The following is a 144,179-nucleotide window of genomic DNA, read 5'->3' as shown; positions in this document are numbered from 1 at the left end:
GACCCTCGGGGCTCTTTCACACGGGCGTATTTTTCATCAGTATTTTGTGAGCAAAAACCAGAAGTGGAGAGAAAGTATAATGAAAAGATTTGCATTGTTCTGAATTTTGGACCCACTCCTGATTTTGGGTCACTAAATACTGATGAAAAATACCCCCATGTGAATAAGGCCTTATTATCCAGGACGCATATATTGTATTTCAGCAGGAGTTCAGTAGCGGTGAGCGATTCCAGCGACCTCATTGGTTGTTGAGTACACACCCCTCTTTGGACATGTGCACGTGAGTGCTAGTTTACGAGACCCGCGGGGGGTGTGCACGACTGCTACCTCACGACTGTCCGCACCGATCCACCCTTCAATAATAAGGCTGGAAGAAGTATATCCTGATTGGCAGATCCGCTACATCCCGCGTGTCTTATTATAGAAGGCTGGATCGGTACGGACAGACGGTGCTCAGACCCGGGCTGAGTACATTAAGTGACCGGGAGTGCTGTGCTGATGTCACAAGAGAGAACACCAGCCTGCAGTGTGGGGGGGGGGGGATGAGGACGGCGGACAACACAGTACAAGTGTAACGCTGGCAGGCGCTGCAGGGTGCCGCCGACCCTCCTACGGGGCCGCTATGTCATGGCCCGCGGGGCTTTGTGAGGTCTCATGAACTAGCACTTGCGTGCACATCTCCAAAGGGGGGGTGTACCCAACAACCAATGAGATCACTGGAGTCGCTCAACGCTACTGAACTCCTGCTGAAATACAAGATATGCATCCAGGACGTTTCCAATTCCTGGCCTGCAGGATATCAGCTTCTGGGCCAAATCCTGACTGATGACAACGCATTCTTCCTAATCAGTATTTAGAGTTTATCACAATTTCTGTGTTTGGGCTCATGCCCACGGCTGTATGGGTAAAACGCTGCAGGTCACTCGCAGCTTGTTACACATTTTGCAGCCATTCGCTCTGACAGCAGAGACCATATATGGCTGCTTATGGCATAGCGCATGCCCGCGAATCACACGCACACGGACATGCGCAGTGTGTTGTTTTTTTTAATTCCCCGCTGTGTTCAGAGCTGGAAACTCTGCCCATACACAATGTATTGCGTATGACCAGCGTATTATACGCAGCCCATAAAAATGTATAGGGCTCACGCTCAGAGAAATAGAGCATGCTGCGATTTATTTCTCTTGTGTATCGATACGCAGTGTCCATAAGCCGGTGTGCATGGATAAGTGAAAGTCCATTGACTTTCATTGACTCCATTCACCGCATATATGGGGTGAAAACATGGTCGTTGACATGAGCCCTTTGTTTGTCTACCAGCTTTTTGAGTATTAACCACAGGTTCTCAATGGGAGTGAGATCTGGGGAATTTCCTGGCCATTGACCCAAAATAAATATTTTGCTCACTAAGTCACCTAGTTATCACTTCTGCCTTGTGACATGGTATTCCATCATGCTGCAAAAAGCATTGTCCATCACCAAGTCGCTCCTGGATTGTTGGTAGAAGTTGCTCTTGCATGGTTAGAGAAGTTGCTCCTGGAGGATGTTTAGATCTCATTCTTTATTCATGGCAGTGTTCTTAGACAAAATTGTGAGTGAGCCCACACCATTGGATGAAAAGTGACCCCTCAGAAGTGGCAGCAGCCCACTGTTCTACACGCACAGTGAGGCGAAGGCTTCTGGAGGCGGCCTGGTGTCAAGAAGGGCAGCAATGCCATTTCTCTCCAAGACAAACATCAAGGACAGACTGATGTTCTGCAGAAAGTACAAGGATGGGGACTCTAGAGGACTGGGGTAAAGTTATTTTCTCTAATGAAGCCCCCTTCAGACTATTTGGGATATCTGGAAGAATGATCGTCCAGAGAAGAAAAGGTAAGTGCTACCATGAGTCCTGTGTCATGCCAACAGTAACGCATCCTGAGACCATTCATTGCTTCTTCTCCGAGGGAGTGGGCTCACTCAGAGCCGAAGAACTCTGCCAGGAATACATAATTTGGGCACAGCGCTGCACACTCCTGTCTCTTTCAGTCTCTGCCTCCTGCAGCTCCCTCACACCAACCGGCTGAAGTTATTTGCATGCATCTGTAGCTTGTCACAAAAATACCTACTGTGTGCAGATCTGCAGTAGCAAGAGCACTGGGGCCAGAGCACAAGATGTGCTGTGCCTAAGGCCTCATGTCCACAGATGGAAGTTTCAATGGAAGCCGTGGGAGCTATTTGCTGCGGGAAAATGGAGCATGCTGCGATTTTTTCCTGCGCATGCGACCCGCACGCCGGGCAGAAATCACATCTGCAAGCATTTATTTGCCCTGCGGATGCTAATGCGTCCCTATGGGCTTCTTGAGCTGCGGATTTCCCACGCAGGAGACACGTGCGGATTTTATAATTGAAATCTGCACATGGACATTGGGCCTAACAGAGAAAAAACGTCTGCTCCTTGGTGGCTCATCGTTACCCCTCCGTCCTTCATGGTTTGGGCAGGAGAGTTTGGCAGCGCCCCCTCAGTTGCATTCTCTGTGAGCATGCAGGCACTTTTTTGCATTGTAGAGGAGAGGGATGAGCATTGTCCTCCCTCCCTCTCCACTGATGGTGCCCTCTGTTCTGTGGTCCGACGTGCCCCTCCTTCCCTGGACAATTTCACTATCAATCTGTTGTGAGGCAGGGGAAGTAGATGAAAAAAAATCACCTGTCAACTAGTGCCACCCACTGCAAGGAGCTGCCCCAGACACTGGTCCTCTAGGGTTTCAGTACCTGAAAGAAAATAGATGTATAACTCCATATCAGCATGGGATTGTGAGGGATCGCTCCTGTCAAACCAATCTCATCAGCTTCTATGAGGAGGTAAGTTCTAGACCGGGGAAACTCACTGGATCTTGTGTATCTGGACTTTCCCAAAGCATTTGATACTGTTCTGCATAAAAGGTTGGTATATAACATGAGAATGCTTGGTCTGGGCAAGAATGTGTGTAAGGGGGTAAGTAACTGGCTCAGCGATAGAAAGCAGGGGGGGTTTATAAATGGTGCATACTCTGAATGTGTTGCAGTTACTAGTGGGGTACCACAGCGGTCAGTATTAGTGAGTTACCACTGGGGGCAATACTAGAGGTCTCACTGTTACTAGTGGGGTATCATGGGCAGCAGTATTGGTAGGGTCACCATTACTAGTGGAGAAACACAGGAGGCAGTATTAGAGGAGTCACTGTTACTAGTGGGGTATCACAGGGAGAAGAGGCCTGTGTGGCGCAGTGTTAGGGCAGCAGAAATGCAGTCCTAAGCTCTTGCTCATGACCTGAAGGTTGCAGGTTCAATCCCTTGGCTCAGGTAGCTCAAGCCTACCATCCTTCTGAGGTAAAAGATGACTGGGGAAGGCAATGCAAAAACAGTCTGCCAAAAAAACGTTACAATCTGATGTCACCCTAGGAGTCGGTCATGATGCTTGCACCAGGGGACTTTAGTGGGGTCACTATTGCTAGTGGGGCACCACAGGGGTGGCCTTGAAGGTAAGTTGTTACTCACAAATGCTCTCTCTCTCTTGGGGCTCACTCCATCAACATTCAATCACATTTGGTACGGGAAATCTCTTCTCTTCTTCCATGCTTCAGTACATGAGGGCTGAAGGTGCCCTCATGTACCTGGACCTCCTAAACAGCACACTCCTGAAGGCATGGACTCTCTTTCCCACTCTCAATCACTCACATTTATAATCTCCTCTCATACCACATGACATGACAGACTTGATATATTTACATGCAGGCTTTGGATTTTACAAACATTACCCTCTGAATTGCTGCAGCTGTGCAACACACATACCAGATATGATGAGACAGATATTGCACAGTGCATCTTAACAGGACATACATGTATGATATTTATGAAGGGACTAGGATGATCTACTGGGTCACTACTAGAGATGAGCGAACGTATTCGTCCGAGCTTGATACTCGTTCGAGTATTAGCGTGTTCGAGATGCTTGTTACTCGAGACGAGTACCACGCGATGTTCAAGTTACTTTCACTTTCATCTCTGAGACGTTAGCGCGCTTTTCTGGCCAATAGAAAGACAGGGAAGGCATTACAACTTCCCCCTGCGACGTTCAAGCCCTATACCACCCCCCTGCAGTGAGTGGCTGGCGAGATCAGGTGGCACCTGAGTATATAAATCGGCCCCTCTCGCGGCTCGCCACAGATGCATTCTGACATAGTTCAGGGACAGTGCTGCTGATGCTGGAGCTGCTATAGGGAGAGTGTTAGGAGTTATTTTAGGCTTCAAGAACCCCAATGGTCCTTCTTAGGGCCACATCTAACCGTGTGCAGTAGTGTGGAGGCTGCTTTTTGCAGTGTTGCACATTTTTTTTTTTTGTATATCGGCCGTGCAGAGCATTGCGCCCTGCAGTAATTATACATAGTCCAGGGCCAGTAGTGGTGGTGAGGCAGGGACAGAAGACATATTTATTGAATATAGGCAGTGGGCCTTTCCAAAAACATTTGGGAAAAAAAATCTATTTGGGCTGCCTGTGACTGTCCTCAGTGTACTGGGTCTGTGCTGGGTGTAGTTGGCCTCCTAATTCATACGCAGCCAGCTAAGTGTTACAGCAGGCTTGCGCAAAATTATTTCCTGGCTCTGTGTTGGCTGTTACATCACCGCTGTATTCCAGTCCACAGTGCAACAGTCTGCAGTTATTTTACATACTCCAGGGCCAGTAGTGGTGACGCAGAGAGAGAAGACATATACAGTGTATATAGGCAGTGGGCCTTTCCAAAAACATTTGGGAAAAAAAATCTATTTGGGCTGCCTGTGACTGTCCTCAGTGTACTGGGTCTGTGCTGGCGGTAGTTGTCCTAATTCATACGCAGCCAGCTAAGTGTTACAGCAGGCTTGCGCAAAATTATTTCCTGGCTCTGTGTTGGCTGTTACATCACCGCTGTATTCCAGTCCACAGTGCAACAGTCTGCAGTTATTTTACATACTCCAGGGCCAGTAGTGGTGAGGCAGGGACAGAAGACATATTTATTGAATATAGGCAGTGGGCCTTTCCAAAAACATTTTGGGAAAAAAATCTATTTGGGCTGCCTGTGACTGTCCTCAGTGTACTGGGTCTGTGCTGGGGGTAGTTGTCCTAATTCATACGCAGCCAGCTAAGTGTTACAGCAGGCTTGTGCAAAATTATTTCCTGGCTCTGCTATGCATTCCGTAAGCGAAGTCAGCCTCCAACCACAGGCCAATAAGCGGCACATTTAATTACAGCGTTCTGTTTCTGCACTACTGGTAATACACCATGCTGAGGGGTAGGGGTAGGCCTAGGGGACGTGGACGCGGGCGAGGACGCGGAGGCCCAAGTCAGGGTGTGGGCACAGGCCGAGCTCCTGATCCAGGTGTATCGCAGCCGACTGCTGCGGGATTAGGAGAGAGGCACGTTTCTGGCGTCCCCACATTCATCTCACAATTAATGGGTCCACGCGGTAGACCTTTATTAGAAAATGAGCAGTGTGAGCAGGTCCTGTCGTGGATGGCAGAAAGTGCATCCAGCAATCTATCGAACACCCAGAGTTCTGCGCCGTCCACTGCTGCAACTCTGAGTCCTCTGGTTGCTGCTCCTCCTTCCTCCCAGCCTCCTCACTCCATTACAATGACACATTCTGAGGAGCAGGCAGACTCCCAGGAACTGTTCCCGGGCCCCTGCCCAGTATGGGCAGCAAGGGTTTCCAATCCTCTCCCACTGGAGGAGTTTGTCGTGACCGATGCCCAACCTTTTGAAAGTTCCCGGGGTCCGGGGGATGAGGCTGGGGACTTCTGGCAACTGTCTCAAGACCTTTCAGTGGGTGAGGAGGACGATGACGATGAGACACAGTTGTCTATCAGTGAGGTAGTAGTAAGGGCAGTAAGTCCGAGGGAGGAGCGCACAGAGGATTCGGAGGAAGAGCAGCAGGACGATGAGGTGACTGACCCCACCTGGTTTGCTACGCCTACTGAGGACAGGTCTTCAGAGGGGGAGGCAAGGGCAGCAGCAGGGCAGGTTGCAAGAGGCAGTGCGGTGTCCAGGGGTAGAGGCAGGGCCAGACCGAATAATCCACCAACTGTTTCCCAAAGCGCCCCCTCGCACCATGCCACCCTGCAGAGGCCGAGGTGCTCAAAGGTCTGGCAGTTTTTCACTGAGAGTGCAGACGACCGACGAACAGTGGTGTGCAACCTGTGTCGCGCCAAGATCAGCCGGGGAGCCACCACCACCAGCCTCACCACCACCAGCATGCACAGACATATGATGGCCAAGCACCCCACAAGGTGGGACGAAGGCCGTTCACCGCCTCCGGTTTGCACCACTGCCTCTCCCCCTGTGCCCCAACCTGCCACTGAGATCCAACCCCCCTCTCAGGGCACAGGCACTACCGTCTCCTGGCCTGCACCCACACCCTCACCTCCGCTGTCCTCGGCCCCATCCACCAATGTCTGTCAGCGCACCGTCCAGCCGTCGCTAGCGCAAGTGTTGGAGCGCAAGCGCAAGTACGCCGCCACGCACCCGCACGCTCAAGCGTTAAACGTGCACATAGCCAAATTCATCAGCCTTGAGATGCTGCCGTATAGGGTTGTGGAAACGGAGGCTTTCAAAAGTATGATGGCGGCGGCGGCCCCGCGCTACTCAGTTCCCAGTCGCCACTACTTTTCCCGATGTGCCGTCCCAGCCCTGCACGACCACGTCTCCCGCAACATTGTACGCGCCCTCACCAACGCGGTTACTGCCAAGGTCCACTTAACAACGGACACGTGGATAAGCACAGGCGGGCAGGGCCACTATATCTCCCTGACGGCACATTGGGTGAATTTAGTGGAGGCTGGGACAGAGTCAGAGCCTGAGACCGCTCACGTCCTACCCACCCCCAGGAATCGCGGGCCCCAGCTCGGTGCTGGTATCTGCGGGGGTGAATGCTTCCTCCACTAAACCACCCTCCTCCTCCTCCTCCTACGCAACCTCTGTCTCGCAATCAAGATGTGTCAGCAGCAGCACGTCGCCAGCAGTCGGTGTCGCGTGGCGTGGCAGCACAGCGGTGGGCAAGCGTCAGCAGGCCGTGCTGAAACTACTCAGCTTAGGAGATAAGAGGCACACGGCCCACGAACTGCTGCAGGGTCTGACAGAGCAGACCGACCGCTGGCTTGCGCTGCTGAGTCTCCAACCGGGCATGGTCGTGTGTGACAACGGCCGTAACCTGGTGGCGGCTCTGCAGCTCGGCAGCCTCACGCACGTGCCATGCCTGGCCCACGTCTTTAATTTGGTGGTTCAGCGGTTTCTGAAAAGCTACCCACGCTTGTCAGACCTGCTCGGAAAGGTGCGCTGGCTCTGCGCACATTTCCGCAAGTCCCACACGGACGCTGCCACCCTGCGCACCCTGCAACATCGGTTTCATCTGCCAGTGCACCGACTGCTGTGCGACGTGCCCACACAGTGGAACTCTACACTCCACATGTTGGCCAGGCTCTATGAGCAGCGTAGAGGTATAGTGGAATACCAACTCCAACATGGGCGGCGCAGTGGGAGTCAGCCTCCTCAATTCTTTACAGAAGAGTGGGCCTGGTTGGCAGACATCTGCCAGGTCCTTGGAAACTTTGAGGAGTCTACCCAGATGGTGAGCGGCGATGCTGCAATCATTAGCGTCACCATTCCTCTGCTATGCCTCTTGAGAAGTTCCCTGCAAAGCATAAAGGCAGACGCTTTGCGCTCGGAAACAGAGGCGGGGGAAGACAGTATGTCGCTGGATAGTCAGAGCACCCTCCTGTCTATATCTCAGCGCGTTGAGGAGGAGGAGCATGAGGAGGATGAGGAGGAGGGGGAAGAGACAGCTTGGCCCACTGCTGAGGGGACCCATGCTGCTTGCCTGTCATCCTTTCAGCGTGTATGGCCTGAGGAGGAGGAGGAGGAGGAGGATCCTGAAAGTGATCTTCCTAGTGAGGACAGCAATGTGTTGCATACAGGTACCCTGGCACACATGGCTGACTTCATGTTAGGATGCCTTTCTCGTGACCCTCGCGTTACACGCATTCTGGCCACTACGGATTACTGGGTGTACACACTGCTTGACCCACGGTATAAGGAGAACCTTTCCACTCTCATACCCGAAGAGGAAAGGGGTTCGAGAGTGTTGCTATACCACAGGACCCTGGCGGACAAACTGATGGTAAAATTCCCATCCGACAGCGCTAGTGGCAGAAGGCGCAGTTCTGAGGGCCAGGTAGCAGGGGAGGCGCAGAGATCAGGCAGCATGTACAGCGCAGGCAGGGGGAACACTCTCCAAGGCCTTTGCCAGCTTTATGGCTCCCCAGCAAGACTGTGTCACCGCTCCCCAGTCAAGGCTGAGTCGGCGGGAGCACTGTAAAAGGATGGTGAGGGAGTACGTAGCCGATTGCACAACCGTCCTCCGTGACGCCTCTGCTCCCTACAACTACTGGGTGTCGAAGCTGGACACGTGGCCTGAACTCGCGCTGTATGCCCTGGAGGTGCTTGCTTGTCCTGCGGCTAGCGTCTTGTCAGAGAGGGTGTTTAGTGTGGCTGGGGGAATCATCACGGATAAGCGCACCCGCCTGGCCACCGACAGTGCCGACAGGCTTACACTCATCAAGATGAACAAAGCCTGGATTTCCCCAGACTTCTCTTCTCCACCAGCGGACAGCAGCGATACCTAAACAATACGTAGGCTGCACCCGCGGATGGAAGCATTGTTCTCTATCACCATCAAAAACGGGGACCTTTTAAAACGAAAACCTTAGCGAGCATCAGCGATATACAAAAATGCTCGGGTCGCCCATTGACTTCAATGGGGTTCGTTACTCGAAACGAACCCTCGAGCATCGCGATAATTTCGTCCCGAGTAACGAGCACCCGAGCATTTTGGTGCTCGCTCATCTCTAGTCACTACACGTTTCCCTATGGACCCTTCCTTTGTGTTGCATCACACGAAAACACGGTTATCGTCCGGTGCGATGCAACTTTTAGAGTAAGAAGTCCTACTGTAAATGCCCTAATAGGCGCTGTTAGCTCTGCCGCACGTCTTGTCTGCAGCTCTGGCAGACTTGCTTGTTGTTATTAGCAAGTGCTTCCTGGTTTGGAGGTTCAAAATTCCCTCCTCCAGAAAGTGCAGGCTTTGATTGGTTCTTGAGCGCCGTGGCTCAGCCAATCACTGCAGCGCTTGATGAACCGATCAGAGCCAGCAACGCCCCATTGAAAACATAGGGAGAAGAACGCGATCTCCTGCCAACAGCAGCGGCAGGGAATTCCTTCATTCCCGTAGGGAGTCTCCTCATCAGCTCCAGGGTGTTTAGTGATTAGGGGACTCCCCGTGGGGATGAAGGAATTCCCTGCTGCAGTGGTCACAGCAGAGACAGGAGATCGCAATGTTCTCTTATTGCTTTCAATGGGGCCGGCGCTGTGCAGCCCCATTAAAAGCAATAGGATGAAGGGATTCCCCACAGTTATGCAAGGCTGTTTTCACATGAGCCCTCACACGTGCATTCAGTTAAACGCTGTTTGAAAAAGTGGCACCTTAATGCGATTTCAGCTGTTATTTTTAATTATGTGCGTTAAAAAAAAGCAAAAACGCAGAAAAATAGAACACAGCGCTTAAAAATCGCAGAGTTAGAAACGCCATGTTCGAGCGCTGGTCTGTGAGGTCCCATTGAAATCAGTGGTGGCATTGTACCGCGGTTACCAATGCACTAGGGACACCGCGCTAATTCTGGTAAAAAGTAGCGAGCAGAAGAGCAGCCTAAAACTACCGTAAAAAATGCAGTGGAAAATAACAGCAACACATCTTATTTTGGTGCCAGAGGCGTAACTATAGAGGATGCAGAGGATGCGGTTGCACCCGGGCCCAGGAGCCTTAGGGGGCCCATAAGGTCTCTTTTCTCCATATAGGGAGCCTAGTACAATGAATAAGGCATTATAGTTGGGGGCCCTGTTACAGGTTTTGCATTAGGGCCCAGCAGCTTCAACATCGTAGGCATAAATATGTAGTGCAAATGCATACGTAAATAGGCATATGCCCATGCGAATCTGGCCTGAGGCCTAAGGGTGAATGCACACAGGCGGCTTTAAGTTGCGTAGTCCGGAGCAGGCGCCCACCTCCATATTCCGCAGCAAATACCGCCCACAGTGTGCAATGCAAAAGTGATTCTTCAGGCACATGAGGGAAACCAATTCCAGTTTCCACTTGCGGATGAAAAAACGCAGCATGCTCCATTTTCCTGCGGATTTGCAAAGACGGCTTCTACTGAATAGAAGCCATCCGACACACGGCCCGCCCGCACTGAATACACTTGTGTGAGCCCCGAGGGGTCGCTGACTCCAGCGTATCTGTGCCATGTATTATGTGCAAATTACACTATTTGCGCACTTTTTTCAGTTGTGTGGAAAATAACAGCAACACATCCTATTTTGGTGCCAGAGGCATAACTATAGGGGATGCAGAGGATGCGGTTGCACCCGGGCCCAGGAGCCTTAGGGGGCCCATAAGGCCTCTTTTCTCCATATAGGGAGCCAGGTACAATGAATAAGGCATTATAGTTGGGGGCCCTGTTACAGGTTTTGCATTGGGGCCCAGCAGCTTCAAGTTACACCTCTGCTGCAAGCATGGGTTAGGTATGGGTACGGGTACAGGTGATGGATGGGGCAAGCTGAACTTTTGCACCTGGGCCCCTGAGCCTTTAGCTACGCTGTGGTGCATATGACACAGGCCATTACAACGAATCGCCCGGCAGAAATACACAGAGGATACGGACGAAGCTTCATAGTCTCTGTGTGGCAAATCAACGGCCCTTCTGTCTATTTTTCTGTGCCCGTAGAAACACAGCATATCATGTGACCACACCCTGCAACCACCCTTGTAACCCAGCGCCAGGGAGCAGTATGAGACAATCCAATGTCATGTGATCCCTGACTCCTCCCACAAAGATGACTGATCACATGATGGTGACATCATCACAGGTCCTGGAAGCACGCGGCTGCTGTCCGGCTCTGCAGGTGGAGGTCTGTGTGTCCCCTCTTGGTGGGGCCGGGGAAGGTTAACCCCTTCAGGAACGATTTTTAACACTGAAACTATTCTTTTTGTCGGTCACATTCTAAGTGCCGTAACATCTGTGTCTTCTGCCTCTGGGGGGCTCATCTGTTGTGGGAGACGCTGGATTTAGTTGGTGCCATGCTGGGGTAGATGGAGCTTGCTGATCGGCTCGGATTAGCTGCTAGATGGAATCAGGCTTTATGTTTACTACTTCTGCAGTGATTGAACTTTTCATGGCCTGACATAGTTTTTCCATCCCTCCCCGAGGAGGTTGGGTCTGTAATATACATAGATTGTCCCCTAGAAGGAGTTGTGGAATAGAATGACACTGTCTCTGTATAATTGTAACATTGATATAAGTAAGTGATTACAATATCAGAGCAAAAGGAGAAAACCGACCCCTTGTAAGGAGGCTCTAGTACCCTCTTGTACCTCCTCTAGCTTGGATACAAGATGTGATACGGGGGGCATGGAGGCTCTAGTACCCTGTTGTACCGCCTCTAGCTCGGATACAAGATATGGTACAGGTGGGCATGGAGGCTCTTATACCCTGTTGTACCACTTCTAGCTTGGATGCAACATGTGATACAGGCGGGAATGGAGGCTCTAGTACCCTGTTGTACCGCCTCTAGCTCGGATACAAGATATGGTACAGGTGGGCATGGAGGCTCTTATACCCTGTTGTACCACTTCTAGCTTGGATGCAACATGCGATACAGGCGGGAATGGAGGCTCTAGTACCCTGTTGTACCTCCTCTAGCTTGAATACAAGATGTGATATAGACAGGGAGGCTCTAGCACCTTTTTGTACCGCCTCTAGCTTGGATACAAGATGTGATACAGGTAGGCATGGAAGCTCTAGCACCCTCTTGTACCGCTTTTAGCTTGGATACAAGATATGGTACAGGTGGGCATGGAGGCTCTTATACCCTGTTATACCACCTCTAGCTTGGATGCAACATGTGATACGGGCGGGCATGGAGGCTCTTATACCTTGTTGTACCTCCTCTAGCTTGGATACAAGATGTGATACAGACAGGGAGGCTCTAGCACCTTGTTGTACCGCCTCTAGTTTGGATACAAGATGTGATACAGGTGGGCATTGAGGCTCTAGCACCCTGTTGTACCACCTCTAGCTTGGATACAATATGTGATGGAGATATACAGGTTTTGGATGGTATCCACCAACATATTGCTCCACAGTTGCTGTAACTGAACCTTCATATTGTGCAAACTCATTGGCTGTTGAAGTTGGCATTCCAGATGACCCCATGCATGTTCTGTTGGCAATAAATCTGGTGAGCAGGCAGACCACCGAGGTGTGGCAATGTTGTGGGGGCTTCTTGTGACCCCCCCCCCCTTGTGTGTGCGGCCGAGCATTAGCTTACTGGAAGCCGCCATGAGAGGCAACACATGTGGTTGCAGGATGTCCTGAACATATAGCTGAGCGGTCATTGTCCCTCGTACCACTACTAAGGGGGACTGACTGCCGTATGCGATGGCCTCTCCAAGACCATCACACCAGCAGTAAGGGCACTGCGCTGCTCCAGAGCTAAGGCAGGATTGAGGCATTCCCCCCTAGGTCTCCAGACACGAAAACGTCCATCGCCAGCGCCCAAACTAAACCTGGATTTGTCGCTGAAGACAACCTGGTTCCACTCTGGTTCCGTCCAGTTTCATTATTCACAACATCACTGCAAATGGAGGTGGTGGTTGGGTGTCAAAGACCGTACATGTTCTGAGAGCCATGAAACCAAATGTCCTTCAGCTAGTGCCTGGAAATGGTTCCAACAGACACAGGGGCCTGTAACAATAGCGCGACCTGCCTCTGGATGGTGGACAACTAAACAGTTGGAGCTGCTGGTGCTTGTTGGACGATCAGATGGTCTTCTCTACTGGTGGTCTGTTGGGGCATCCTGAGCCCGGTCACCTTGTGTGCCCTCACACATCCACTGGTCCCAGCACCTCGTAACAGTCTGGTCAGACACTCCTCTCTACTGGTGGTCTGTCAGGGTGCCCTGAGCCCGGTCACGGTGTGTGCTTTCATACATCCACTGGTCCCAACACCTCCTAACAGTCTTGTGAGATGCTCCTCTCTACTGGTGGTCTGTCGGGAAGCCCTGAGCCCGGTCACCTTGTGTGCCCTGACACATCCACTGGTCCCAACACCTACTAACAGTCTGGACAGAACGGCCCGGTGGGGGACAATTTAATTAGGTCTTCTTTATTCCTCCATAAAAGTACAGTAACTATCAATGTTTTGACTGTTTACAGAAAGAAATACGGTCTTTGTCAAGCTTGTATCCCCTTGAGGGCCTTGAAGGCCTCTTTCACATGAGCGACAGCGATTTGCCGTGAGAAAATTGCAGTGATAACACATTGGTGTTCTGTGCGATATCGCTGCATTTTCTTGCGATGGTGCTCTTTTGCAGGAATTTCAGGGGGTGGGGGGCTTGAAATCAACATGTGTGCCCTCCAGGCTGCTGTAAAGGTTGGGCATCTGCATATTTAATTCTGTTCTGGATATATATACCGTGTTTTCCCGAAAAACACTGTCTTATATTATTTTTCCCTCAACAGAGACAGTGTCTTATTTTCAGAGAGTGTCTTATACTGAATCAGCCACCGGCGTCTGTGTCCCTTACGCTGGTCCCCGTGCTGCTGCAGTCTGCAGCGCTGAGATTATTCTCTTCTTCTGGTAATGGGGCTTTGAATACCCTGCCCTCCGGTAAGCACTTTGATTGGTTCATCGAGCACCAGATCTGACTGGCTGGCGCTCGATCCAATTACCGGAGATGGGGTATTCAAAGCCCAGTTACCAGGAGAAGGGAATCCTGTCAGCGCTGATACCAGCATAGTAACACAGATGTCGGCGGCTAGGTGAGTATAAGCAATAAGCTAAAAAAAAAAGCAATAATCACCTTGCTGCCGGCGTCTGCATCCCTTACGTTGGTCCCCACGCTGCTGCAGTTCTCAGTGCTGACAGGATTCTCTTCTGTTGATGGTGCTTTGAATACCCCACCTCCAGTATGCCCTGTGATTAGATTGAGCACCAGCCAATCAGAGCTGGTGCTCAATGAACCAATCACAACCTTCAGTGATCAGACTAACAGTGTTTCACCAACAGCACAATAAATGCAATACCCTTCTCATGGGAGGCACGAGTAACTGCAAAGCCGATTAGGGAAATAGACTCCAAAATTTCCCAACAGAAACTGCAATCCATAGAAGAAAGTATAAATGGCAGGAGAAAAGTTGTGGTGCATAAAAAGTCCAACCTTTATTCCTCCATCTTCAGTAAAAAGTTACAAGCGACGTTTTCACCATTCAATGGTCTTTATGAAGCATAATACAGCATATAACTTACCCCCCTTAAATACTAAAACACATGACATCGCTACCAATAGAATGGTCAATATAATGCTCCTCCCCCTCTCACAGATATCCACACAGCTGAATTCAATACATACATAATATCCACCATCTTGCTCTTGCTCGGAATCCATCCGGGTTCCCGGTGTACATGGCGCCAATCAATTCCCTGCTGGCATCACTGAATGGCTTGAATGATCAAGCGCCGGCTTTGATTGGCTGGCACTCGATCCAATCACAGCGCCCTCTTACTGGAGGCGAGGTATTCAAAGCCCCGGCACCAAAAGAGAATCCTGTCAGCGCTGAGGACCAGGGCGAGGGAAACAGACGCCGGAGGCTAGGTGAGTATTGCTATTTTTTTATCTTATTGTAGCTAGGGATTATTTTGAAGGGACGGCTTATATTTCAAGCCCCAACTCCCCTCCCCTAGGGGTAGTGCTTATTATCCAGGTAGGGCTTATTTTCAGGGAAAATGGTATTAGTGTGTTCGGTACCATGTCTATGCAGTAAACGTGGTTCTGGTACTGTTTCTATGTAATACGCTTGGTTCTGTTATTGTACCTACCGTATTTCTATAGATTCTAAGCTGTTGTGAGCAGGACCCTCACTACTATTATTCAAATTCTTGAAGTGTATTGGGATTGTACCAGGTTTCCTCACCGCTAAGAACCCCCACCGATCCTGAGAACCGAAGTCCCATGTCCTCCTCTACTCGTTCTTGTGGGGATGCTTCTCCTACCTGGGGTTACGTCGCAGTGTATGGAGCGTTTGCTGAGTGCGGTCAGCACTCTGTTCATTTCAATGGGGCTGACAGTCATACTTGAGCAGGTGCTGCTCAGCTATTTCTGCAGTCCCAATGAAAATGAAAGGAGGGACGACACGCTTGCACAACTGTTGATCCATTTATTCTCCTCCTCACTGCAGAGAGTGCAGTAAGTTTGTAGTGAGGGGGACAGGAGACACAAACCTCCACCATTTTTAGGATCTGTGGGGGTCTTAGCAGTTAGACCTCCACTAATCAGCAAGCTGTCCTTTATCCTGTGCATAACTTGTAATTCTGGTACAACCCCTTTAATACTACAGATAGTCCCCTACTTGCGAACATTTGATTTACGAATTTCGCAAGATGCGAACAATCTGTTCTACACAGTATGATGTCATGCTATGGCATGACATAATACTGTGCAGGGACCGGGCAGGCTTCTATCAAGGCTGATAGAAGCCTGTCCGGTCAGATCGCGGCTGCTAGGCAGCCGGGGACCTCCTGATAGGCCCTAGGGCTGTCTATGAAGAGTGCCTATCAAGCAGTGCGCTTGATGGGCACTCTGCATAGGCTGCCCTGGGGCCTTTCAGGAGGTCCCCGGCTGCCAAGCAACCGCACAGCGTCCCGCGATCTCATCGTGGGACGCTGTACGGGCCCCCTGAACGTCGGGTGCCGGCAGTTTCTTACAGCGGGCACCCACCGGCAGCAGTTCCAACGAGCTGCGCCGCTCGTCAGAACTGTTGACACTTTAAATACCGCTGTCAGAGCGGTATTTAAAGTGTTAATAGTTCGGACAAGCGGCGCGGCTCGTTGGAACTGCTGCCGCCGGGTGCCCGCTGTAAGAACAGCCGGTGCCTGACGTTGTATGGAGCGGGTTCCACCCGCGATCCCGCTACATACAACCATTTGTTCGGACTTGCAAACAAATGGACTTGCGAACAGGTTCCTGGAACGGAACCTGTTCGTAAGTCTGGGACTAACTGTATATGTAATTCTGATCTTGTTTGTACAAAGACCCTCTGCTCTGTAATAGCCGGAGAATATGTTCCCTTGCATTTTAAAAATGGAAATAAACTAAAAAACTCGTTTATTGCAGCTTATAGCGACGTTTCGGGCAGTCGAGGTCCTTCATCAGGCTGATATTAAATGAACAGTGAGATAGTGATAAAACCAAGTGCAGGGCAGCAACAGTGACCCGCTACATATACTACAGAAATCCCCTACTGTGGACGGCCTACTTCCTGACTCTTCATAATTTGCTCATCTTATGTTACAGTCCATACAGAAAGAGAGAATAAAACCTTATTATATCTAATAATAGTATTGTTTAGTTTTTTTGTTATTTTTTTACATGGGGTTTTGTGTAGTCTTTACATTGGCCTATCTTTCTATCCAGGACCCCAACAATAAAAGAGAAGTTTCCTCATTGACCCAAGAAGGAAAGGAACATGAAAAGGATGACGGAGAATGTGTTAAATCTTACCTTAGAGATACTCCTCGAGCTTACTGGGGAGGTGAGAGATTCTGATGATGTCACATCACCACATTCTTATCAATGGTAATAACAGATGATGTCACTGGAGAGGGGGGAGATTCTGATGATGTCACATCATCACATTCTTATCAATGGTAATAACAGATGATGTCACTGGAGAGGGGGGAGATTCTGATGATGTCACATTGCATGATTCTTATCTATGGTAATAGCAGATGATGTCACCGGGAAGGTGATGGAAATGTCTGCAGTCATATTTATTACTGTCTTCCCATATACAGGATTACACTACCTTAGTGAAGAAGACCTCTAGTGATGGCTGTCGGACCCCTGTGTATGATGGATGGGGAAGACATGAGGACATCAATGTACAGAAGATTCTAGAACTCACCAACAACATGATTGAGCTGCTGACGGGAGAGGTGATGCTGCAGGGAATGCTGGGACATTATACAGTAACAGCACTGGAGGCTTCTGGGTAATGACTGTATATTGTGTTGTCAGGTTCCTATAAGGTGTCAGGATGTCGCTGTCTATTTCTCCATGGAGGAATGGGAGTATTTAGAAGGACACAAGGATCTGTACAAGGAGGCCATGATGGAAGACCACCAGCTACTCCCATCACCAGGTAATGTTGACATTAACCCCTTTGGGCCTGAGCTTTTTTGGCATTCAAGACCGCAAGTTTTTTTTGTTGTGTTTTGTTTTTTAAAGTCTTCTTTTTTCTTCTTCTGATGACATAGATGACCGGGTGCTTTTTGGCTGGATCAGCTGTATTTTTCAATGCCAGCTTTTAGTGGTACATATAATAATTTCTTAATTCAAGTTCACTTTTTTCTTGGTAGCAGTGGAAGATAAACTACAATTCCGCTATGGTTTTTGGGCCTTAAAGTTTGATAATTCACTATGCAGTATTAATAACTTTTACCTTATTCTGTTTCAGTAGAATATGGTGATATCAGAAGTATATTTTTATATTTTCCTTATGTTGCACAATGATAGATAATTCCATGAGGGAAAAAAAATTAAGTTAGACCCCCTGCAGACAGCCGGGTCCGATCCCGCTGTGAGAATTCTCGCAGCGGCATGTGAGCCATACCTCTGCAGTGACCCGGCGCTCATCTCCTCCCGGCGTCTCGCTCTTCTCTGCTCTGTGCCGGCTGGCTCACATGCGCAGAACAGGGGTGGTGCGTCACCAGTGACTGTTCCATGCGGGCCTCTGAGGCTCGCACAGAAATAGAACATGCCGCGATTAGTTTACCATGCGAGTTTTCACGCAGTCAAATCACGGCTGTCTGCATAGAATTGCATTATTATAAAGCAATCCTATGGCAGCGTGCACGGGCGGAAATTCTGCATGAAGTCCCGCCGCAGAATTTCCGCCCGTGTGCATTTGGCCTTGCTGCATTCCTGGAGCCCCAACTTTTGAAATGTTTCCTTTTGATGTAATTATATGTGGGTTTGTTATTTTGTGGAGTGAGTCATAGTTTTCATTACAACGATTTCAGGCTAAATGTCATTTATTGATTAAATACTACTATTGATTTAACTTTTTTTTTTTTTTGGTTGGGGAGATTTAAGAAAAAAGGAAAATTTAGGCTGTTATTTTGTATATAACTGCAACCAGTATTAGGGGCCTTCATAAAGCTCCTTCCTGTCATGGCATCCCATCATCATACTGCAAGCATGTTGGAGGTCAACACAGAAGTGGGGAAACTGCAAGATAACAGCTGGTGGCGAAACATCATGATCTGCTGATCCTCGCTCTGAGGTTTACTGGTTGATTTAAGATCTGCTTTAATATATCTTCTTTTTTTTCTTTTTTTTTTAAATCGTGGTGCCCAGAACTGGACACAGTATTTCCGATGGCACCTGATTAAGGAAGAGTAGAGGGGGATAATGACCTCACATGATCTAGACTCTATGCTTATCTTAATACATCTCAGAATTGTATTTGCCTTTTTGGCTGCTGCATCACATTGTTGACTCATGTTCAGTCTATGATCTATTAGTATACCCAAGTCTTTTTCACATGTACTGCTGCTTAGCTCAATTCCTCCCATTCTGTATGTGATTTTCTTTTTTTTTTTTTTTTGTTTACATTTTTCTTGCCTAGATGTAGGACCTTGCATTTCTCCTTGTTAAATACCATGTTGTTATTCGCCGCCCACTGTTCAAGCTGTACCAGTTATTTTTGAATACGCTCTCTCTCTTCCCTAGTGTTAGCTATTCCCCTTAGCTTTCTGTCATCGGCAAATTTGATCAGCTTCCCCTCAATTCCCTCCTCCAGATCATTTATAAAAATGTTGAACAACACTGGGCCTAGGACAGAGCCTTGTGGTACCCCACTTGCACAACCAAGGCTGCCTTTGGTTAATTACTCCACTCTTATCCAAGTATTTTCATATATACTGTTCAAAGATTTTTCCCAGTCTAGAACTCGACCTCCCAGGCCTGTAGTTTCCTGGATCCACCTTCTTCCCTTTTTGAAGATTGGAAAAAGGCAAAAGTTGTCCCTATCTTCTCCTGTTCTCCATGAATTTTCAAAGATTATGGGGAGTGGCTCAGCAATTACCTCCGCTGCTTCCTTTTAGTATCCTAGAATATAATTCATCTGGACCTTGGGAATTCATTTAAGTTAGCTAAGTCTTCCCTCACCATCTCTCTGATTATGGATAGCCTGCTTTCTTTTATTCCCCCAATAGCACAGGGAAGATCAATTGATGTTACATTTACTTTCTGAGAGAAAACAGATACAAATAGACCTGTTCGGCCTTCTTAGCATCATTCTTAACCAATTCACCATTTTCATTTTGTAAGCATCCAATAGCATCTTTGACTTTTCTTCTGCTTTTGACCTACCCCCCAAAATCCCTTTTTATTGCTTTTGGACTCTATTGCAAGCCTCAATTCATTATAATAATAATCATCCTTATTTATATAGCACCAAACATATTCTGCAGCGCTTACACAAGTTTGTGATCGGTGTCTCTTGCTCCTCTCCTTTCCTTCAGAATTTTTTGTCTTGGTTCTTTCTTTTCACTTCTAATAAGGCTCTGAAATGTATTAATCTATAAAGGCGAAAGCCCTCACTGACTGACTCTCTAGTAATTTTCTAACTTCCCGGTGTCATACAAACTTGAAATTAGGCACAACCATTCCTTAGGTCGTAAATAGGAAAATGTAAAGGTGTCGAAAACTTTATTATTCAATTCTAAGCACAAAACTTAGTGACTCCTGTGTAATGTAATTAATACCGCATAAACTTGAAATTTGGCACAATCATTCTTTAGGTCCTAAATAGGAAAAGTAAAGGGGTCACAAAGTAAAAGGGTCATAAAGGGGAAAATCTGTGATACATGGGAGAGTTATTTTCTCAGAAACCATAAAGCCTAGGGAAATTATTTGTATACTGAGGAGAACCTACCTCACCTCTGTGTACTCATATATACTGAGAAGAATCTAACTGGCCTCTGTATACATATACTGAAAGGGTATAAAGTACATAAGTAAGTAGCCTTGGACTACAGGGATGGAGCATTCCTTTAAGGCTAAGAAGGGGCTGCAACCTCCAGCCTGGGGATAAACTAGAATAAAAAGGGGCGTTACCTTTAAAGGGGTTGTCCCGCGGCAGCAAGTGGGTCTATACACTTCTGTATGGCCATATTAATGCACTTTGTAATGTACATTGTGCATTAATTATGAGCCATACAGAAGTTATCAAAAGTTTTTCACTTACCTGCTCCGTTGCTAGCGTCCTCGTTTCCATGGAGCCGACTAATTTTCGCCGTCTAATGGCCAAATTAGACGCGCTTGCGCAGTCCGGGTCTTCTGCTCTTCTCAATGGGGCTCGGTGTAGCTCCGCCCCGTGCCGATTCCAGCCAATCAGGAGGCTGGAATCGGCAATGGACCGCACAGAAGCCCTGCGGTCCACGGAGGGAGAAGATGCCGGCGGCCATCTTCAGCCGGTAAGTATGAAGTCACCGGAGCGCGGGGATTCAGGTAAGCGCTGTGCGGATTTTTCTTTAGGTCCCTGCATCGGGGGTTGTCTCGCGCCGAACGGGGGGGTTGAAAAAAACAAAAAACGTTTCGGCGCGGGACAACCCCTTTAAGGGTAAAAAGTGAAGAGTGGGAGGGGTGGCAGATTCTGCAGAGGGACATTGGTACATGCAGTCTGAGGAGAATCTAACACTGCTCTATGTGTAGACATGTTTTATTCCTTGGTTCCTCTGAAGCAACCACCACTTCATAAAATTTTCTGTTTGACCTGTACCAAATTAACTCGGGCAAAGACTGGTATATCAGCTAGTTCGCTATAATATAAAATTTATTATTTATTTAACTTGTTTTATTGAAAACTAAGTAAATTACAACATCTTTTATACCATTGTAGTTCAACAAAAAGTATAACAAATTAGTGTACAGCTGATAACATTTGACAAAGGGGGTAATATAGCGGAAAACACTACCTAGAGGGAGAAAGAAGGACTTGTTGTCAAAGAATAGACTTGTTAGTAGGCCTCGGGTTTCAGCCACAGAGAATACTCGCTATTGGGGGCATCTGTGAATTATTGTGATGGAGGATAAGAGTAAACGTGGAGGGTAAGACGTAAGGGGAACCGCAACCACTTACCCCACACCTTGTCAAATTTTCTTGGGCATCTACGCTCCCTATAAACTATGTAATTGTATGGAATAGTAGCGTTAACCAATTTTTGCCACATATTTTTACCTGGCCTTTCACTTCCCTTCCCATATTGTTCTAGTTTAAAGCTCTCCAAATGAATGAAGCAAGGTGCCTACCAAATATATGCTTACCTGTCTTTGTAAGGTGCAACTGGTCTCTAGCAAGCAGTCCATCATATAGGTAATTCATGGTCTAGGAATCCAAATCTTTGCTGACAGCACCATCAAAGTAGCCAGTTCTTCAACTTTAGGATCCTGTTCCATCTTCTTATTCCATGGCCATCTACTGGGAGGATGGATGAGAAGACCACCTGTGCTCCTAGTTTCTTCACCTTCTTTCCGAGGTCTTCAAAGTCTCTGCAGATAGTTGCAAGGTCCTTTTTTGCAGTGTCATTTGTCCCTACATGTATTAGTAGGAATGGGTGGTGTTCTGTAGAACTGAAGAGTCTTGACAGCCTATCAGACACATCTTTGATTAGTGCACCTGGAAGACAGCACCAGACACATCTTTGATTAGTGCACCTGGAAGACAGCACACCTCTTGTGAGGTGTCCGGTCTGCAGACAGCAGCCTCTGTTCCTCTCAATAGGGAATCCCCCACAACCACCACTCCCCCTTTCTTCTTCTCCATCCAAGAGGTTTCTGAGTGCTTACTAGACTGTTCTTTGTGGGCAAAGTGATTCCTTGATGTACCTCTATGTTTCCTCCTGTGTGACAGCCTGGTACTGTTTCCCGAGCAGTATGGGTGCTGGCTGATTCCTAATCCTCCTGCTTCTTTGGGTCATATGCTTCCATTCCCCTGCTTCTGCAGGTACACTGGACATTTTTTCTTCTTTAGCATTCTGAAGAGCTACTTCTGCTCTATAGAGGAAATCCTTCTCTTCCTTAATGAGTTTCTATGTAGCTATTCTTTCCTGGAGACTTTGCATCTTTTCCTCCTGTAGAGACACAAGCTTGCATTTCTGGCAGGTGAAGTTTGGCTTTTCCTCTAGTAGGTCTGTAGATTTTAAGCATACGTTGCAGCTCACTATATGGCTACTCACCCCTTCTATGCTTCTAAAAATCAAGAATTCTAGTGATAATCTATAACCTATAAGATTTATCAGCCTTTGTAAAACAGCCTGACATCAATAGTTGTGTTTTGCTCCTTGACTTATAAGACTTCTATATAAAACACAAATTACAATAAACCCTTGAGTAACATTGCTCTTAAGTAAAGCTGTTTTCAACTTGAGTCGATGTGTCAGGGCAGCGGTGGTCCCTCAGTGAGTCGGCGCGCAGCTGATGCCGGTCACTTCCTGCTTCTCCTGCATCAGCGAGCGCGTACTCCTCCCCCTCCCCTCTCCACAGTGCCGGCTGAACGTTGCTGTGTCTGCCTGCCTCCTGACACAGTACAGCAGCTGAATCCCCAAAGTGCTGGCTGAACGCTGCCTGCCTCTTGAATCCCAACTGTACTGCAAAATGTAAGTACAGTACAGTAAAGAAACATTTGCAAATAAATACTGCAGTCCTATGTCAAACCACAGATAACACAGTGATACGTACTGCTATAATGATGTCCCTGCAGTCCTATGTCAAAGCGCAGATAACACACAGTGATATGTACTGCTATAATGATGTCCCTGCAATGTTAATTTATTCTTTACAGTTGTGTTTTATATTCATTCAGTATTATTGCTTTTGGTATTAAAGACCAGAGTTATTCTCTATTAAATGGGGTTTGGTGTGTTTTTTAGAACGTCTAGAACCAATTAATTGGATTTACATTAATTCCTATGGAAATAATGTCCTCAACTAACATTGATGTCTACTGCTTCCGGACGGATTAATGAAGTTAGTTGAGGTTCTACTGTACATCAATTTAATGTTTATGGTTGTATAGGGTATTCCACTTGCTGGAAGCCCAGAAGGATCATAAATAGAGATGAGCGAACATACTCGGTAAGGGCGATTTCGCAATCGAGCACCGCGATTTTCGAGTACTTCACTACTCGGGTGAAAAGTACTCGGATGCGCTGTGGGGCGGGGGGTTGCAGAGGGGAGTGGGGGGTAGCAGCGCGGAACAGGGGGGAGCCCTCTCTCTCTCCCTCTCCCCCCACCACTCCCCTCTGCAGCCCCCCGCTCACCCACAGCGCACCCGAGTACTTTTCACCCGAGTAGTGAAGTACTCGAAAATCGCGGTGCTCGATTGCGAAATCGCCCTTACCGAGTACGTTCGCTCATCTCTAATCATAAACTCTTAGACTTCAAGAACTTTTAAATGAAATTTTAGTCAAAACATACCTGACTCGATAAGAATCAGGAACCCCACATTACATGTGCAGGAAGTGTCCTTTGTTTCCAATCAGACATGCTTGAACTTAACACTCTAAATTGCTTTTGGCACTGGTAAGCATGTCTGGCATCACTATAGCAATTTCTTCTGTGATTTTCTTTTCCAAGTCCTGGATAGTTTTGGGCTAATTCTAGTAAACTTTCTCTTCAGGAGGCTATGCAAGAAAAAGACCAGTGAGGTCAAATCAGGTGACACTGGTGGCCAAAGTTCCTTTGAAATGATTTGATGCCCAAAGACTGCTCAGAACTCTGGCATGGTCACATCATAAGCTGATGGTAGAGGAAAGGAAGTGGAGCAAACCCAAAAGTGTCAAAAGCCTAAGTCCAATGTGTAAGACCAGAACTCTAACTTTTGAGCAGGGTTATAGTAAGCAGGTGGGTGAGGTCCTGCAAAGCAGGTTGACCTACCAATGGTGGATGGACTAGATGCCATGTGACAACAGGATGAAATATTCAACTTCTCTTTTATTTAGTCAAAAAACAGCAAAATATATGCATTTTAGAGTGAACTCAATCAGTGAAGATGGGTAAAATATCACTACTGGGAGTGCAGCAGTATGGACTCAAAGTGCTGGTGACCCCAGGAGAAGTTGGTGTCGCAGCCTTGGTCCTCTGCTATGGTTACCAGCACTTTGGGTCCATACCGCTGCATTCCCAATAGAGATGTATTACCCAGCTTGACTTATGAAGGGGTTCACCCCGAAATGCGCATCTTTTGCTGGCTTTGAATTAACTAAATAAAGGAAATTTTATGTCTCTGCTGCTCTTTCACACATGCTCTTCAGTGTCCTCACCTTCTGAGTCAATTTACATAAAGATATTCTTGGCAAAGCCAAGAATCAGTCTTTAATATTCTGCACCATTGCTTGTGGCAGTTTTGCCCTGCCTCCATTATGTACATCCAACAACATTCTAGTTGTTTCCAGTTTCCTTACTGATTTCTGAGTACACATCTTTGCTGGTGACTTTCAGACATATTCAATTTAAAAGGACCTAATGGGTCCTGTTTTCCAATAGGTGCACACAATGAAAGTACGCTTTTGCACAGCAAAGTGAGACCTGAGTAGCACAGGCTCCTACTGGCTATACAATTGCATCAAAACATGGTGGCTATGGTGGCACGGTGTTACCCAGACTCCATGTACCATCTACCTTTCCAGTAACTCCTGCCATGTGGATGACGGCAGTTGGGTTGGTCATGTTATGAAGGCTTCCTGATTCTCATTGAGAAAGGTATATTTTGACTAAATGTAATTAAAATGTGTCCATTAGTCTTGGGGTTATAGACTATTTTTCCATGCTTCCAGTACGATACCTTGTAAAAGAATATTAAAATCTTCTTCTTTATTCTTGTCAGATGACAGTACTAGGAGCTCAGAGGGACATCTGCTATCAATAGATTGTAAAACAGAAGATTGTGATATCACACAAGATACATATGAAGAACATGCCATTATCCCAGATATCCCTTCAGCCCGTCACATCAAAGATCCATCATCTGATCTTTTTATACAGGTCCTATCTTATGATTCATCACAGACTGATGAGCAGAATAAAAGTCACAGAGGAGGAGAAGATCAAAGAACTCCCACAGGGGAGAGGCCATATTCATGTTCAGAATGTGGGAAATGTTTTACTCGGAAATCAGATGTTCTGCGACATCAAATAATTCACACAGGAGAGAAGCCATATTCATGCTCAGAATGTGGGAAATGTTTTAGTGTTAAATCAACTCTTGTTAGACATCAGAGAATTCACACAGAGGAGAAGCCGTGTTCATATGCAGAATGGGACAAATGTTTTAAAGATGAATCAAATTTTGATCAACATCAGAGAATTGCACAAGATACATATGAAGAACCTGCAATTATCCCACATATCCACTCAGCCCTTCACAGCAAAGATCCATCATTTGATCCTTTTATACAAGTCCCATCTTCTGATTCTTCACAGAATATAAGTCACACAAGTGGAGAACATGAAAGATCTAACACAGGAGAGAAGCTGTATTCATGTCCAGTGTGTGGCAAATGTTTTACTTGGAAATCACATCTTGTTATACATCAGAGAATTCACACAGGAGAGAAGCCATTTTTATGTTTTGAATGTGGGAAATGTTTTACTCACAAATCCAATCTTAAAGTTCATCGAAGTATTCACACAGGAGAGAAGCCATTTTCATGTGCAGAATGTGGCAAGTGTTTTACTGAGAAATCTCGCCTCTTAAACCATCAGAGAATTCACACAGGGGAGAAGTCGTATTCATGTTCAGAATGTGGGAAATGTTTTACGCAGCAAACAAAACTTGTTGTACATCAGAGAATTCACACAGGAGAGACACCATTTTTATGCCTACAATGTGGGAAATGTTTTTCCTATAAATCAGATCTTGTTAGACATCAGAAAATTCACACGGGTGAGAAGCCATTTTCTTGTCCAAACTGTGCAAAATGTTTTACCCTTAAATCAAATCTTCTTCAACATCAAAAAACTCACACAGGAGAGAAGCCATTTTCATGTACAGAATGTGGGAAATGTTTCTCAAGGAAAGCACATCTTGTTGATCATCAAAGAACACACATAGGAAAATCATTCTCATGTTCAGATTGCAGAAAAAATTTTGCCAGCAAATCACATTTTCTTAGACATCTGAGAACTCACATGGGGGAGTAGACTTTTTTCCCTTTCTTTTGTAAGTTGCTTTATTGAAAAATAGTATAAGATGAAAATCTAGCAGAATACTTTTTTATTTCACCAGTGGGCCAGGACATGTATCTCAACCCTGGGAATAGCCAGGTCCATACCCTTACAAGGGAATGTGTCATTAGATAATTACATATTAAATAAATCACATTTTTGTGTTTACCAAAAATTCCTAACTGTGTTAATTTTTTGTCACAATCTGTATAAAAAAAATAAAAAAATTATATATATATATCTCAAAGTCCTGCACTTTTCACAAACCACAGAGTCTAGGGACCCTTTTACATGGACACAATTGTCTAAAAAAATTTGTTGGATTGTGCGAAGTTAAGTATTATTCAATGTAAACATGATGAACGATGAATGAAAATTTGTTTGCTTCTCGTTTTGTCGTTCTTTTTAAGGCCGCCTGCAGACGGCCGGGTCGGATACGGCAGCGAGAATTCTCGCCGCGGGACCCGACCCGAGCGCCTGCAGAGAGCAGCGCGTACACACCTGCGCCCCGCAGCTCCGGATCTTTCATGTGCCGGCTGCCGGTGAGCGACTGCCTCTGCGAGCCCCGAACAGAAATAAAACATGCTGCGGTTTGTTTGCAGCGCGAGATTTCGCGCGGCCAAACCGCAGCCATCTGCCTAGGATTGCGTTTGCTATGGCAGCTTCCAAGGGCTCAATCAAACCCATGCCATGAGAACACACCCCCACATCAGTATAGAGCCACCACCAGGCTGCTCAGTGCCTTGTTGACAACCGGGGTCCATGTCGTCATGAAGGTCTGAACTCTATTATCAGCCCGAAACAATTGATATGGTGACGTGTTGCCGGTCGTCTAGGTACCAGATACCGACCTCACAAGCCCAGATGAGGCACTTTGTCCAGAGTTGTGATAACAGGGACTCTGGGGTGGGGGTGTTTCTTGCTCCCTTATCCCATGGAAGCTTAAAGAACGCTGTGCTGACCTGCAGGATATGCGTGTGGAGCCTCCTGCCTTAAAGGTGGATGTGATTTATGCCAGTCGCTTGTTTGTTCGCACAGATGATTCTAGCCAGATGCTGCTGAATGCGATCATCAAGCACCCATGGGTGTCTACTGCGCTGTCCGCTGTGGGTGGTAATGCCTTCTATGAGGATTTCCCGCTACAAAAGACACTGTGGATCGAGTAATGTTCCATTCCCGATAACAAATGGAAGGAAAAGCTGAATTCTGGAAGACACACCAATCAAATATCAAAACCGGTCACTTAAAGGTGTTCTGTCATTAGAAAACAAAAATTCTCTGCTTACCTATTCCTCCCCCATCAATCTTCTTACCACATTTTCCCCCCCTCCAGCTCCTCTGTCTACTGCAGTCCCCCCGGGTCTCCTCACCTCCAACCGGAGCGATTCTTCTTCCGGTGACGAGGTGTCCATTCTTGCCAATCTCCTTCCTGCAGCGCAATGTACGTTATGTCACTAGTGATGTAGCATTCATAGCCTAGGAGGGAGTGTCGAGCTACTGCCGAGACAGTGCATGCGCACTGTCTTTTTGCAATAGTATATGAACCCTTGTGGCAGGACAGCGCCTCTGCGCAACCTCGGTAATAGATCGGCATTCCTTCCTAGGCAGTGCACGTTACGTCACTAGTGACGTAACCTACACTGACCTGCAGGAAGAAGAATGCAGAATATGGACACTCCAAAGCAAGAGAAAGAGGATCCGGCCCACTTGCAGTGAGGTGACCCGAGGGACTGGAGAAGATAGTTGAGTAGAAGATGCGGTAAGAAGACAGATGGAGGAGGAATAGGTAAGTATTTATTTTTTTAAATGACAGAACCCCTTAGTAACAGCCAGTATGGCTGTCACTAAAGGTCTTTAGAGAAAGGAAAAGAGGTGGAGCAAACCCAGTGTAGTTAAAGGGGTTGTCCCGCGCCGAAACGGGGTTTTTTTTTTTCAATAGCCCCCCCGTTCGGCGCGAGACAAACCCGATGCAGGGGTTAAAAAAGAAAACTGGATAGTGCTTACCTGAATCCCCGCGCTCCGGTGACCTCTTACTTACCTGGTGAAGATGGCCGCCGGGATCTTCACCCTCGGTGGACCGCAGGTCTTCTGTGCGGTCAATTGCCGATTCCAGCCTCCTGATTGTCTGGAATCGGCACGTGACGGGGCGGAGCTACGAGGAGCCGCTCTCCGGCACGAGCGGCCCCATTCAGAAAAGAAGAAGACCGGACTGCGCAAGCGCGTCTAATCCGGCGATTAGACGCTGAAAATTAGACGGCACCATGGAGACGAGGACGCTAGCAACGGAACAGGTAAGTGAATAACTTCTGTATGGCTCATAATTAATGCACAATGTACATTACAAAGTGCATTAATATGGCCATACAGAAGTGTATACCCCCACTTGCTTTCGCGGGACAACCCCTTTAAGGGTCTGGGACAGAGACAGATATCCAGGGCAAAGAAACCTCAAGGAACTGAAGAGAAAAAGTGTGAACGTGTGTGGAACAAGTTTCACTAAGGAAGCGCGGCCAACCAGATAGGTCCACCAAATGGTGGTCAAGTGGAGTGAGTGGAGAAACAATACTGGTACTTAGGCGCTGCTCTCCAATAAATTTCTAAAGACAGTGGGATAAAATGATCCAACTTCCCTTTCAATTAAAACCAGCAGATACGTGTTTTAGGGTAGGCCTTTTTATCAGTCAGGCTGGGTAAGACTGGTGCTCCAGTTTCAGCTGCCCATGCCTCCTGGTTCCACCAGTGCTTCTGGGTCTATATCCTCTAGCCCCAAGAGTGTTGTCTTACCCAGCCGGACTGATGAAGGGGCCTACCCCAAAATACATATCTGTTGGTTTTAATTGATATAATAAATGAGAAGTTGGATAATTTTATCCCACTGTCTGTCGAAATTTATTGGAGAGCAGCACCTAATACCAGTATCGCTTCTCCATTTACTAATGGGCTTTAAAACATGCACATACATCTTTTTAAGGCGGTGACTTGGCTGACTACTAACAGTCAAGTTACTGCTGTAACTGCCAGACATTTGGAAACCTCAGATCCTGGCAGTTTCACCCTTTACATACCATATCAATAGCAACTGCAGCATGTAAGCAGATGACAAAAGGAAGGGGCTCTTGCTGTCACCCATTGGCACCCGTAGTGCAGTTACATGGCACCAATGGGTTCCCATGGCTGCTGGAAGCCTGACAAAGACCTCCGTGTCTGCCATGTTACTCAGCCTATTAGGCTCCGCCTCTTGCACAGTACAATAACAAAATTTTTGTACTTACCGTAAAATCTCTTTCTCGTCCTGTTCATTGGGGGACACAGCAAGACCTTGGGTATAGTTTCTGCCACTAGGGGGCAACACTAAGCAGAAAAGTGTTAACTCCTCCTATTAGCTATACCCTCCCTGCAAGCACCAAGCTACTCAGTTTGTATGCAAGCAGTCAGAGCAGCCAAGTAGGTTACGACAACAATGGTTAATAAACAACAATGCTCAAGAACTATAACTCATTCTAACACCATGTGCGACTGCACTGAAAACACTCCAACCAAGAGGAGTATATGTTACAGTCCTAATAACAGACTGGGTGGGTGCGGTGTCCTCCAAGGAACAGGATGAGAAAGATTTTACAGACGTTCCATAGCAGTCCCTTGGGGCTGGAGGAAATATAAGACGCCACGTGTAAAGAAGCGTAATCAGATCTTCAACTGTGACTAGCGTAAATGGATGCCTAGACTTCCAGCATGCTCAGAAACAGAGTATAAAAGGGCCTGAGTAACAGTCCCATCTATCCACTGAGATAGAGCTCCCGACGAGGAGCTTTATTATGAGGCACCCGCTGTCCAAGTAACATGTATGCCATAACATGGCCTGAAGAGATGTAAACCTGTACTGCTACATGGCGGAGTCAGTGCGAAGAGCCTAACTCGGAAACCAAGGCCATTGCTTGGGTTGTCAGGAGTACCAGCAGAGAGCTTTGGTGATTGAAGAATGCCCCTTGAGAGAGGTAATCTTGCAAAGTCAGACAGAGCCCGCTTGTGACAGATGCATCCCTTGGGATGAGCTGCTATCGTTAAAAGTGTAAACTGAAGTCCTTCACAGTCTTACCTTGAAGAATGAAGGTGAAGGATCCCACATGCCAGCAAAGACCCGTAGCGTTCCACAACTGTGTCTGGTCGCAGTCCCATGATGGCAATTGCTGTAAGGCCTGCAGGGTAGAGGCTCTCGTTTTCCCGGGCTGAACATCTTTAATGAAGTGCAATATCCAGATGACTACCACCAGAATGTGGGGTATCTTGAACACTGGAACTGATCTCCGGCCCAAGGCAACATAGTTGAGGCGCGGCATGCTGTGCATCCCGACAACCCCCATATGCAACGTCGGTTGTCTAGATAGCTTTAGAGTATAAGGGACTTGAGCTCAGAGATTCTTCAGCCTGTCGTAATCGACAGTGCCACTATTGAAGTGTTAGGAGAAAGCATCCCCGATGAATGCGTGGGAGCTACCGCTGCCAAAGAAAATGGGCAATGGAGACACATGCCCGAAAAATACTTTTAGGACTAGCACTCTCAGAGTGTGACAATGGCCACAGCATCCACCTTCTGAATGAAGCCTATGGGTTTTTGAAAAAGTCTAGCCTTGGAAATAGAGACTATCTGGATTGTCAACTAGGGTTGGCCCCTTACCAAGATGTCAGTACCATTGCATGATTCTAACTAAGAGTATGAAAATTTGGCATCACAGCAATATCACGTACGTTAATGTTGCTGGTCCCATTGTGGAAACAAGAGGAGTAGTAAGAGACAAGTGCTAAGGATTGAAAGTAGTATAGGCGTATACCGAGTCACAGTCTCCTGCAAGCCATATTGCAGGAGGAAATAGAGCAGGAGGATTACAGCGAGCTTCCGGATCCTTCTGATTTAACCAATTTGTATCCTGACACATCCCCTGTAAGGCATAGTCCAAAAATTGAATCAGACGTGATAAAGAAAACGCTTACCACCAGCGTCTCTCAGCCATACTGTATGCAGAAAACCTGCACCAATCAAAAGGAAATACCTTAAGAATTCCATAAAGAAAATATTATTTGCATCCCAAGAGATAACTCCAGGTCCCTGGATGCCTGTGATGGCCATGCTGCCGTATGTTGGAAGTTTAGCTGCTAACTTCCCTATGCGATTCATCCAGAGAAGGAATGGAACAAACTTGTCCAGTAAAAGCTCTGCTGACGCAATTCACCCATTTGAAGGGAGGCGCTTCAACCATAGAGAGGTAACTGACTTTCGCCAAATGAGACACTAGAGGATGCATGACATCTGAACTCTATGGTGTAGTGAAACATTAGTTGGACTGACTACACTGACAGACCAGAACCCTACGCATCGTACCTGCTGCCTCGCAAGCCACAAAAGGGCCAGCTCTCCCGGCAGCACGAAGACATCATCCCTGCGGTGGCTGGCACAAGCACAGAGTGGCCGGGTCAGTCAGAGGCTACATGGTGGTAATATACCCAAACCGCACAGCAGCCATATATACAGGCAGCACGGCGGCAAAATACACGGGCCACGCGGTGGCCACATATGTAGGCTGCGTGACAGCCACTAACCTCCAGGTGCGCTCCCGCCCAAGTGGCTGCACTGCACACAGGCCGTGCTGCGGAACTGAACACTAGGTGCACACTCCTGGTCCCACTCACTCCCAGCCACGCGGCTGCACTGGACACAGACCGCACGTCGGCAGAAAATGTTCCAGCTGTATAGCAGCAAAAAGCCCAGGCCTCAAGGCAGCCAAAAGCCCAAGCCGCATGGTGGCAAAATACACAAGCCACATGGCGAGTACAGTAGGGGGCTCCTGTCAGGGCAGCAAGGAGAGAGATACTCACCTATTTACTTACCTACTCTGCTGGGTGTAATGATCCTGGAGATGCTCCCTCATATCCAGCAGTGAACCCCATCTACTCGCCAACCTTCAGAGCATGGGAGTGCTCCAGGATGGGGAAACCCATAGGCTGGTGGGTCACACTTAAACAAAAGTTCATTTGCCTCCTTTTCTTCTTGGAGGACAGACACTTGCCCGCTTTGTGGGGAACCAGGGAGTGCCTGCCCTATGTTGCTCACATCTACGTGGTCCTGAAGACCGTTGATTGAAGCTAAAACTGAATAGCACGGTACTTGCAGGAGGCGTATAGCTAGTAGGAAGAGTTAACACTTTTCTGCTTAATGTCGCCTCCTAGTCACAGAAGCTATACCCAAGGTCTTGCTGCATCCCCCAATGATACAGACGAGAAAGGCTGATGCCATAGGTTTAGTAGAATGCACTACATAAGTAATGCAGTGCACAATCCTAGCAATCGAACAATCACATCTTCAAGTCCTCTTCATGGACAAAAAATGAGCATCTAAAAAGTCTAATAAAAGCTTAATTAAAAAATAACTAGTTTAAAATAAACGGTGTCCCCCACCCTTCCCCCAGAAAAAGCCTTTGTAAATGGATAAAATACAAAAAAAACTTGAAAAACCAACACATAATAATAGGTATTACCATATCTGTAACGACCCAGACAGTAAATATTATTTTATTTATGGTGCATGGTGAACGCCATCACACGAAATATAGAAAATTTATACCAGAATTGATATTTTTCTTTTGTTCGCCTTGCAAAAAAACTTAACAAAAAGTAACCCAGAAGTCCCATTGTTACGGCATCCTACCCGATGATACGCCAGTCCAGGTTGCCCTAGAACTTACCCAAAGGGACAAAAGATTTCAATAAAGACTTATGAAAAACCCTGTGAACCCTCCATGTAGCTGGCAAGTCCAGTTCATAGGCGAGAGGATTCACTACACACATGTGACAACAAAGGGCCCAACGTAACGCGGCACCAGCTTCAAGGACGGAACCTTTAATTTGAGATTTTTAGAAGACAGGTATACCTTCTGCCCTATGCTGTAAGGTCCAGACACTAACTTACAGACTCCTCCCACTACACAACTGCATACGAGCCCCTGTTGCTTCCAAGTTTTTCTGTACTTCTTTCCATACTCCTTGAAGCATATCTGTGGCGATGTCAGCTGCAACACAGACAGATGGAGTAGGGATCGCTGTAAGGAAGCGAGGATGCTGACCGTATACACAAAAGAATGGAGATACCTCAGTGGAAGAACAAGTGCGGTTGTTCAGCACAAACTCTGCCAACGGCAGGAACTCTGCCTACTGATCAGCCCTTTCACTAGCAAACAACCGTGGATATTGCACTAAATCTTGGTTCTTCCACTCAGTCTGACCATTGGTTTGCGAATGATTTCTTTTACAAAAATCCTAGAAAATTCTATTGCCGAAGGTAGCTTCTTTAACTCCACAAAATATGCCATCTTCGAGAACTGATCGACAACCACTAAAATAGTGGTGAACTTCTGAGATTCCGGTAGGTTGGTGATGAAATGTACCGATACCTGCGACCATGGGTGCAAAGGTCCTGGTAACGGTCTTAGAGGCCCCTGCAGAGGACGCGGCCGACTTTTATTGCGTGCACAGACAGAGCATCTCCTAACAAAGTCGTGGATCTCCTAAGCCATGCCTGGCCACCAGTAGTGTCTGGAAAAAAGATCCAAAGTCCCCTGAACCCCCGGATGGCTTGCGAAAACCGAAGAGTGAGATTCTTCAATGACTCTGAGACGTAAGGTCTCTGGCACAAATCATCTGCCCTCCGGCAACCCCGAAGGAGCGTCCTGCTGAGCATTCTGTAGTTGAGGGACGAGGTTAGTTTCTACAGCTGCCAACACCACGCCAGGTGCCAAGATATTCTCAGGAGTAACTGTCTCACTTTCCGGCGACCCGAAACTCCGTGACAGGGCGTCCGCCTTCACATTCTTTTCTCCTGGAATCTGTCATGACGAAATTAAACCTGGCGAAAAACAACGCCCACTGGCTTGACGAGCTGGGAGTCTTTTAGCATTCGCGAGATATACCAAGTTTTTGTGATCGGTAAACACGGTAATGGGGTGTCTAGCTCCCTCAAAAAGGGTGTCGCCCCTCTTCAAGGGTCCATTTGATCGCCAGTAACTCACGGTTACCCACGTCATAGTTACGTTCTGCGAGCTAAACTTCCGTGAAAAGAACACACATGGGCAATACCCGGATCTCCCACTGACTAACTGAGACAGCACAGCTCCTGCTCCTACCTCAGACGCATCTACCTCAACGAAAAATGGTTGCCGTGCGTCTGGCTGTACTAACACCAGGGCAGTAGAAAATGCTCTTTTTAGATGACTAAAAGCCTCAAGGACAGGGGTGTCAAACTCATTTTCACTGAGGGCCACATCAGCCTTATGGTTGCCTTCAAAGCGCCGATTCTAATTGTTAATTGTAAGACAGTATAGTAAAAGTGAACCCCGCAGTGGCCGGATTGGTAATAAGGCCCCCCATATCGGCCAGTGGCACTCACTATTATACATATATACACACACCGTATATTCCGGTGTGTAAGATGATCTTTTAACCCCAAAAAATCTGCTCTGCAGTCGGGGGTCGTCTTATACGCCGGGTATATAAAAAAAAAAGTGTAAAAAAAAAAAAGCAGTACTCCCCTCCCCCGGCGTTCTGCAGTGCTGCTGCAGGCTGCCGCTCCCTCCTCGTCCCTGAAAGAGCATTGCTTTCTTGATGCGGGACTTGAAATCCCAGCCTCCAGAAAGCTAATGTTCTGATTGGCTAACTCATGTGGCGTCGGCCAATCACAGCCATTCTGTCTCAGACAGTTTCTTGGAGAATACATCCTGAAAATCAGACAAATACTCCGGGACAAGCACGGTATCTCCTGAGCACATGGATATAGTTGTTAAGTGATTATGACAGGACGACCCCCAATGTGTCAATTCCCGGGTGGACCAATCAAATTGGGGGTTGTGCCGTGCCAACCAGGGCATGCCAAGCACGACATCAACAGAGATCCTTTCCATAACCAGGAAGGACAGATTCTCAGAATGGAGAACACCCATAGTGAACTGTAGAATGGGGGTCCTCCATTGGACAACACCTGTGGACAAAGGAGTTGAATGAATACTGGTAAAGTGTATGGAAGACTTTAGCTTGGAGAATTCAAGGGTTATCAGGGGTCGGACAAAATTTAAATACATCAGATTGGTGGCAGCACCCGAATCAATAAAGGCTTGACCGGACCGAATAAAATACCAGAAGCCAACCCGACAAGGCACCAACAACTTAGGGAGTACCTGTGATCCTGGGCGATCCTCCCGACAATCGTCTAGGATCTGTAAGTTTCCGCCGGTTCAGACTGATGTTTCCGTTGCTTCTGTGGACAGTTTGCTACCTGATGTCTGGCTTCCCCACAGTAGAGGTAAAGACAATGAGTCATCCAGAACCGCCACTGTTGCTTGGGACTGAGCTGGTCCACTTCCATAGGCTAGGCTCCAGAAGTTGGCATGGGAGAAGTAGAAGCAGGTCTGCAGGACTCCCTAGTTTTACAGGCCTGTCGTTCCTTTTGTCTAGATCTCAGCCTCCTGTCAGCTTTTACTGCCAATTCCATCGCCTCACTAAGTGTTGCGGTAGCGGGATGGGATATAAGTAGATCCTTGACAGCATTAGAAAGGCCCAACAAAAACACATCTTTGAGGACACTATCCTTCCAGGAGGTTTCACCGGCATACTGTCTAAACTTAGAGCAATAGTCTTCAGCACACTGCTGCCCCTGATGTAATGCCATGAGATGAGATACTGCTAACCCCGACCGGTCTGGCTCTTCAAAAATACCTCCTAGTTCCCGAAAAAACGAATCAACAGACGGCAGGCAGGCTGAACTCTTGAGTAAGGAATAAGCCCATGTCTGAGGGGGACCCCCCCAGTAAGGACAGAATCAATCCCGCCTTCTGGGACTCTGAAGCAGAGGATCCGGGCCGCATCCGGAAATATAGTCTGCATGCCAGCTGAAAAACGAAACACTTCTCTCCCCGGAAAACACCTCAGGGAGAAGACACTTAGGCTCAGGACTGGAAGGTTCGGCAGAAACATACACATTCTGCCGCTGCTCCTGGGCCACCATATGACCAGACAGGTCTTGGATCACGCCCGCTAAACCCTGAAACTGACTTGCAAGGTTACCCAGGGCCTCCATTGGAGAGCAAAAACAAACCCCGCTGGGCAATTTTAAGGGCCAGTTATTATGTTACGGTATCCTACCCGATGATACGCCAGCCCGGGTTACCCTAGAACTTATCCGCAACCCCTGTCTACTTGCCTCCACTCCTGGCTAACCCCAGGCGGGCAACTGGGCGGCGGTCCCTACACATACTAGGGACCGAGAGAGAGGACTGGCGTACCAAGTAGAACAGGGTAGAATACAGACAGGACGGGCAGATGAACTAGCCCAACAGAAAATAACTGCAGACCGAGGCAGATGAGATGACCTGGCAGAACTAGCAAACAAGCTGACAAACAGGAGACTGACAGAGGCAGGATGCAAGCATGCAGACAGAAACCAATAACTGGCAGTGAATGCACCTCACTGCCAGCCTTATAAACAGAAGCCTCCGCCCAGGGGCAGAGAGAAGGAGGCGCTACCTCCCAGCGGGATCTAATGTACAGGAGCACAGATCCGCAATCACAGGCGCGCGCGGTCGCCCGGACCTACGAGCGTGCGCCCCCGGCAGCCGGACAACAAGTCAGGGGGATGCGCCCTGACCGCGGGACCCAGCGCCCGACGGCCCCGGGAGGACTTGCAGCCGCCGCATGGTAACACCCATATACATTAAACTGGTACCAATAAAACCATTTGGGAAAATAAAAATGTTCTGGGTCTAAGGGCTTACTCACACATCTGTATATTTGCCGGGTTTTCACTCTCGGCCGATATACGGTGTCCCTTTCTGCAGGGAGAGGAGGCGGGCCGGGAGAAGTGCACTGAGTTTCTGCCCTCTCTCCGCCCCTCGCCACTATTTGCAATGGGTGGGGGCCGGACAGGGGTGGAGCTCAGTGCACTGCTCCCAGCCTGGCCCGCCTCCTCTCCTTGCAGAAAGGGATACTGTATATCGGCCGGGCGTGAAAACCCGGCCGATATACGGACGTGTGAATAAACTCTTAGAATGTGGTGATGCAGAGATAATTGTTTTTCTTTAAACGTGTTTTTATTGTGCAAAAGTAGTAAAAAAGTTAAAAATTCTCTATAAACTTGGTATTGCAATAATCGTGCTGAACCGATAAGAAAGTTATGTTTTCCGAATAGTTAACACCTTTAAAGCCCCCAAAACAATACAAACAGATCTGGCAACTTACGATAATCACCTTTGATGGTGGACCTCTTGGGAACCATAATTTTATTGATATCCACCATGATTTGCTGTAGTGGGTTCCATGGTTTAATGGTCCAGGTGGCCATCCCAGTGACTGGAAAGGACTAATTTCCACTGTTATCCTTTTCCTCCTATTTTGGTCCTACATAAAGTGAACGCTAACTTCTCTTTTTGTCCGGGCCATTGGGTTTTTTTTTTGCCAGTCCGCAGCGACCCCGTCGGCTGCTCACCACGTTAGTAGTGGATTCCGTCAGGGGCCGCGGCTCCCCTGCCGATATTCACTAAGCAGCGCTACTAGCGGCACTGATCCCGGCGAACACTGTGACGTTAGTGTGCAGCTGGGATCCTCCTCCCCCCTCCCCTGATGTCTCCTACTTGGTTCCGCAAGAGCAGGGGAAGGAGGCGCCTGGCAGCACACAGATTTCACAGTGTGCACCGGGATCAGCACTGCTAGCAGTGCCAAACAGTTGAGTAGCAGTGCTTGCATGAGGAGGAAGGGGTAAGTATAAGGGTTTCGGGGGGGGGGGGGGGTGCTACTACTACTGGGGCTGATATAGGGGATACTATTAGTAATAGTGTCCCCTATATTGGCTCCAGTAGAAATAGCATTACTACTGAGTCCACTGAAGCCCCGCCCTGCCAGGCCATGGAAAACCGCCGGACCCTGGTGCAAAAAAGGTTGGGGACCACTGCTCTAATGCACCCACATCCTATAGCTATCAGACGGGGTACAAGACATGGTGACCCTCAGCCCTCGCCCTGTTTGTACTTTCGATAAATATGTTAGCTACTGCTAGAAGTTCTAACACCAACCTAAGGGAAACTGGACGACAAGGAATATAAATAAAGCCTCTTTGCCGATGCCCTACTGTTGACTGTTCCCAGCCTCTAACCTTCCTACCGTACTCAACGTTTGGCTGCTATTCCTGGGCTTTAAGTAAATTTTGATAAATTCAAAACTATTCATCAACGCCCCCGCTGCCTTAGAGTAGCTAATAAACCTTAATTTTTCATTTCCAACAGGAGTTCCACTACATATTATATTTAGGTATTAACCACCTCTTTACATTCTCTATATGAGTGGAACTTTCTCCCAATAATGAGATTATCGTCATGCTTGGTGAGATGTGATAGCCCCTCTTATCCTGGGTGGGGAGAATTAATGCTATATGGATTGTTAGATTATCACGCTTACTATATATCTTCAGGTGTCTTCCTCTACAAAAAAAAAAACAAAAGACCACACATTATTTCAGATTTTATTTGGACCCATCAACGACCTAGAATTAAAGGTTCAACCATGTACTACCATAGAAGGCCGGTAGGGATTTCAGTACATCACCTAATTAAATATTGTTATTGGGCATGGACAGCTCAGTGACCGGTGACCTTGGGAGGCCCTAAAACTCCTTTTTGGGTAAAACTTAAGGAAAAATTAATTACTGCACAGTCTTTAGCTTTCTTAGCATGGTCCACAGCACCGCTGACCCTCGGCCTATTCTCTCTAAGCCTGTAGACATATTACTCCCTTCTTCTTTGGAGGAGCACGTGATTTAAATATGGACTCCCTTCTAACCCTAAATTGCTCCCAGGCTTGGAACCAATGGTCATTACCTGATGGAGTTCCAATCGACTAACAACCCTTCGCAAATGTAGGGCTTATTCATACAAGAGTATATCGGCCGCCGTTTTCAGAGCCGGCCAATAGACGCTCCCATCTGATGCAGTGGATTTCAATGCATCAGGTGACACAGGCGCATTCCTACAGCGTAAAAGCGCCCGGACGGTCCAATATAGAGCCAGGCGTTTTTATGCTGGGCAGGAATGATAGTCCTGGAACTATCTTTCTGCCCAGAACACGTTGGCTGCTACATAGACTCCTATGGGAGCCAATGACAGCGGCCGGAGAAGGGAGGTTGGAGGAAGTTTAGCAGCGTGACTGCTAAACTCCCTCCTCCTTCTCTCCTCCCCTCTGGCTGCTTGCAATGGGAGAGGGCTGGACGGAGGCAGAGCTTTGCTCTGCGTCTCCCGTTGCTGGCTGTGGACTACGGGCGGGAGCTTAGCTCCGCCCATTCACATTGCAAACAGCCAGAGGGGAGGAGAGAGGAGGTGAGCCAGTGAGGGGGAGAGAAGGGGGAGACAGTGTAGGAGAGCTACGCTGTCTCCCCACGGCACTGCGGCTTTGGCGTATATGCGCCGGGCCTATGCCATCTGAACATGCACACAAATGTTAGATTTGTGCACTCGTTCGCACAATTCTACAGCTGTACTCCATCCATCCTGATCCCCACACATCACACACACAGGTCTACTCCATCCATCCTGATCCCCACACATCACACACACAGCTCTACTCCATCCATCCTGATCCCCCACACATCACACACAGCTCTACTCCATCCATCCTGATCCCCACACATCACACACAGCTCTACTCCATCCATCCTGATCCCCCACACATCACACACACAGCTCTACTCCATCCATCCTGATCCCCCACACATCACACACACAGCTCTACTCCATCCATCCTGATCCCCCACACATCACACACACAGCTCTACTCCATCCATCCTGATCCCCACACATCACACACACAGCTCTACTCCATCCATCCTGATCCCCCACACATCACACACACAGCTCTACTCCATCCATCCTGATCCCCCACACATCACACACACAGCTCTACTCCATCCATCCTGATCCCCACACATCACACACACAGCTCTACTCCATCCATCCTGATCCCCACATATCACACACAGCTCTACTCCATCCATCCTGATCCCCCACACATCACACACACAGCTCTACTCCATCCATCCTGATCCCCACATATCACACACACAGCTCTACTCCATCCATGCTGATCCCCCACACATCACACACACAGCTCTACTCCATCCATGCTGATCCCCCACACATCACACACACAGCTCTACTCCATCCATCCTGATCCCCCCACACATCACACACAGCTCTACTCCATCCATCCTGATCCCCCACACATCACACACACAGCTCTACTCCATCCATCATGATCCCCCACACATCACACACACAGCTCTACTCCATCCATCCTGATCCCCACACATCACACACACAGCTCTACTCCATCCATTCTGATCCCCCACACATCACACACACACACAGCTCTACTCCATCCATCCTGATCCCCACACATCACACACACACACAGCTCTACTCCATCCATTCTGATCCCCCACACATCACACACACACACAGCTCTACTCCATCCATCCTGATCCCTACACATCACACACAGCTCTACTCCATCCATCCTGATCCCCCACACATCACACACACAGCTCTACTCCATCCATCCTGATCCCCCACACAGCTCTTCAGCTCATCCAGCAGGGATTACAACCAGCTCAGCAGAGTCCTGTGTACACTGATCCCCCTGGTGATGTGACCCCTGTCCCAGGCCTCTCACTAGCAAAAGCCAGACTCCTACTGTACACTGATGATGGGCAATAACCCGGAAACAGCTGTCTGTACATGGAGTCTGGCTTTGCTTTTGATTCCCAGTCATTGTAAGAAGACTTGTATAAAAAGTCCCACTTTGACTCGAAGGAATGCTGCTTTTCAATAGGTGGCACTGTGGAGGATTTATTCCATCTCCCTTATTTCCCTGAGTCCTCCCACACAGGTGACTGATCACATGACAGTGACATAATCACAGGTCCTGGAAGTAGCAGTGTGGCGCTACAGGTCCCCATGTCTCCTCATGTCAGGTCAGTGGGGGCGGGTTGCATTAACCTCTTCAGGACCGCTGGGGGGAGGGGAGAATTAACTCCTTCAGGATTGTCGTTATATTGAAGTAATATGTAAGTGCAGTTAGTTGTTCGTCTCCCGTGATACATGGATGCACAGTGCTGTGTGGACGCCCCTTGGTGATCCCCCTGGATTAAGTCTTTCAGTATTTGTAAAAAAAAATCAAAGCAATTCAATGTTTTTTATATGCAATATAAATTGGTGCGGTTCACCGTGTGACATAAATACTGTATTATGTTTGTTTAATGCTGGCGATACTAATACTAAAAAGACAGGGTCTTATATTAACCCCTTAATGACGCAGCCCCTTTTTTTTTTTCATTTTCTCCTCCCCCCTTTTATAAAATCGTAACTCCTTTATTTATCCATCGCCGTCGCTGTATGAGGGCTTGTTTTTTGCCGGGCAAGTTGTATGTTTCAATGGTGCTATTTAAAGTACCATATAATGTACTGCAAAACGTTTAAAAAATTCCGCCATCTTTCAGTGCGTCTTGTTACTACGGCGCACAAACTGCAACAAAAATGACATGATAACTTCATTCTATGGGTCGGTACGATTACTACGATACCAAACTTACATAGTTTTTTTTTCTACTATACTACACAAATTTTTTTTCAAAGACATTTAATTTTTGAGAATCAGAGAAGATGGACCCATTACATATAAAGGCTCGGCCCTCCTGGTTCTCCCTGATCTATCAAGAAGGACCCTGCAGTTGCGCAGAGCTCTAAGACCCATCCTATCTGCCTTAAAGGAAAAGAACATTCCATACAGATGGGGATATCCCTTTCAATTACAAGCTGGAAGGGACGGCAATACTGCAATCTTTAGAGGCCTCAGCGACCTTCCCAAATTCCTAGCAAAGCTAGAACTGCCAATGATCTCAATCCCAGACTGGCCTAAAGTCGGGACGCCGGAACCTCGGCCACCGGGAGAGGAATGGCAAGTGGCCGGACCAGCCGGAAGGCATTGAGATACGAGACAATGCTATTCCCGGACAGACCTACCACACGAGAGTGGCCCTTTTCCGCAGATGCCGCAGTAGCCGCCGGAGTCGTCTTTGTACGACTTGAAGATTGCCTCCATAAGGACATACCCTTCCAAGGGTCCATTTTTGGAGCCGGAGTTTGGGGGAGCCAAACCCCCGTGTTCTAGTCGCGACTCCTCCAAACTAGGCCAGCAACACTGGTTGTTGCACTAATAATTGTTTACTCTTTTGGTAGCGCTATACGCTACACAATTCCTTTTTCTTTTGGACGGGTCTGCCCTGGCCTCAGACCCAGTCCCAACAACAAAGCAGAACCATGCTAGTGTACTACTTAGTCTATGCTTTCTTCTATTTCTACACTATTTGTCCCCTGTCTCCCCCCCCTCCTAACTCTTCCCATTCTTGCTGGGCTCCCCCCTATCTCACCCATACAGGCGGAGATCCCTGGCGGACGCTCCGTGCAGTCTGGCACCGCCACCAGGGGAAAGACCAAGGGCCTCCATAACAGTAAGTTCGTACAATGCTAGGGGCCTCAACAGCCCAGGGAAGAGGAACCAAATTCTATACAGCTTCCATAAAAAACGGATCATGATGATCCTTTTCCAGGAAACTCATTTTACCGCCACTAACACCCCTAGCTGTCATAACCGATATTATCCACACTGGTACCATTCCCCACACCCAGACCGCAAATCCTGCGGGGTATCTATAGCATTCCACAGATCATTGACTCCCCAGGTCTTATCAATTGAAAGAGACAAAGAGGGAAGATATCTATTCTTAAAAATAAAATGGTCCAACGACGTCTACACTATTGCTAACCTTTATCTACCTAATCAAGCACAGGTTCCCTTCGGATCCAGGGTTCTTCGGAGACTGGCGGAGTTCTCAGAAAACACCACCATTATAGCCGGAGGCGACTTTAATATGGCGCTGGACCCGCTCCTGGACACATCCTCCGGCCGATCCTCCGTCTCCCGCTCGGATATCCGCAAATTCAAGAGGACACTGGTGAGTCTACATCTCATTGACCTCTGGAGAACACTCCACCCCTCTAACAGGGATTACACTTACCACTCCCAGATTCACAACTCATACAGCAGAATAGATTATATATTCGTCTCACATAGACTCCTAGATGGCCACCCAAGATGCTCACTCGGTAACTTTACATGGTCAGATCATGCCCCTATATATGGCGAGCTAAGCCCCAGAAGGCAGGACTATAGAGGTTACAATTGGAAATTAAACGATAACCTACTTAGAGACCCAACCTGTATGAGCGACCTATCCAGAACCATAACAATTTTTCTTGAGTCTCACGAGTCGGACCCTACCCCAGCCCCGATCAAGTGGGAGGCTTTGAAATGTGTAATGAGAGGGGTATTTATGTAACACGGCGCGAGACTCAAGAGGGAAAGGTCATTAAATCTAAAACAGCTACTTCTGGCCCTAGAGACGAGAGAGAGTGCGAATAAAAAAAAGAGCTCAGACACCTTGCTAATGGAAATAACAAATATAAGACACAAAATCCTCTCCATTCTAGACCAGAACACCCTGCACCTGAGGGACAGACTTCGGGCAGGATGGTACGAATATGGCAATAAAAGTGGAAGGTGGCTCGCAAGAGCCCTACATCCACGAGTTCCCCAGACAAACATTTTATCCATAAACACCCAGACGGGAAATACAGTACACGCCCCGGGAGAGATACTAGAGACCTTCAGAACATTCTATGCCAAGCTCTACAACATCCCGCGCCCAGGGGAATCGGGCTCAGTTACCCAAGCCAACGACATCAACCACTACTTACAACAAAACCTCTCCAAAACCATCCTACCCGAGGTAGCCGAAACACTCGAGGAGGACTTCACACACGCAGAACTAACCCAGGTTATGAAGGACCTGAAAGTAGGGAAAAGCCCCGGACCAGACGGGTTTACCCCGAGGTTTTATAAAAAATGCGGTGGTCAGATAGCAGAACTCATGCTAGCGGCCTTCAACGCGGTCCCCCGGGGCTCCCCCTTCCCCCCCCCCCAGGCACTACAAGCCCATATAGTGGATATCCTGAAACCAGGAAAGGACCCCTTATCGTGTAATAGTTACAGGCCCATCTCTCTCATAAACAACGACCTCAAAATTTTCTCCAAGATCCTAGCTAATAGACTAAATCCACACATCCCTCAACTGATCCACACGGATCAGGTGGGCTTCGTCCCGGGCAGGGAGGCACGGGATAACACAATTAAAACCTCTTCTCTGATCAACATCGCTAATAGATCAGCTATCCCCCTGTGCCTGCTTGCTGTGGACGCAGAAAAAGCCTTTGACAGGGTAAACTGGAGCTTCATGGAGGAGACGCTGAGAGGGGTGGGCCTGGGACCGAGAATCCTCTCCTGGATTATGGCCTTATATAGTTCCCCTTCCGCCCGTATCAGAATTAACGGAATATTATCAGACTCATTCGAGATCAGGAACGGAACCAGACAGGGCTGCCCCCTATCTCCGACCCTATACATTATAGTAATGGAACCTTTAGCTGAAGCCCTATGAAATAACCCCGACATACAGGGCGTGAAAGACGGAGACAGAGACCACAAGCTGTCCATCTTCACGGACGACTTGCTACTATACGTTTCAAACCCCCGGATCAGTCTGCCAGGAATTCTTAGGGAGCTGTCCAGATTTGGGAAGCTCAGTAATTTTAAAATGAACGCACAAAAGTCCGAAATCCTTAATATTACCCTACCATCTCTGGAAATCGACGCATTGAGAGATGCCTTCCTCTTCCAATGGAAAACGAGTTCCTTGACATACTTAGGGATACAAATCCCAGCTAAATCCTCCCTGACGTACGAACTGAACTATAGCCCCTTATTGATAAAACTGGAGTCGGAGTTAGAGGGGTGGTCCAGGCTGCAACTCTCCTGGTTTGGAAGAATCAACGCATTAAAAATGACCATCTTACCTAGAATCCTGTATGTTTTCCAGACAGTCCCCTGGGACCTCCCAAGACAGTTCTTCACTCGCCTACAGAAACTCATGGGCAGATTTGTCTGGAAAAACTCCCCCCCTAGAATAAGCTACAAGATTCTGACCCGGCCTAAATCCTTGGGAGGGGCAGGACTGCCAGATCTCGAACTATATCACAGGGCGGCGATAGGTAGCTGTATCCTGGATACAATACATCGCACCGGCGAGAAATCTTGGGTGGCCATCGAGTTGGGTCAAAACCACTTCGATCTACGCGGGGCTTTCTGGATCCCGGGTAGGGTAGACTGGAAAAAGGAAGGAGCCACACCCCTCGCCCTAAGCCTGATCCAAGCCTGGGCCCGCCTCACGAGAGGAGGACAGGTAGTAACGATCCCCGGCCCTCTGACACCCCTGGTAGGGAACCCGCAAATCCCTGCCACAAGATCTAATTCAAATCTGGCTTTTATGCCAAGTAGCCCGACCCCACGGGTCCGGGAGATCGTAGATGCGAATGGGATACGTCCCTTGAACGAGCTGAGGGAGGGACCTGGATCAAGGCCAGGAGACTGGATGCAGTACTTCCAGGTGAGAGATTATATAAGGACTCTCAAAGCCCCCGAGTCACTCACGGCAGAGCTCACCCCATTTGAGAAAATATATGTCGACAGCACCCCCCAACACATGTAGTATCTCTGCTGTATGGGTTGTTGATCAATGAGCGGGCGAAAGGAGTCCGACTGAGATGGGAATCGAAGTGGGAGGAGGAACTGGGAGGCCGGCTCTCCGAAGAACTCTGGACCAAATCCTATACCCTCTCACACAAATTGTCAATATCGGCTAAAGCCCAGGAACTAAATTACAAAATAGTAACTCAATGGTACAGGACCCCGGACAAGCTCCACAGAATCTTCCCGGAAATACCAAACGAGTGCTGGAGGTGCCATTCAGAGGTAGGCACTATGCATCACATATGGTGGAGCTGCCCAATGGTTGCTCCCTTGTGCGGTGATGTTGCCAGACTGTACGGAGCGGTAAGTAGATCCCCCCTAGACCTGTCCCCCGAGATCGCCCTCCTCTCTATGTTACCAGGCTCTTTATCTCACGCCAAAAAAGGGTTACTGAGACACTTCATCATGGCTATGAGACATACCATAGCCCAACACTGGAGACAAGAGGGGGCGATGCCGAGGGTGACCTGGGTGAATGCCCTGGAATCTATTAAATACATGGAGGAACTTGCGAGATCGGACCGAGACCCGAGCCAGACAACAGATGACACACATAGCGCATGGAACGCATGGATAGACTTCAAGGGTTCGCCCGCGTTCTCCAGGTGGCTCGAAGAGGGGGTGACTTAGGAGACGAGGACGGAACCCCCCTCAGTGGACTGATGGACGGAACTTAGCCTCAGCCTTGACCTTAAGCCAGGCCTGGTACTAGCGGTAACCATAACATAGTGTTAAGCACTTACCATAACGACACCTTAACCACAACATCTACACGAGAGAGATGTGGGAACCCAGCACCTCACCCCCTACCCACTACCCAAGCCCAACATCTCTAACATCCCTCCCCCCCCCCCCCCCCTATCCCCTGGCTTCCTTTAAGCCTCCTTCTCACCCTGCTCTAATCCACTTTCACATTCTATTCTATATCCTTCTTTATACAGTTTTTTTTTATTTCCACGCGTGCTAGGATAGCCCAATACAACAACTAAAATTTATTATGATTCTGATTTAAACTAAAGAGGGCTCTATATTCCTCCCCTCGGGAGGCCCAGCCGATGGGGATGCAGGACGGATCGCCCACCCGCCTGATCCTCTGGAGGGGTACGCTTAAAGTTAGTTGGTTTCATAGTTGAAGGTTTTATTGACAGTATAGTTATCTGTTGGAAATTAGCAAACAATGTGTCTTTGTATCATTGCAAGATAAACATCCAACATTATTGCACGTAAACCTGCCAGCAAAGGAGATACAAGCACGCAACCTGTTACATGTAAAGTTAAGCGAATAAACATATTTTGAAACACAAAGACATTTAATTTTTTAAAGTTTTTTTCTGCGGTCATCTTCTGAACGCAATAACTTTTTTTATTTTCCATTGACGTAGTTCAGCGATGGATCATTTTTTTGCGGCATGTCCTGTAGTTTTCGATAGTACCAATTCGGAATACATACAACTTTTGATCGCTTTTTATTGTGTTTTTTTCTGGGAGGCAGGGTGACTGAAAAAGAGCACTTCTGGTTTTCTTTGTTTATTTTTTCGGACGACGTTCCCCATGCAGGGTAAATAATGTGCTACTTTGATAGATCGGACTTTTACGGACTTACGGCGATACTAAACATGTATTTGTCTTTACTGATTTAGATTTTTTAATTAAAGATATGGCAAATGGGGGGGGGGGATATTGAAACTTTTATTACTTTTTTTTTTACAAATAATAAAACTTTATTGATCTCAGTTTCACTTTACCTTTAAGCCCCTTTGGGGGACTGCAACATGCGATGCTTTGATCGCTCCTGCAGTATTAAATAATGCTACAGCATTATGTCCTATTGCGATTTGATAGGTAGTCTATCAAGCCACCCCACGGGCCTTTCAGAAGGCCCCCTGCTGCCATGAGAGGAGGCGGAATGGGCAGGGCTAAATTCAGTGAATTAGCTCCGCCTCGTCCCGCCTCTCCTCATTGAAAATAGTGCAGGGGGGTGGAGAGGAGGCAGAGAGGTGGCGGGAGCTCATAGCACTGCTCTCAGCTCTTCCAGCCTCCTCCCCCTGCAGAGAGAGACGCCGTATATCGGCCGGCGTGAATACCCGGCTGATATACGGTCGTCTGAATGTGCCCTAACTCCTGAATTTTTTTTGCTCAAACTTAATTAATGTTTCCACCCCCTCCCCGCCCCTTGTCCATAGCCAGCAATGGGAGTGGGTGGGAGAGATCAGAGCATAGCTCTGCCCCATCCCACCCCCTTCCTATTGCAAACGCCGGACAGGAGGAGAGAGGCAGAAAGCCGGTGGAAGGAAGGGGGGGAACGGCTTAGATGGTGCGTATATATGCCGGGCGTGAAAACACCGGCCGATATACGCTCTTGTAAATAAGCCCTTATACTGTATGATTAAAGCTGTAAAAAACAATGGTAGAATTTATGTGGTTTTTTTCTCCCTCCAAAACATATTTTATGGCTTTTTTCACAAGGCCAACAGCAATATCTAACAGGCGCTGTCCGCTCCTCCCGGAGCTCCTGCACACTCGTTTGTAGTCTTCAGCTGCCGTTTTCTGGTTAGGGGGTTTATAAATCCCGCCTCCAGGAAGTGCTGTCTCGTGAGCGCCACGACTCGGTCAATCAATACAGCGCTCAATGAACCAATCACAGTCATTGTATGTTTTTTTGTTTGTTTTTTAATGCAGCTAGGGGTTATTTTAGGAGAAACTGTAGGACTTCCTACTGTAAAAGTTGCATCGCACAAAAACTGCAACACAAAAGGAAAGGTCCATAGGGAGGCTTGGGCTACAAAACCATGAAAATCATGGCAATATTCACCACGCAAACAACAAGCCTCTAATAGCCACACTGATGCAAAAATAAAAAAGTTATGGCTTTTTAAAAGTGGAGATGAAAATCCCCCAAAAATCGTTGTGTTTTTTGGTCCATAATAGTCTGTGTCACTGAGGGGTTAAAAATAGGTGAACATAAATGCTGATATTACATGTCCCGTGTAAATATAGTAGATGATGGATATCATCAGGGAACCGCAGTTTACCCTGACAAATCCAGAATGCTTTCCTGAAACCCAGCGAATGCTACCTACCAGCCTCCGCCACATTCGGGTCTGTGGACTCCAGGTGCGGAATGGGAGACGATGCAGCTAAGAATTACTGAAATGTCAGGCAACCCACGAAGATTGCAGCGTATTTTTTGCAATACAGTCATGCGTCTACTTTTGTCGCCTTCGTTTTTCACTGGTTTCCAGTTTCGCCGATTCTTCGGTGCAAAATCTTGCCTCTTCTTTCATCTCTTGCTTCTAGTTTTGCCAGCAGCCACCAGCCCACATAACCTCGCTGCTGACGTCACAGCCATTTATGGATTGCTCCAATCACAGCCATTCATGGATGGATGGCTGTGATTGGAGCATTCAGCGCTGGCTGTGATTGGCTGAGAGGCCTGTCACTCAGCTGACTTAGTCAATCAAAGAAATCTCTTGCTGGAGGCAGGGAATTTCAACCCCACGTCACTAAGATGCTCTGCCGGCTTGACAAGTTCCCATCAGCCTGCAAGGAGGTCCGGTGAGCAGCCCCCTGGACACTGGCGGCATCTGCTAGGTGAGTATATTGATTTTTTTTCTCTCGGGCAGTGTAGCTATGGCGTTTAGCGCTGCAAAAAACGCAGTACCAATTTGTGCCGCATTTTCGGCAGCGCTGAAACCACAGCCCATTCATTTCAATGGGCGACGCAGAGCCGAAAATGCTTGTGTGAACAGCCGCATTGAAATGAATTGGAGCGTTGTATAGTGTTTAGCGCTGCGCTGAAAAAACAGCGCTAAACACTGTACATAAAAGTGATTAATTAGGGCTGGTTGCACCAAGCACGCTGTTGATTCAGGTTTAGTTAAACCATGATCAGCTGTTATACTTGGGGCAAGGAAACGTCTTGCACCCATGCTTAAGATCTGAGATTTGTAAAACCAAGTTGACTTGATCTGCGATCAAAGGTTGACCTGGAAGAAATGTATTGCGCATGATTATGGGTGGCTGTAGTCAGGTGATCTACTCAGCCTTCGTAGCGGTAGTAAAATCATGGGCGCTACCAACAGCAAACTACCACCACCCAGGAAAAGCCCATCATCCGAGTCCACTATCTTGGATTTCAGAAAAGCCCATCATCCGAGTCCACTATCTTGGATTTCAGAAAAGCCCATCATCCGAGTCCACTATCTTGGATTTCGGAAAAGCCCATCATCTGAGTCCACTATCTTGGATTTCGGAAAAGCCCATTATCCGAGTCCACTATCTTGGATTTCGGAAAAGCCCATCATCCGTGTCCACTGTCTTGGATTTTGGAAAAGCCCATCATCCGAGTCCACTGTCTTGGATTTTGGAAAAGCCCATCATCCGAGTCCACTGTCTTGGATTTTGGCTGCTAAACGAAGTTCAACTAATTTGATCTGCCAAAATCGATGGATCAAATTCGTGGGCTAAAGCGCATTGGTGCAACATTGTTCTGCTTGATCTCAGATCAAAACTTTGATGCAACCGGCCCTTACATAACTTCCACTGTGTAATCTGAACGATGTTTCATGATTTTTGGCATATTTGCATACCACTCATTGTATAACTCCGGCATTTGACATTACCTTCTTCAGTAAGCCAGGTTGTATTTTTTTTTAATTGTATTGTCAGGTTCCTACAAGGTGTCAGGGTGTCGCTGTCTATTTCTTCATGGAGGAGTGGGAGTATTTAGAAGGACACAAGGATCTGTACAAGGAGGCCATGATGGAGACACGCCAGCTTCTCACATCATCAGGTATGAGACAGGACTAAATACACACATCTAACCCCCTTTAGTAAAAACACATACTTCTACACACCTAATATCTGCACAAAAATGCTAAACTTTTGTTTATACTAACCGCATAAAAAATGCAAGATTCTTAGTGCATAATTTGATCAACGTATGTGGGCCCATCTGCCATGTCCAGGTGAACTTTAATTGATGGGTTCCTAGCTCTACTGATACCTCTCTTTGAGATAAAAAATTCACATAAAGGGAGGGTGCTGTATCCACGATAAGTATCCTACTGTAAGTAAAAACACCTTGTAAAATTTAGTGAAGGCGTGCATAGAGGACCATGTAGCACCCTTACACATCTGTGCGTCAGACGCCCTTTGGCGCGCTTCCCAATGATGCTCACGCAGCCCTGGTCAAGTGAGCAGTTACTCGCAAAGGGGGGGGGGTCTGGCCCTTGGCCCGATTGGCCTCAGCCACCACCAAATGAATCCAGCACAAAATTGTGCCCTTCGAGGCGGCTTGACCATGAAGTGTTCCCTTGGGAAGCACACATGTATGAAGGTGCGGACTGATGGAAGAGTAGCCAGCGGTCTCTGGAACAAGATGGTAAGTGCTGATACTTGTCCCTTAAGGGAGCTGAGACTGAGTCCCAACTCCTTGAAAGTGAGAACTGCATGGGATGCCCGGATTGACATTCGCACCCGGCGAAGAAGCACCTCCAGACACGATAATAGGTCTTCGAAGAAGACTGTTTCCGCCCCCTAATCATGGTGTGGATAACCGGATCTGTGAACCTTCAGTTCTCAACACCACTAATTTAACTTCCACGCCTTCAAACGCAGCATTGGTAAATGCTGATGGAAGGGGGCCCTTGCAAGAGGAGATCCTTGTGTAGTGGGAGACTCCACGGCATCTCGATGTGCAGATCCATTAATTCGGCATACCATGCCTGATGCGGCCAATCTGGTGCAATGAACAGCACTGGAATGCGTTCCTTCTTGATCTTCTTGATGACCCTATGTAACAGAGGAAACGGTGGGAATCGGTACGGGAACTGGACCACCGATCACAGGATGATGAGGGCATCCATTGCTAAGGCCCAAGGGTCCTGGGACCTCGATAGGAACTGCGAGATCTTGCAATTGAGGCTGGAGGCCATGAGGTCCACGTTCGGTCATTTCTAAATGATGACAAAGTGGGGGCGTGGCCAAGCAGCCGACCTGACCGGCCGCATGTAAGAAGGGCTCCTGCTCAAACCGACCAAACGGCAATCCTGTATTGATCCTGAGGACTCCCAACCCCGACATAACACCACCGGAGGAGAGGGGGAAGCGACTGGACCCCAAGACACTTACCCCTGACGAACGAGGAGCAGCGGGGCCGGCGATAGAGACGAGCCTGTGAAGCGGGGAGCGCCGCCGTTGCGGAGCGTGTGTCACCAGCCGACTGGCGGGCTCTGGATCTGGCGCTGCACACAGCGGAGGGTGAGGAGCGGAGTGCATAGACCACCGGCGGGGCTGCGAAACGCTGTGGCACCTACCCGACACCGCAGTAAGAAGATCCTGAGGGTGAGCGCGGAAAGCTGCGGCCGCCATTTTGTGGGGAAGACTCCTGATCGGCGAGCGACTCCTCGAGCCTGTCGCCCCCCCTGCCGACACAGAGAGAAGGAAGATCGAGCGCTGGGTGAGGTGTCTGTGGCGCCGGCAGCCATAGCGACGCCGGTGACAGACTTGCAGCGCCGCGGCTGATACGGCCGCCATCCTGAGGACGGGGCAGACGGGCCTAACAGCGGAGAGCCGCATAAAGGGGCCGCATAGAGGGAGGCTGGGGCGACCGGCGGCGCCGCAGGCACCGAGGCACTTAAAGTATCCCCCGACAACAGGGATCCGGAGAGGGAACACGTGGTGCCGCAGCTACCGCCGCCATCTTGCGGGGCAGACTCAGCCGGCAATAACCCGGGCCCGACGAGCCTCTACTAGTATAAAAAGGGGATCGGACGCCGGGCGAAACAGCCAGAGTACCGGCAACCACAGCAACACAAGCAACAGATCTGCACTACCGCGGCTGACATAACCAGTACCTGGTGGGCTGGGCCGGCGGACCTGGCAGTGAGGGGTCAGGAGAAGAGACCATACAGAGGTCCCCTGCCTGGAGGAGAAAAGCAACGCCAGCAGCAATAACCAGTTAAGTGTGCTAGGGGGGAAGGGGAGAAAAGGAGCAGCAGTTATTGTACCTTATATAAACAAGCCCCTAGAGAGTGGGACCCCCCCTCCCCCACAATACCCAGAGAAGAGGCCAAAGAAACAGCCCCAGAGCACCCCCCAAACCAAGGGCGTAAGGCCTGCAAGAGACCACCATTGCTGATAACAGAGAATAGGGCAGACGTCACGTGCGTAGGCTCTGCACCGAGTATACTGGTGAACCCAGCACTATAAAACACAGGCAGCAACCGAATACGCCGCTAAATACCTCTGACAGAACAACATGGGGCCTACCAGGCAGAACGCTGCAGCAGATAAATTAAAGGCATTTGTCAGAAACGAAAATCGCAGAGATGCAAGCTCCGACTCCGCGCAGCCGGCCCCGGGGGGCTCACCCCCTCCGATAAAGAACACCAATCCAAACCCAACAGAAGGGACAGTTCAAACCCTACAACAACTATACGACCAGCTACTGACAGCAATCCAGACATCCACGACTACTCTCACCAGTAAAATTGATGAAGTTAAAATGGATGTCAGTCTCCTTAGACAAGACCTTCAAAATTTGAGAGAAAGAGTCACAGCTACGGAAGATAGAATGTGAGTAAAAGAAATGAAAAAGGAGGGTGGAGCAAGACCCAGTGAGGGTAGTGGAATATTTATGGAGTACAAAGAGTTTTCAATGATTGAGTATTTTGAATGGTGGAGGTGCTGCCAACCAGATGACGCTCCACCAGTGTGGGCGTAAGTGTAGCGAAAAGGAAGTGAAAAGAACTGGTATGGAGGCGCAACACTCTAAGCTACTGGAAGATGTAGATCAAAGTCCAATGTGTGATGGTGAAAGCACTTCTTTTTTATTATTTTTTCAGAAATTAAAAACCAGCAATGGAATACGCGTTTCGGGGAAGAACCCCTTCGTCAGTTCGGCTGGATAGGACTGTGTGATAAGTACAAATAGATAATGGAGGAGTGATTAACAAAGAAAGGGGAGGAGAGGGGGAAAAAAAAAAAAAAGAACAAAATTCATATACATAATGAAGTCTCACAAATGTGTCAATAAGAACAATAAATATATGATGAAAACATCGATCTGAACAGTGATAAAATATATATGAGACAAAAAACATAAAAGAATATGAGCATCCGTACATGTAAATTAACATGAGATTTATACAAAACAAATATCTGTTAAAATAGGATGAAGACAATCCTGAGTAAAATACCAATCTTAAAAGTACCAATATGAGAGCGGATGGACTCAAAATCGTGTGGTTGCTTTCAGCTGAATGGGATGACTACAGAATTAAAATGCATGTACAGCCTATTGGGAAATATGAAATGATTGCTACACCCAAGGGGGTGCATAAATAAATGTGTATATGTATGTAAAAATGAGAAGAAAAAAAAAATCTATTGGAAAGCTACTTCAGAATGGTGTGCATTGACAGCATTGGGTTCATGGTGTGGGATAAAGTTAGGAAGAGAAAAAAAAAAAAAAAAAAAAAGGGGGGGGGGGAGAAGGGACACCTTTATGTAACCAACAAAAATGAGAATAAAACTAATTAGAAATTGAGATAAGGGGCTCACCAACAGGATGCCTAGGGGTGACACGATTCCAAAGATGTATAGAATGTGTCGGAGGTCCTGAAAATGAAGAATTGTCAGATTAGGGAAGATGTATGGATAATATATGGCAGAGGGTTCTAGCAGGGTAATTAAGTGCAGGGGGACAGTTAGAATGAACTGAGCACTGGAGGGATTTTTTCATTCTAACTGTCCCCCTGCACTTAATTACCCTGCTAGAACCCTCTGCCATATATTATCCATACATCTTCCCTAATCTGACAATTCTTCATTTTCAGGACCTCCGACACATTCTATACATCTTTGGAATCGTGTCACCCCTAGGCATCCTGTTGGTGAGCCCCTTATCTCAATTTCTAATTAGTTTTATTCTCATTTTTGTTGGTTACATAAAGGTGTCCCTTCTCCCCCCCCCCCTTTTTTTTTTTTTTTTTCTCTTCCTAACTTTATCCCACACCATGAACCCAATGCTGTCAATGCACACCATTCTGAAGTAGCTTTCCAATAGATTTTTTTTTTTTTTTCTTCTCATTTTTACATACATATACACATTTATTTATGCACCCCCTTGGGTGTAGCAATCATTTCATATTTCCCAATAGGCTGTACATGCATTTTAATTCTGTAGTCATCCCATTCAGCTGAAAGCAACCACACGATTTTGAGTCCATCCGCTCTCATATTGGTACTTTTAAGATTGGTATTTTACTCAGGATTGTCTTCATCCTATTTTAACAGATATTTGTTTTGTATAAATCTCATGTTAATTTACATGTACGGATGCTCATATTCTTTTATGTTTTTTGTCTCATATATATTTTATCACTGTTCAGATCGATGTTTTCATCATATATTTATTGTTCTTATTGACACATTTGTGAGACTTCATTATGTATATGAATTTTGTTCTTTTTTTTTTTTCCCCCTCTCCTCCCCTTTCTTTGTTAATCACTCCTCCATTATCTATTTGTACTTATCACACAGTCCTATCCAGCCGAACTGACGAAGGGGTTCTTCCCCGAAACGCGTATTCCATTGCTGGTTTTTAATTTCTGAAAAAATAATAAAAAAGAAGTGCTTTCACCATCACACATTGGACTTTGATCTACATCTTCCAGTAGCTTAGAGTGTTGCGCCTCCATACCAGTTCTTTTCACTTCCTTTTCGCTACACGGAAGATAGAATATCTACGCTGGACGACACCGTGCCCCCAATGTCAGCCGCAATAAGAGATCTTACGCAGAAGGCCGGCTATTGGAGACAGAAAGCGGACGACCTCGAAAATCGTTCGCGACGCAATAATTTGCGCATAGTCGGCTTGCCAGAAAGAACCGAGGGACAGAGACCGGAAGAATTCTTAGAGAAATGGCTCCGCGAACTTCTCCCCAATGCAGAACTGTCGCAGGTCTTTGTCATCGAACGGGCTCACCGCGTGCCAATGAAGCCACCCATACCCGGTGCCCCACCCAGACCGCTGCTGGCAAAGCTACTCAATTCCCGTGACAGGGATAACATCCTGCAAGCTGCCAGAAAGGGAGGACCCCTATGCCATGATAACGCCACAGTCTCCATCTTTCCGGACTTCTCGGCGGACCTCCAGAAGCAAAGAGCCTCGTTCTTCAATATTAAAAGGCAACTTAGAGATCTGTAGCTCCCGTATTCTATGATGTACCCAGCGCGACTACGAGTGATTGACGGAGACCGCACCCGCTTCTTCTCTTCACCATCCGAGGCAGAAGAATGGTTGACCACCAGACGACGGCCAGAGAGACTGTAATGTATATCAAACCCTAACCATTATTTTTGTCCTCCTTTAGGTGACGGGACTTTCATACCACATATAAAGGGCCCATCAAGGCCGCCTAATTGTGCTGCAGGCTGCTGGCCTGGGGGGGGAAGCACCCCCCCCCAGGTTGCCCCTGGCAATAACCGCCCCGTGTTCGCCTCCCCCCCCTCCCCTCTCCCCTCTCCCCTCCCCCCCCCCTTCCTCCCCTCCCCTCCCCCCAGATTTTCTTGTTCCCTCCCGCCTCCCCGGAAGGGAGTCCACCTAACTAAAACACAATATGACATGGTCGGTTCACACCACTGTACCAATAACCAAACAGAACCACAAGTATAGCGACGACGGAGCTATGCTAAGTTGGTTACCCCGAGTTAAAGTTAGCCACGAATACTAACACAACGAGGTTATAATCAGTATTCAAAACCTGTTCAGTTATAAGTTGTTGTAAGAGTTATAACTTGGTAGTGCGCTACCATAATGTTTCTAGAGTGTATGCATCAGATGTTCAATGCTTTTTCTATAAATGTACCGAAGTGCGATTGCATGGCGGGTAGGAGAGACGTAGTGGGGCGTGATGGGGGGTCTCCTAGCGGACAGAGTGACATAAACAATTTCATCCGGACCCAATTAAACCATCTTTGCCAATGGCTGAGATAACTTTTGTGTCCTGGAACGTCAGAGGCATGGGATCCCCCAGGAAGCGAGTCATAATAAACTCCTTAATATGCTCCTGGCGACCGCATGTGTTGTGCCTACAGGAGACCCACCTCACGCCCGAAACCTCTAAATGCCTGCTAAAGCCATGGGTTCAGTGGTCAGCACACTCACACCACACATCATATTCCAGGGGGGTGTCTTTATTGATAGAGAGATCCATCAGATGGGAGGTAGAACAGTTAAAAAGAGACCCAGAGGGTAGATACATCTTCGTAAGAGCCAAAATAAACAATGAACCATATGTACTCCTATGTTACTATAACCCACCAACAACGTCAACAGCCCTGCTGGCAGAAGGCATACAATTTGCTTCATTTACACCAGATGTAACGACTATCTGTATGGGAGACATGAATATGGTCATGCACCCACACCTGGACAGATTTGGAGGGGGTGCTCGGGGGGCGGGAGACGGGGGCCCGACCCGCCTGGCCTCTGTGATCTCGGTGGTGGGATGGCTGGATTTATGGCGAATATTTCACCCCCACCAACAGGAGTTTTCTTGCCATGCAGCCCATAATCATGCATTGAGCCGCATAGATTATATATTTGGATCCCCCTTGTTGTTTGCAAAAATAGAGTCCATAGAATTTCTGCCAAGAGGGGTTTCAGACCACTCACCGATCTGCATGGTCCTTAAAAAACCAGGCCCCCCTGCAATTAGGAATCAGCGGATACACCCGTTCTGGCTTTCACTGCTTGGCCCAAATGACCGATTAATAGACCAAATTCAGATATACTACGAGGCGCATGAGGAAAGCCGGGATAGGATGCTGGTGTGGGAAGCCTTTAAGCCATACCTTAGAGGATGCTTTAAATCCTCAATCTCCTTCATTAAAAGAACCGCAGCTAAAGAGGAAGAACAGTTAGCGCAACAATGCCAACAACTAGAAAAAGAATTCATAGCCCATCCCTCAAATGATAAAAGAGATAAATGGTTACAGGTAGGTAGAGAGTACCTGATGCATTTGAAAGAGAAGGCTCAGAGGAGACTATTCTTCACCCGCCAGTCCTTTTTTGAGCTAGGTAATCAGTCCAGTAAACTGCTAGCATATATGGCCCGACAAGAGACTACTTCCCCGGCTATATTAAGGATCAAATCAACCAAGGGCACAATACTCACAGACCCCCAAGATATACTAGAAAGATTTCAACAATTCTACCAAGATTTATACCAGTCCCAGATTAACTATACCCCAGCAGAGCTAGAGAACTACCTAACCAACATAACATTTCCAGTAATACAAGAAGCACATAGATCCCTATTAGATGGCCCTGTCACAATAGAAGAAATACAGGAGGCAATGGAGGGCATGGCAAAAAACAAGACCCCGGGTACAGATGGCATACCAGTGGAAGTTTATCTTCAGTACAGAGAGGAAATAACACCACAACTACTCTCACTATATGAGGATATATTTGAGAAAGGACGCCTTCCAGAGTCGATGTTAGAGGCTAATATAGTCCTCATACTAAAGCCTGAAAAGAACCCGGAGGAGTGTGGGTCGTACAGACCTATCTCCCTCTTAAATACAGACTATAAAATCCTTGCCAAGGTACTGGCTTTCAGGCTGAACCAAGCGATTAAGGATGTTATACACCCGGACCAATCCGGATTTATTCCGTGAATGTCCACGTCCGATAACATCAGAAGAACGCAGGTAATTACGCAGGTGGGACGAAGGTGGAGAAAAGGCTGGGCTCTGGCCTCATTGGATGCCGCCAAGGCATTTGACTCAGTGGAGTTGCCATATTTGATGGAAGTTCTGCGGAAATTTGGATTCGGGGAGCCGTTCATCAGGTGGGTCTCCATCTTATATACTGCACCGACGGCGAGGGTAGTGGCAAATGGCTTGGTCTCCACCTTCCTCCCACTTCACAGGGGAACCCGACAGGGTTGCCCACTTTCCCCCCTTCTATTCGCGATTGCTATAGAACCCCTAGCACTAAAAATTCGACAACACGCACTATACAGGGGGATCCAGATCGGCCCCAGAGAAGACAAGATAGGATTGTATGCGGACGATATAATACTCTACATGTCGGAACCCCAAAGCACCCTGCCCCTAGCCGTCTCCCAGATAGACGAATTCGGGAATTTTTCAGGCCTACGTATCAACTGGCAGAAGTCTACTCTTATGCCGCTGAGAGAGGAGGAGTGGAGGGTGGGGGAGGTAAACCACAACCTGCAAATTGTCCCCCAATTTAAATACTTGGGGGTCTACATTACCAGGGACCACACCCAAAGTTTTAATCTAAACATTGCACCCCTAATAACAACCCTGCAATTAAAACTAAAAGCTTGGAGCTCCCTGCCACTATCCGTGGCAGGGAGAATAAATCTTATTAAAATGATAATTCTCTCCAAATATCTATACCGGCTAGAACATGCAGAAATAACTGTAGCAAAAAAATTCTTTAAAACAACTAACTCATTAATAACATCGTTTGTGTGGGAGAAGGCTAGAGCCAAACTCCGTATGGAAACTCTACAAAGGTCTAAAGAGCTAGCGGGGATGGCGCTGCCGGACTTCAAAATATACTACCTGGCAGGGCAAGTCCGATATATACGCCATTGGCTGTCGGGCGCCCCTCTCCCGAACTCCGAGCACCACTTGATGTACTTCCTTTCGGAGGCATCCCTCTGGATCATCTTGGAAAAACCAGGGCTGTTGACGAAACCAATGCTGCCCATTCACAGACTCGCGGTAAGTGTCTGGAGGGCATGTAGAAAACTGACGGGGCAAGAGGACACCCCCCTGGAAACCCCCTTATGGAATAATAGAGTGTTGCCGCATTTACTGAACCTTCCAGACAGACAATTTTGGCTAAATCTGGGAATCACCACACTGGAACACCTATACATTGACGGGACGCTAGTCTCCTTTGAGCAATTGCAGCAGATATACCAGGTACCTAGAACAGGATTTTTTAGATATCTGCAACTCAGACACGCATTGACAGCGCAATTCCCAGAACCCAGAAGACCCTTCTCCACATACCCATTAATAGGTATACTGCGCACACAGGGCCCTAGGGGCCTAATCTCAAAGTTATATACACACCTGTTATACTCTAAGATCCCCAGTACACAAATGGTGGTACTGGAGAAATGGAGGGAACTTATCCCAACACTGACTGATGAGGACTGGGATACCGCAATGGCCACCTACACCAGGGTCTCACCAGCCGCGAACAATAAACTGACCCAGTTATATATCTTACATCAATGTTATCTAACACCAACTAGACTCCATAAAATGAACAGATCAGTGACCAGTCAGTGCCACCGATGCCGCGCTACAAGCGCAAACTTCAATCATCTAATATGGGGATGTCCAATGGTATACACGTATTGGGAAGAGGTCACAGAGTTCCTGACCCAACTGATGGGAATACCAGTACCGCTGGATCCAGCAATGTGTCTGCTAGGGATCATAGATGAGGAGCAATGGCAACATTATGATAAAATATTCCTCACTAAAGTATTATTTTATGCCCGCAAAGTCATAGCGCTGAGATGGATGGACAGGCGCCCTCCGACAGTTACAAAATGGCAGAGTATTATCAATACCATCCTACCATACGAGAAAATAGTCTACAAAAACAGGAAACACCCTGAAAAGTTCGACAAGGTGTGGGGGATTTGGTGCGGGACAACAAACACAAACCACGCAAGAAATGTTCCAAAATTTATTAAGACAGAGTACACCCAGACTTGGCAGGTAAAATGAGCAATAAAGCTACGAATATTACAGATGTATATACGGAGATATGCTGAGTAAACGTAGAGGAAATGTAACGCACTTGTGTACCGAACACTGTTACCAAAGAATTTTCTGATGTATGTAAAGTTTAATTATTTGTTAGTGTATGTAAATGCACATTGTTTGAGAAACTGCTTATTCATGTAATGTAAAATACATGTTGTTCAATAAAACGAGTTTAAAAAAAATGATGACAAAGTTGCTAAAAGGCATCTGGTGCAAAGTTGAGAATCGACAGATAAATTGCCCGAAGCTCCAGGACATTTATTGGGAGATGCGCTTCCACAGTGGACCACAAGCCCCGGGTCATGTGTGTACGGAGCATTTTTCCCCCAGCCTGATAGGCTGGCGTCTGTGGTGATCATCCTCCAGTGAAGGAAGAGGAACCACTGAAGTATAAGAGGAGACAATACCCACCCCTGCCAGTACCTTGGTGAAGACCACAGGAGCCGTTGCCAACCCGAAAGGGAGGGCCCAGAACTGGTAATGCCTGCTTTGAATGGCAAACCACAGGAACCGTTGATGCATCTGCTGAATTGGAAAGTGTAGATATGCATCCTGGATGTCGATGATGACAGGAATTCGTGGCTGTCCAGGGACACTATGACGGAGGGGATGGAGCCATCCTTCTTTGGCACGATGAACAGGTTTGAGTAGAACCCTGTAAAGTTCTGGTTTCGCGGGACTAGCACTATGATCTGCTGTGACAAAAGATGGCCCCCAGGAGCTTTCTGGCCTTGGTGGTGCATCTGGGAATGGGGGATGTGAAAAAACGATCCAGTGGAGTGCTGATGAACTCAATGGCATAACCGGAGGTGACGATCTCCCGCACCCAGGCGTCTAGCACAAACTGGAGCCATGTGGACTGGAACCTTGCCAACTGACCCCCTACTGCAAGGATCAGCGGCGGTCAATCTGCATGTGAAGGGCTTGGAGAAAGAGGGATTTGCGGGGCAAGGACACTGTTGCTACACAGGGCACGGTTTTTGTGGGAGGGACATTTCCTTTGCTCCTTCATAATCATAGCAGCCGATCACTGACTACAGCGACGAAAGGAACGAAAGGACGTGTGGCCCTTTGGTGTGGTCCTAGTAGGTTTTGCTCTTACTCCCTGTAGTCTCTGCAATAATCTCGACCAGCTTGTCCCCAAACAAGTGGGAGCCAAGGAAGGGAAGTTTAGTTAGCCTTTTCTTAGAAGCGGTGTCTGCAACCCATCGCTTCCAACCCTGGTATGGAACAATCATCTGAGAGTTCCGCTTCCGCAGGCGACGGAGGACGGGGAAATGGACTCTGGAAAGACACTGCGGTGGCTGGACCATGAACGCCTGGAGTGCTTGTGTGGTCTACCGCGGGAGAGCATGCCATGGTCAAATCTATCCACCATGGAAAGAACCTCCTGTGTTAGGGGTCTTAACCATTCCAGTTAGGCAGTGAGTAGCGGCTGGGAAACTGCAGCAGCAGAATCTGATTCCAAGCGCTCCCCGTGCCGAGACAGAGCGGCCAAGGACAGGGGCAGGTGGGGCATGCCACAGAAGAGGCAAATGGGAGTTCTGAGCTGTGGTTGAGCTGATGCAATAGCAGCCAGCACTGAGACGGAGACAGGGAGCCTGAATACCTGCACTAACCTGGGGGCTGACCCGGCTGGGTGCCCCTGTAGCCTCCATATCCTGATGGGCTCCTGCAGCTTCCACGTTGAGCAGGCGGAGCCTGGGACTCCTCTGTGTATTTCCCACTGTACGCTGCAATTGGTCTGCGCATCTTCCATGAAACGGGTGCAGAGCAGCCTGCATGGTAGCCAGGGGGCAGTTCACCTGGACAGCAGGACCACAATCGTCTTCAGCAATGGAGCAAAAACAAGTGGGCTACGAGACCGTAACATACATATAAAGAATAACCTCCGACAGCAGAGCACTGTCCTTTATACTGTGACATGCCCTACCTGCCCTTGGCCTCTTGCCACCCCTCGGCTCAGAATCAGATTCTGCCACTGCGATTTCCCAGCCGCTGCCCATCGCTGAACTGGAATGGTTAAGACCTCTGACACAGGCGGTTCTTTCCATGGTGGATAGGTTTGACTGTGGCATGCCCTCTCATGGTAGACCACACAAGCGCTCCAGGCGTTCATGGTCCAGCCACCGCAGAGTATCTCCAGAGTCCATTTCCCCGTCCTCCGCCTCCCTGATTCCATCGCAGAAGGCGGATTCTGAACTTTCAGAGGGGGAACTCTCAGAATTTTGTTCCGTACCGGGGTTTGAGGCAGAGCGCTCATCCAAGATGGCAGCTACAGTTGATAGCCTGATCACTGCCATAAAGGATAACCTTAATATATCTGAGAAGAGCTCCTCTGCCGATCAGCAGGCTCACTCCTTCAGACACCATAGCCGGGCTCCTAAGCTCTTTCCCAGGCACAAGGAGTTTGAGGAAGCGCTTTCCCTGGAATAGAGAAAGCTTAACAGACGTCCTGCTAAATTGAAAGGTTTTGATGTTTTATACCCTTTTCCACAGGTTTTAATCAAGAAGTGATCTGTTTTCCCTACAGTGGACCCGCCGATTGCCTGCTTATCCAAGCATACCACCATTCCGGTGGAGAATGGCGCGTCATTCTCTGACCCGCGGGATAGTAAGATGCAGTCCCTCTACAAGGTGATTTTTGAATTCGTGTGTTCTACTCTGCGACCGGTGTTTGCAGCAACATGATTATGTCACAATGTTCTCGCATGGGCCAAACAACTTCGAGAGGTCCTCTCTGTGGATATCTCTCCGCAAGCGGAAATGCTTCTCGTGCAGCTAGAGGTAGGCAGCGGTTTCACCTGTGAGGCCTCCTTAGATGCCGCGAGACTGTTAGCATGTGCCTTGGGATTGTGAGTGATAGCGTGTCGCATTCTTTGGCTGAAGGCATGGGATGCAGACATCGCTTCTAAGAAGAAGCTAACTAATCTTCCCTGACGGAGCCCCCGCTTGTGTAGGGACAAGCTGGACGAGATTATTGCATAGATGACAGGGGGCAGAAGCACTCTTTTACCTCAAACAGGCCAAATCGTTCTAGGCATGCACCAAAAGGCCACACATCCTTTTGGTCCTTTCGTCACTCTAGTCCGTGATCGGCGGACAATGCTATGGGTGCGTAGGAGCAAGGGAATTGTCCCTCCTACAAACTGCGCCCTGCGTGGCAACAGCGTCCTCGCCCTGCAAAGCTCTCTTCCTCCAAGCCCTCCGAAAGGTCGGCCGCCACTGATCCTCACGATAGGGGTCGGTTGGCAAGGTTCCAGTGCACATGGCTCCGATTATGCCATCGAGTTGCACTCCACCGGATCGTTTTTTCACATCTCCCATTTCCAGATGCCCTACCAAGTCCAGAAAGCTCCTGTGGGCCATCGACCATCTATTGGCGCAGCAGGTCATAGTGCAGTCCCACCATGCCAGCGCTTTACAGGGTTCTACTTGAATCTGGTCTTCGTGCCAAAGAAGGATGGTTCAGTTGCTCCAGTACTGGACCTCAAGCGACTGAACTGGTACGTTCTCGCATGGAGTCCATCCGCCTGGTCATAGCGTCCCTGGACTGCCACGAATTTCTGTCATCCATCGACGTCCAGGATGCGTAGCTACACGTTCCAATTCGGCGAACGCATCAACGGTTCCTGCAGTTTGCAGTTCAGGGTAGGAATTGCCAGTTCTGGGCCCTCCCTTTTGGGTTGGCAACGACTCCCAGGGTTTACACCAAAGTACTGGCAGCCATAATTGAATTCCTTCACTCCAGGGGAATCATAGCCATACCCTCATCAAGGGTCTGTCACAGACGACCAGCCTGGAGAGTTAGCACATTTCCTTACTCACTCTGGAACGGTTCAGCTGGAAGCCATAGCTTCATGTGTATTTGTTGCATGTCTAACCCCGTCGGGACCAAAGCCTATTCTGGCATTTAGAGTTATTTTCGCGTCACAGAATTCATTGAACCAGGACTTCAGTTTTTCTGATGACATAATTGACTGAAGGCTTTTATTGGCAGGATGAGTTGATTTTTAACCTGTTGGTTAAGTTTTATTTGCTCTTCTTGGGGAAAGTTGGGGGAAATACATTTGGGCTGTTGTGTTTTTTTGTTTTGTAAACTTATGCCTTTAGCTACACAGCACAAGTAATACATCACCTTTTATTCTATAGGTTGGTACAATATGGTGATATTAAATAAGTAAAGTTTTTTTCTCATGTTTTCCTAATGTTGTGCAATAATAGAACAGTGCATCAAAAAGTGAGTTTTATGTTGCTGCATTCCAAAAGCTATACATTATTTTTTTGTCCATAGATGTAACGTGTGTCCCCCAAAATAAGACAGTGTCTTATATTAATTTTTGTTCAAAAAGGTTTAACTTTTTTACATGTATAGCTGCCTGGACACTATTTAAATTGACTTCTTTAACTGTTAGCAGGACTTAATTTTGGAGTAGGGCTTATATTTCAAGCATCCTCAAAAAGCCTAAAAAAATCATTTTACATCCTCAAAAATTCTGGAAAATCATGCTATGTCTTATTTTCAGGGAAACAGGGTAGCTGTATGCGGGTTTATTATGTGGGGTGAATCATATTTATTAATGAGAAGCATTTGAGGTTCATGTAATTTATTTTATTTTTTTTTACTTTGACTATTTTTTGTGTGAAAGAATTAAATTAAACTGCATTTTTATGCAGTTAGTATAAACAACTGTTAGGGCTCCCGCACACTTGCGTTTTTCTTGCGCATTTTTTTCACACGATATCACTGCGTTTTTTTCACGCGATTGTCAATGGGACTTTCTAACGTTAAAAACGCATCTCAAGTTGGTGCTGTGCTTTTTTAGTGCAATGCGTTTTTAACGTTAGTAAGTCACATTGACAATCGCGTAAAAAAAACCGCAGCAATATCGCGTGAAAAAAGCGTGCAAGAAAAACGCAAGTGTGCAGGAGCCCTTATGTAGATATTAAAGGTGTGTGAGTGCTGGGACATGTGATACTGTATATATTGCAGCCCTGGCTTTCATGTACCTTCTCATTTACTTGTTGGAAGTGCGGACTGTGTAGTTTTGTTGTTGGTGGCTGAACATCATGATTTACTAGTTCTTGTTCTGAGGTCTACTGTTAGATTGGGACCTTTTTTGTTACCACTATCTTAGATGATAATTACGTTAGGCTACATGACTTGCATGGAACTGTTCTAAGATATCAATATGATGTTCAAGCTTTACATTATTCAAAAATAGTAAAATCTGCTTTATTCTTAGCAGATGACGGTATCGGGAGCTCAGAAGCACGTATGATATCTGCAGATTGTAAAGCAGAGGATTATGGTATCAGACAAGATACGTATGAAGAACCTGCCATTATCCCAAATATCCCCTCAGTCCTTCACAGCAAAGCTGAACCACTTATACAGGTCCCATCTTCTAATTCATCACAGACTGATAAGCAGAAGAAAAGTCACAGAAGGGGAGAACATCAAAGTGCTCACAGAGAAGAGATGCTGTATTCATGCTCAGAATGTGGGAAATGTTTTACTTGGAAATCACATTTTGTTAGACATCAGAGAACTCACACAGAAGAGAAGCCTTTTTCATGTACAGAATGTGGCAAATGCTTTACCTTGAAATCAACTCTTGTTAAACATTGGAAAATTCACACAGGGGAAAAGCCATTTTCATGTACAGAATGTGGGAAATGTTTTACTGTGAAATCAGATCTTGTTCAACATCAGAGAATTCACACAGAGGAGAAGCCGTTTATATGTTCTGAATGTGGGAAATGTTTTACTTTGAAATCAACTCTTGTTAAGCATCAAAGAATTCATACAGAGGAGAAGCCATTTTCATGTTCAGACTGTGAGAAATCATTTACTCTGAGATCAAGTCTTGTTGAACATCAAAGAATTCACACAGGAGAGAAGCCGTTTTTATGTTCAGAATGTGGGAAATGTTTTAGCTCTAAATCAAATTTTACCGAACATCTGAAAACTCATCTAGGAGAGAAGCTGTTTTTATGTCCGGAATGTACAAAGTGTTTCTCAAGGAAAACACATCTTGTTCAACATCTGAGAATTCACACAGGGGAGAAGCCATTTTCATGCCCAGGATGTGAAAAGTGTTTCTCAAGAAAAACACATCTTGTTAAACATCAGAGAATTCACTCAGAAGAGAGGCCATATTCATGTGCAGAATGTGGGAAATGTTTTACCTATAAATCAATTCTGCTTAAACATCAAAGAATTCATACAGGAAAGTAGACTTTTTTTATTATATAACTTGTTTTATTGACAAATAATAAAATAAAAAAGTTCAACAGGGCAGCTTCACACTTTTTAGATAAATGGCACTGTAGTTTTTGATGCAGTTCTTTGAGCAAAAAGCTGAAAGTGAATTAAAAGAAAATGGTTAATATACAAGAAGAATGTCTACTTCTTCTTTTGCTGGATCCACTTCTGGATTTGATTTTTAAAAAAGTGCATCAAAAACTGGGTTTAAAAAAAAAAAACCTGTGTGAAGCTACTACCCTTGCTGTACCTTCACACATAGAGCTTTAGTATAAAATTCCTCTACTCTTCACAATTCACTCTTCACAACTACCAATAAACATTTGTCATCTAAAAAGCAAATAAAATCCAAATGACGCAACTTTATATCAGCCGTGTGCATGGAATATTTCACATTGAAACATATAACTGAGTTACAAAACCCGTTAATAAACCTTTTTATAACTTCTATTAATCACAGGGGCAGTAGTCTATTTGTAATTAGATCAGCCCTTCACAGTCTAGACTGTTCTCTAAAATTTATATTTTATTGATAATTTGTTAAAAACCTATAGCACAATAGGGCACACCTGACACACAAAACAAAAGAACTCCCAGGTAGCAAACTGAGATTGTTGTCTGTCACTATCTGTGTCTTATAAATAATTGAAGGGACACCAACAATATATCTGTATCCTACAGCTTAGATATACAGCTCGGGTACGTGTTTCTGATGTACTATCTCAGACCTGGTGTGGGGGGCTCAATGATAGAACAAACGCCTCTCTTAATACATCAAGGTTAAAGGTAATAGGGCAGCATTGATCATTATTGTTTATAGGATCATTGCTCCCTATACATAACATAAATTTATGTGCATATTTCGACTTATTACAACTTAGAACTTCAGCATGTTTCCCCGTGTATGACACGGATCATCAGGAACTAATTGTCTGAAATAGCCAGGACTCAGTTAGCTGCCCAGGATAATAGAGGCTCATGCACCACCTGCCAGCTAGTGTGATTTGCACAAAGCTGTTGTAAGATGGAGACGTATCAGGGTGCCTAGATCTATCACTATGGTGGAATAGATGTAGTCCACCCAAGGCTATTGGATGGTGCTTGCACCATCTGGTTACTGGCAAGCCTCCAATTTATGCTGGCTAGAGCGGCTGGTATTGCCTCCTCATAAAAATCAACCCCTCTACGAAGTTAAAATAAAAAACTACTCATAGCCCTGATGGTGGACTAGAGTATCCATTACAGCTTAGCGATAGATCTAGGCGCCCTGATTTGGGTGCGGACTAGATAGCAGTCAAAAACACTGATGCTCTTATAGAGCTCTGTTACTCCCCCCCCCACTACAAGTGCACATCTATGTGTGCAAAACTGTATGTCTCCATCTTGCAACCATGGAGAACATTCTTCATTGTTGGAAGAAGTCAAAAATCATTTGGTGGAAGGTCAAGGAGCAGGAGGAACCATGTCAAAGTTGTTGCCCTGAAGAAACCCTTGAAATAGGGCTGTCCAATTAGTAGGATGGAAAACCACATGGGCAGACTTTCTTAGCCGTTTTCTTGCAAAGCAACTTCTTTATCAAAACACCTTTATAGAATGCAGCCATCACCGTAATGCAATGGGTGAGGGTTATGCCTTCACTTTCCCAAAACATGGCCAATATCATTTTCTCAGGACTGGCGATAACCTTGATTTTTTTGGTGGCAGTGAAATCAGTGTGCTTCTGTTTGGTTTCAGGATTGAAAAATGGCATCCATGTTTGATCCATTGTGACAATCCCACTATATGTGCCATTATGTGTTAAGATCACCTGGCCTATTGCCATGAGTGCAGCCTTGAGGTTGCCAGTCAACATTTGCCACCCAGCTGTAAGAAACTTTAGGCATCTTGTTGTCTTCACGCCGGATGGTGTGCAGAGATCCTATGGAAATGCTGACTTTACAGGCAATGTCTTCCACAATCGGCGGTCCTCGATCACCAGTTACTTCACTCTCGCAGTCATGCTTTCGGACCGAGGTTCGTGGTCACATGACATTTTGCCTTCTTAAAACTGCTGCAGCCACAAGCACACCTTGTTCACGTCCCGGACACCTTCACTGCTTGTCGCTCAACAAATGATAAATGTTGATGGATGTCATTCCGCGCCAGTGAAAAAATACAATATACACAATACCCTATATAGGGTCTTACTTGTTGTATGGTGCCGTGGTCCAATGGCACCCCCCCCCCCAATCCCGGTAGACACAAAGGTGAATGTAAAGAGATGGTTCTGGATAAAATCCTATTTAATTAATTGCGACGCGTTTCGGCCTGTAACCCAAGCCTTTTTCAAGCATAGATAAAAATACAAGACATACATCTATATATACTGGCAAATGTATAGTGATCTGGGAATGCACCCCTTTTCTCCATTGGCTAGATTGTCATCCGGTGCTCGTTACAGCTGTAATGGATCAGCAATGATGTCAGTAGGCGTCAGTGGGCAGAATCGGAGGTCACGTGTGTCCACGCGACCGCACAGGTTCCCCTACGTGGCGACGTCACCGCGTAGTTGTATGTAGTGATGCTAGTAGCGATGGGGGCTGGAGATAGAGGTCACATGTGCCTAGTCGCACAATGACTCCTATATGATGACGTATTAGAAGCAGCGCCATCACGTGTTCATGCGCGATGACGCTACATCCCATAACGGACTGTTGGCCCTTAGGGAGGGGGCGGTCCAAGTCGGTCACATGGACTGGAGATAGAGGTCACGTGCACAGTGACTCCTATGTGTTGGCGTATTAGAGGCAGCGCCATCACGTCATCATGCGTGATGACGCTATATCACGTGACAGACTATTTGCCCTTAGCACTTGAGTACTCTGAGTGATGTGCTTTCCATCTCCATTGAAAACAATGGATGATGCATTCCGAGGAACGTGAAAACGTAGGGCATGCCCCATCACTCATGTGTACGACCCCATTCAAAAGAGTAGGGTTCATATTCATGCGAGATATTGTGTGTCTCACAACGCACAGATCTCAAGTGATTTTCTCGGCTGCGTAACAGCTGGTAATGGAATAATCTCGCATCCTGTCAGTTTAATCAACAGCAACTGCAGCGTGTAGGCTCCTTCTGTCACCCATCAGCACTCTGCAATGTGATCATAAGATATCAATGGATTCCCATGGCAGGTAGAAGCCTGACAAAAGCCTCCATTTTTATCCCGTCACTTAGCATATTAGGCCCCGCCTCCTGCCGAGTCTAATATGCTGCTGTCATTGGCTTAGCTAAATGCTAAAATAAGTATTGCAGTGTAGTATCCTAGTGATCACATCTTCATGTCCTCTTCCGGGACAAAAAATAGCGTCAAGAAAAGTTCAGTAAAGTTTAAGTTAAGGAAAAAAATCCAGTTAAAAAAAAATGTTTTTGTTTTTTTTTAAACAAAACCCCATTTTAAATGGATAGAATTTCCAAAAATGTTTTAAAAAGCAACACATAAGCGGTATTACCGCGTCCGTAACGACCCAGACGAGGAAAATATTTACACAGGGAACTCTGTAAAATAATTATTAAAAAACCAACGGCAGAAGTGTTGTTTTTTCTTTTATTTGTCTCCCAAAAACCGTTATAAACGGTAATCAGTCACATGGTCATCAAACAGGTTCCAGTAGAAACTGCAAATCTTCCCACAAAAACGAGACCTCACAACTTAGAGATAAAGTGCACAAGATAAGTCTGGATCAGGCAAAGATAAACTTGATAAAATGCAGAAGACACTTCTTCGAATTCGGCAATAAACCTAGCCGGACGTTGGCGCGGGCATTGCGTAACGTCAGAGAGAGAACATATGTCCCACAAATCACCAACCCCAACGGTAGGACTTTGCATGTACCCAAACAGATCTCGGAGGCATTCAGGGAATATTACCAAACGCTAGACCATTTGTCTCCCCCCCCCAATCAGAGCAAGATAGAGAATCACACAAGATACGGATACGAGAATATCTCTAACAATCAAACTTGGGCAGATTTACACAAGAAGCAATAGAATTAATGGATGCACCGATAACGCAAAACGAACTATCCAAAGTCCTTTCGGAATCCCCCACAGGAAAAGCACCCGGCCCAGAAGGGCTAACACTGTCATATTATAAAAAAATTAATGGAGATCCTTTCCCCTCATTTTTTATGGGACCTTAACTCGTTGACATCAGGGAACAACATGCCTAGAGATTCCCTGAGGGCCCACATAACCATGATCCCAAAAGGGAAAGATCCCTCACAATGCCAGAGTTATAGGCCCATTTCTCTTTTAAATACAGACCTAAAAATCTTCTCCAAAATACTAGCAAACCGGATCTCCCTATTCCTACAGCGATTGATACATAAAGACCAAGTGGGTTTCGTTCCACTTAGAGAAGCCAGAGACAACACAACAAAACCCATAAACCTGATCTACTACGCGCAAAAATTTTCGATCCCAATGTGCCTACTGTCAACGGATGCAGATAAAGCATTTGACAGGGTTGACTGGGATTTCTTATTCGCAACCCTGTCACAACTTGGAACGGGCCCCCATATGACACAATGGTTAGCTAGTCTATACTCCAATCCAACAGCGGCGGTCAGAGTAAATGGCCAGCTCTCGTCCCCCTTCTCTATCTCAAACGGGACAAGACAGGGCTGCCCTCTATCGCCACTGATCTTCATCATATGCCTAGAACCTCTCCTAGGCCATATCCGCTCTAACCAAAATATAGGGGGTTTAATTTTAAAAGGCACAGAGCATAAGATCGCAGCCTACGCGGATGACCTCTTATTCTTCATCACCAAACCACAAATATCCCTACCCAATTTAATAGCAGAAATTAATCGATATTCGACGCTATCCAATTTTAAGATTAAGTATCAGAAATCTGCGGCACTGAACATCTCGCTCCCGGAGACCCTGACGGAAGAGCTCATGGACTCTTTCTCGTTCCCTTGGAAAAAAGACAAGATCCTTTATCTAGGGATTTATCTTACACCCACTGTAGCAGAGCTGTTTTCCGCAAATTACCCCAATCTTATTAACAAGATTCGTCAAGATTTAAACTCCTGGACAAAGGGTATCTTTTTGTGGTTTGGGAGGGGTGCCATACTGAAAATGAACATCCTACCGAGAGTATTGTATTTATTCCAGGCCTTACCAATTCACGTACCCGGATAATGTTTCCAGCAACTACTCTCACTCATGTCCAAATTTGTCTGGGCAGCCAAAGCAACCCGAATAGCTCACAACATCTTGACCAGGTCAAAAAAGGAGGGCGGTGTGGGTCTTCCAAACTTTCCCCGATACTACCAGGCGGTACATCTAGCATGTATAATAGACTGGCACAGACATAGGGGCTCTAAACAGTGGATTGATCTGGAACAGATAGCAACACCTGTATCTCTATCAGTTCTCCCATGGATCCAAGACCAGGCCACAACAGAGCTGACAAACCACCCTACCATCGGCCCCATGCTTACTATTCTGGCAAGGATCATGGAGGAGGCTGGAGTATCCCCCAGACCCTCCCCCATGTACCCAATCCTAGGTAATCCGGAATTCCCGCCAGGTAATGAAAGCAAAATATATTGGGAAAGGTTTTTGGAGGGTAAATTTAGAGCGAGTCATTTCCTTAGAGAGGGCCAGTGGCTGATGGGAGAGGACCTGGAAGACACGTCAGACCAAATTAGGCTTACATACTGGCAAAACATTCAATTGAGGCACTTCCTCTGCTCCCTCCCTCACCCAAGCCTATACTCCCGCCCCAAGGGACAATTTGAGGCTACATTTAGTGAAGAAGGTCCCTCCAGACACACTGTCACGAATGTATGAGATAAACACACAAATGGTGGACTCCCACCCCCCACCCTTCCCCAAGATATCTACAGCAGTGGGGAAAGGATCTCAGTATAACATTCACTCCAGAGGAAAGGGAGAAAATATTCTCACTGACGCACACAACCTCCTTATCAGGTCAGATTCAGGAGTCAGGGTATAAGACCCTCTCGCGCTGGTACAGGGTGCCCTCCCACCTACACAAGATGTTCCCCACGGTCTCCCCTCTGTGCTGGAGATGTGGGACAGAACAGGGGACGCTGCTACATGTCTTCTGGGACTGTCCGGTGCTGGCGGACTTCTGGTCGGAAATATGGAGAATCACCTCCAAGTTTACTAATTATATCCTACCTAAATCACCAGCCTTTTTCCTCTTGCATCACTGCGACATCCCTCTATCAACGTATAAGAAGTCAGTCGTGCACCACCTGATTAACGCGGCGAGATCTTGCATTCCCAGACTTTGGAGACAGACAGAGCCTCCCTCCATTAAGATGTGGCTCAATTCCATAAATTGGATAATGGAGATGGAGGACCTCACGGCCACACTCAGAGGTACGCAAAATAAATTTAGGAAGACTTGGTATCACTGGATAGAATTCCAGAATACTGAAGAATATCTACAGCTGTGAGACCCTGAACAGATATGTGGTATCCCAACCGTTCCCTGCTCTGCTCATAGTAATGCATATCGGGCAAAACAGTTAGGGTGCCTGCACACGAACGGAATTTCCAGCGCGTTATTTTAGGCACATTATCTGCCCCAGACCGCAGCCAATATGCTCCTATGAGGATCCGCAGTTGTCCCCAGACGGACGGATTTGTATCGCGTTTTTTCACGCGCGTGAAAAAATCTGCGACCTGTTCTAATTTGGGTCGGATTCTGCGCGTGAAGCCTCCAATACAAGTGAATGGGTGCGTTTTTTCACGCAGTACATCCGCAGTGCAGCTGCAGATGGAGTCACTGGTTGCTATGACTACAGGAAGTAGGCGTGGTAGGAGGCGTCCCAACACACAGCAGAGCTTCACAGGCAAATTTGTAGAGGGAGATAGGTAGTATTTCTTGCCAATGCAGGATGTAAGAATGCAAAATCTGTAGTAATGAATTCCTCTTGTGAATTTTTTTGCAGTGACTGAAATAAAGTCACGCTGGAGAAGCGCCCGAAAAAAGTTACATGGATCAACCATGCCCACAAAGACATCTGCTCACCGGGTGAAAGCATGTTGCCAGAATAATTTAACAGTACTCGCACAAGCAAGAGGGACAAAACGGAGTCTGGGTGTTGGTTTTTAAGCTGTTTTCCAAGGAATGGGCAGTTCTCTAGTGGTTGGGTTTACAATAAGGGGCGGCTGCTGGTTTTTCTGCGCGTTTTTTCCCCCGACACATCCGCGTATATCCGCGCGTGATTTTTCACGCATCCGCACCTATCCGCAAGCACATTTAGGTACCATACGCGCGTGAAAATCCGCTAGCGGAATCCGGAACGCTCGTGTGCAGGCGGCCTTAAGATAGTTATAAAAATGTTTTGGTTTACAGATAGCGAGTTCCCAGAACCCGAAAAATCAAAACCTCCAGGAACACTGAACAAAAATATAGTTTGTCCAGTTCGCGCAGTTACATGCTGAAATAATTGTTTTAGTTGTTCTAAACGTAAATGTATGCTGACAGAGATACTTGGCTAACTGTCAATGTTTAGGTATGGAAACCAAAATGAAAATGGCTGAATGGTAAAAACAAAACCCAAAAAACAATGGCGGAAGTTTTTAAAAAAGTAAAAATGAACAGTAAGTCCTACAACACATTATATGGACCCCAGAGGGGGGCAGTAAAAAACAAGCCCTCATACGAATATGTCAATGAGTTGTGGCTTTTGCAATCCAATGATGAAAATCGCTTGGTCCTCGCTGGGTGACAGCGATATCGCAGTGAGTCTTACCACGATTTCTATGCATTTTTTTACCGCGATATCACGATTTGGTCGTGAGACTTTGTAGCGCTCTTTTGCCGTGATTATTAGGGGGGGGCTTTAAATATAAGCCATACTCTGAAAATAAGCCCTAGCTGCATCTCAAAGGAAAAAAAGCAATATATTACCTAACAAGCACTCTGCACCACCGCACTTCTCCTCCCGAAGCTCCAGCACACTTGTTTGTAGTCTTTAGCTGCCGCTTCTTGGTCAGGGTATTCATAAATCCTGCTTCCTGGAAGTGCTGCTTCTGATTGGTTCTTGAGCGCCGTGGCTCAGCCAATCAATGCACTGCTCGATGAACCAATAACAGCCATTCAATGCGGCTGAAGACTGCAAATAAGTGTGCCAGAGCTGCGGAGGAGAATTGCGGCGGAGCGGGCAGCGCCTGTTAGGTGATGTATTGTTTCTTTTTTGTTTTTAATGTACATAGGGCTTATTTTAGGGACAAACAGTTGGATTTCTTTTTGTAAAAGTTGCATCGCACCGCACAAAAAAACGTGATTTCATGCGATGCAACACAAAGGAAAGCTCCATAGGGAAACATGGGCTACAAAACCTCACAAACTGCAACTACGGCGTGCCGTGATTTTTTTTCTCACAATATAGTGGCCTACAAAACATCGCTCATGTGAAGGAAGCCATTGGAAAGCATGAGCATCACGTACATGCCATTTACAGCACCGTCACATAGCAAGAAAATCACACTATTGTGGCCTCAGTAGTAATAGTGACCCCCACAGTAGCCCCAGTAGAACTAATGCCCCCCCTTCCCACATAGTGGCCCCAGTAGAACTAATGCCCCCCCTTCCCACACTGTGGCCTCAGTAGTAATAGTGACCCCCACAGTAGCCCCAGTAGAACTAATGCCCCCCCTTCCCACACTGTGGCCTCAGTAGTAATAGTGACCCCCACAGTAGCCCCAGTAGCACTAATGCCCCCCCTTCCCAGACTGTGGCCTCAGTAGTAATAGTGACCCCCACAGTAGCCCCAGTAGAACTAATGCCCCCCCCCCTTCTCACACTGTGGCCTCAGTAGTATTAGTGACCCCCACAGTAGCCCCAGTAGAACTAATGCCCCTCCCTTCCCACACTGTGGCCTCAGTAGTAATAGTGACCCCCCACAGTAGCCCCAGTAGAACTAATGCCCCCCCTTCCCACACAGTGACCCCAGTAGAACTAATGCCCCCCCTTCCCACACTGTGGCCTCAGTAGTAATAGTGACCCACACAGTAGCCCCAGTAGAACTAATGCCCCCCCCTTCCCACACTGTGGCCTCAGTAGTAATAGTGACCCCCACAGCAGCCCCAGTAGCACTAATGCCCCCCCTTCCCACACTGTGGCCTCAGTAGTAATAGTGACCCCCACAGTAGCCCCAGTAGAACTAATGCCCCCCCCCTTCTCACACTGTGGCCTCAGTAGTAATAGTGACCCCCACAGTAGCCCTAGTAGAACTAATGCCCCCCTCCCTTCCCACACTGTGGCCTCAGTAGTAATAGTGACCCCCACAGTGGCCCCAGTAGAACTAATGCCCCCCCTCCCTTCCCACACTGTGGCCTCAGTAGTAATAGTGACCCCCCACAGTAGCCCCAGTAGAACTAATGCCCCCCCTTCCCACACTATGGCCTCAGTAGTAATAGTGACCCCCACAGTAGCCCCAGTAGAACTAATGCCCCACCCTTCCCACACTGTGGCCTCAGTAGTAATAGTGACCCCCACAGTGGCCCCAGTAGAACTAATGCCCCCCCCCTTCTCACACTGTGGCCTCAGTAGTAATAGCTGCCCCCCACAGTTGTCTCAGTAGAACTAATGCCTGCCCCTTCCCACACTGTGGCCTCAGTAGTAATAGTGACCCTCACAGTGGCCCCAGTAGAGCTAATGCCCCCCCCCCCCTTCCCACACTGGCCTCAGTAGTAATAGTGACCCCCACAGTAGCCCCAGTAGAACTAATGCCCCCCCCTTCCCACACTGTGGCCTCAGTAGTAATAGTGACCCCCACAGTGGCCCCAGTAGAACTAATGCCCCCCCTCCCTTCCCACACTGTTGCCTCAGTAGTAATAGTGACCCCCACAGTAGCCCCAGTAGAACTAATGCCCCCCCCTTCCCACACAGTGGCCCCAGTAGAACTAATGCCCCCCCCCTTCCCACACTGTGGCCTCCGTAGTAATAGCTGCCCCCCACAGTAGTCCCAGTAGCACTAATGCCCCCCTTCCCACACTGTGGCCTCAGTAGTAATAGTGACCCCCACAGTAGCCCCAGTAGAACTAATGCCCCCCCCTTCTCACACTGTGGCCTCAGTAGTAATAGTGACCCCCACAGTAGCCCCAGTAGAACTAATGCCCCCCCCCCTTCCCACACTGTGGCCTCAGTAGTAATAGTGACCCCCACAGTGGCCCCAGTAGAACTAATGCCCCCCCTCCCTTCCCACACTGTGGCCTCAGTAGTAATAGTGACCCCCCCACAGTAGCCCCAGTAGAACTAATGCCCCCCCTTCCCACACTGTGGCCTCAGTAGTAATAGTGACCCCCACAGTAGCCCCAGTAGAACTAATGCCCCCCCCTTCCCACACTGTGGCCTCAGTTGTAATAGTGACTCCCACAGTGGCCCCAGTAGAACTAATGCCCCCCCTTCCCACACTGTGGCCTCAGTAGTAATAGCTGCCCCCCACAGTTGTCTCAGTAGAATTAATGCCTGCCCCTTCCCACACTGTGGCCTCAGTAGTAATAGTGACCCTCACAGTGGCCCCAGTAGAGCTAATGCCCCCCCTTCCCACACTGACCTCAGTAGTAATAGTGACCCCCACAGTAGCCCCAGTAGAACTAATGCCCCCCCCCTTCCCACACTGTGGCCTCAGTAGTAATAGTGACCCCCACAGTGGCCCCAGTAGAACTAATGCCCCCCCTCCCTTCCCACACTGTGGCCTCAGTAGTAATAGTGACCCCCACAGTAGCCCCAGTAGAACTAATGCCCCCCCTTCCCACACAGTGGCCCCAGTAGAACTAATGCCCCCCCTTCCCACACTGTGGCCTCAGTAGTAATAGCTGCCCCCCACAGTAGTCCCAGTAGAACTAATGCCTGCCCCTTCCCACACTGTGGCCTCAGTAGTAATAGTGACCCTCACAGTGGCCCCAGTAGAGCTAATGCCCCCCCCCCCTTCCCACACTGGCCTCAGTAGTAATAGTGACCCCTATATAAGCCCCATTTTTTGCAAAAATCTCATCCACACACTGCGGCCAATCCACACAGAAACGGCCATGCAGCGCGGAAAACACGTCAATTCTTTTTTCATTTGCACAGCGGCCTCTCTCTTCTCTATGGGGAGCGATGGCAGTAGCGGAAATGCAGGCGGCGAAGCTGCGCTTATCCTGCGGAAATCTCGCGTTTTTTTGGTGCGGTCATTCCACGAGATTTCCGTCCCGTGTGACCCCAGCCTTTGAGTCCTACCAAGACACATCCTGACGGAGCCCCATAATCACAGGGGAAGTGGGAACAATACGGGGACTTCCACGCAGGCCGGAATCAGTCGGATGGACATTTCTGCATCACAATGTTCTCTCTATGGGGCTTGAATTCCGACCCAGTTAAAATTGGCGCGTCTATGATTCTAAGCCACCAGATTAAATTCTGCTGTGGAACTACAGACGTCAACCGGATTTCTTACATACAGGAAATGTAACTCCATGACAAAAGTCTGCAGAAAAAAATGGCGTGGACGCAGTGTTAGCTATGGCTTCATTGGACGCCGTCCGTGTGGGAAACCGCAGAATATGGAGCTTGCTGCAGGTGTGTTCCCGCATGTGCGATTTGCACGCTGAGATAGAATGACATCTGCTGGTATCTAATTACTTGCTGATGCCCAATGCATGTCTGTGGGCCTACTGAACTGCGGATCATCCGCGCGGGTCCCACAATGCAATTCTGCCTATGTGTATATATATCTATATATATAAAGCTGAAAGCCCTCACTGACTGACTGACTGACTGACTGACTCGCCAAAAGTTCTCCAACTTCCCGATGTCGTAGAAACATGAATGGCACGAGCATAGATTATCTCCAAAATAGGAAAAGTAATTGGGTCCCAACTCGATTATTCAATTCTAGCGCAAGAGAATTGGCGTCGAAATTTAACGTACATGATCTAAATCTCTCACTTCCCAATGTCATAGAAACTTAAAACTTGGCACGAGCATTGATTATGACATAAATAGGAAAAGCTAATGGGTCCCAACTCGATTATTCAATTCTATGCGCAAAAGAATTAGCGTCCAAATTTTACGTACGGAATCTAATTCACTTCCCGGTGTCATAGAAACTCGAAATTTGGCACGAGCATTGATTATGTCATAAATAGGAAAAGCTAATGGGCCCCAACTCGATTATTCAATTCTATGCGCAAAAGAATTAGCGTCCAAATTTTACGTACGGAATCTAATTCACTTCCCGGTGTCATAGAAACTCGAAATTTGGCACGAGCATTGATTATGTCATAAATAGGAAAAGCTAATGGGTCCCAACTCGATTATTCAATTCTATGAGCAAAAGAATTAGCGTCCAAATTTTACGTACGGAATGTATTTTTCTCACTTTCCAGTGTCATAGAAACGTGAAATTTGGCACGAGCACTGATTATGTCATAAATAGTAAAAGCTAATGGGTCCCAACTCGATTATTCAATTCTATGCGCAAAAGAATTAGCGTCCAAATTTTACGTACGGAATGTAGTTTTCTCACTTTCCGGTGTCATAGAAACGTAAAATTTGGCACGCGCATTGATTATGTCATAAATAGGAAAAGCTAATTGGTCCTAACTCGAATATTCAATTCTAGCGCAAAAGAATTAGCGTCCAAATTTTAAGTACGGAATGTAATTTTCTCACTTTCCGGTGTCATAGAAATGTAAAATTTGGCAGGAGCATTGATTATGTCATAAATAGGAAAAGCTAATGGGTCCCACCTCGATTGTTCAAATCTAAGCGCAAAAGAAGTAGCGTCCACATTTTACGTATGGAATCTAATTCTCTCACTTCCTGATGTCATTTTATATAAAGAAAACGTCGCATGGTTACCTCCCGTGGTGTTTCCTGGGTAACGCAGAGAACTATGCAAAATGGTGAACATATGTTTTTCCGGTATCTCTAAAGTAACCACGACTTCATAAGATTTCCGTGTGAACACCAGATAAATACCAGTACCAAATTAACTCGGGCGAAGCCGGGTATATCAGCTAGTCTATATATATAAAGACGAAAGCCCTCACTCACTAACTGAATGACTGACTGACTGACTGACTCGCCACTAATTCTCCAACTTCCCGATGTCATAGAAACATGAAATTTGGCACGAGCATTGATTATGTCATAAATAGGAAAAGCTAATGGGTCCCAACTCGATTATTCAATTCTAGCGCAAAAGAATTAGCGTCCAAATTTTACGTGCGGAATGTAATTTTCTCACTTTCCGGTGTCATAGAAACGGGAAATTTGGCACGAGCATTGATTATGTCATAAATAGGGAAAGCTAATGGGTCCCAACTCCAGTATTCAATTCTATGCGCAAAAGAATTAGTGTCCAAATTTTATGTACGTAATCTAATTCTCTCACTTCCTGATGTCATTTTATATAAAGGAAACGTCGCATGGTTGCTCCCCGTGGTGTTTCCTGGGTAACGCAGAGAACTATGCAAAATGGTGAACATATGTTTTTCCTCAGTATCTCTAAAGTAACCACGATTTCATAAGATTTTCCGTGTGAACACCAGATAAACACCAGTACCAAATTAACTCGGGCGAAGCCGGGTATATCAGCTAGTGAGGCCATCAACACAACAGGGTCGTCCCCTGCGCTGCATCCTGCAGACAGTCCCAGCTGCTGAGAGGTCCCGGGGTCTGCAGGCCGGAGTGTTGTTAGCGGATGTACGTGTATATTATGTGTCCACGAAGGAGCTGGCAGTAATATAAACCGTACACCGGCGGCGCCACAGAAAGGTAACTGTTGTCACACTGTTATGGAAGCTGCTGAAAGAAAATCAGTCTCTGTTGCCCATAGCAACCAATCACAGCGCAGCTCTCATTTCTTATACTGCTGAGTTAGAATGAAAGCTGCGCTGTGATTGGTTGCTATGGGCATCTCACTCATGAAAGCAGTCTTGGTAATCTTTGGTTCCCATAGCAACCAATCACGGCGCAGCTTTCATTCTACCTCAGCAGAATAAGAAATGAGAGCCGCGCTGTGATTGGTTGCTATGGGCAACAGAGACGGATTTCCTTTTAGGCAGCTCTACTACATCGACAATCGTACACTGATCACCCCCTGGTCATGTGATTGCTGCTCCCTCCCACACATGTGATCACATGACAGTGACATCATCACAGGTCCTGGAAGCTGCTGAGGTCTCTGCAGGTGGAGGTCTGTGTGTCCCTCATGGCAGGTTATTATTAACCCTTCACTCCCTGTGTGAGATCAGACGTCCCGGCTGTGAGGTGACTGATAGCAGCGGGGGTTTATGGGGTCATCCTCCGCATGGAGCTGTGATGCCGCGGTCAGACGGGGCGATTATTGTTCAGACGAGCGAGAAGCGAGCGATAACAGTAAATTCTAAATGTGAGCGACAAAAATGGGAATTTTCTCACTTTTTCCTCGTTCTTCGTGTTAGCATAAAGCCGCTGTCGGCTCGTTGGCTTCTCGTTGGCGTGAGCAGCGGCCGCTCCTCCTCTCATCGCCGCTACAATGACCGCCAACGGCTGAACGGTTTACGAATGTAATTCTAAACAGAATGTGACGGCTGTATAAACAGCAGCGAACCGCGCCGTCCTGCGCTCGTACGGACAATACCCCAGCTCGCCATAACGCGTTCGCTGCGGCTTACACCGTCGTCGGCCGTGGGTACACTAAGCGATTATCGCTCAAATACAACAACTTCACAAGCTGTTTGTGGCTCCAGAGTGGGATCCTCCCACTTGTCACCTCCAGGCCCTTTGATCAGACATGGTGACACAATCTCCGATCCTTGCTAAACATCTTTTCTCCCGAGCGGGCAGGTACTCGCTGGAGTATTTGTCCTTAGTGAGTATGCTCGCTCATCTCTATTGATGATCTTTCCTGATGATAGGTCAACCAGTAGTATTGAAAACCCCTTTAAGGCAGCGGTCAGGGGTCTCTGGATCCAGCAGTACCGGACATCTCGGTCTGCTAACGTCTCCAAATGTGATCCGCGGTTTTGGGATCCCGTTGAGTTTCTGCCAAACTGTGACACAAAGATCAACCCGCTGTTTGCAGCCCGACATATGCATGCATGTGAAGCCCATGCTTTCCAGTGTGCTCTCTCACACCGGTGTTCTGTGTGATATCACTACGTTTTCTCGCAGAGATGTGGCGATTTTGTGGCGCTCTTTTACTGGGATTTTCGGGGGGGGGGGGGGGGGGGTCGGAGGAGGCTTGAAGCCCTACCCTGAAAATAAGCCCCAGCTGCATGAAAAAAGAAACAATACATCACCTATGAGAGGCGCTGACCGTCACGAAAAGGCGGTTTGATGCGCTGCAACACAAACAAAGGCTCCATACGGAAACATGGGCTACAAAACATCACAAATTGCGGCGAGCCGCTATTGTTTTTCTCGCAATGTAGTAGCCACAAATTATCGCCAATGTGAAGGATCCCATTGGAGAGCATCGGCTTCACATACATCTGTCAGCTGGTACATGTTGTCCAATCATGTTATCGAGCGGGAGGAGCCGAGCGGACTGATGGATGGTTTTACGGGGAAAGACTCTGCTTAGTTTGTCCTTTTATACATTGATATCTCTGCACATCCTGATCTGAACAGTCCAGTGGGCGGAGCCATCAGTGATTGACAGCTATTTGTGTATGACTGTAAATGGAGGATAGGCTGTCAATCCCAGATGGCTCCGCCCACTGGACTGTTCGGATCTGGATGTGCCGAGATATAAATGAATAAAACACAAGTTATACTGAATATTTACCCATAAATCTATATATCGGTCCGCTCGGCTCCTCCTCCTCTATAACATGATGCCTGCTGATTGGACAGCTCGTATGAGCTGACAGATTCCCTTTAAATGTTTCTTGCTGGAGTCTTCGAGGCGTCTTCATTCCATAAAGGAAGTCTTGTCACCCGCCTATTAATACATATACCGTTCTGTATGGGCTGTAATAAGAAAACCAGAGTTACCTTTATATTGTGCCAAGTGTCTCCTATGCCAAGATATCAACCAATAAGTTACTCCCGCATCATTTGCTAATGAGCTCTGGACCAATCAGTGAGCAATCTGCCTCTGCCAGCGGTCTGGGCTTTCTTCCAGCCTTTTCTGCTAAGGCTGCATTCCCACAAACGTATATCGGCTCGGTTTTCACGCCAAGCCGATATACGTCGTCCTCATCTGCAGGGGGGGAGGCTGGAAGAGCCAGGAGCAGGAACTGAGCTCCTGCACTGAAAGGGGGCGGGGCTAAGTTCTGAGAATTAGCCCCGCCCACACCCCGCCTCTCCCCATTGCAAATGGTACCATTTGGTACCATTTTTCAATATATACAACTTTTTGATTGCTTTATTTTTTCTTGGAGACAGGGTGACCAAAAAAGTGCATTTCTGGCGTTCTTTTTTTTTTTTTTGGACGATGTTTGCTGTGCGGGGTAAATAATGTGTTACTTTGATAGATCGAACTTTTACGGATGCGGTGATGCCAAATAGGTATTTTTGTTTTATTATTTTATTGGAAATCTGACAAAAGGTTTTTTGTTTTTTTTTAAACAATTAGTAAAACTAGTTAGTTATATTTACCCCCTTAAATGCCATGATAAATTCCAGCACTTACGTGGTGAGAAAGATGGAGGGGGTGCCCTCTGTCACTCTGGGGGGCCCTCTGTCACTCTTGGGGGGGCCCTCTGTCACTCTTGGGGGGCACTCTGTCACTTCTTGGTGGCTACACAATGTGATCAAGAGACACTAATGGGTTAACATGTCAGCTGAGGGCTTAATGAAGGAAGCTAGGTTTGTCATCTTTGTATTTCTAGTAAGCCTAATTAGATGCCTGTCTGTTTTCACTGGAGGGTATAATATACCGCAATACAGATTGCAGGGTGCAATACAGACTCCATGGTCAAGTCCTGTAGCGGGAATAAAAATGTTTGAAAAACTCTTAAAGTGGTAGTACCAGAATCGCAGGCTATCTCTTATCCATAGGATAGGGCATAACTTGCTAATAGGTGGGAGTCCCACCACAGAGACCCCCACTGATCCTAAGAATAGGGGTCCCGTGTCTCTCGTTCTCTTCCCTGTGGGCTTACTGCACCCCACAGTGAGGATGAGGCTGGAGCGCTGCTCATGCAAGCAAAGTGATGCTACATTAATTTTCAAGAATTCCGTTTCTCTTCTCCAGAAGCCGAGCACTGAAGCCCTAACACAGGTGTGACCGGAGCCTTACCTGTACTATGGGGACGAGCAATCGTTAATATAATGTTTGGTCAAATGTTCCTGCCCACTTAATGGACCGTGTAGAAAGCACTTAAGGGGTTATCTGACGATTTCAATTTCTTGCCGGAACACGCCGAGTCAGACCTGCCACATCCGGTTGAGCTCCGACAGGTCAAATGGTATCGCAGACTGCGTTGTCGGTGACGTCATAGAAGAGCGACGGGGTGTCGGCTCATTAAAATAATTAGGCTCTCTCAGCACTGATTCAGAGATAGAAAGAGGGCCTTGCCTAATCACTCTAATGATGCGTCAGCCTGTCTCTCTGCTATGACATCACTGACAACGAAGGTCGCGATACGACGTGATCTCTTATCGGAACTCAACCAGTAGTGGCGGGTCCAATTCTGCGCGGTCTGGTAATTGGTTGACTATATTTCGTGCAGCATAAAGCTTCTGACTGGTTCCCTTTAATAACTCCTTTAGACTGCCTGTCCACGGCCGAGGCGGAATATTACTGGTGATAGTCCGCCGCGGGGGAGAACTGACAGGTCTCTGCGGTGAGCCTATTGGGGCTAATGCCCACGGCCGGATTTCTGCTGCGTTTTCCGCAGCGGAATTCCACAGTTATTAGGTTCTATTGCACCTAATAGCTTTTCTGCCAGCCAATGCCAAAACGCGGAATTTTACTGCGGAGTTCTGCAGCGGAAAATAAATCGCGGCATGTTCTATTTTCCGCAGATTTATGCCACAGGAGGTCTCCATTAATATAGTAATTAATTAATTATAGATAGGCTCGCCGAGGAAAATCACAGCATGGAACGATTTGAATCCAGCGAGCAGAGAATCGGTATGATTCTCCGCTCATGGACGTCGGGATGCGCTTTCCATAGCCAGCCTATGTAAAGCGAGTCATGCCAGGTCCGCGGGCGATTTATCGTCATGGATCTCGCAATGACGACTCGCCCGTGGACAGCCAGCCTAAGTGTTTACCCCAATTCTCTACGGCAAATCTAATCCGGGTCTCTGCAATATACAAGGGGTTCGAATTATAATATGCTATAACCTGTTAATTAATAAAGAGATTTTTTGCAACATTCATTCAAATTACACCTAAAACAGTTGTTTAAATGTGTATTCCGCAGTTTTCAAGTAGGTGGTCAACAATGCCCCATTGAGGTCCATACATGCTTGCAAAGGTTATATTATCAACTGTCAATATCTTCTGTAGGGGAAAGTTTTCCTGATTGACCTGTCAAGGATGGAGAAGGACAGAAACAAGATGGCGGAGAGTGTATTAAATCTCACCGTAGAGATCATCTTCCAGCTTACTGGAGAGGTGAGAGATTCTGATCATGTCACATTACATCATTCTTCCCTATGGTAATAACAGATGATGTCACTGGAGAGGGGAGAGATTCTGATGATGTCACATTACATCATTCTTCCCTATGGTAATAACAGATGATGTCACTGGAGAGGGGAGAGATTCTGATGATGTCACATTACATCATTCTTCCCTATGGTAATAACAGATGATGTCACTGGAGAGGTGATGGACTCTGGAAATGTCTGTAGTGATATTTATTACTGTCTCCCCATATACAGGATTACACAATAGTGAAGAAGACCTCTAGTGATGGCTGTCGGGCCCCTGTGTGTGATGGATGGGGGAGAACCCTGAGCCCAATCATGAGGCCCCCATCTCACCACCTGATACATGAGGACATCAATGTACAGAAGATTCTAGAACTCACCAACAAGATGATTGAGCTGCTGACTGGAGAGGTGATGCTGCAGGGAATGCTGGGACATTATACAGTAACAGCACTGGAGGCTTCTGGGTAATGACTGTATATTGTGTTGTCAGATTCCTATAAGGTGTCAGGATGTCGCTGTCTATTTTTCCATGGAGGAGTGGGAGTATTTAGAAGGACACAAGGATCTGTACAAGGAGGCCATGATGGAGACCCGCCAGCCGCTCCCATCACCAGGTAATAGACAGGACTAAATACACGGGGACTTTATTATCTGTATGTAAAGAATGACTTAAGTGTCTGTCTGTGTTTTCTCCAGTTTCATCCAGTAAGAGAAGCCCACCAGAGAGATGTCCCCGTCCTCTTCTTCCACAGGACCATCAGGTAGATGGAGATGTCCCTCTGATCTGTAGAAGGCTGTGAAGCTCTTGTCTTCAGTCTTATTAGATGTCTTCTACTTGTGTGATGAGGCCGGTGGAGATGGCAGGATTACCCCTGACCAGAGACACCACATGTAGTCTGGATCTTCTCCCAGTTTTCTGGCGGTGGAGACTGCTGGTGGGAATAAGGAGCCAACAGGTTGGATTTATATCTATCTGCTCCTTTATGTCCCCCGAGACAAACAGCGGATGTGTCTGGTAGACGCTGATCTCCTCCACTGAGACAACGTGCAGTGTGTCTAGCCATGCCGGATATACATGTGTATGAGGTTCCTGAGGGATCATTGAGCTGCCATCTAATATCAAGGTCCAGCTTCTAGACATGCAACTATGTGGCTTAGATAACTACTCCTGTCAGGTCATTTCGGTCATCATGATGATTAATGATCTTTTCTGGTCATGTAAAACCTTCCACATGACTTCTCCAACCGTCTGCTGACTTTTACAATATTTGTCTCCCAGCTTTTGTATCAGGATGAAGATCTGACCGATATTAATACTACAGAGACAAATGTGAGGGGCGATCAGCGGTGTAAAGAGGAGATTCCTACAGGTAACCGCCCAGGTGAGTAGTAACCACTAAATACAGCAGAGAGGAGTCACAGAAGATGAGACACATAACTCTCATGCATCTCTGAGTCTCTCACATGTCCCATCATGTAATATAATGGGCACCATTTCCCTGGGCTTATATTGGATCCATTTGAGAATAAGGGCCGGTTGCACCAATCAGGCTGTTGATCCAGATTTAGTTAAACTGCGATCAGCTGTTGAACTTGGTTTAGGGTAAACATCTTGCACCCATACGTTTTGTTCAAAGATTTTCAAAACCTTGTTTATTTGACCTGTGATCAAAGGTTGACCTAAAAGAAATGTGATTGGTGTCTGTAGTCAGGTGATTTTCCCAGCATTCATAATGATAGTAAAAACATGGCCGCTACCAGCAGCAAACGTGGCTGCAATCTTACCACCCAGGAAAAGCCTATTAGTGGAGTCCACCATCTTGGGTTTCAGCTGCTAAGATAAGTTCAACTAGTTTGATCCACAAACCTTGATGAAATTGAACCACGATTTGAACCAAGATCACAAGCTAAGCCATGTTGGTGGTACACTTCTCTTGTTTATCTCGGATTAAAACTTTGGTGCAACGGGCCCTAAGACCATGTTTACAACAGCAGGCTCAGTTTTAGTAAACCTCTACATTGCTGTCTCCTCCAGTGATTACAGTTGTCCTCATCTCTGATTGTAGTTGCCCACTTCTGTTCTATTTCTCAGTCCGAGCCTAAAGCCTAAACTTTGACTGTGCACAAGAGCTCCCCATTTTTCCGCAACCTCTCAGTGTTCCTTCACAATACTATTAACCTAGTAACATAGTATCCAAGGCCAAAAAGAGACCTATGTCCATTTAGCCAATGTTGATCCAGAGGAAGACAAAAAAATCCAATGAAGTAGAAGCCAATTTTTCCCATTTGTACTCTTTTATTGAATTTTCCATCACCCTGTCCTCAGGCAGAGAGTTTCAGAGCCTCACTGCTCTTACAGTAAAGAACCCCCTTTTGTGTTATTGATGAAACCTGCTTTCTTCTAGATGTAGAGGATGCCCTCCTGTTACCGTCGCAGTCCTGGGTATAAACAGATCATTGGAGAGATCCTTGTATTGTCCCCTCATGTATTTATACATAGTTATTAGGTCGCCCCTCAGCCATCTTTTTTCTAAACTAAATAACCCAATTTTGATGGCCTCTCTGGGTATTGTAGTCCGCCCATTCTATTTATTAGTTTAGTTGCCCACCTTTATACCCGCTCAAGCTCTGATATGTCCTTCTTGAGTACCGGTGCCAAAAACTGTCCACAATATCCCATGTGTGGTCTGACCAGTGATGTGTAAAGAGGAAGAATGCCCCTTACCCCTCCCACAAATGAATAGTGCCCCCATGTGCTAAGCATCCCACCTCCTGTAAGTCTTGAATCCTGACCGCCTTGTTGGTAACCTTGTACTAATAAGCTCTAGTCCTTGTGCTGTGCAGCACTTTGTGTATCTCCTGTTGTCCTGACCTATATCCTCCATTGTGGTGTCACCGAGAAGAAGGAACGAGATGAGGAGAGGATGATTGGAGAGAATGGAGAGCCATACAGCGTGCGTAGGAAGCCGTGATGGCGAACCTATGACACGCGTGGCCATGTTCGCTGACACGCGGCCCGCTTGCGGCCGCATACAGAAATTTCTGTATGCGGCCACACGCGGGGAACTGGAATGTTTCATTCTCGGCTCCTGCACGGCCTGGTGCAGTAGCCAAGGATAAACCATTGCTGTGGGACGGGTAGACGCTGTGCGCCGGAGGTCTGTAGGCCAAAACCACAGACCTCCGGCACAGAGCGTCTAGTAGTGCCAGGACTTCTGGTTAGGCCGCGGACCTCACTTCCGGCCAGCGGCATTATTAGCCGCGGAGTGCGCAGGAGAAAGGATCTGGAGGCCATATTAGCCGCCGCCAGCAGCAGTCACCAGCAGCAGCAGCCACCACCACCAGCAGCAGCAGCCACCACCACCAGCAGCAGCAGCCACCACTACCAGCAGCAGCAGCCACCACCACCAGCAGCAGCAGCCGCCACCACCAGCAGCAGCAGCCGCCACCACCAGCAGCAGCAGCCGCCACCACCAGCAGCAGCAGCCGCCACCACCAGCAGCAGCAGCCGCCACCACCAGCAGCAGCAGCCGCCACCACCAGCAGCAGCAGCCGCCACCACCAGCAGCAGCAGCCGCCGCCACCACCAGCAGCAGCAGCCGCCACCACCAGCAGCAGCAGCCGCCACCACCAGCAGCAGCAGCCGCCACCACCAGCAGCAGCAGCCGCCACCACCAGCAGCAGCAGCAGCCACCACCAGCAGCAGCAGCCACCAGCAGCAGCAGCCACCACCAGAAGCCATTACTGACATAAGTAAGGCCATCTTAGCCGCCACCAGCAGCAGCGGCAGCCACCAGCAGCGGAAACCCGCAGCAGCCACCACCAGCAGCCATTACTGAGATAAGTGAGGGGAGGGCCTGTGCAGCAGCCATTTAAAAAAGCCTATTAGCACCATTACTGAGAAGTGAGGGGAGGGCCTGTGCAGCAGCCATTTTAAAAAGCCCATTAGCGCCATTACTGAGAATTGAGTAATCTTCTGCCATTGCGATCATTGTCTGATGGAGAACCCAAAAAATAAAAAAAACAGGTTAAGTAAAGGGAGTGGTAGTAGTAGCAGTAGCCGACCCTTTCAAGAGATGTGGACCGAGATGTATGGCATTATAGAAAAAATGGCAGATCATTTTGCGTTCTATGTACTGAGACGGTAGTAAGCAGAACGTGGAATATAAATAGACGTTTTGAAACTAATCATTCCCAGCTCTTGAAAAAAAGTGAGGATGAAAGGAAGGAATACATTTCCAGGTGACTACACCTTTATAGGGGCCAATCAAATTCCATCCTTAAATTTGTCAAAGTCTCTACAAATTTAACGTCTGCAAGTCTGACCATCGCTCACTCCATAGCTCAGCATGGAAAAGCACTCAGTGAGGGAGAATTTATTAAAGACCCTCTCCTACGATGTGCGCCAGTTCTATTTCACGATATGCAGAATTAAGATGCAATTATTAAGATGATATCTGAGTTACCGCTCCGTAGAAATATCATAAAAGACCGAATAATGAGACTGAACACAAACGTACAACATCGATTAAAGAGAGACATAAGTAATTGTAACTATTTTTCGATCTCTCTTGATGAAACTACTGATGTCACATCACACGCTCAGTTGGCCATTATTGGTCGGTATTCTGATGGTCTCACAATGAGAGAAGAGTTGATAAAGTTAGTATCAGTGCCAACAAGTACATCAGGAAGTGAAATATGTAAGGTTGTTATACAAACATTCCGTGACCTAAGCTTTGATATCTGTAAAGTAGTGTCAGTGACGACAGATGGGGCACCAAACATGGTGGGAAAGAAAGTCGGATTTGTCAAATTGTTCACGGAAGCAATTGGACATCTGATTGTACCTTTTCACCGTATTATCCATCAGGAGGCTTTATGTGCCAAGGCAGGATTCACCGACTTAAACGACTTAATGTCAGTTGTTACCAAAATAGTTAATTTAACCCCTTAACGACCGGGCCATAGTGTTTTTACGTCCTGCAGCTGCAGGACGTGTATGGAGGGAGGTAGCGCCGCTATCTCCCTCCATACAGTGTGGGCTTCAGCTGTTTATTACAGCTGACACCCGCGGGCAATAGCCGCGCTTGGCCGTTCGGCCGATCGCGGCTATTAACCCTTTAAATGCCGCTGTCAATTCTGACACTGGCATTTAAATCCCCCGAACGCTGTTTGGGGGTCCCGCACGGCCCCCCCCCCCCGCGGTGAGATCGGGGGATCCGTGCAGGTGTCATGGCAGCCGGGGGCCTAATGAATGGCCCCAGGGCTGCCTTAGCAGACTGCCTATCAAGCCATCCACACAGGGTGGCTTGAAAGACTGCCTGTAAAAAAGCAGTATGACGTAATGCTATAGCATTACGTCATACTGCAGGAGCGATCAAAGCATCGCATGTTAAAGTCCCCCAGGGAGACTTCAAAGTAAAGTAAAAAAAAAGATCAATAAAGTTTTTTAAATTGTAAAAAAAAAAAAAAGTTATAAAAGTTTAAATCACCTCCCTTTTGCCATATCTATTATTAAAAAATCTAAATCATAAAATAAAAATATGTATTTGATATCGCCGCGTCCGTAAAAGTCCAATCTATCAGAGTAGTGCATTATTTTTTCTGTGTGGTGAACTTCGTCCGAAAAAAAAAATAAAGAACGCCAGAAATGCATTTTTTTAGTTACCCTGTCTCCCAGAAAAAACGCAATAAAAAGCGATCAAAAAGTCATATGTATTCCAAATTGATACTATCGGAAACTTCAGGACATCCCGCAAAAAATGAGCCCTTGCTCAACTACATCGACGGAAAAATAAAAAAGTTATCGCGCGCACAAAATGACCGCAGAAAATAATTGAAAAAAATTTAATATCTTAAAAAAAAAAATACAAGTACTACAGCAAAAGAAAAACTATATAAGTTTGGTATCGTAGTAATCATACTGACCCATAGAATAAAAATATCAGGTCGTTTTTGTTGCAGTTTGTGCGCCGTAGAAACAGGACGCACCGAAAGATGGTGGAATGTCATTTTTTTTTCCATTTCTCTCCGCTAAGAATTTTTAAAAAGTTTTTCAGTACATTATATGGTACAATAAATAGTGCCATTGAAAAATACAACTCGTCCCGCAAAAAACAAGCCCTCATACAGCGACTTCGATGGATAAATAAAGGAGCTACGATTTTTTAAAAGGGAGCAGGAAAAAACAAAAATGGAAAAAAAGCAAAAAAGCCCGGTCACTAAGGGGTTAATAGCTGCTCGCCCCCTTCACAAGTGAGAATTTTCTGCGCTTTTACTGGAAGTTGATTCCACTTACAGTGGACTGCTGATGTACAATAATGTAAGATGGCCGAGCCGAGGCAAAGTTCTTGAGCGCTTTGTGGAGTGCTTTGAAGAAATTAAGGTATTTCTTGAGGATAAGGATCTGGGAAACTTTTCTCAGCTCAATGATGATAAGTGGGTCAACACCCTGATGTTTCTTACAGATCTCTCTGTTCATATTAATGAACTGAACTTAAAGTTACAAGGTTTTAACAAAAGTATTGACGTAATGTTTGGATACATAAAAGCTTTTGAAAGTAAACTTAAAATTTTCAAGCGAGATGTAGAAGCTAAAACTTATAAGTATTTTCCTCGAGTAACCAAGTATTTTGAAAAGGTCAGTGCAGCTGTACCCAATGAAATGGAACCCTTGCATATAAAGTACCAGCAGGTTTTAGGCTTGTTACTTGACCAGTTCAGTGATAGATTTAACCAATTTAGAAGCCTAGAACAGACCATGAAATTCATTAAGCGTCCTGATGTAGTCGTTTACAGGAGTTTGGAATAAAATGGTTTCCAATGGATGCAAATTGATGATTTGGAGATGCAACTTGCAGAATTTCAAGACAGCATCTGGGCTCAGGTGTTTGTCGACTTGAGGTCAAAACTTGCCGCTTGGAGAATTAAGAGGAGTGCCACTACGAACAGGAGATTTTGAGTGCCTGGAACCGATTACCAGACACTTTTAGCACCCTGAAAAATATGGCAATGGCTTTACTCACAATTTTTCCCTCTACGTACTTTTGGGAGACCTTATTCTCAGCGTTAAATAATATCAAAACCAACAAAAGAAACAGATTGACAAATGAAGTTAGTAGCGCTTGCTTGGGCTTGAAGTGTACAAAATACCAACCTTTAATTGAAGATTTAGCTGCTGAAATTCAGCAACAAAACAGTCACTAATAGGCAGGTTAGTTAAAGAATTCCCCCTCCCCTCACTTATCTCAGTTCATGGCACCCCACATCAGTTAAAGTTTAATATTGAACTGTTAAATATTATCAAGACCAACAAAAGCAACCGACTGACAGATGACGTTAGTAGCGCTTGCTTGGGCTTGAAGTGTGCAAAATACTAACCTTCGATTGAAGATTTAAAGGGGTTGTCCCGCGACGAAACGGGTTTCTTTTTTTTTTCAACCCCCCCCCCCCCCCCCCCCCCGTTCGGCGCGAGACAACCCCGATGCAGGGGTTGAAAAAGATCACCGGACAGCGCTTACCTGAATCCCCGCGCTCCGGTGACTTCTTACTTACCTGCTGAAGATGGCCGCCGGCATCTTCTCCCTCGGTGGACCGCAGGGCTTCTGTGCGGTCCATTGCCGATTCCTGATTGGCTGGAATCGGCACGTGACGGGGCGGAGCTACACGGAGCCCCATTGAGAAAAGCAGAAGACCCGGACTGCGCAAGCGCGTCTAATTTGGCCATTAGACGGCGAAAATTAGACGGCAACCATGGAGACGAGGACGCCAGCAACGGAACAGGTAAGTGAATAACTTTTGATAACTTCTGTATGGCTCATAATTAATGCACAATGTACATTACAAAGTGCATTAATATGGCCATACAGAAGTGTATAGACCCACTTGCTGCCGCGGGACAACCCCTTTAATTTTAGCCACTGAAATTCAGCAACAAAAAAAGTCACTAATAGGCCGGCTAGTTAAAGAATTCCCCCTCCCCTCACTTATCTCAGTTTACAGCACCCCACACAAGTTAAAGTTGCATATTGGACCGTTAATTAATTTCAAGACCAACAGAAGAAACCGACTGACGAATGAACAAAGAAGTCACTAAGCAGGTAAGTTAAAATAATTAGTTTTTGGTTTATTCAATACAGATATATGTTACAAGTATACATTTTTCTTATTTAAACTACTAATATCACAAATTTTGTTGTTTTTTTTTTAAAGTGACACACCACCCGAGTTATGCTCGGTTTTTCGGCGAATTTTGACACACCAAGCCGAAAAGGTTGCCCATCACTGGACTAGAGCAACAAGAACATGATCCTCCTAGGGGGGGCCTGTGGAAGAGCGGCCAGATAACTGAAGACACCATGCGGGGTTTGCCAGAATTGCCAAATGGATTGTCGCGCCCTGCCTTCAAGTGCCATTAATGCGATCAGAGTAGTTTTCATCTACTGTAATCTCTGAGCCGACTTTAAGGGGATTATAGATAAAATGACGCTTACGGGCGTGTTTTTGTAATGGCTTCAAAGTGATGTAAAGTTTTAGCACCATAATTGTTAGGAAATGTCTCAGGCCTCATTTCCACGGCCGTATGCGTAAAATGCTGCGTGGATCACACAACTTTCTCCGCCGTGGGAGATGATGAGTATGGCAGCTATTGTTTACTGAGCATGTCAGCGTATCACACATAGGCTAGTTTTCGGGGGTTTTTTGTTTTAAAGTCCCCACTCTGTCTCACATCGGAGTTGCGTATGCAATGCCACACATGCGCAATATACTGCGCATATACAGCATTGAATATGCAACCCACAGAGAATAATAGGACTGTATGTGCATAATACACGGTGAAATAGAACATGCTGCGTGCTTTTTTACGCGCGTATTACACAATGTATATAAGCTAATGTGAATGAATCAATGAAAATCAATCATTAACTCCATTCATTGTGTGTTACGTTCGGCGTACATCCCGTGGGTAATATGCGGTGAAATCACGCTCGTGTGAATGAGCCCCCAGTGACACACAAGGGTTACCATGATGTGACGTCCCGCAGTGTTGATTGTGGGATTATAAAGCATACTTTAACAATATTAACTAAGCTAAATAAAAACCTGTAAATAATTAAACTGGGACAAAAGGGTAATAAGTAAAATAATGGCCGCGCCTTTCTTAATTAACAAGCTTAACCCCCTTAGTGACCAACCCTGTTTGCGCCTCAATGACCAGGCCAAGTTTTGGAAATCTGACGTGTCACTTTAATATGGAATAACACCGTAAAGGTTTTGCATATCCCAGTGATTCTGATATTGGTTTTTCACCACAAATTGTACTTCATTTAGGTGGTAAAAATAGACCCATAGAATTATGTATATGTATTAAAAATTTGGAAAAAATTGTCATTTTTTTTTTCACATTTTCAAATGTAATATCTCAAATATGTGCAAACATGCTGTACAAATCTTTGCTAAGATATATATTTCCATCAGTTTACTTTATTCTGGACGCACATTTGAAAAACTTGTGTTTTTTTTAAACCATTTAGGAGTTGTACAAATTTAACATTACTTTTCAGCATTTTGAGGAACATTTTGTTTTCCTACACCAAGCGAAGATTGCAAAGACTCATAGGTGTGAGAATGATAGATAACTCCAGAAATGACCCCATTTTAAAAACTGGCCCTTCACAGATATAGACACATATATGGGCCGACAGACAGACTTAGACACTTACGACAAGGGAATAATTGATGAATGACACGAACATCCACTGTCATTCAACAAATGATTTTGTATATTACAGTATTGTGACTGTATAGTCTGTTAGTACAGCTAAGCTGTCACTTGGAATATCAAACACAGAGACTACAGATGTCAGATCTATAAGGAATCCAACATCTAGTAGATTTATGGAAGACAATGATAGCCCAGAAATTTTTGTGCTGTAGATGTCCAAGCACACAAATGTGTGTCAAACAGGCTTCAAATAAGCCAGAAAAATGGCTCAGCTCCAAATAAGCCCAAAACTGACTCAGTTCGACGCGTTTCCCTGCTGTATTTGATCAGCAGTTCATCAGGAGCTATGAATCAATGGTAAATACCAGATTTTTCCTGGGCAGATAGACTATTACGTAATCAGCCCTTGTCAGATGGGTCAGTGTTAATTGGTGTCTTGGCAAGCACTGACACTATAATGTTGGAGGGTCAGTGTATCACATCAGTCGGCACAGCGCCCGAGTGAGTGTTTCATAGAAGGGGATGTTTGATAGATAAAAATCATCAACGAAGTGCTGTGTTAGGTAAGCTATCTAGGGGTAATCAGCCCCATGTATAGTGCTAGCGATTTACGCAGCATAGAGAGCGTAGTTAGATAGTGTCTGCATAATAGCCAAGCTCACTATTTAAAGTCACTCCCAGATTCGGGATCTAAGCCCCAAAAAAAGGAAAGATGATTGATGAAACAAAGCTCTCCCTAAGACTTATGTAGAATAGCTTGACCGTCTTCCTAACTATGACCAAAAAGCACCAAGAAACAAAGTAAAAATAAGAAATAGAAATCAAATGAAAAGGCCTGGGACTCTGATGGTGAACCACAGGCATCTCAATTAGGGGTGTACTGTGTATTTTAACCCTACAATTTTTGAATAAATCTAAGCAAAGCAGTAGGGAAAAATTACGATTTCTTTTTTGTACAGAACACATATAAATGAAGACTTTTACCTCAAAATGGATACCCTTGTTTGTCCTGTCTTCAGAAACCTACCCATTGTAGCCCCAATCTACTTACACACATGGCTAGGCTTGTAATGGAGGGAACACCCGTTGAATTGCAGGGCACAACTGAATAAAAACCAGGCCCCATTGTTCACTTGTACGAGAATTCAAAAGGCGACTCCCTAAAAATATCCCCCCCCCCCTTTGCCCCGGAGCGCCATTTTTGGTGTTCCCCAAATCTTAGATAAAAGTAATAATGTGAACTGTGTGGTATTTTCGAAGACGGGTAATTACGGGGGCTGGTTGGGATGGATACATGGGGCAATAAAACCGGGTATCCCTCCTCCTCCCATGCTTGCTGTAAACTCAAAACTTTTTGGGGTATTTCTTGCCCTCAGCGGCAGGGATGGGGTGTAAGAAGTGGCGCTTCTGTGAGTCTTCATAATCTTGCGGAGGTGCAGCGGTCTCACACAGAAGGCGCTCAACAAGCTGCTCCTGGAGCTGCAGGAAGACGAACGTTCCCGGGGCTTCTTGTAAATAACGTATTACAGGTAGCGCTCTGAATAACGCTGGGCTCACACGGCCGGATGTGGGATCTGCTTGTGGAGGCCCGCAGCGGAAACTAGCTGTGAGCCCAGCTGTGGCGCTGCGTACGGCCGCGTAATGTACTGCGCATAACTGCGTACTCACACAGGCGGTCATGCGCAGTGCACCTTTTTATTGTTTGTATTTCCGCACCGACGCTTAGCGATGACACGGGTACCTGCAGCCCGTATACAATGAAGTTACGTATTAGCTGCTGGTATATCCACGACCATAGAGTACAATGGGCTCTATGTCACGGATATCCGTGGTAAAATAGAACCTGCTGCATTCTCTTTTCTGTGAGTGGATTACGTAATTCTGATCCGCTAATGTGAGCGGAATTGTGTAATCCAATACGATTGATCGGCGTATTACCGCGGATCAGACGCATGCCGAATCCATAATTCCTATCCGGTCATGTGAGACCGGCCTAAGGTAGATCACTACCTTTTTATCAACGAGGTTACTGCTCCAGACTCTCGGCAACCGTTGGTCAGGAGATATTTTGCCGGCGGTCGCATATGCAGAATCCGGAAAGGTTCATGGAGGAGGATCGCGTAGGGGTTCAAATATGGAGGCCTCCGGTAAAAAGTTTCATCTCCCCTCACCGATGGCATTGCAAAAACAAGCACTCGCACAACTACATTATATGGTACATTAAATACACCATTGAAAAACAAAACTTGTCCCGCAAAAAACAACAAGCCCCCAGACAGCGACGTCAACAGAAATATAAGAGTTATGATTTTTTGTTTTTAAGTGGGGAGGGGTTCTACCCTCCTGGTACCAATAAAAAACTACAGTTTGGCATTTAAAAAACAAGCCCTCATATGGCCACATTGACGAAAAGAGAGATAAAAATTCCCCCAAAATTTTTGCATTCTTATGGCCAAAAAAGGCCATGTACTTCAGGGTTTATTGATACTTGTAGGTGAAGACTCAATGGAGAGACATAATAGGGTAATGCTTCTTTATAACAAGCTTCTACTACTTGTCTTATCTAGGAGACTGCGGTAATGTAGGCAAAGGATCAATGTCCTCAAATATTGAGCAAGCTGCTACCCAAGCCTCAGCCCCACCAAAAGCTTGAGGAGTGACACAGCAGCATGTAATGGGCACAGAGGTGGTTAACAACTTCTTGAAGGGTTGTCAAAAGCTGTGACAGCGAGTCTTAACACCAGGGCTAAATGGGCTGTTGGTACCAGCCACAAGAAGAGGTCTGAGCTGAGGTTCTGAACCGGCATCTGGAAATGGTGTCGTCTGTTGCTGAGGCAAGACCTCCAGCCAAGTAAGTGACCCCATACCTCTGTTAATTCTGCCCAGTTTTGGTCTGGAGAAGTATTGCTGCTGCTCATCCCGTACTTGCTGCCTGGAACATGGAAGATCTCGCTGATGCTGGGTAACCGAAGGCCTAGATCTGTTCCATGCTAATTCTGCTGCAACTGAATTTGCTGCTCAAGAAGGTATACTATGAGGGACCTTGTAACCCTTGACTGCTCACTGCTGCAGACGGAATCTTGAGTAGCCTCCACACTATCACCAAACTCCTCTGGCTATGGAAAACAGTCCTTGAATTTCCATGATCACTGGAACATCTGGGCCAGAAGTGATGTTCAGGTGAGGCGCTGGACCAGAAGTGGCTATATGCTAGAAAAGCTTGTTCACAGTTCAAGATGATCCTTGGTTGGATTGCACATCACTGTTTAGCAACTAGAAATCCAGGTGTAGTTTTCTTTTTACAAATGTAGCAGTCGTTGACATGACTGGTGCATCATGATAATTCAATTTAAATCATTGTAGTATGTAGTAAAATTATCATAACTTCTTAAATATCATGTTAAGATATGTGTGAATCTATTACATGGATCTGACATAGAATTTCCTATCTCAGTTACTTATGATGAATAGAGGCTCCTGTCACACAGTTATAAAAGAGGAGATCACAGCTCATCCTCCTGACTGTGTACTTATGGGCTGCAGCTTATTTAGGTGAAGATAGAAGGTAATGATAATTAAATTGGCCCTCCAGCAGGCAAAAATGGAAAAGCCTCAATGCATGCTGTGCTGATGCATCATGGGATACATGTGAAACTGAAAGTAAAAAATCCCATCATCAATACACTGCCTGACAAGCACCAGCTAGGGAGCTACACTGCACAGAAGCGACTGCAGTATACAGAGGAGACCTCCAGAGTGACCCTTTAATAATTATATCTCAGGAAAAAAACACTAGAGAACTCCTGCAGTGGTTAGTGGCAGCTTGCTCTGCTTCCCACTAGCCTTTCTGCATCGCCTCTTAAGACTTCAACACTATTTGACATTCATTCCCTTGGGCTTTGATCAATCTCACTTTATGGTGCTTTAAAATATCTCATGGCAGCACTGTTTTAGTCAGTTAAACTGAGTTTTGCTACTTGTCTTGCAGTTTGTATGTAATACTGTAAAAATGCTATAAAAAATTTATATCCTGTTTAAAGTTATATTATTCAAAAATACTAAAATCCGCTTTATTCTTGGCAGATGACAGTACCGGGAGCTCAGAGGGACGTCTGATAACTGCAGATTGTAAAGCAGAGGATTATGGTATCAGACAAGATACATATGAAGAACCCGTCATTATCCCAGATATCCGCTCAGCCCTTCACACCAAAGATCCATCATATGATCCTCTTATACAGGTCCCATCATCTGATTCATCACAGACTGATAAGCAGAAGAAAAGTTACAGAAGGGGAAAACATCAAAGAGCTCACAGAGGGGAGAAGCAGTATTCATGTTCAAAATGTGGGAAATTGTTTACTAGGAAATCACATCTTGATCGTCATCAAAGAATTCATACAGGAGAGAAGCCATTTTCATGTACAGAATGTGGAAATTGTTATAGTGTTAAATCAACTCTTGTTAGACATCAGAGAATTCACACTGGCGAGAATCCATTTTCATGTTTAGAATGCGGCAAATGTTTTAAAGATAGATCAAACCTTGATCAACATCAAAGAATTCACACAGGAGAGTTACCATATTCATGCCTAGAATGTGGGAAAAGTTTTAGTCAGAAATCAATTCTTATTGGGCATCAAAAAATTCACACAGAAGAGAAGCCATTTTCATGTGCAGAATGTGGAAAATGTTTTACTAGGAAATCAAATCTTGTTGACCATCAAAAGTCTCACACAGGGGAGAAGCCATTTTCTTGTTCTGAATGTGGGAAATGTTGTTCTAGTAAATCAGATCTGGTTAAGCATCAGAGACTTCACACAGGGGAGAAGTCGTTTTCATGTTCAGAATGTGGAAAATGTTTTTTTTGGAAATCAAATCTCATTGACCATCAAAGAATTCACACAGGGGAGAAGCCATTTTCGTGTGCACAATGTGGGAAATGTTTTAACCACAAGTCACATCTTCTTAAACATCAGAGAATTCACACAGGGCAGAAGCCATTTTCATGTTCAGAATGTGGGAAATGTTTTCTCCATAAATCACAACTTCTTAAACATCAGAGAATTCACACAGGAGAGAAGCCATATTCATGTTCAGAATGTGGGAAATGTTTTACTCAGAAAGCACATCTTCTTAAACATGATAGCCGTCACCATCAAAGTACAGTGAGATGTCCCAGAAGAGAAAAGGAAAGCAATTCAGAGGTCTAAATGATGAATAAGAAATATACGTAATTACCAATAAATGTTTGTTATCCAGAAAACAAATAGAATCCAGATAACACAAACATTTTTGTGGATAAAAATAACATGAATCAGTTGATGCAAATATAGAGATTATTATTATTCCAGCAGGACATAATAACGTGACGTACGGCATTCACATGTAACACAAGACTGTGGCACTATACAATCAGATAAGGGATTTATATCAGACTGAGCAACTGTCCAACCACTTTATAGCTCAAAATGGCCAATCCAAGAGCCGGCACATAGACATTGATCTTAGAGATGCAGCCTTTTTCTATCCTTTCACTTAGGGTGCATTCACACGAGAGTGTGCCATACATAGGTGCGCACTCACGTCTGTGCACAAACACATGTGAATGCAGGTCCCTGCCCATTGCCTTCAAGCATTGGGCTGCCGGCAACCCCTGCAGTGATTTTCGGGACTGTTACAGTGATCAGTGCCAAGGGGACTACCCACTGGGAGTAAAGAGTCTCCTGCGACAGCTGTGGCAGAGGATTGCGATGTTCTCCTGTTGTTTTCAATAGGACCGGCACATCTGCAGTCCCATTGAAGAAATCCTCTGCCACAGCTGTGGCGGGGTATTCTTTACTCCCCGTGTGACTCCGGCCTTAGAGTGCGGTGTGTTGTCCAGGTGTCATGGCAACCTAGGGACTTCTGAAAGGGCTGACATGATTTTCCCATTATGGATGTGCTTGTGGCTTAGGGCATGTTCATGCAGGAGAACAATTAACAGGTACAGCAAGAAATGACTCTACCCACAAAGTACTGTGGAGTAAGAACACGGAGTCCTCTTGAATGGAGAAAAAGAAGTGCTGTTGTAAAGAAGAAAAGGAGAGTGGTGGTTATAGGGCAGTGGTGGCAAAGCTGCGGCATGCAGAGCCCTCCCTGCTGGCACGTGTCGCCGTCGTCCGCTCACCACGATAGTGTATACCGGCAGGGGCCGCGGCTCCCCTGCCGGCATTCACGCAGCAGCACTGCTATCTGCGCTGATCTTGTCAGTGTGCAGCCAGGATCCTCCTTCCCCCTCCCCTGACATCTCCTACTTGGTTCCGCAGGGGCAGGAAGTGTCCAGCAGCACACTGACATCAGTGTGCACTTGCGATCAGCGTTGCTGGAGGGCGCGCCAGGCAGAGGAGCGGTGCTTCCATGTGGAGGAGGCGGTAAGTATGTGGGTCTCGGGTGGGGAATGTGGGACCACTGTGGTATGTCACGATTACACTGGGAGCCACTGTGGGGTGTCACTATTGCTTCTGGGGGCCGCTGTGGGGTGTCACTATTATTACAGGGGGCCGCTGTGGGATGTCACTATGATTACTGGGGGCCACAGTGGGGTGTCACTATGATTACTGGGGGCCACGGTGGAGTGTCACTATTATTACTGTGGGCCGCTGTGGGGTGTCACTATTATTACTGGGGGCCGCTATGGGGTGTCATTGTGATACTGGAGGCCACTGTGGGGGATCACTATGATACTGGGGGCTGCTGTGGGGGGGGGGGGGGTCACTGCGATACTGGGGGTCACTGTGATACAAGGGGCCGCTGTGTGTGTGTGGGGTCACTGTGATACTGGGGGCCGCTGTGGGGAGGGGGTCACTATTATCGCTGGGGGGGGGGGTCACTATTATCGTGGGGGCCACTGGGGGGGTCACTATTATTGCTGGGGGGGGTCATTATTATCGCTGGGGTATGTTTACATGTGGTGGAAATGGGCAGGGCCGCTTCAAAATAGACAGCGTGCAGATTTTTACTGCTTTTTGGAATGCTGCAGAATTTTCCACAGAAATTTCCGCTGAGGATATGCTGCAGTATTTCTGTGTCCAAAAAGCAGTCAAAATCTGCACCCTGTCTATTTTGAAGTGGCCCTGTTCTTTTTAGAACGACGGGGATAAAATAGTATGTTGTGATAAGCCCCGCCACCTGACGTGTTGACACTTTGCAGTAAATACGTGGGTTTTGGGTTGCAGTTTGGGCATTCGGTCTCTAAAAGGTTCGCCATCACTGTTATACGGAGTTTCCTATTGACAGGAACAGAGGCTGCTGTCTGCAGACCTGACACCTCACAAGAGGTGTGCTGTCTTCCAGGTGCACAAATCAAAAATGTGTCTGATAGGCTGTCAACACTCTTCAGTCCTACAGAACACCACCCGTTCCTACTAATACATGTAGGGACAAATGACACTGCAAAAAAGGACCTTGCAACTATCTGCAGAGACTCAGAAGACCTCGGAAAGAAGGTGAAGGAACTAGGAGCATAGGTGGTCTTCTCATCCATCTTTTCAGTAGATGGCCATGGAAAAGGATCCTAGAGGTGAACAACTGGCTACATCAATGGTGCCATCAGCAAAGATTAGGATTTCTAGACCATGGAGTGAATTACCTATATGATGGACTGCTTGCTAGAGACGGGTTGCACCTTACAAAAACTGGTAAGCATATATTTGGTGGGCGCCTTGCTTCACGCAGGAGAGCTTTCAACTAGAACACTATGGGAAGGAAAATGAAAGGCGGGGTAAAAATATACCCCTAAATACATTTGAAAACCTTGCTATTAGAAGTGGAAAGGAAGAACAAAGACAAAACATTCAGAAGGCAAGTAGAGGAGCAAGAGATCACAATCACAAACTAAAATGTTTTTACACAAATGCACAGAGCATGGGAAACAAGGAAAATTGGAGCTCCTAACACAGGAAGAGAAATATGATGTCATAGGCATCACGGAAACTTGGTGGGATGATACACATGATTGGAATACAAGGCTTGACAGATACAACATATTTATAAGTAACAGACATAAAAAGAGGAGGTATTGTGTTGTCCGTTAGGAAAACATTCATCTCCACAGAGATTCAAGCTTCAGAGCATGTAGAAACTGGGTAAGAATACAAGGTGAGAACAACAGAAAGGACACCATTGTAGGCATTTACTATAGGCCGCCTGGACAAGCAGAAGATATGGATGAACTGTTTCTACATCAGATGGCCAAGCTCTCAAAGAGCATGACATGGTGATTATGGGAGATTTTAACTACCCAATAAATCTCTGGAAATCTCTCAGGTAAAAGTAATGGATCCAACAAATTCTTACCCGCTCTTGCTGACAACTTTATCTTCCAAAAGGTAGTAGAGAAAACAAGGGGATCTGCTATCTTGGACCTAATTCTTACCAACAGGGAGGGAATGGTTGAGGAAGTCAGGGTGAGTGGGTCCTTAGGTGGCAGGGATCATGATATCCTTGAATTTTGAATAAAAAGGGGAGGAAGATCTGAGAAAACTCAGACCTCAAGGTTGGATTTCAGAAAAGGCAGATTTTAATGAACTCCGAAAGAGGATAGTAAGAATCCAATGGCTAAATGTTCTTAAGGACAGAAATGTCCAAGAAGGTTGGGAAATATTGTGAAATGAGATTCTCAAAACACAATCGTTAACAATCTCTAAAAGAAGGAAGAATGGGATGCATTTAAAGAGACCAGGATCGATGAACACAGAACTTGCACAGATGCTAATGCAAAAATCAATATTTGCTATATGATATGCTTTTGGGTTCCAAATTCTTAGTTAGAGGTAAGCTGAGCTCAGGAGATTGTCACCACAAACAACATGGGAAGTGATCCAAAGTAATCTGTTTATTGAATGATGGACAACAGCTTTTATAGAGGCACATGACCTAATTGAAATAATTCAAATCAATTATAATTAATATATTACCATTGGTCAAAGAAACAAACATGCAAGATAAGGAATTTAACATCTAAATTGCTGAAGGGAAAGCAGCACAGACGCATTAGAGTCCTACATGATTACATTCTTTGAACACAAATGTATTTTAACTATAAACAATAATTGTTTAGAGAGAGACAGGAGAACATGGCGCAATGACCTGAGACATAGAATGTTCTAATCATCAAGCTTCCTTCTTATTCTTCAATACATTTTAGCAAATCTTGTAAAAGGAAAAGTACAAATAATTGATACAGAAGATGGCTACTTGCTCACAAAATGGCTACGCATAGGATAGAACATGGAGTCATATTCATTTCACTAACACTAAAAAGGAAGAAAAATATGTTTATCAAATGAAAAAGGGGGGAAATATCTGAAGAATATAATGTGTTCTACAGAAACTGTAGGGCAAGTGTCAGAAAAGCTAAACCTAATAATGAATTGGGGCTTACAACAGTGGCCAAAAGCGATAAAAAAAAGGATTTTTGGGTTGTGTCAAAAGCAAAAGAAAAGTCAAAATGCTATTAGATGTTTACAAGATCAAAATGGTGAATTGGTTAAGAATATTGTTGAGAAGGCCAAACTTTTAAATTCCTATTTTATATCTGTTTTCTCTCAGTAAGTAGATGTAGCATCAACTGATCTTCCCTGTGCTATTGGGGGAATAAAATAATGCAGGCTATCTATAAGCAAGAGCGATGGTGAGGGAACACTTAGCTTACTTAAATTAATTCAAGTCTCAAGGTCCAGATGAATTACATGCTAGGATACTAAAAGAAGCAGCAAAGGTAATTGCTGAACCACTCGCCATAATTTTTGAAAATTCCTGGAGAACAGGAGAAGCCCCAGAAGATTGAGAAAGGGGCAATTGACCCTATCTTCAAAAAAAGGGAAGAAGGTGGATCCAGGAAACTACAGGCCTGTGAGCCTGACTTCTATACCAGGAAAGATCTTTGAACAAATTATTAAACAGCATGTATGCAGGTACTTGGATAAAACTTGAGTAATTGACCAGAGCATGGGTTTGTAACAAACAAGTAATGCCAAACAAATCTAATTTCCTATGACAGGACCACCGACTGGGTTGATTGGTGGAGGTGTCCACCAGTGATCCTGTGTCCCCCTCTCCTGCAAATGTGTGGTGAAGCTCCATTCATCTTCAACGGGACTGCCAAAGATAACCCAGTGCTTGTACTCTGCTAGTGTGGTCTCAGTAGTAATAATGACCCCTATATCAGCCCCAGTAGTAATAGTGACCCCCACAGTGTTCCCAATAGTACTGGTGCCCCCAGGGGCGTACCTAAGGGCTATGGGGGCCGGGTGCAAAAGTTCAGCTTGGGCCCCCCCCCCCCTGGGCCTCCACCCCACACTCCCCTGTACCCATATCTAGATCGTGCTGCATACAAGATCTCCCCCTTGGCATAATTTTTTCAAACATGACGCATTTCCTGCACATGAACATTTGTTTGTAGCCCCACAGGCCACTCACACACACACCGCTTTTTACCGCTAGTAGCGCGGTGTCCCGAGCACCGTACTAACCGCAGTACAACACTCCCAGAGATTTTAATGAGCTTACTTAAACCTGCGCTCGAACACGGTGTTTCTAACGCTGTGATTTTCGAGAGCTGTCTGTTCTATTTTTGCGTTGTCATGGTTTTTAACACACCTCCTCACAACGATGGGGTGCATTAAATAGCGCCGTCAGACGCTGTAACCTGTGTTTGAAAACGCTGCTCGAAATCCTGGTAAAAATGCCACGATTTCAAGCTGTGTTTTCTGAACACGTGTCTATCTATCTATCTATATACTATCTATCTATATACTATTTATCTATCTATCCCATATCTATATACTATCTATCTATCCCATACCTATCTATATACTATCTATCTGCTATCTATATACTATCTATCTACTATCTATATTCTATGTATCCTATATCTATCTATACACTATCTATCTATACACTATCTATATCTATCTATACACTATCTATCTATATACTATCTATCCCATATCTATCTATATACTATCTATCGCATATCTATATACTATCTAGCTCATATCTATCTATATACTATTTATCTATCTATCTATCTATTTATCTATCTATCCCATATCTATCTATCTATCCCATATCTATCTATATACTATCTATCTATCCCATATCTATCTATATACTACCTATCTATCCCATACCTATCTATATACTAGCTATCTGCTATCTATATACTATCTATGTATCCCATATCTATCTCATATCTATCTATACACTATCTATCTAATATCTATCTATATACTATCCATCCCATATCTATCTATATACTATCTATCTATCTATCCCATATCTATCTATATACTAGCTATCTGCTATCTATATACTAGCTATCTATCTGCTATATATATACTATCTATGTATCCCATATCTATCTATATACTATCTATCTATCCCATATCTATCTATCTCATATCTATCTATCTCATATCTATATCTATCTATACACTATCTATCTATCTATCTATCTAATATCTATCTATATACTATCTATCCCATATCTATCTATATACTATCTCTCCCATATCTATCTATATACTAGCTATCTATCTATCCCATATCTATCTATATACTAGCTAGCTATCTATCTATCCCATATCTATCTATATACTAGCTATCTGCTATCTATATACTATCTATCTGCTATCTATAAACTATCTATGTATCCCATATCTATCTATATACTATTTATGTATCCCATATCTATCTCATATCTATCTATCTCATATCTATCTATCTCATATCTATCTATATACTATCTATCCCATATCTATCTATATACTAGCTATCTATCTATCCCATATCTATCTATATACTAGCTATCTGCTATCTATATACTAGCTATCTGCTATCTATATACTATCTATGTATCCCATATCTATCTATATACTATCTATGTATCCCATATCTATCTATCTATCTATCTATCTATCTATCTCATATCTATCTATCTCATATCTTTCTAATATCTATCTATATACTATCTATCTATATACTATCTATCCCATATCTATCTATATACTATCTATCTATCTATATACTAGCTATCTGCTATCTATATACTATCTATGTATCCCATATCTATCTATATACTATCTATAGATAGATAGTATATAGATAGATATGGGATAGATAGCAGATAGTAGATAGATAGATAGTAGATAGATAGATAGCAGATAGATAGATAGATAGCAGATAGTAGATAGATAGATAGCAGATAGATAGATAGATAGCAGATAGATAAAGGAGGGAGACAGACAGACACACACACACATATGCACTTACCCCAGGGCCCGGTCCACTTCTCCTTCATGTGACAGCAACAGCAAGCCAGCAACTCAGAAGCTTCCCGTCCAGCAGGAAGCAGGGGGCAGCACATAATCACTGTGCTCTGCGGCCCCATGTGACTTCTTCCACCCTCCCCTGCCGTCCCATGTGACTTCCTCCATCCTCCCCTGCCGCCCCATGTGAGTACCTCCCTCCTCCTTCCTGCTCTGCCGAGCCTTCCTCTCATGCTGGCCTTCCGGCTGTCGCATGATGAGAATTATGCTGCAGTCAGAACGGCCAGCGATTAATGCACTAAATGTACATGTTGGTATTGCAGAGAGCGGCCTCGGGGCCCCCTGAGCTCAGGGGCCGGGTTGCCATGGCAACCCCAGCACCCCCTGACGCTACGCCTATGGGTGCCCCCTTTATCAGCCCAAGTAGTAATAGTGACCCCCACAGTGGTCTCAGTACTAATAGTGACCCCTATATCACCCCAGTAGTAATAATGACCCCCACAGTGTTCCCAGTAGTACTAGTGTCCCCTGTATCAGCCCCAGTAGTAATAGTGACCCCCCCCCAGTAGCCCCAGTAGTAAGTGACCCCCACAGTAGCCTCAGTAGTAATAGTGACCCCCCTATATTGACCCCAGTAGTAATAGTAACCCCCTATATTAGCCCTAGTAGTAACAGAGACCCCAACAGTGGCCTCAGAAGTAATAGTGACCCTTATATTAACCCCAATAGTAATACTGATCCTTGTATTAGCCACAATAGTAAGAGTGACCCCCACTCCCCCACCCACAGTGGCCTTAGTAGTAATATTGTGTCTCACAGTGGCCTCAGTAGTAATAGTGTCTCCCACTGTGGCCTCAGTAGTAATAGTCTCCCCCACAGTGGCCTCGGTAGTAATAGGGACCCCCACAATGGCCTTAGTAGTAATAGTGACCTTTATATTAGCCTCAGTAGTAACAGTGACTCCCCCCCCCCCCCACAGCAGCCTCAGTATTAAGGGGCCCCCTGAAACCCATATACTTACCCTCCTTCTAGTCTTCAGAGCGACAGTGCTCCTCTGTGCAGCACTGCTGCGGATGAAAGTTTGTGCGCTCATCTCTAATATTAACCCTTTCCAATCCACTGTCTGACGTCTAAAGAGATTATGATGGGCTGTACTGCTCTGATGTTGGAAGACATCAGTCAGGATTCTCTTACTGTGTATTGCCAGCCTCTCTGTTGTCGGAGCCTATCCAACGTGTCACCTCATGCAGTACTAGCTTTAGCCAGCAGATAGCGCCGTTGTATAATGGCAGAAAAGGAGTAAGCCCCCTAGGAAAACCACGATACAAATTGGATTGGAAAGGGTTAACAGACGTGGGGACTTTCAAAGTGGTAGGAGGAGACTTTAATTCAGTGGTTAGGACAATAGAAGACAGACATAGCCAGGGCATTAGGCCTCCTTCACACGGGCGACATGGCAATGCTGTGAGAAAATTTCGGCGATATTGCGATGAATGGCTGTGATTGGTTCTAAGGTGATGTATGTATATTTTTTTTTTCTGCAGTTAGCGCTTAGATTATAGCTTTGACCGTAGCATTTGCTACTGTCAAAGTTGCACCGCACGAAAACCGAGTTTTCGTGTGATGCAACAGAGAGGAAGGCTCCATAGGGAAACATGGACTACAAAACCTCACGAGTCACGGGCATATCGCCGCACCTGCGAGGTTTGTGTGTCGGGTAGTTGCATGCTACAAAACATCGTATATGTGAAGGAACCCATAGGAAAGCATGGGCTTCTCATACATGCGATTTGTAGCATTGTAGCAACGCAACAAAATTGCACGATTTTGTGGCCCGTGTGAAGAAGGCCTTAAGGGCGGTACTTCTAGACACCAAGACTCGAGCCTGCAAAATTTTATCAATGAATCTTAGCTGGTGGGAATGTAACCCGGGGGAATGAGAATTCGACCCACTTCTCCCATGCACATAATTCATTGTTCGGAATAAGCTATATATTTGTATGACCCCACCTGCTGCCAAAGCTAGTCGAAATTGATATAGGAGAAATGGTGATTTCAGACCATGCCCAGTGCTGCTGTTGCTATATGACAAGACCCCTAGGGGTACAGATTCTATTTGGAGCGCTGGCGTAACTATAGAGGATGCAGAGGATGTGGTTGCACCTAGGCCCAGGAGCCTTAGGGGGCCCATAAGGCCTCTCTTCTCCATATAGGGAACCCAGTACTATGAGTAAAGCGTTATAGTTGGTAGCCCTGTTACAGGTTTTGCATTGGGGCCCAGGAGCTTCATGTTCCGCCTCTGATTTGGAGATTCCCCTCCTATCTAGCAGAGGCTGGAGCTTTCCGCACACTACTACGGGGCTGGTGGTTGGAGTATATGCCTGACAACGAGGTGCACTCCAACAAGCTTCAACTACTTTGGGACAGGGATAAAGCCATTATCCAAGGCGGGCTAATTGCATCCATAATCTCACTGAAAAGAAATATCACAGACAAAATAGATGACTTCAGCGCACAGCTAAGGGATGCGTACACTCTGTTCCAGAATAGGCCAACCGAGCAAAACAAACAGAAATGGTAGTAGCAAAAAAATCTTATGAAACCTGGCTACAAAAACAGGAACAATCGTCATATCGTGGAAAGAGGCTCACTTGGTTAAATATAGAATAAGGCAGGTAAGATTATAGCGAACCTGGCAAGAGGATCAAATATTGCAGGTCTAAAAGATAACATAAGTAAATTAACATCTCATGCCAAAAAATAAATATTTTCTTCGAATTTTATTCTAACCTTCATTCACAAAAAACACTGGCAGTGGTAATCACGGTAGACATCCCCCCTGACATCTCGTGGCCCTCGTTGACTGAAGAACAATTCACTTTTAAATTCTCCCATTTCACAAATAGAAATAAAGGACTCCATCAAAAATCTGAAAAACAATAAGGCCCGCGACCCGGACGGCTACACGAGCGAGTTCTTCAAAATCCTAAAAGATTTGACACACCATTACTAGTGAATCTGTTCCATGGATACATGCAGGAGAGCCCCATAGGACCTGAGATGAGTACAGCCCATATCAAACTGCTCTGTAAGCCCGGTAAAGACCCCACGGATGCAAACGCCTATAGACTTATCCCCCTGATAAACACTGACTTAAAACTGATGGCAAAAATATGGCGGACCGTTTGGCCAACATCATGCCAAATAATTTCCCCTCTACAATCGGGACGATCTGCAATTATAAACATACGGAAGACCCTGACAATCCTCAATGACATTAAAATAAACCCAGCAGCCCATCCCTCTCCAGCTCCTCATACAATAGACGCAGAAAAGGCGTTTGACAACGTCTCATGGCAATGGTTGAAGGCGGTGATGGACGACAGGATGAGGTTTAGGGGCCCCTTTCGCTCCTATATATGGAACCTATATGCTTCTGCACAAGCACAAATTTATACCCCAGGATTTCTTTCACTAAGGTTCCCATTACAAAGGGCACCAGGCAGGGGTGCCTCCTCTTGTTCAGTCTAGCCACTGAACCTTTGGCAGACTGCTGGAGGGGAATAAAGATATAGAGGGAGTCAGGCTTTGTGGCAAATTAGTTAGGACTATGCTTTTCGCAGATGACATTTTGCTAACGCTTGCACAACCTCAGGCAGACTTGCCACGGGGATTTGCTTTACTAGAAATATTTGGGAAACCATCATGGTTCAGGGTTAACACCATGAAATGTGAACTGATGGACATCTCCCCTCGGGGTAAAGCTTATGGTATAGATACCAAAAACAGTTCTATCACCATAGCCAAAAACACTATTAAATATTTGGGACCTGAAAGCCTATATAAGTCAAACTATCCCCCAATATTACTCAAAATTATCAGAGAATTGGATAAATGGAACAATCTTCTGCTCTCTTCCTGGGAAGGTGCCACCTAATCAAAATGATTAGTTTCCCGAGACTTCTTTACCCATTACAAACCATACCACTCCTACTACAATGAGGGGATCTGGGAAAGTTACACTCGGCATTCACAACCTTTATATAGTCAGATAAACGCCCGTGTAGCGCTGTGAAAAAAACATATGCTCCCTAAGTGTAGAGAGGGACTCAATTTTCCAGATATCCGCACATATAATGTGGCGGGCCTAATGAGGCGCTCCCTGGACTGGTTGCGGAGATCAAACAATTTCTCGAATTACGACCTAGAAACAGAATTGCTACACTCGTGGAGTCTCAATGCCCTACTACACACAGGTTTTAGTAATCTCCCGCCAGAAAGCAAACACTCTACCATGACAAGGGACACCACCATAGCAGCCTGGAAAATAACTCGTAAAGCCGATGGTTTATCGTTTAAAATGTCAAAACACATGGAATTATGGAGACACCCAGAGTTTAAAGAAGGGGCATTACTAAGGTTCAGCATCGTCTCCATCGTGAGGAACTCTGATACAGGACCTTCAAAGAAAAGTGTGATACATATAATTTACCCACATCTCACTTTCTCCCATACACGCAAGTGCGGAACTTCCTACGGGCTAGATTAGTGGATGTCTCAAACGAGGGGTTACTTAAAGGGGTTGTCTAGCGGCGAATTCAAAAAAATTTTTTTTTTACATACCCCCACGTTGTGCCCCGTTTAAAACTATCCCTGTGTTAGTTAAAAAAAAAAATCGCTTACTTGCATCGCCGTTCGGGCAGCTTCTTCTTTTCTTCTTTTAAAGATGGCCACCGGTCCTTTTCCATGGTGCACCGCGGTTTTCTCCCACGGTGCACCGCGGGTCTTCTCCCATGGTGCACCGTGGATTATCTTCTCCTGTCTTGCGTTCCACGGCCGATACAGCCACCTTATTGGCTGATCGGCAGCACGTGACGGAGGCGGAGCTACGATGACGCGGAGAAGAGGGAGAAGCCAGCACGCAGCTCGTGAGCCCGGAGGGAGACACAAGAAGAATCCTGCGGTGCGCAAGCGCGACTGTTTGTGCGACTAAGAAGCAGCTTTAGTCGGCGCCATGGAGACAGGGACTCCAGCAACGGAGGAGGTAAGTGTATAACTTCTGTATGGCTCATATTTAATGCACGATGTATATTACAAAGTGCATTAATATGGCCATACAGAAGTGTATAACCCCACTTGCTGCCGCAGGACAACCCCTTTAACCCTATAGATGTACTCATGAGAAGCTCCTCATACAAACAATCTCTGTCCTGTATTCGGGATCCCGGGAAGGGTGGTTGACATAATACACAGCTCTCTATTATTTAAATAATGGGCACGGGAACTTCAAGACCCGGGGATATCCTAGGAAATAGTTAAAGGGTGGAATGCCATGAAGAAATGTAGTGCCCAGTGCTTACTATCCTGGCCCCGGTATTATTGTATCTTGACACCACCGCAACCTAGGGATGTGACAGGGCTTGCAATGACGAACACCTCTGTCACACCCGTAGGTCCTCATTGGCTCAATTGTTCAAGGTCCTAGAATCAGCTAAAATGCTTTTGTGCATCAAGTGGCGTGGCATGTGAGGGTGCCACGCTCCCTAGCCACCGCTGTCCTCCTCTGCTGTTACCCACCTATATGTCTGACTGTTGTCCTCGACGTAAGTACACGATTCCTCAGTGGGTGCCAGATTGCGAATCACTGTCCCTTGGGCCGGTGGTTGTGGCATTCCTGCTGTCCTTCTGCACTATGCGGGGGCCGCATGTCACTGATGGAGCCCCAGCGCTGTGGCCTCTTTGTCCTTCTCATCCTGCTGTCTGCAGCCGTTGCCTAGCTCTGTCACTCACCCGACGCTCTTGCTATCAGTTGTGCCTTGTGTTTTCTGGAGTTTGTTTAAGTTAAGTTCTTGCATGCCCTGACCGTCTCCAAGGACCTGAGGTACATCAATTCCATCTGCGGCTCATTTATCTACCGCCGGGGTTCTTTCCAGGGGATACAGGAACAGTACGCACTCCTGACATCGACTATCCCTGCTCTCCAGTTTATTGGCCATGCCTCTCCTAGGGGTGTCTGGTACAGGCCCAGCACTGCCCTGGCCTTGGCTGTGTGTCCCTCCGGGAGGGAGCGTGGTAAGTGCCGCCGTGACAAGCCAGGATCTTACCCTTCCAGCTCCTCAACGTTCGCCATGTGTCCGGGATCACCCTACGGGACGCTGCAGAAAGCCATATCGAATGAAAGATGGTGAGGGATATACTTCAAAACTATATATGCCGCAATTTACGGGTTTGACATTCCCCAAATCAAGGAGTGCCCAAGACGCTCCCTAACAAAATCCGGCACAGCATCTGGCACTGCCCTAAGATTAGAAGGTACTGGGCTGAGACCCAAATGTTGGTGCGGGATATGGGGGCGGTTAATACATATTGCACGCTCTCCCTGTTCAGATAAGGAATGCCATTATAATACATACTGATAAGTGAAAGGGGTCTGCTGAATAGCTGGCTGCAATCTAAACCCCCGGCGGTGGCAGATATTCTGCAACACCTACGATACCTCTTCAAAATGGAAAGAGTGGAGATAATAGAAGGCGCAGAACCCCATGCCCCAAATTGTTAAAAAAGTGGAGAGATTTATAGAGAACTATCTAAATCACAACGAGATAATGGAATGTATGAGACACCAACACAACCTGGTACTGTATCCATGACGATGCCAAATGACTGGGTAGCTTTAAAATAACGCATTTTGGATGATGTTGATCACCTGAGGAGGTGCGGTGATCTGCAGAGAGCTGAGATTCTGGCCCGGGGTCCAATATAGTCCCCAAACAGGTCGCACGAGGAAACGGAAAAGTTTGTGAGGCGTCACTTGGGGTTGCTAGCATTATTTTTACACCATATTACTTTATTACTGTATTAAGTGATGGAAGGTTATATTGTGATAAGGGTGGGGGTTGACAAGACTTGGGGGGAGGGGAGGGGATAGGGTGGTTGAGGGGGGGCATTTTGTACAAGGATTGTTGCTTCTGTGTTTTGGTAGTGGAGTACGGATAAGGAGCACGGAATGCATTATCAGACGGCAGGACTGCCTTTTTTTTTATGTATGCATTTTTGAAAGTGAGTTTAAAAAAAACACCAAAAAAATTCACGATTTTGCTGCAAGAGGAGTTACAGAGGAGAGGTGTGCAAGAGGAGTTACAGAGGAGAGGTGTGCAAGAGGAGTTAAAGAGGAGAGGTGTGCAAGAGGAGTTACAGACACAGCGAACAGTAATATAAACCGTACACCGGCGGCGCCACAGGAAGGTAACCAGCGTCACACTGTTATAAAAGCTGCCTAAAAGAAAGTCGGTCTCTGTTGCCTATAGCAACCAATCACAGCGCAGCTCTCATTTCTTATACTGCTGAGATAGAATGAAAGCTGCGCCGTGACTGGTTGCTACGGGCAACACACTTATGAAAGCAGTCTAGTTAATCTTTGGTACCCACAGCAACCAATCATGGCACAGCTTTTTATTCTACCTCAGCAGTGTAAGAAATAAGAGCTGTACTGATTGGTTGCTATGGGCAACAGAGACCGAGTTTCTTTGAGGCAGCTTTTATAACAGTGTGGTGCGGCCTAGTTTACTGTGATCCACTCTGTATTTACACACTCAGCTCTGCTGCACCCAGCAGGGATCACAACCAGCTCAGCAGAGTCCCTTGTACATTGATCACCGCCTGGTCATGTGATCCCTGACTCCTCCCACACATGTAACTGATCACATGACAGTGACATCATCACAGGTCCTGGAAGCTGCTGAGGGCTCTGCAGGTGGAGGTCTGTGTGTCCCTCATGGCAGGTTATTATTAACCCTTCACTCCCTGTGTGGGATCAGAGGTCCCGGCTGTGCGGTGACTGATAGCGGCGGGGGGTTATGGGGGTCATCCTCCGCATGGAGCTGTGATGCCGCGGTCAGACGGGGCGATTATTGTTCAAACACGCGAGAAGTGAGCGACAATCATTAATTTTAAACGTGAGCGACAAAAACGGGAATTTTCTCACTTTTTCCTCGTTCTTCGTGTTATCAGCATAAAGCCGCTGTCGGCTCGCTGGCTTCTCGTTGGCGTGAGCAGCGGCCGCTCCTCCTCTCATCGCCGCTACAATGACCACCAACGGCTGAACGGTTTACGAATGTAATTCTAAACAGAATGTGACGGCTGTATAAACAGCAGCGAACCGCGCCGTCCTGCGCTCGTACGGACAATACCCCGGCTCGCCATAACGCGTTCGCTGCGGCTTACACCGTCGTTTACACTAAGCGATTTTTGCTCAAATCTGCATGATCCAACGATTTGATGAGCTGTTTGGCGCTCCAGAATGGGATCCGCCCACTTGTCACTTGTCGGCCACTGATCAGACATCGTGTCACAATCTCCAATCGTTGCTGAACATCACACTGTGGCGCTCGTCACGCCGCTCTGGGCGACGGTACGGCAGGCGTTGGTGACGATGATGTAGTGTGAGGCGCGGTCTGCGCAACAGATGGATAACCGCCAACATACAAGATCCAGATCTGTCCCCTGCAGTATGTCGCCAGCCGTTGGGGGCCACTGATGATGTGGCCATCTGTATGTCGCCAGCCGCTGGGGGCCACTGATGATGTGGCCATCTGCATGTCGTCGAGGGCCGTGGGGCCGCTGATGATGTGCCATCTGCATGTCGCCAAGGGCCGCTGATGATGTGCCATCTGCATGTCGCCGAGGGCCGCTGATGATGTGCCATCTGCGTGTCGCCGAGGGCCGCTGATGATGTGCCATCTGCGTGTCGCCGAGGGCCGCGGGGCCGCTGATGATGTGGCCATCTGCGTGTCGCCGAGGGCCGCTGATGATGTGGCCATCTGCGTGTCGCCGAGGGCCGCTGATGATGTGGCCATCTGCGTGTCGCCGAGGGCCGCTGATGATGTGGCCATCTGCGTGTCGCCGAGGGCCGCTGATGATGTGGCCATCTGCGTGTCGCCGAGGGCCGCTGATGATGTGGCCATCTGCGTGTCGCCGAGGGCCGCTGATGATGTGGCCATCTGCGTGTCGCCGAGGGCCGCTGATGATGTGGCCATCTGCGTGTCGCCGAGGGCCGCTGATGATGTGGCCATCTGTGTGTCGCCGAGGGCCGCGGTGCCTCTGATGTGGCTATCTGTATGTCGCCAGCCGCTGAGGGTTGTGGGGCCACTGATGATGCGGCCATCTGTATGTCACGGGGCCGCTGATGATGTGGCTATCTGTATGTCATGACATTCTTCCCGCTGCTCCCCCTGTAACAATCACCGTATTTTCCGGACTACAAGACGCATCCGGGTTTAGACAACAGGAAATAATATTTCAGGTACTGGTGTATTATGTCACCACCGGAAGTTAGGAGTGGCAACATAATACAGCAGTTTTGACAAATGTTCACACCCCAGCTTCTGATTGGCTGAGAGCATATTTAATCCAGAGAGTCGGTGGCCATGCTGCATGACAAGAGAGCAAGCACCACGTGGTGCTCGAGAAAATTTCAGCCTTTCCTCCCCACATGTTTAGCGGCTTTTTTTAGCCAATAAACATGCAGGAAAGGCTTTGGCAACTCCTGCTGTGATGTGCCAACCCTGTGCACGTTTATAGCAGTGACTGGCTGGCCGGATCAGGTGACCTACGAGCATAAAAACTCAGGTCACCTGATGCTCGCCTCACACGTCGGCTGGATTAGCTGCGGGGAGAGTGGTAGTGTAGTTTAGAAGGAGTGTGTAGGCAGGGGTCCATTTTGCAAGAACCCAACAGTTCTTTTTAGGACTACAACTGTACTTTTGTGCATCAGCAGTTTGGCTGGCTGGGAGCAGTAGTGCTCACCAGCCATTCACAAGCATCCCGGATGTATACTGCATACTGTTACCGGTTTTATGCTGTATACTGCTAGTGCTGTACTATATAAGAAGTAACAAAACTCCTATCATTTTTTAATTTTTAGGGGGCGGCTTAAAGCGTATGCTATATACCCCTGTGTGTGTCCTGTTGATGCATACTATCTAACAAGACTGTATGCAGTTTCCAGTGTCTATTTTGGGCTTAAAGCATACGCAAAATACCTTGCAGTTTGCGTAGCATTTTGACCAAGTGCATTATACGACATGATAAAGACTAGGGGTAAGGGTCAAGGTCGAGGACGTGGGCGTCTGAATGACGTGTGGGCAGAGGCCAAGGTCCTGGGCGGGGTGAAACTGTCTGCTGCTGAGGGAGAAGTAGAGCGCCGCATATCTATGCTCCCTAGCTTCATCTCACACTTTGCAGGTCCGCGTGGTAGACCATTATTAAAAGCACAACAGTGCGATCAGGTGCTGACGTGGATAGCGGATAATGCGTCTAGTACTTTATCCAACACCCAGTCTTCCACGCAGTCCACTCATGCAGGCCAAGGGACTGGACCTGTGAATCCTCATGCTGCTTCTCCTTCCTCCCAGCCTGGTCACTCCAGGAAAAGGAGAGATTCAGGACAGGCATACTCACAGTAAGTGTTCTCGGGTCCCTTCCCTGAGTCTGAAAAAACGGTTCATGAGCCACCTGAGGAGTTTGTCATGACTGATGCCCAAAATGTTCACGTTTCACAGTCTCAGGCTGGATTCACACGAACGTATATCAGCTCGGTTTTCACGCCGAGCCGATATACGTCCTCCTCATCTGCGGGGGGGGGGGGGGGGGAGGATGGAAGAGCCAGGAGCAGGAACTGAGCTCCTGCCTCCTCTCCACCCCTCTGCACTATTTGCAATGAAAGGAGGCGGGACAGGGGTGGGGCTAAGTTCCGAGAATCAGCCCCGCACCCGTCCCGCCTCTCCCTATTGCAAATAGTGCAGAGGGGTGGAGAGGAGGCTTACCTTATGGCGGCGTCCGTCCCTCGCTACTCGGTCCCCAGTCGCCACTATATTTCCCGCTGCACCGCCCCAGCCCTACACTAGCACGTGTCACGGAATATCAACCGTGCTCTCACCAATGCGGTTACTGGGAAGGTCCACTTAACCACCGACAAGTGCTGGCAGGCAGGGACACTACATCTCCCTGGCGGCACATTGGGTTAACCTGGTGGAGGCTGGGACAGAGTTTGACCCTGGGTCCGCTCATGTGCTACCCACACTGAGGATTGCGGGTCCTACCTCGGTCATGGTTTCTCTGGCTTAATATGCTACCTCCTCTACACCCCTCTTCCTCCACCTCTCAATTACCATCTGTGAACACGTCGCCTTCAGTCGGTAGCTCGAGGCACTGCAGTACTGCTGTGGGGAATCGTCAACAGGCCGTGCTGAAACTCCTGAGCTTAGGTGACGAGGCACACCGCCCAAGAGCTGTTACAGGATTTGACGGAGCAGACAGATCTGTAGCTTTCGCCGCTAAACCTCCAGCCAGGCATTGTCATGTGTGACAGTGGGCGTAACCTGGTGGTGGCTCTGCAGCTTGGCACACTAACGCACGTGACATGCCTGGCCCACGTGTTCAATCTGGTTTTTAAGAAAGTGCTAAACCACTACCCCAATTTGTCTGAGCTGCTCAGCAAGGTGCGTCACGTGTGTGCACATTTCAGGAAGTCCACCACAGATGCTGCCACCCTCAGGACACTGCAAAAGCGCTTTCAGCTGCCAGTGCACCGACTGTTGTGCGATGTGCCCACGCGCTGGAATTTAACTTTGCACATGTTGGCCAGGGTTTACGAGCAGCATAGAGCTATTGTTGAATACCAGCTGCAATATGGACGTCGGAGTGGTAGTCAGCCTTCACAGTTCTTCCCAGAGGAGTCGGCAAGGATGTATGACATCTGTCAGGTGTTAGGAAACTTTGAGGAGTCAACACAAATGATGAGCGGCGATGCGGCCATTATCAACGTAACCATCCAGCTGCTTTGCCTGCTGAGAAGGTCGCTGCTAAGCCTTAAGGCCGATGCTTTGCAGATAGAACAGGAGATGGGGGATGACAATACGTCGCTTGATAGCCAGACCACCCTCACGTCTGTTTCTCAGCGCGTATTGGAGGAGGAGGAGGGGGAAGAGACTGCTGCCCACACTGCAGAAGGTACCCATGCTACTTCCTTCATATCTGTTCAGCGTGTATGGGCTGAAGAGGAGGAGGAGACTGAGAGTCATCCTCCTAGTGAGGACAGCGATGTGTTGCATACTGGGACTCTGGCACACATGGCTGACTTCATGTTAAGCTGCCTTTCCCATGACCCTCGCATTAGACGCATTCTGGCCAACACAGATTACTGGGTGTACACCCTTCTCGACCCGCAGTAAAGGGAGAACCTTTCCACACTCATTCCCAAAGAGGAAAGGAGTACGAGAGTGATGCAATACCACAAGGCCCTGGTGAAAAAGCTTATACTAAAGTTCCCATCTGACAACGCTAGCAGTAGAGGACGTAGTTCAGTGGGCCAACTAGCAGGGGAGACGAGGGGAACAGGCAGCATGTCCAGCGCAGGCAGGGGAACACTCGCCAAGGCCTTTTCCAGTTTTATGGCACCCCAGCAGAATGTGTCACCACTGCCCAGTCTAGGCTGAGTCGAAGGGAACACTGTAAAAAGAAGGTGAGGGAGTACATAGCTGACTGTACCAACATCCTCCGTGATCCCTCTGCTCCATACAACTATTGGGTGTCAAAGCTGAACACGTGGCACGAACTTGCGCTGTACACCTTGGAGGTGCCCTGCTGGCCTGCCCTGCCACTAGCGTGTTATCAGAGAGGGTGTTTAGTGCTGCTGTGGGGATTATCACAGGTAAGCGTACCCGCCTGTCAACTGACAGCGTCGACAGGCTTACACTTATTAAGATAAACAAAGCCTGGATTTCCCCAGACTTCTCTTCTCCATCAGTGGAAAGCAGCTTAACATCAAGTATCTTTAAGCTTGAACTGGAGAACCATGCACCATCTATCACCCCAAAAAAGGGTAGAAGTAACTTGGTCTACCCTTCTCTGATCTTCCTATATTCAACCTCTCTTTGACCTCTGGCATCTTTACCTCTTCTTTCAAACATGCCATCATATCCCCACTGCTAAAGAAGCCGACTCTTGACGCAACTGACGCTGCCAACTACTGACTAGAGATGACCGAGCGTACTCGGCCACGCCCCTTTTTCGCCCAAGCACCGTGATTTTCGAGTACTTCTGTACTCGGGCGAAAAGATTCAGGGGGCGCCGTGGGTGAGTGGGGGGTTGCAGCGGGGAGTGGGGGGGAGAGGGAGAGAGAGAGGGCCCCCCCCCGCGCTGCTACCCGCCATACCACCCCCCGAATCTTTTCACCCGAGTACTGAAGTACTCGAAAATCGCGGTGCTCGATCGAGTAAATACTCGAAACGAGTATACTTGCTCATCTCTACTACTGACCCATCTCTAACCTCCCCTTTATCTCCAAACTACAGGAATGCCTAGTTTACTCCCGCCTTGTAAGCCATGTAAGCTAACGCTCTCCTAGACCCCATACAGTGTGGCTTCCGACCCCAACACTCAACAGAAACTGCCCTTACAAGGGGAATTAAACAACCTCCTGACAGCCAAATCGCAGGGCAATTACTCCCTACGAATCCTTTCTTCAGAGGGCCAAAAGGCTCTGTAAAAACTAATTTTTTCGAAGGGCTACCTCCATGCTCTGTTAAAACAATTTTTTCTGAGGGCCACCTCCAGGTTCTCGCCCCCAATTTTGAAGAGGTTCACCACTAGAGCTCACCAAACGTGCTGGTTCCAGCTTCATACGCCCACAGAGTCCACAAATGTATCCCAGCGCAGTGTCCAGCTAACTGACACTGAGACAGAATGAATTGTCCTGGTTTGGCCACTCTAATTTCTTCATAATACATGCTGTCTTTCCCTGGGGCACTGGTTAAAAAGCCCCTCTGGCAGAGGCAGGGGCTGGGACAGGCAGTAGCTTGCCTGTTGGTAGACCGCCACCTGGATCCAATTAAGCAAGTACGAACTCTATGTTAAAAAAATATTTCAGGGGTTCACCTGCACTCTGGGTAAACAAATCTTTCAGGGGTACACTTATACTCTTGCTACACAAATGTTTCAGAGGTTCGCCTATACTCTTGTTAAACAAATCTTTCAGGGGTTCACCTGCACTCTGGGTAAAAAAATCTGTTGTTTTAGAATGGGTTGTTGAATTGTGGAGATGTGTAGAAGTGCTGGCATCTGAGTCCCCTTTATGCCCACGTTTGTGGCTCATGAAATTTTGTGACAGAGGTGGCATGGGATTGGAATTATGATCATACATTAATTTATCAGCAATTCTCATCAGCATTGTGGCTATTGCCTACAGTTTCAATAGGGATCGCTGCCAGGCCCTGGCAACCCTCTGCAGTGTGTGGTTCCTGTTCCTCCTCATCCAATACGCACTTATAAAGGACATGTGGGTGGTGTGGCTATTAAGTGACCGAGTGGCATGACAGCTGGACGCTGCGCTGGGAATAATTTCAATATGCTGCGGACTACTGAGTAGGCAAAGGGGTGCGCCTTACCCCGTCTGGGATGGGGACAGCTGGACGCTGCGCTGGTAAACATTTTCAGTACGCTGTGGATGCAGGCTCGTGCAAGGGATTGGACAGCAATGCCAGCATGTAACACAGGAGAAGAGGCAGTGATGTCACTTGCAGGTGGTGATTGGCCTTCGTTCCACCTAGTGTGGTGCTTGGCTAAGATGTGCCAGCGCGTGTGCCTTGCTGATTTTGGTCTGGCCCAACTAAATTGTTAGGGGGTGACCACCAGGCTCTTGCCCACAATTTGGCTTAATAGTGCGACCATGCATGCTGCCCCTGCTGTTCCCTATCAATTTCTTTGGTGTTTCCATCACTTTCTGATGTTTTCAGGTGAATCACACACCCTCCCATGGGTTACCTTGAAAAATGCTCGAGTCTCCCATTGACTTCAATGGGGTTCGTTACTCGAAACAAGCTCTCGAGCATTACGAAAAGTTCGACTCGAGTAATGAGCACCCAAGCATTTTGGTGCTCGCTCATCTCTCACATGGTTATCACATCATCTACGGTCCTGCTGTCTGCCCCTGTGTGTACAGAGGAGCACCTGCACCCCAGGAGAGAGATGTGAGTGATCCCCAGTGTTATCTGCTAGAGGGGGACTGTGCAGCCACAATATGTATGGCTGCAGAGGTCTCCCAATGATCCATCAGTGCACTGCTGGATCATTAAGGCAGCGGTCAGGGGTCTCTGGATCTAGCAGACCCCCCTGCCTCTGGACAAAAAGGCGTCAATGTTTTTTAGCAAGATTTTATCTTGCAGAAAACTGCATATTTCAGCTGGAAATGTACAGGGCATCTCAGTCTGTTAACGTCTCGAAATTTGACCCATGGTTTTGGGATATCATTGGGTTTCTGCCAAACTGTGACACAAGGATCAACCAGCTGTTTGTAGCCCGACAATGAAACTTTTAGTAAACTTGTCTGTTTGTTTAAAGGGAATCTGTTAGCTGGTACAAGCTGTTCAACCTGCAGCCATCATGTTATAGAGAAGGAGGAGGCGAGCGGACTGATATATATAGTTTCATGAGGAAACATTTAGTATAACTTGTGTTTTATTCATTTATATCTCGGCACATTCTTAACCCTTTGCAATCCAATTTTGGATTCAGAATTTCCTAGGGGGCTTTCTCTTTCTGCTATTATACAATGGTGCCATTTGCTGGCTAGAGCCAGTACTGCAGTATGGGACATGCTGGAGAGGCCCCCGTAATATACAGTAAGAATACCCTGCCGGACGTCTTCCCACATCGGAAGCTGTACAGCCTTCAATCAGAATGTCTTTAGACGCAGACAGTGGATTGGAAAGGGTTAATTTGTAGTTTAGGCTGCCTGTTCACGGGCAATTGTTCATTGAGTTGTCCGCGGTGATAATCCGGCTGCGGGTAACGCAGTAAACACTTTTCATAGCGTTGCTATAGACAGCGCATCGCCGGCGCCCACAAACGGAGAAGCATAGCGATTCTCTGCTCGCAGGATCTAAATCGCGGCATGCTGCGATTTGCCGCAATTCTTCACAGTGAGCCTATCTGCCAGATAGGCTCACCACAGAGAACTGACAGCGGCCACCCCCACAATGGAATATTGCTGGCGATATTCCGCAACGGCCGTGGACAGAGGCCTTATACATTTATATCTCTGCACATTCTGAGCTGAACAGTAGTGGAGCTATCAGTGATAGACAGCTATTTGTGTATGACTGTACATGGAGGATGGGCTGTCAATCACTAATAGCTCCGCCCACTGGAGTGTTCAGATCACGATGTACAGAGATATAAATGAATAAAACACTAGTTATACTGAATGTTTTCCTATAAGGCCTCATACCCACGGCCAGGTCGGATTCCGCCAGCGAAATTAGCCCCAGCGCTTCCCAGAGACCCCATACTCGTCTCTCTGGATCTGCTGCGAGTGTCTCACATGATGTGCTGACGCTGGGCGGTGACATGGAATCCCGTTATACTTCCGCTGTGCTCATAGCAGAAGTATCATTGGACGGACTGCTATTGACTGCAATGGAAGCCGTCCGTGCGTTTTTCCGCACAAAGTAGAACATGCTGCCATTCTTTCCCACGAGCGGAAAATCGCAGTTGATTTCCACTCATGGGCATGGGAGAATCATTTAACATGGCATGTCTCTGGACAGGCATTGCTGCGGAATTTGCGGCGGGTGTCTAGAATATGGGCCTTTCAAACCACCATTGCCAGAGATGGAGAGGCCCAGTCCTCTTTAGAGCATTATTAATCAATTTAATACGGACACATAAAAACATAACAAAAAGACAAAGGATAACAGGTGAGGCATGTGCAACGCGTTTCAGGGTACCCAACGTGTCTTTTTATCTATTTTGTTAGTTTTGTTTATGTTTTTATGTGTCCATATTAAATTTATTATTAATGCCCTAAGGGCTCATGCCCAAGGCCATGATGGACTCCGCCAGCAGAATATCGCAGCAGAGTCTACCACGGTGCCCCCCAAAGCCCCTATACTTACCACTCCAGATCCACCGTACGTGTCCCGCATGACGCGCAGGCAGTGTCAGATGACACAGCTGGTGGTGGACGCATATTCACACTATGCTTCCGCTGTGCTACAGTGGAAGCATAGCATGACGGACGGCTTCCATTGACTACAATGGAAGCCGACTGCACGTATTCCCGCTGCTTTTAGAATATGCCGCAGTTTAATACCCGCTGTGGAATTCCGCAGCGTGAACATTGAGCTATTAGGTTCAATAGAACCTAATGGCTGCAGGGCAACTCCGTGGATTTCTGCCGCGTTGTATCCAGCCGTGGGCAGAGGACTGGACTTCTCTATCTCTGGCAATGGTGGTTTGAAAGACCCATATTCTGGATTTAGGGGGTCTCCAAGGAGGGGACCTCCTACAAAAGTAAGTGCGTTTTTTTTAAATCAGAGGATCTATATACTCCCCCCCCCCCCCCCTGAAAGGAGTGCGGGATCATTTATTTTTGCTCTGATTTCTTCCTTTAGTGACAATAGTCACTGGCAGAGGTGATCAGGGTCTTCTGGGACCCCGTAGTTTTACTATAGCAGGGAATCCCGGCAGTCACGTGCCCCTCGGACTCCCGTAGTGAAAGTTACACTTCCACTTTCCAGTACACAGCGCTCATTGAGCACTGTGTACTCGGGGAAGGAGAAGGCAGAAAGGGTTAAAACCCCCTCCTGCCTTCTCTTCTGGATTATCAGCTGTTACTTGATTGATTGCAGAAGCTGCAGGTGCAAGTGGTTTGGATGCAAACTGCCATGGACCTCAGTAACTTTAGTGACTGCGGTGCAGGTACGAATTGCCCCACCTGGAAGAGCCTTCCCCGCGGTTCACAAGGCAGCACCCCGCTCAATGTGTTGAACAGCAGAGCGTTTTGTGGCTGTGCTGTGTTGCCGCTGAAGCCGCTCCCCCCCCCAACCCCCTCCCCCCCAGATGTCTTTAAGATTGCGTGTGGCATCAGGGAGGACAGAGCATTGGGGGTGCTGTAACTTTGAGGCGGCCTCCGCACACATCATGAGCAAAGCAGGGAGCCGGCAGCGGCGTGCTGCACTCCCTGACATGCGTGCCCCGCACAATGCTTCAGGAGAGCAGGGAGCGTACAGCCACGGAAGACACAGAGTTTAAAACTGCTGCCCCATACAGCTGAAGGAGCGCCGGGGCAAAGGCGGTAAGCAGCACACACCTGCTCTGTGCCATTCCAGGTGTGGATCGAGCGCCGGCTGTGATTAGCTGACGCTCGATCCCATCACAGTGCTTACTTCAACAGCACTGACGGCTGTGAAATTCAAAGCTAAGCATAGAGATGACAGCGGGGAGAATTCTCAAGCAGCTTGCTGCACCACTGGGGAGACCATCATGCCGGAGACACAGACGCAGGCTGGGAGGTGAGAATTGTGGGTGTTTTGTTGTTTTTTTTCTACCTCACTCGAGTATAAGCCAAGGGGGGCTTTTTCAGCATGAAAAAATGTGCTGAAAAACTAGGCTTATACTCGAGTATGTATGATATATTTTCCCTAAAATACGGCAGCATTTCAGAGTAGAGCACAAATGAGTGCGATGTGCCGCCTGTTTGGGCTTTTTGTTGCCTATATCTCTATATATGTGTTTACCCCTATTCTCTACGGTGAATCTATTTTTTATATTGGATTTGCGTAGTTCATGTACGGACACATCCTCTTTCTATCCAGGTCCCTGCAATATTCAGGGGGGTCCACATATGGTGTCACACTAATATGCTATAACCTGTTAGCCCTCGTTCACACGGCCTACAAAATCATCGCTATGTTGTGTAGCCTGAAAGAACCCATGTGAAACCATGGGCTTCACATTCAGGCGTTTTCTAGCCCGTGTGAATAAGGCCTAATAGAGATTTATAGCAGCATTCATTCAAATTACTCATAAGGGCTAATGCCCACCACTGGATTTCTGCCACATTTTTTGTCACAGAAATCCGCGATTGTTGTCCCACAGCTGTTGGTTTCTATTGAACCTAAGAGCTCAATGTTCACGCTGTGGAATTCCACCGCGTGAAAGAAAATGCGGCATGCTCTATTTGCTGCTGGAATATGTGTGACCGGCTTCCATTGTAGTCAATGGAAGCCGGCCGTCACACTATACTTCCGTTGTAGCACAGCGGAGGTATCGCGTGAATGTGCGGCCCAGGCCACCGCCGTCCGCGTCATCGCCCACTCCCCACTCGTTATGCGCTGTACTACGCATCCGTGCCAGTCCGGCAGACAGAATTCACGCAGTGCATCCGAGAGGGGATTATGGGAGTTTTAGGGGACGCCGTGGAAGACTCCGCTGTGATATTCCGCTGGCGGAGTCTGATACAACCATGGGCATGAGGCCTAAAACAGTTGTTTAAATGTCTATTCAGCTGTTTTGAAGTAGGTGGTCAACAATGCCCCATCAAGGTCCATACATGCCTGCAAAGGTTATATTATCCTCTGTTAATATCTTCTGTAGGAGAAAGATTTCCTGATTGACCCATTGAGGATGGAGAAGGTCAGGAACAAGATGGCGGAGAGTGTAGTAAATCTCACCCTAGAGATACTCTTCCAGCTTACTGGAGAGGTGAGAGATTCTGATGATGTCACATTACATCATTCTTATCTGTGGTAATAAGAGATGTCGTCACCGGAGAGGTGATGGACTCTGGAAATGTCTGTAGTGATATTTATTTATAAATATCTCCCCATATACAGGATTATACAGTAGTGAAGAAGACCTCTAGTGATGGCTGTCGGGCCCCTGTGTGTGATGGAGGGGGAAGACCCCTGAGCCCAATCAGGGGACCCTCACCTCACCCCCTGATACATGAGGACATCAATGTACAGAAGATTCTAGAACTCGCCAACAAGATGATTGAGCTGCTGACTGGAGAGGTGAGGCTGCAGGGAATGCTGGGACATTATACAGTAACAGCACTGGAGGCTTCTGGGTAATGACTGTATATTGTGTTGTCAGGTTCCTATAAGGTGTCAGGATGTCGCTGTCTATTTCTCCATGGAGGAGTGGGAGTATTTAGAAGGACACAAGGATCTGTACAAGGAGGCCATGATGGAGACCCACCAGCCGCTCCCATCACCAGGTAATAGACAGGACTAAATACACGGGGACTTTATTATCTGTATGTAAAGAATGACTTAAGCGTCTGTCTGTATTTCCTGCAGTTCCATCCAGTAAGAGAAGCCCACCAGAGAGATGTCCCCGTCCTCTTCTTCCACAGGACCATCAGGTAGATGGAGATGTCCCTCTGATCTGTAGAAGGCTATATATATATATATATATATATATATATATATATATCTCTATCCATCCATCTTCCATACCTGTAGCTATGTGGCTCAGATAACTACTCCTGTCAGGTCATTTTTGGTCATCATGATGATTAATGATCTTTTCTGGTCATGTAAAACCTTCCACATCACTTCTCCAACCGTCTGCTGACTTTTACAATATTTGTCTCACAGCTTTGGTATCAGGATGAAGATCTGACCGATATTGATGATACAGTAAGAATTGTGATGATCAAAGAAGAGTTTGAAGAGGAGATTCCTACAGGTAACCGCCCAGGTGAGTAGTAACCACTAAATACAGCAGAGAGGAGTCACAGAAGATGAGACACATAAATCTCATGCATCTGTGAATCTCTCACATGTCCCATCATGCAAGATAAGGGGCACAATCCGCATGGCTTATATTGGATCTGTCACGTACACGCGAGGAGGAAGGCCTAGATTGTGGAGTGACTGGTACCCAACTTTCCGAGACTCTTCATGTCAACCGGACAAGCGACCATCACATTCGCCACAATTCTACAGCAGTCGGCCTGGCAAACCAATTTGTCCCATACTGGACAAAAGGAGAGAGAAGGGATGATACCTATCGATCTCGCCTCTGTCCTCCATCACTCTGCAGTACTGCAAGCTTGAAGTCATTGGAATAAAGGCTAATTTGTACCCAACTTTCCCGGGCTCTTGCACACATGTGAAGCGAAAGCTCAAATCATCCACCTGATCCCTTCTAATGCACTCCAGAGCTCTAACAATATTCATATAAAAACGCTGCCACCATCAGTTTCGTAATCAGTAAACTGAGACCCAATTTATGAACTATTTATACAATCTTCGGAGAATATGGTTTTGTGTTACACGGACGAGGCTCACTAATTTAAAGCTTCATTCTCAAAAGGAGCAGTGCTTATTTACATAAAAATACAAAAATGATGTTACAAGATAATCGGCAAGAGACTTACATATGATATTACAGACAGTAAAATAACAGGGATTAAAGTAAGAGTGTTACTACTATTATGTGTGGAGCCATGTGGAAAAGGAGAATCTTGCCAGTCCGCACGCAGGGTGCACTCCAAGGGGCTGACAATCTGGGCCAGTGGTCAGAGAAGGGAGGGTTGCATCTGTAGGAACTGTGAAAAATAATAATTCTCTCCATTCAGTCATATCATCACACACGGTTATCTGATCGGGAATATAGGCCAGGCATATTTTTAGTCCTGATTTAACCTGCGCCTTGAGTCTACACATGAGTATCCTCGGGTGTATCCCATCTCAGATATGTGGTTCTAGGTTCCTGAGCATCCAGCAAAGATGGGAGTCCCAGCATCTTATCGCAGTGATGCAACATTTCGCAAAATATCCTAGTCAGCGGGCTGCGATCTACAGATCTTTCATAATTTCAAATTACATTTTTTTGTGTTTTGTTAACTCTTGGCTCTAAAAAGTTATCAGGTCTGGCTATGGCCAGCTGGACCGGGGGGTGAAGGAAGAGTTAAGGCCCATTTACACTGGAGGAGTGTTGCGCAAATGATGCCTGACATTCATCCCTGTATCACTGCGCTCCCGTGCTCGCACATGGAGCGGCCAGCGGGGCAGGGGGGCAATGCAGGAGATTTCATCGCTCATCGTTTATACAGCATAGAAGAGGGCCTTTACTGAGGTGTGAAGCCTGTTCTTCCCCTTTTCTCCTAATAAAAACATTCCCTAGCTCTGGAGTAGCAAGGCCTATAGGACATCAGAGACCCCTTGGGGGTAGTGTAACAGTCTCCCTGTTGCTTCCAAGATTGCTACAGGTTTCCTGGATGCTGAAAAGCATTTAACACTTCCACCTACAAACTACACTTCAGTGTTTCAAAAACATATGAGACTAAGGTAGCCACGTCATACTGCATGGGCTAACATAACAATGGGCGCTGAGACACACAGAATGTCTGACAGCCTACAGCCTCCAAATCACAATCTATATCTATTCATCTCATATCTTATCTATGTCTCCGGTATTTATTTACCTGCCTAATTATCTATCTATCTCACATCTATCTCATATCTATCTATCTATCGCAAATTCAAGGGGAAAGGATGTCAACTCCCCTCTACTAGTGTCCTGATTGATACTGGACAACTGGGGGACACTTTATTCATCTCTTTATAGTACAGGATCCATGTGAGAAAAAGTAAAAATAGAATATAATACACCAATCAGGCTGTTGATCCAGATTTAGTTAACCTGCGATCAGCTGTTGAACTTGGTTTAGGGTAAACATCTTGCACCCATGCTTTTTGTTCAAAGATTTTCAAAACCACGTTTATTTGACCTGTGATCAAAGGTTGACCTAAAAGAAATGTGATTGGTGTCTGTAGTCAGTTGATTTTCCCAGCATTCATAATGATAGTAAAAACATGGCCGCTACCAGCAGCAAACGTGGCTGCAATCTTACCACCCAGGAAAAGCCTATTAGTGGAGTCCACCATCTTGGGTTTCAGCTGCTAAGATAAGTTCAACTAGTTTGATCCACAAACCTTGATGAAATTGAACCACAATTTGAACCAAGATCACAAGCTTAAGCCATGTTGGTGCTACATTTCTCTTGTTTATCTCGGATTAAAACTTTGGTGCAATGGGCCCTAAGACCATGTTTACAACAGCAGGCCCAGTTTTAGTAAACCTCTACATTGCAGTCTCCTCCAGTGATTACAGGTGTCCTCATCTCTGATTGTAGTTGCCCACTTCTGTTCTATTTCTCAGTCCAAGCCTAAACCTTTGTGAAGACTTCTTGTTATAACTTTGACTGTGTGCACAAGACCTCCCCATCACCACGTGCTCAGGCAGAGAGTTCCATAGTTTCACTGCTCTTACAGTAAAGAACCCCCTTCTATGTCAGTGTAGAAACCTTCTTTCCTCTAGATACAGAGGGCGCTCCCTTGTTACTGTCACAGTCCTGGGTATAAATAGATGATAGGACATCTCTGTATTGTCCCCTGATATATCTATAAATGGTTATTAGTTCGCCCCTTCACCGTCTTTTTTACTAAACTAAATAGCCCAATTTTGATTACCTCTCTGGATATTGTAGTCCACCTGTTCTATTTATTACTTTAGTTGCCGCCTTTGTACCCGCTCAAACTCTGATATGTCCTTCTTGAGTATCGGTGCCCAAAACTGTCCACAATATTCCATGTGTGGTCTGACCAGTGACGTGAGAAGAAGAAGAAAGTAATTGTGCTCCTGTGTGTTCACAAAAAAGTGCCCCTTACCCCTCTCACAAATTAATAGTGCCCCCATGTGTTAAACATCCCCCCTTAGCAAGTCTTGAATTCTGCAATGCAGTTTAAAGAAAAATACCCTCCGCGCTCCTTTGGTACAAAGATAGGGGTCAACCGATAAAGTGGTAATATTAACCGTTTATTACAACCATATGCAACGCGTTTCAGCCCAGTGGGCCTTCTTCAAGTATATGCCCACTTTATTCAAAGCCCAGCAGGGAGATGACAGTGGGGAGAATTTTTAAGCAGCTTGCCGCACCGCTGGGAAGACCATCGCGCCGGGGACACAGACGCAGGCTGGGAGGTGATTATTGCGGGGTTTTTGTTGTTTTTTTTTACCTCACACGAGTATAAGCCGAGGGGGGCTTTTTCAGCATAAAAAAATGTGCTGAAAAACTAGGCTTATACTCGAGTATATATGGTACTTTCATTAACTCCATTCATTGTGTGTTACGGATTGGGATCTGTTTTGCCATCGCTGTTTTAGTCAGTTGATACTTGAATTTTGCTACTTGACTTGCAATTTGTATGCAACTTGCTGTGCAAATGCTATTAAAAATCTATATCATGTTTTGAGGACCCCTGAGATTGCTCTCGTCTCTGTGTTGCCAGGCTCTATTTCACAGGCCAAAAAGGGTCTCTTGAGACACATCATCAGGGTCATGTGCCATATTATTTCTTAACATTGGAAACAGAGAGGAGCGATTCCGAGGGTTACCTGGATGGAAGCTGTGGACTCTATCAAATATATGGAGGATTTTAGGAGTTCTGATCTTGAGACTGGCTCGGAACTGCCAACACCTACACCACATTGGCGGTCTTGGTTAATTTTAAGGGATCTCTGGCGTTCTCTAAATGGCTTTTGGACGGCTTGTTGTAAGGGATGTCGCGTCGAACCCCTAATGCCCCTGTGGACAACACCTTGTATTTACTTTATTATTCCGCGTGAGAATGGGAGAATACTAGTTTTCCCATCCCCCCCCCCCCCCCTCCTTCCCCTCCCTTGCTTTTCTTTTCTCCCCATCTCTCCTTGGCTCTTCTTCTTACTGTTGTCCTTGCCTTCGTTTCTGCTTTGTTTGTCATGTCTTCTATCTTTTTTGTTGTTGTTGTTATTGCCTCTGTAATTTTATGAATATTTGTTTAATAGTTTCCTTATTATGACAGACGTGGGTATCTCCTCTGTCTGCCGGGAATCGCTATAGTGCTTACGCTTCCAAATTTCTTTACCTGGCTTCTAACTTAAGGCTGACTTAGACAAAATGATTTTCGCTCAAAAAGCGCTGAAAGCCATCTTTTGAATGCTAACCGTTGTCTAACTGCACTGACATTGTGCAGTTTTTATTAAGCCGCCACTGATCTTTCAGTGTGCTGAAAGATCAGCGTTCAGTTATCAGGAATTCACAGCAGGATACAGCTGATACTATTGTTTCAGCTGTATCCAGCTCCATGAAGACAGGCGGAGTATGAAGAACACAGCGGTCCAGCTGTGTTCTCCATACCCCACTCAGAGCACTTGGCTGTATAACAGCCAGGCGCTCCGAGCAAAGAACAGCTGGATGCAGAAGACAAGCCGGGACACCCTGCTTGTCTTCTGCATCCTCCACTCGGAGCACAAAGTAATCACTCAACATTTGAGCAATCACCTTGCACTGTTAAAAGAACACAACGATTATTGCTCAAAAGATTTTTTGAGCGATAATCGTTGTCTAAACCAGCCTTTACCTAGCCAGCTGGCAGTCTTCCAGGAAGTCAGAGGTCCACTTGAGTATAAGGTAATTCGTTCATCAATGCTTTTTCAATTACATTTAGACATGAGTCCAGTAAATACTTGCCGTGTTCATGAGAAGAACAATGTATGATCCCAGGTATGGTACACTGTAACATCTTAGATCGCTGTAACACAAGTATTCTTCTGTCTCCAATCGAAGTATGTATTGTGGAAAAATCTAATGAACATATTTTGAAAAAAAAGCTATCATGTTTAGAGTTTTATATTATTCAAAAATAGTAAAATCCGGTTTATTCTTGGCAGATGATGGTAGCGGGAGTTCAGAGGGACATCTGATATCTTCATATTACAAAGGAGCGGATTATGGTATCACACAAGATACATATGAAGAACCTGTCATTATCCCAGATATCCCCTCAGGCCTTCACAGAAAAGATCCATCATCTGATTCTCTTATAGAGGTCCCATCTTCTCATTCATCACAGACTGATAAGCAGAAGAAAAGTCACAGAAGACGAGAACATCAAAGAGCTCACAGTGGAGAGAAGCAGTATTCATGTTCAAAATGTTTGAAATTGTTTACTAGAAAATCACATCTTGATCGTCATCAAAGAATTCACACAGGAGAGAAGCCATTTTCATGTTCAGAATGTGAGAAATGTTTTAGAGAGAAAAAAGAGCTTATCAGACATCAGAAAATTCACACAGGAGAGAAGCCATTTTTATGTTCAGAATGTGGGAAATGTTTCAGACTTAAATCCCACCTTGTCCTACATCAGAGAATACACACAGGAGATTTACCATATTCATGCCCGGAATGTGGGAAAAGTTTTAGCCAGAAATCAATTCTTACTGGGCATCAAAAAATTCACACAGGAGAGAAGCCATTTTCATGTGCAGAATGTGGAAAATGTTTTACAAGGAAATCAAGTCTTGTTGTCCATCAAATGTCTCACACAGGGGAGAAGCCATTTTCATGTTCTGAATGTGGGAAATGTTGTTTTAGTAGATCAGATCTGGTTAATCATCAGAGAATTCACACAGGGGAGAAGCCATTTTCATGTTCTGAATGTGGGAAATGTTGTTCTAGTAAATCATATCTGGTTAAGCATCAGAGAATTCATACAGGGTAGAAGTCGTTTTTATGTGCAGAATATGGGAAATGTTTTTTGTGGCCCGAATAGTAATAGTGACCACCATAGCAGTCCCAGGGATGCTGTCCAGCCAGAGGCCAATAGCAACCCATTGGATCAGGAATAGGTTATCTGGCGTCATGAGGCACTGGTTTTAAATCGGAGGGCGCAAACATCCTCTTTATGCCACAATTTCATATGGTCTTTTTAGCCTTCCAAATATGGTGGTCTGTGCAGGTGCGTAACATCAGATTTTAATGATAGCCTGTGGGGGGGGGGGGGGGGGGGGAGGGGGGCGTGGAGGGGTGATTTGTGGTGATTGATGATTTTGGTTGTGTCTTATGTATTTAAATGTGTATGTCTATATGTACATTTCAGCTTGAAAAAGGCCATATGATTTGGCCAAAACGTTGCTTTTATGGAATAAATAAAAATGTCTTTTTTTTTTTTTAACTAAGAGGACTACATCTATGCTGCCCCTTTCTACAGTTTTTCTGGCTGGAACATATATGGAGACCGTGAGTTCGGGTCACCATTAAGTGGCTTTGCATATAAATCCGCCTCCCACTAAATGTGATTTATTTGCAGTGCTGTGGTACCTGCTGCTTTTGTGCTCCTTCTCCCTTCTATCATCCTGTTACATATATAAAGGTTACCATCATGTCCCCTCTCTCCCTTTTTTTTCTCCAGAATATACAAAGTTCCTTTAGTCTTTCCTGATAAGTTCTGTTCTTCTGACCTTCCACCATTTTTGTAGCCCATCTTTGGACTATTTTTATTTTATCGATGTCTTTCAGTAGATGAGGTCTCCAGAACTGAACACAGTATTGCAGATGAGGTCTTACCAACAGGATCACAATCTCCCTCTTTCTACTGGTTATACCTCTAGCTATTCAGCCGAGCATTCTACTTCATTTCTCTGCTTCCTGACTGAACTGTGGATTCATTTTGAGGCCGTCATAAATCCTTTTCTTCTCCATAAGTCCTTCTTTTCTGAAGTCCTCGATAACATAGAAGACCCCATATGATACTCAGTCCAATGATTTCTTCTCCCTAGGTACATTATTTTAAATTTGGAAACATTTGTATATTTAATTCATGCATTTTACCAAAGAGAAATGGAATTTATATGCTGGCATGATTTAATGCATCTGATAGGAATGAATATAAAATTGGGTTTACACTAGAGATGAGCGAGCACCAAAATGCTCGGGTGCTCGTTACTCGAGTCGAACTTTCAGTGATGCTCGAGAGTTCGTTTCGAGTAACGAACCCCATTGAAGTCAATGGGTGACTCGAGCATTTTTGTATATCGCTGATGCTCGCTAAGGTTTTCATTTGTGAAAATCTGCAAAACACAAGAAAGTGATGGAAACGACACAGAAACGAATAGGGCAGGCGAGGAGCTACATTTTGGGCTGCATCTCAAGTTCCCAGGTCCCACTATTAAGCCACAATAGCGGCAAGAGTGCGACCACCCCCCCCACCCCCCCCCACTGTCAGCGTAAAGATCGTTCTCCTCTGCCACAGCTGTAACAGCTGTGGCAGAGAAGAACGATGTTAGCCCATTGAATTCAATGGAGCCGGCAATACAGCCGGCTCTATTGAAAGCAATGGGTTGCCGGCGTACGCGGGATGAATTGTCGGGAAGGGCTTAAATATATAAGCCCTTCCCTACAATTCATTCAGAAATGTGTAAAAATAAAAAATATATATATACTTACCTGGTCCCGGCAGAACGATGTTAGCCCATTGAATTCAATGGAGCCGGCAATACAGCCGATTCCATTGAAAGCAATGGGCTGCCGGGGATCGCGGGATGAATTGTCGGGAAGGGGTTAAATATATAAGCCCTTCCCTGCAATTCATCCAGAAATGTGTAAAAATAAAAAATATATATATACTTACCTGGTCCCGGCAGACGGAGTTCAGCGCGACAGGCTGCAGTTCTCCTGAACTGCTCTGAACAGAGGCAGGGGCAGCTGAGCCAATCAGAGGCAGCCCTCACTCACCCATTCATGAATTCATGAATGGGTGTGAGTGAGGGATGCCTCTGATTGGTCAGGCTGTGACCAATCAGAGGCATCTCATTCAGCAGGCGGGGATTTTAAATCCCCGGCTGCTGAATACTACTCACAGCTGTTTAGAGCAGTTCAGGAGAACTGCAGCCTGCCGCGCTGAACTCCGTCTGCCGGGACCAGGTAAGTATATATATATTTTTTTATTTTTACACATTTCTGGATGAATTGCAGGGAAGGGCTTATATATTTAACCCCTTCCCGACAATTCATCCCGCGATCGCCGGCAGCCCATTGCTTTCAATGGAGTCGGCTGTATTGCCGGCTCCATTGAATTCAATGGTCAGTGCTCGTTTAATCTAGACGAGTACCGCGTGGTGCTCGTCTCGAGTAACGAGCATCTCGAGCACCCTAATACTCGAACGAGCATCAAGCTCGGACGAGTATGCTCGCTCATCTCTAGTTTACACCAATTGGCAAAACTTCTTTTTATTTGAATGTATTTGTATTGGTGTGCTGTGATACGTGGGTGAGGTAAATGATTTTTAATGGATGTTCTTGGTCACAAGCAACTGACCCTTGAGAAAGCCAGAAGGCGAAACTAGTTGGGCATTGTCTGTGATATTTTGATATATGCTATATTCAAGATGTTCATCTCAAGAATATAATGAAGAATTGGGGAATACTCTTTAATCTGCTCCCCTGCAGCGCTGCCTCTTGATCTCTTGTGGTTCCTCACCAAGGATATAGTCATGGAAGCTGGGGATCCTCTGAAGTCTTGGAGCTGTTTGAGCATTCAGAAGGCACTTTGAGCCTCAGGTGTGAGAAGAATGAGTATCTGAGAGGAGGACACGGAAGCAAAGACAAGTTAGAGCATGGACTTGGATGAAGAGGCTATTTGGGGACTGGGCATAGTGGTCAGCAATAATTCCAAGTGTTCTTACCATCTCACAGTGACTGCTATACTATAACTTTTATATTTTCTGAAGACGCCTGATTCAGGAATTATCTAGATTTATTTTGTGTTTTATAAAATTTGGTAATAATAATTAGCTCTGAAATATATATTGAAATACGTCCGGTTTAACGTAATACTATAGTATGTTAAGCTGAAGGGAGACAATGTCCATGTAGTTCAGCCCCCCCTCTTGTTGATACAGCCGAAGGCAAAAAAAACAAACAAACAATAAGGCAGAAGCCAATTTAGCCCATTTGGGGGGGGATCCTTCCTGACTCCATAATGGCAGTCGGAATAATCCCTGGATCAATGTTTTGAAAGTTCCTATCGGACTCCAAGACCCGGATCATCAACCGCACTGTTTTTTTAATGTCTATATCCTGTAATATCATAGCGCTTTTAAAAGACATCTAGTCCCTTCTTAAACTCCTCTATGGATTTTGCCATCACCACGTCCTCGGGCAGAGAGTTCCACAATCTCACTGCTCTTACAGTAAAGAACCCCCTTCTGTGTTGATGAAACCTGCTTTCTTCTAGACGTAGCGGATGCCCTCTTGTTACCATCGCAGTCCTGGGTATAAACAGATCATGGGAGAGATCCTTGTATTGTCCCCTCATGTATTTATACAGAGTTATTTGATCACCCCTTAGCTGTCTTTTTTTTCCAGGGTGAATAATCCCAATTTTGATAGCCTTTCTGGGTATTCCAGTCCCCTCATTGCCCTTCTTCTTTTTTTTTTTTTTTTTGAACAATCTTTTATTGACTTTCTAGTCAAGAGAAAAAATTATGCAAGTGAGTTGCGCAGGACTCAATGAAAGTTGAATAAAATAACAGGTAGTGTGGTACATGGTTACATGAAGAAGGCCAATAGTAGCAAGACCAAATTTAAGCACATTACTAGTACATAATTTAGATCTGGTGGTAATAAGACCCTGTATGTTGTGTTATGGCAGAGGATGTATCCAGAAAGATATTAAAGATACCATGTAGTGAGGGTGTGTAACAAAGAGGAAGAAAAGGATTGACCAAACTAAAGAAAACACTGATAAGATGACTATTTTTGTAATTGAGACAGTAAGATATCTTGAGGTAGACAAGTGGGTTAGATTGAGAAAAAAACAGAGAGCTAAATAGAAGCCATGGGTTGTTGTTGTGGGAGGTTTGCGTAGTGGATCCATGGGTTCCAGGTAGCAAGGAAATTCTTCCTGGTCCCTGTCTCCATGCTGCCAGCTCTTTGAATCTAAATATTGGTGGCACTTTATCCTTCCATTGTTCTAGTGTACATGTCTCTTTATCTCTCCAAAATAGGGGGATGGTAAGTTTGGTGGCTGACAAAAGTATTGTCGGGAGGTGTTTCTTGGATGGAGAAAACAGGAGAGGGATTCCATAATAGTACTTCGGCTGGAAAGAAGGAAAACTCAGTTTTGCAAATTGTGTTTATTTGCTTAGTAATCTGATGCCAGAAGGGTTTTATAGCGGGACAGTTCCACCAAATGTGTGTGAAATTGCCTATATCGGAGTTACATCTCCAGCAGTTGTTGGTCTTAGAAACTTTGGCTTTGAAAAGTGAGTTGGGCATTTTGTATCATCTGGTGAGAAATTCTCTCCTAATGCATCTGGAGTAGCCATATGATCATGGAACTAAGACGCCCCCAAGCTCCTATTATCTCAAGTGGTCTTCTAGCCAGTATGGATGGGATTAGCAAAGCTGGGGTCATTGGAGTGAGTTTATCTTGTGTAGATGCAGTTAAGTGTTTTGAGCAAACTACTTTGATCATACCCCTTGTCATCGGACTAAGCTCTTGGGGCTTACTCGTGGTGGGGCCATCAGACTAAAGGAGATATTGACATGTTGATTGTAGAGTAGATTTTTCTAGGCCAGTGTCGGATTGGTTTTTGACTGAACTTGGCAATATGATTCAGGTAGCCGGCTCAAGGTCAACTCAGCCTTCCGAGGTTGGTAAAATGAGTACCCAGCTTGGTGGGGGGTAATAAATAAAAAATTTGCCTGAAAGCGCTGCGGAATAAGTTGGCGCTATGCAAATAACAAGATTTATCTGGCAAGGTGTATGGCTTTGTAGTAAAATATTCGGAAGGTTAAAACCTCCTTGCACCCTTTTCTGAGTAAGGGAATTTTAATTGGGACTGTTTACAGAGTGTATAGGATGTAGGATTAAGTTTTTCCTACCCATCCACAAAAGACACGAGGCTTTTAATTGCTGCAACTGCGTTTGGACTTTCTTTAAAAGAAGGATGTAGTTCGTTTTAAATAGTAGAGACGGGTCAAAGGTTAATGTTGTACCTAGGTATTTTATACTTGAGGTAGGCCATGAAAAGGGGTGCTGTTTAAGTAAAGAGGCTACATTGGTTGGAGCTGATATATTTAGGGCTTCAGATTTATTGTAGTTTACCTTGAAATTTGAAAGTTTCCCAAATAGGTCAAAGATTTCTAGTATTTTAGGGAATGCTTTTTCAGGGTTACATATTAAAATAAGGAGGTTGCCTGCGAACGCCCCTGTAGTAAGGGTGCGGTTCCCTACTTTTAGACCTACTATGTTCTAGGTTTGTCTGATCTTCTGTAGTAGGGTTTTCATTAAAAGAATGAAAAGGGTAGGCGACAGTGGGCAACACTGTCTAGTCCCGTTGTTGATGGGAAAGGGGTTTGAGAGTGAACCGCCTACTTAGATTCTGGCTGAGGGTTTTGAGTATAAAGAGAGAGTCACTGTTACAAACTGCTGTGGAAATCCAAATTTGGCCAGTGTGTGTGTCATATATGTCCAGTTTACTCTGTCAAAGGCCTTTTCGACATCTGTGCTCAGGAGGGTGAGAGGAATTTTGTTGGCGCTGACATAGTGGATGGCGTTTAGAATGTGAGATATATTGAATTTTCCCTCTCTGCCAGGGACAAATCCTGTTTGGTTGGGGTGTATAAGTCTGGCTATTACTGGGAAGATGCATTGCGCAATAAGCCTTGCCCATCATTTTAAGTCTGTGTTTAAAAGTGAGATAGGGTGATAGTTGCCACAGGATTCTGTGTCTTTGCCCTCTTTCGGAATTAGCACCTAGGAGTAGTAAGTTACTTAGTTTTGTAAAGAAAGGTAGGAGTATTTTTGAGAATTTTTTTGTAATAAAATATTGGAAGGCCATCTGGTCCAGGGATTTTCCCACTAAGGATAGGGGATAAGTTATCAGACACCTCCAAAGGGGTGAAGGGGGGGCATGGCCTGGGACATGAGGAAGTAGGACGTTTGCTCTCTGGGCTCCTGCTGAATTCCAGCTTACTACTGCCTTACCTGGCAAAAACCAGTGACATCCAGACATCCTGCAACGTGGCAAGCGCTCTGGACCTCGGGGACCCCGGACCTCAAGAATCACGGCCCCCTGGACGTTTTTCTGGGGCATAACTCCAGGAGAAAGCGGGCTCCGGCGCAATCCAAAATGGTGCTGCCGCTTGCAGGGGGAGGAGCCTCGGCGTCTCCCACTCCCGGCTCAGCTGCGGCGGCTTCCTCCCTTACTGGCTCACGTCGGGACTTGAAACAGGAGACAACTGACCTATGGAGTGGACAGAGCTCTCCACCACCGCCTCAGAAAGGAGCCAAGGACTCGAAAAGGCTCCCGTGGCATGCCCCGCCCACCTCAGCCGGCATGAAAACCTGGAGGCTGACACCTGGCCAGGGCCCTCCAGAGACAGCTCCTGGACTATCTGGGGAGACTCACACATCAGGAGAGTCCCCACAAGCGGGCTCCCCCACCCACAGACCCTATGAGCCTTGCCAACAGGACAGTTTCTACAATAACCCGGTGAGTGAGACCAGCCCCCCCCCCCCCCGAGGCAGGAGAGGGAGAACTTCACAGACCCCCCAAAGTCAATCCACAAGAAGGGGGTCTGCTATCAATCCCCATCCTCAGCAAACAATGAAGAAGATGAGCTGCCACACAGATCTCCAGACTCCCAACACTCTGAAGTCTACGGAGACCAACTTGAGCCTCCTCCCCCCTTCCCCAGACCCTAGGCTACAATCAGGCCTGAAAGCCCGTTCCAGAGCCAACCCAATAGAGCCAGCAGATGATGACAAGGGCTGGGACTGGAAGGCCCACCTAAGAAGCATCCCAACGCGAAATGAGATAGATGCCCTTCTTACAAAAGCCACAAACTCCCAAATGCAAGCCATAGAAGCGCTACAGACAGAAATCAAACAGATCAGCCACAGAGTAGCTGACTCTGAAGAATCGCAAGCACAGCTGCAGGCGCAGGTCAACGAACATCATCATATTCTGCAAGACCATTACATACAAATCTCGAGCATATTAACGCAGCTGGATGACATAGAAAACAGAAACAGAAGAAACAACATCCGCATCAGAGGCCTGAGTGAAGAGGTGGAACCAACAAGGCTGAAAAGGTGGGCCAAAAAATGCTTCGGAAAACATCCTCAAAAGGTCAATGGACAGACCGATAGATATAGACAGAATACATAGATCCCTAGGACCTAAAAGTACAGACCCTGCTCGACCACACAACATCATATGCAGGATCCACTTTTTTAAGGATAAAGAAGACCTCCTGAGGAGAATCAGGGAAGATGGCCCCATCACATATAAAGGCTCAGCCCTCCTGGTCCTCCCAGACCTTTCGAGAAGGACCCTACAGCTACGCAGAGCTCTTAGACCCATTTTAGCTGCATTAAAGGAAAAGAACATTCTATATCGTTGGGGACATCCCTTTCAACTACAAGCCGGACGTGGCAGTAACACGGCGATCTTCAGAGGCCTCAGTGACCTCCCCAAATTCTTAGCAAAATTCGAGCTTCCGATGTGTCCTAGTCGCGACTCCTCCAAACTAGGCCACCAACACAGGTTGTTGCACTAACAATTCTTTACTCTCTGGTAGTGCTTTACGCTACATAACTCCTTCTTCTTTAGGACGGGTCTGCCTTGGCCTCAGACTTCGTCCCTACAACAAGGCGAAAACATGCTCCTACCTTATCTATCTTATCTCCCTTCCTATTTTTCTACTTTACTCCTTCCCTCCCTTCTCCTAGCTCCTCCTCTCCTCCTTGGGCTCTCCCCTCTCTCGCTCACACAGGCGGAGATCCCGCGTGGATGCTCCATGCAGTCTGGCACCGCCCCCCAGGAGAAGATCAATGGCATCCATAACAGTAAGTTCCTACAATACCAGAGGTCTCATTAGCCCAGGAAAGAGGAACCTAATTTTATATAGTTTTCACAAGAAACGGTCATGATGGTTCTTTTTCAGGAAACTCATTTTACTGCCACTAGCACCCCTAGTTGTCATAACCGATATTACCCCCACTGGTACCATTCCCCACACCCAGACCGCAAATCATGTGGGGTATCTATAGCCTTCCACAGATCACTGAACCCCCAGGTTCTATCAATTGAAAGAGACGAAGAAGGCAGATACTTATATTTAAAAATAAAATGGTCCAAAGACATCTACACTATTGCTAACCTTTATCTCCCTAATAAGTCACAGGTTTCCTATGGTTCCAGAGTTCTTCGGAAAATGGCGGAATTCTCAGAAAACACTACCATTATCGCCAGGGGTGATTTCAACATGGCACTGGACCCGCTCCTGGATACACCCTCCGGTCGTTCCTCTGTTTCCCACTCAGCCATCCGTAAGTTCAAGAGGATCCTGGTGAGTTTATACCTTATTGACTGTTAGGGAAAAACTCCCGTTAGTATGTCATCCGGCGTCCAAATTGAAATGAGTACTCATCATTGTTTAAGTAATACCGATCGGCAGGAAGAGAGAGCCGTACATGTGCATGGAATGTACAGTTCATCTACTTCGAGTTTATTGGCGTTACAAGAGGTCTTTTTATAAGCATATCATATAATTAAAGTGACGTTGATTCTGAGCCAAACATTACATAGGTGTTTACATCATTCAGCAATTTGCCACATGATCGATCAAATTCTATTCGTAATACCTAAAATTTTCCATTCTTCAGCGATTCTGTTATTTCCTTAATACGTGTTTACTTTTTTATGACTTCATTTTAAGGTAAATTTATTGGTTATATCAGCTGCACCCTGGTACAATTCGCTTCTTATCAATTTATATCTGTACTTCACCCATCTCCTGACTAGTCACCAGTTATGGTTTATTGCTGGTTAAGTGAAGCTGACATTCTAGCAAGGCCTAAGGCTAATACAAGAAATGATTTCTCTGAAACAGTAGAGTCTAAAATAATATCACAAAAGCTGGGGTCCTGGGTAATTTCCCCCACATTGACCTTTGGAGAACTCTCCACCCCTCTAACAAGGACTACACCTACCATTCTCAGATTCACAACTCATACAGCAGAATAGATTACATCTTTGTCTCACACAGACTCCTAGATGGCCATCCAAAATGCTCGCTCGGTAATTTTATATGGTCAGACCATGCCCCTATTTACGGTGAGCTGAGCCCCAGAAGACAGGACTATAGAGGGTACAATTGGAAATAAAACGACAACCTACTCAGAGACCCAACTTGTATGAACGACCTATCCAGAACCATTGCCGTCTTTCTCGAATCACACGAGTCGGACCCTACCCCAGCCCCGATCAAATGGGAGGCTTTGAAGTGCGTAATGAGAGGGGTATTCATGTCACGCGGCTCAAGAAGGAAAGGTCATTAAAGTTAAAATAATTACTGCTGGCCCTGGAGACGAGAGAGAACACAAATAAAAAAAGAGCTCAGACACCCTGCTAATGGAAATTACAAATATAAGACACGAGATTCTCTCCATTCTAGACCAAAATACCTTGCACCTGAGAGACAGATTCCGGGCGGGATGTTATGAAAATGGCAATAAAAGTGGAAGATGGCTCGCAAGAGCCCTACATCCACGAACCTCTCAGACAA

At 46.5% G+C, this 144,179-nt stretch overlaps 2 protein-coding genes across 4 annotated transcripts; both read left to right on the top strand.

Moving 5' to 3' along the window:
- The first annotated feature begins 10,936 nt into the window (after positions 1-10,936).
- Positions 10,937-26,554, top strand: LOC136629168 (oocyte zinc finger protein XlCOF22-like). 3 transcript variants are annotated; one of them, XM_066605324.1, is made up of 5 exons: positions 10,937-11,008; positions 16,571-16,688; positions 16,951-17,091; positions 17,174-17,297; positions 25,047-26,554. In XM_066605324.1, exons 2-5 carry the CDS (start codon positions 16,623-16,625, stop codon positions 26,360-26,362), a joined length of 1,647 nt encoding a protein of 548 aa, XP_066461421.1. In that variant the 5' UTR covers positions 10,937-11,008; positions 16,571-16,622; the 3' UTR covers positions 26,363-26,554. The 3 variants fall into 3 exon arrangements, with proteins under 3 accessions (XP_066461421.1, XP_066461423.1, XP_066461422.1); XM_066605326.1 differs by having other exon boundaries at positions 16,571-16,732; XM_066605325.1 differs by lacking the exon at positions 10,937-11,008 and adding an exon at positions 11,718-12,134.
- Positions 26,555-41,407: 14,853 nt separating this feature from the next.
- On the top strand, positions 41,408-134,590 carry LOC136628737 (zinc finger protein 850-like). Its single transcript, XM_066604839.1, has 17 exons — positions 41,408-41,438; positions 43,314-43,478; positions 50,837-50,960; positions 66,250-67,240; positions 85,657-85,663; positions 85,743-85,894; positions 92,195-92,534; positions 99,607-99,613; positions 99,702-100,825; positions 111,585-111,699; positions 115,673-115,710; positions 127,364-127,471; positions 127,603-127,782; positions 127,865-127,988; positions 128,071-128,135; positions 128,371-128,473; positions 133,493-134,590. Exons 2-17 carry the CDS (start codon positions 43,395-43,397, stop codon positions 134,320-134,322), a joined length of 4,392 nt encoding a protein of 1,463 aa, XP_066460936.1. The 5' UTR covers positions 41,408-41,438; positions 43,314-43,394; the 3' UTR covers positions 134,323-134,590.
- The last annotated feature ends 9,589 nt before the right edge of the window (positions 134,591-144,179 follow it).

This window comes from Eleutherodactylus coqui, chromosome 5 (assembly GCF_035609145.1).
Source record: "Eleutherodactylus coqui strain aEleCoq1 chromosome 5, aEleCoq1.hap1, whole genome shotgun sequence".
In the NCBI taxonomy this organism is placed as follows: domain Eukaryota; kingdom Metazoa; phylum Chordata; class Amphibia; order Anura; family Eleutherodactylidae; genus Eleutherodactylus; species Eleutherodactylus coqui.
Note: the sequence above shows the minus strand (reverse complement) of the source record. Positions and strands in the feature narration are given on the sequence as shown.

Bases quoted from the DNA above. Each gene is read 5' to 3' on its own strand.
- LOC136629168 (XM_066605324.1), top strand. From the start codon at position 16,623: ATGAAAAGGATGACGGAGAATGTGTTAAATCTTACCTTAGAGATACTC. The intron at 16,689-16,950 runs GTGAGAGATTCT...TCCCATATACAG, and splicing joins TCCTCGAGCTTACTGGGGAG to GATTACACTACCTTAGTGAA. The intron at 17,092-17,173 runs GTGATGCTGCAG...TTGTGTTGTCAG, and splicing joins TTGAGCTGCTGACGGGAGAG to GTTCCTATAAGGTGTCAGGA.
- LOC136628737 (XM_066604839.1), top strand. From the start codon at position 43,395: ATGGCGCTGGACCCGCTCCTGGACACATCCTCCGGCCGATCCTCCGTC. The intron at 85,895-92,194 runs GTAATAACAGAT...TTCCACTTACAG, and splicing joins TTACATCATTCTTCCCTATG to TGGACTGCTGATGTACAATA. The intron at 100,826-111,584 runs GTCTAAATGATG...GCACAACCTCAG, and splicing joins AAAAGGAAAGCAATTCAGAG to GCAGACTTGCCACGGGGATT.